Genomic DNA, 144179 nt, shown 5'->3' with positions numbered 1-144179 from the left:
GTTCTCTGAAGTTTACACATTGTGTTTTTTTTCTAAAATTAACACACTGTGTGTTCTCTGAAGTTTACACATTGTATTGTCTTCATCATTACAATCTATAAGATGTTTCTTATGCTTCCTACAGTATGTTCGATCTATAAGATGTTTCTTCCTGCAGTAAGTCCAATCTAAGTTGTTGTAAGTAGATTGGATAACTTTCTGTATATTTAATTAGATCTTCCAGGAGAATATATTGTAATTGACTATCCATATTTTCTATCGAAATACAATCATATTTTATTATAGTCTTAAGAAAATTCAAAGCGCTTTCTTTTTTAATTAATTTGAATTAAATTTATGTAAATTATTGGAGAATCTCTTAAACAAAAATATGTGTTTTATGTTTACTTGGATCTAAGGAGATATTTTTTCATACTTAAATAGAAGTTGTATATTTCATAAGCAAGTATTTGCTATTGTACAAAAGCTTACTGTATATACAATATGTGTACTTTACGGTGAGTTCAGCATTTAATAGAAATTTGCATAAAACCAAGAGTTATTTCTTCAATGAAGTATTTAGAAAGGTAGCCAAGTTGTTTGAGAATAGTCTGTCTGTTTATCTTCCTTTATATTTGAGTAACATGATGCCAATTGTTTATCTTTACCTGTCAAAATTGTTTCTTGTTATTGAAAAAAGGATTTCCTCTTATAAATATTATCCAATGACCATTTCCACAAAACTATTTAAATGATTGTTCAGCTATAAAAGTTTTTGTGGTTTCTATTAAATGCTGGTACTCATTATAATGTGATGAAAATTCTAGTCCATTATAATAGTTGTACTAAATCGCTACTGTTTTTTATTGTGAACGTGGGCCAGATACATTTCATTATTGACATACAAAAAAGTATTTTAATCATTTTGTTTTCATCATTAATTTTGTGATATTCTTGTATTAGATTCATTTTTTAAACAATTAGTTCACAAACAAGGAAACAAAACTTGCCAAATTCTTTTTTATAATTTTGTACATCATAATTTATTGAAGAAAATCAGTTGAGTTCATTATTGTACCACCGACTCATGCCATTACAGTCCATAGAATCAGTGGTCCATAGTTGTTGTAAGTCAATTACTGCTTACAGTTTCCCCGTCAACAAGACTACTTACAAAGTGGTTCTTTGAAATAGATCATATGATCATTGATGTACCAAGAACAAATTTTGGAAAAAATCAATTCCTAGATAAATTTTTAATTTAGTGAGGTTTAGAAAATAATTATGTCAAAAATTTCTTTCATGAATTGCAAAAAAAGAGTTAAAATTTAAAAGAGAATAGAATTATTTTATTGATAAAAACAATTTTTTTGTGAAACTGAAAAAGAATTCTTACTAGTATGCTTCCCCAACTCATGTCCTGAAATCTTAATATCTGAATTTGAGAAATGTATTTCTCTAATTATTGTTTTTATTTCCACCCTTAAAGAAAATGAGACTCAAAATTAAAAGAAGACAAAATATGTTATGTGGTTATGTTAAAGAATTAATTTTATTTATTTCTACATAAGTAAATGTTAGTTCAGTTGTAAGCTTTAATATCATTTTTGTTACATTTCATTTACTGGAATATAATGTTCTTCATCCATCATAAAATAGTACTTTAATAAAAGTCATAGTAATGTACTCTTTGTTATTCACTTGTATTAATAACTAGACTTCCTTGAATAAGTCAAAACCAGAAGAAACGGCTATCAACAAGAGACCAAATGACACAGAAATTAACAGCAACAGCCTTTAGCAATGAGCAAAACCCATACAGCATAGTCGGCTACAAAAGGTTCTGAAATAAAAATGTGAAACAAGAAATGTAACAGCCTAATTATGAAGTGAATGAAAAAACAATTATATAACACAGCAACAAACGACAACCACTGAATTACAGGCTCCTGACTTGGGACAGCAACATCCATACAGAATCTGACTGTTTCTAAAAAGTAATACTGTTTAATATGAAGGCAGATTTAAAGGTGCAAGTGCCCTAGTGTTTATTTAGCTTTGTCAACTGCTAGGTCATGTGAAGTGCTTGACCTCTGTTAATAGAAAGGATGAAATGAAATGCTATAGCCAGAAATTATAGCCAATAGAAGTTCAGTCTTGCTCTTATCAAACCCCTAATGATTGGTCATGTTTAGGGTCAAGGATCAAAGTCACATAGATTAAAGCATCTTATATCCTTCACTATTTAAATGCTGTCAAGTGTTGTGGGGAAATATGAAATATGAAGATGTGGTATGAGTGTTAATAAGACAACTCTCCATCTAAGTCACTATGTGTGAAAAGTCAACAATTTTAATTCAATAGTACGCCCTTCAAAATCAAAATGGTGCTTTGGCTCACACCCAACAGCCAGCCGTATTAGGGCCGCAGAATGACTAATGTGAAATAATACCAACAGGAAACATACATCTATATATATAAATGAGAACCGCATGAATTATATCAAACAGGAAAACCACTAACAACACACTCCTGACTAGGGACATGTGCATACAAATGATTTGTTTCTTAACGTTTGAACAGGCACCAACCTTCACCCAACCCCCTGACAGTTGTGTTAACATTAATGGCATACTATAAAATATCTATTGAAATGGCTTAACTCAAAGCTTGAATACTTTGATTTCACTAGAACACACCCGTGATATCACGGGTCCGTGACTGAATTAAAGTATACAACTATGCGCAAGCCTTATTTTAGTATTAGTATTGTCATCTGATAAAGTCATGTCGATTATAAGATACACAGTTTTTCTCTGCTTTCAAGTCTTTCTGTTTGAACCCGTTGAACTGGAACTTATCAGTTATTGGTAATATTAATTATTTTGAAAACAAAAGGTCCTGGAATGGAGTATTTTTTAATCAACAGCATTGTCCTATATAAGTTATAAATAAAGTTGAATTCTTTCCTTTGCTGTTTTATGTCATGCCCACTAACAAATTGAAAACTGTACCTATACGCCTTATTTTTAGTCCAGATTTTTAGTATTCGTATTGTTATCTTAGAAAGTCTTACTGATTAAAATACTACAATAGGTAACAATTTGACAATTTAGTATTGTCAACCCTGTGGTTATGACCCGTGTATATAGCATATTAGTCCTGAATACAATGTTTGGTGGTGCGCCTGTCAGATGCGGAACGTACAGATAAGGTAATAGGTAACAGGTGAATATACTATTGGTATCGGTAGCGGACTCGACCCGGAACTTCTTAATTATTGGCAATATTAACAAGTAATAGCTTTTCTAAAAAGCTTGCCGTATTTTAGCTGATTATATTGAGATCAGTGGTTTGTGAGTAGTTTATTTTTATTGGAATATTGCACTTCAAGAAATATGAAAACATGTGCTTTTTTCTACTAATTTGTCATTTTTGGTGTATTATTGGTCTACCCGTGTTATAATGGAAGGAGATTTTATAAAGTTGAGAATGGAAATGGGGAATGATATTATAATAAAATGTATTTTGTGTCTATAATCAACTTGATAAAAATAGCATATAACCTACAAGTACTTTTGAGGATTACTACTTGATAAAATGGACAACAACAGAAGGAAGTGGCGGATCCAGAGGGGGATGTATAAGGCGTACACCCCATTCCCCCCCCCCCCCTTTTGCTCATTTTTTTTTAAAATGATTAATCATACTAGACTATGTGAACTTTGCGATTTCCTGTGTACTCTATTTTTTTATATCTATGTGACAATTCTTTACTTATAAAGATATTTTTGGCTGGAATTTACTGATTGTCAAAGTAATGTGATTCGCTATGGTAGAGTTGACCAGTGCTTCGAAAAACGTCACTCAGTTGTTTTGAAATTCAAATTACAGTAACACATTGCTAAGTCTGAGGATGACAATCATGACACCTTCAAAGCGACATAGGATTGAGCAAGAACGTATTGACTTCTATTTAACTATGCCACCGAACAGGAAGTAATACTCTATAGACTATAACACTCTCATGAAAAAATTCTGAGGCAATATTATTTACCTACGAGAACATGTTTAACCCCAAATGCCATTGTCATGATTGATTGAATATATAAAAGTGCTGCTTTGCGTTGAAGACTAAACTCCAACCTTTAATAATTTACTTTTATAAATTGTGACTTGGATAGACAGTTGTCTTTGGTACTTACATACATGTATATTTGATCCAGTTATATCTATCTACAAGATTGAGCACACATTTTTTTTGTAATAAATTTAAAAGATAATTATTTCTAAATATCTGATAATATGTATCAGTTATTTGTGATTTTTCATTTGATGTGTACTCTCTGGTAATGTCAGTTTCAGCATGATCAGTTGATTGGTTGTGATAGAAAAAATGGGGCAGTTTGCAATTGTCATGTGCAGGTACACCACATGTGGATCTTCTTTCCCCTCTCATTTATAAAATTGTGCATGATATCTATCACAGAAACGCACCAGAATTTTGGTAAATGAAACACTTGTCATATTAAATTAAAGTCAGGGGTGGAATTAAGAGGGTTTTTCAGGGGGCCTGGGCCATCCCTTTTGTAGGAAAATTTTGTTTTTTTATAGGGAATCACTGAAGCATGACTGGAGTTGGCCCCTTCTTAGGCAGTCAGTGGGCTCGCTTATGAAAATTTCTGGATCCACCACTAAAAGTTTGAGTATAGTTAGATAAGAATTTATGACATATTATGTTGAAATTTGCACAGATAATGAATGGAAAATAGAGTAAATTAAAAAATAGGCACTATTATTAAAAGCTTTCCTTGCTTATTCACAAGGACATATAATATCCTCCATGCTATTCCGATCTTAGTTTCTATTCATACATACATGTAGTCTGGTGCTGTTCCAAGTAGTTTTCTTTTTTCTGTTTCTTGAGAAGTATTTCTTTTACCTGTTCAGTCACTGTAAAGTGTTACAATTCCTATTTAAACGCAACACATAAATAGTGACCAAAAAGGTACAGCTGTCACATGAGAGAAGCTAGAAAAAAGTAAAATGTATACATTTTAAACATTTTTGTAGGACCATGAAAATGGGGTATATAGATAGATATGCATAAAGAGACCATAGAACAAATAAGCAAACAAATTCAAAGGAGATGTACAAGTACATGTAACATGAATTATTATTATTAAAAAAAAGTCATGGCATGGCCAGAGACCCCAAACTTGACAGCATTTGGTGTTGAACAGGTAAAATGTTTGCATTGACGATAAATATAGCCTTTGTTTCACCCAGGTCGCCTTTCCCTAAATCAGCTATATTAAAGGTAACCACATATTTCTGGGCCGGGTTGAAAAATAAATGAAAATGACTTTGAAAAAAGCTTATAGAAAGACCTCAAATTTGGGAGACATCTATTAAAATGTTTGAAATAATAAGAAAGTTGACAAGAAATAAGCTTTTTCAGATAATATACAGACTATTGCAGTCAGCCTCCTGAAATGTTTGCTTATACACTTTGCTTTCCTATAATGATTTAAAATCAGTGTGATAGTTTTCATGAAGAACACTGAGCGTACAGGTATTATGACGAGATAAATGTTGTGTTACATGTACATTGTATCTACCCAAATAAGTTAAATATGAAAATTCTTGCCTCCAAAACCAGTGATTGATCTCCTGATTTATATCTCATCACTCTATGCAGATGCTGTGTGAAAAAAAAATTGACTAAACAGTATGCTTCTATCCATTGAGTTGATTTATTATTAATTATTTTGCTTTGAATACACCTTATTGCTACAATATGAATATGTCCACCATTACAAACTGTACATGTACATCACAAATATTCCATGTAAAATTTTGATGTTTTAATACAAAATATATGATGCCACAATGGAAAAGTAATTGTTGTACATGTATGACGTTAATGGTTTTAGAACGGACAGATTCTTAGGTCAGGTGGGACAATAAGGGGGAAGGGGGCGACTTCTCCAGTCATGCTTCAGTGATTCCCTAGATAATCAACCAAATAGTAATGTTTGTTACGAAAAAATATACTAAGTGTAAGACCTGATGATGTGAATAAATTGAAATCAGACATATCAAATAAAATTTTCAGTGCTTTTGATATATCAATGGGCAATCTGATGAGTTAAGACTTTTTTGACTGAGCCTACAACTCAGTGGTTGTTGTTTGTTTATGTGTTACATATTTGTTTTCGTTCATTTTTTTATATAAATAAGGCCGTTGGTTTTCTGGTTTGAATTGTTTTACATGTCATATCAGGGCCTTTATAGCTGACTATGTTGTATAGATTTTGATCATCATTGACCTATAGTTGTTCATGTCTGTCATTTTGGTCTCTTGTAGACAGTTGTCTCATGGGCAATCATACCACATCTTCTTTTTTTATAATGACTGCTGATCACCACTGTGTTCATACTGGGACTATTATGGTCCAACAACCAGTGGCGGATCCAGAAATTTTCATGAGTGCAGGCCCACCAAATTTCCCCAAAAAGGATTGCATGCCCCCTGGCCCCCTTCTAAATCAGTCTCCTGACAGCTACAAAGAATAAATTATCAGGTACGAGTACATCAAAGATCATTAAACTATCTACCCCACATGCAAACATCTATTTGGGAGTTCACTGTATTGCAAGTTTTTTTTGGGGGTTCGAAGGATCGTATAAATGATTGCATTGGGGGTCATTGTCAAAATATAGAGCTAAAGATAAATTATATAATTTGCAACAGCTGACACTATAGTATCATATAGTGCACTGAAACCCTTGCAAATAACAATTCAGTGGTGCTTGGTGTAGGCTTCTTTGAACATAAGAAACCATATTGCTCACCTTGTAATTTTTGTATTCTGCTAATAAGTATCGTCGGGTTTGTTTATTTACACCAGAAATCAATGAAGCGATGAATGCTGGAAACGAAATTACATCTTCGGTAAATTCCATGATTCTAATATTTTCTAATCAATATGTCCAAGCAATGAAAAATAAATCGTTATTATTTTTATACATAGAGCATACGTTTTATGTATTTACTATTTAAAATCTAAGCTTACGAAGAAATCTAACACAAAAGTATCTCAATGCTCGTCGATCTCAATCATTTAGGCAGCAACCATTTGAATTTCTGGGGGGGGCTATGGTTTTTTTTGGAAAAAAAAGTTTGTTTCCAGGTTTTGGTGAAAAAAATAATTTGTTTTGGACCCTGAGAAAAAAAAATTGTTTGTTTCACCCTCAGCTCCCACTATATGTAATGCTAAAATTGAAAGAAAAAAATTGTTTTCAATTTGTCGCTAAAAAAATAGATTGTTCTTCGCCGAAGGCGAAAAAAAAAGTTTGCACAGAAAAAAAAACCATAGCCCCCCCCCCCCCAGAAAATCAAATGGTTGCAGCCTTAACCGTTTTAATACGCAGTTTAAAGTGTAAATTATACGCATTACTGTTCTATTTTTAAAGAATAGCAATAATACATAAATGTACAGTTTCTTAACAAAATAGCAACATAATTACAAGATTAAATCACCACATTGTCACAAGATTATATAATCTGCACCAAATTGACAGTTTGTCGTGAGTTATCATCATAATTAATCCCTATAGCAAATGAACACTTTATCATAATATGTACATATAACCTAGTATCATGATTTCAATCCGACCCCACTTACGGACGCGTTGAACATATAATGCATGCCACTCATTAATAGCCAATCAGACGTTAAAAAGACCTTCATTTCCCAAAAAATCGTTCCGGAAACATCCGCGAAGCAGTATTTATAACCAATGAAATAACAGAAATATCGTTAACAGATTTACCCGAACCTGACGTTTAGCCTCTGACTAACAAGACCGTAATCCTGTGATTCGTCGTTTTTACGTGATGACGGCTGACAAATTGGACCTCGTAATTTTAGTATTATAGATTATAAATTGTTATGGTCAAAATATAAATTCCAGTGGGAAATATTAAAAGCACATCCGGACAAGGTTAACTTAGTACTTCACAAATACACAGATCTGTTTATCAATCTGCCTTATACAGGGTGCTTAGCAGAGAAGCAGAAAATTACAAATTTTAAGTCTGCTAGTCATAGTCCAGATTTAACATCTATGTTCATACACTGGGAACCATATAACAGTCTGCTACCAGTCTGTTCTTGTGCTGTGTATTAAAAAGCAAAGCATCAAATAACAATTATCAAGTCTCTGTTAGTCCTGGTCAGGAATGGAACCTAAAACATTCAGTGTAGGTTCATATGCTGCGCATGTTCACTTTTGTGCAAGCCAAATTAAAAGCATGTTTTAATGTTTGTATGCTTATGACTCTGACCTCAAAATCATATATCAATTAATAGTTTATAGGTATTGTTAAAAGATATATCACTTTAAGCTGACATCAGAAATTCAAATTCGATCATAATCGAACAAAAATACAGACATATAACCCTATTGTTGAGAAAGAAAGGGTGACAAAATCATTCCTTCATGCTATGACTTACTACAAAATCCGCCAGGAAAATCTACTTGGAAAAACCTTGTGAACACTTATTGGAAACAAAAACTAAAGCTGGAAGCAAAAACCAAGCCATCCTTAAAATTCATAGACATTGACCGTCTTTCAATTGGCAAAACACTTATGATCTGGAGTAGTGCTGGTTCTGAAACCTTTGCAATAACAAAAGCATCAGTAAAATGTAGAATGCTACTTGGAGTATACACATTACAAGCAAATAGACATCGTTTTAACCAATTCCAGGTAGACCCATCTTGTCCGCTGTGTAAACAAGGACATGAGGACAGAACTCACTTTCTTGTCCTATGTCAGCATCTTACTCCAGTCAGCTCAGAGAGCCAGACAACCATTTATGGATGCCCTGAACATCGATATGCGGGAAATGTTACCAGATCTCAGACTTGAGTGTTAAAGTCGAGGACTTTGTTATGCCCTACATCTAGCACGCAGTACAGCTCTAAAATATCATTACATGTAACCTGCTTAATAATGTGCTAGATTTCATTTCACATTTATCATACTATATCATGATTGAGTGATTGAAATATACTGTAGGGACCACCCCGCCCTTAGTGTGTACATAGACTTCACTTTAGTATTATCAAGGATTTGTATAGAAAGACCATACAAATCCTTGGTATTATAGTAAAAGTGCGACGTCCATATATATATTTTATGAAGTGCTGTGTAACCATACTCAACACTTTCCTGTACATAGATATCAGAAGATGTGGTATGCGTGCCAATGAGTCAACTTTCCATCCAAGTACTAGTAACATTTTACAAAAAAAAAAACAAGAAAACTATTGTTGAAGGCCGTACATTGACCTATAATGGTTTACTTTTATAAATTTTTATTTGGATAGAGTTGTCTCATTGGCACTCAAACCACATCTTCCTATATCTATATATTAAAGGTCAAAGTACGGTCTTTTACACGGAGCCTTATTCATGCCGATTTAACTTTCCTTTAAATGCTGGTTTTACTTGCTGTATGTACCGATTTTTACTTTCTGAGGGGGGGGGGGGGGGGGGCAGGGGGTCCCAATAACAGCGAAACAGCAAATTGATTTGGCTTATAACAGATAACAAGGAATTAAAATGGACAAAAACAGATAACAGTAAATGAAATATTTGAGTAAGTCGGGTCCTTGACAAATCTAGTATTTCTTATTACAGGTATAATCCTTTGTTATGAATTCCATTTTCTATGAAAATGGCTTTTTGAATTATGTATCTAGAATGTGTTTACTACTCATTATATATTTATATTTTTATACGCTCATTACAGGACGTATTATGGTATACTGTTGTTCGTCCGTCGTCAACATGTTGGACATTAAAATTTTACTCACACTCTTTAACCAATTTGCATAAAACTTTGGGAAATTGTTTATATCTAAAGATGTGAGCTCACTTTCGGGTTTTTTTTTTTATAAATTTTAGATTTTAAGTTTCTGAGTAATGGGGTTTTATTCAATAAAAATGGTGTTTTCCCAGTTTTCTGATAATATCTCAAAAACCCTTTCACAAGTTTGCAACAATTCTAAATTTGAATTATTTTTTATCAGGTTTTTGATTGTACCAAGTGTAGATCTACTAGTAAGTAGACTACATAGTTTAGTAGGGCAACAATGGCTTGAAGACAAAATAAATCTTTGTTTGTAATGAGCTATGTACAGCTTTGGAACCCAGTACATGATTGGAACTTTCATTGTACAATGTATTTGGTTCTGCTTTGAAAAGAATCACAGAGCCGAGTCTATGTACCATAGAATAGAATAGAATATTTTAATATTAAAGTGCAACCTGAATTATAACAAAAATTACATTCATATATACAAGTAATTTTCAGCCAGCCAAATAGGCTTATGATGCACTGTACATTGTGTATCATTATTGAAAATAAAATAAATAAATAAATATAGTTCAAATTTACACGCAAATTATAGCAAGGCACGTTAGCAGTTGATTCTAGATTGTCTGATGGTAAAACAGTTCAAAATAAAGTTAGAAACAAGCTTGCTGTAATTACAAAATAAATGTTTTAATTTGATGTTTGCTGGTAGCGTAGTTAAGTCTATGTTGTACTTATCTCGGATATCATTAAATAATGTTGTTCGTAATTGTTCATAGCGTTCACAAAACAGCAAGAGATGGGATTCGTCTTCTATTGATTGAGACTTGCACATTTTATAATATAAAAGGTTAACTGGTTGTAAGGACCTAGATCCTTGTCAGATATTCCTTGCAATATGTTTACCTTTTTGTCATATTAATAATTGTTCTAATTTAATATGTTCGTACGGGAAACAAGGACCATTATCCTCATACAAAAAAATAAGATAATTCTAAATACATGTTCCAAAAAAACGATATTTATTACAAAGGATAATTATAAAATATACTGGAATTGTCCTGGAACTCAGTTCCTTGATGGGTATATGTTAATGGAATCCATCTCCGAATACGGGACCAACATATAAGTAGTGGTAGACCCCAATGTCAAATGATCTTCAATTTCTACCGAATATTGGCTGTCAAAAAAATGCTAACATTCCAATTTTCAATAACAGTTAACAGCAAATACATTTTCAGAATAACAGATAACAAAGAATTAAAATGCCACATAACAGCATAACAGTTAAACCCCTTGCCCCCCTCCTTTCTGTATATGCCGGTTTTACTTTCTGTATGTGTCATTGCCGATTTGACTTTTCTGAAGGTGTCAATTTAACTTTTTGGATCCGATTTGACTTTTCTATATAGTGATAGATTACGAATAGTTAGCGAAAACGAATCATCTTTAATAAATCTATTTAAGGCCCCGTTTTTTAATATTAATGATACAGTTATGTTAAAATATATTACGCCCATGATAAATGAAAAAATAAATTTCCTCCATACAAGAAGGTCACGGGTATACAAATTGACTAGAATATTAACTTTTCAAAACAGTGTCACTATAAATTACATATATATCTAGACGTCACTTGAAGGAAATTTTCTTTTATTTCCAAACCTCGACGGTATATTAGCATTTTCAGACTCACAGGACATCAACCAAATAAACTGTTCGTGCTTGGAAATATAAGGGAAATGTTTACAATAAAAGTTTCACTGATACTAAAATTCCCAACCTTTTCATATGCATTTACATTCAATAAAACAAAAACTACTGCTTATTTATACATTGCCCATAACATACTTTTCTTGGTCGATTCTTATATATCGGCCTTTTCTCTAGTTAACTGATGAGCACGAAGTCAAAAAACTATTACTGACATTACTTAAGTTGACATGAAAATTATTTTCAAATATAAAATGGGTTCGCAATTGTCTTTTTCTAACATTTGCATTATCATCTATAATAGTACTTTTCCTATATCCAATTCAAATATTTGTAACCTTTTCAACTTAACAAAGGTCTTTCTTCTAAACCTTTAAATCATTGTAAAAATATATGTGCCGAATGTTACAATTTATTTTGCTTTGGGGCTTTGTCTTGATAATGGATTTCTGTATTAATTATACCCTGCCATCGTTTCTACATTATAATAATTCACAAATATTATAAAAAGCAGACATTTATGTTGACCTTCGTCCGGAAACTGTTACAATTGATAACTTTGTGTTTATGTGGTTATTATTACAAATCATAAAAAAAAATTAATTGAATATTAAGACAATATTTTGATTCATAATGTAATCATAATACAGTATTACAGGATATTTTCTAATCTGGTACATAAGTCCTTAGGGTGATTAAAAATTATTATCTTTTAACAACAGTTATATTCTGATTCAATAGCATGACCGGATAAGACATACAAGTATTTTAGCCTAAGCCATCATGCTTGTTTTTTTCCAATTTATTTTAAGCCATCAAATTAAAAAAAAATATATAAATATTTACAAGGCAGCGAAGACGAAGAAAAAACAAAGTAACTGAAACATGCCGGATCATCATGACGGTACAAGTACCCAGTCACGTCTACATGTTTTTGTATTTCTATTTGTATCAATCTGATGAGTTAAGCATTTTTGTTTCTGTGTTATATTTTTATTTTTTCGTTCATTTTTTTATACATTAATTAGGCTGTTAGTTTTCTCTATTGAGTTGCTAAATACATGTGTGAGTTCGGGGCCTTTTATAGCTGACTATGCGATATGGGTTTTGCTCATTGTTGAAGGCCGTACATTGACCTATATATATGTGTATGCAAGTGATGGCCTTAGCAATCGAGTACCTTTTTGATTGCCCTCTCCCTTCTCATACTAAATTTTTATCGCCGTCATAGTCTTCTCGGATGACTTATTAAATATGACCATCTTTATGGTTTTTGTAAAAAAAAAAATGAATGGATTGATAATTTGGTACAAACGTACGAACTATCTTATGTCAGTAACTGAGTACGTATCCTACAATTGGATTTTCTGTCTGGAAAATCCATAACTATTAACATGACATACAAAATGTAGTTCCGGTCTAGTAGTTTAACAGTAATGCGATTTATAGATCTTTACATTTATATTTTTTATTATTGTATTTAATAATTGAAACATGTTTATTCTTAATTTCTTTGATGTCTTTCATCCTTTTTTTAATGACATGAAGGTTAAGCACAATTTATTCGTGGTTTTGAAATTCATAAATAAAGGAGAGAATTGGTTTATTGAGATTGCATTTGCCACCTAATCGCAGGGGCGGATCCAACCATTTTAAAAGGTGGGGGTCCAACTATATGCTCCCATTCCAATGCATTGATCGTCCAATAAAAGGGGAACCCCCCTTTGGATCCGCCACTGAATCTCCAAATGTTTTGAGAGCATATATTGCCGAAAACTCTTATTTAATTTTATTAATAACAATATGCTCATAATATAGAAATATAGATTTCACAATTGCAACAGGTGTATTACGATATTTTTCCACTGGAGACAGTTAAATTTTAATTTTAAAGAGCGAGGCTTGCCGAACTCTTAAATAATTAAATTTAACTGTTGAGAGTGGAATATCCCGATATTCGAAAAAAAGAATTCCCGGATCCCCAATTCATAGACTGCGGTTTGACAAGAGATGTCCCAAAGTTTGTATACTGCGATTCTACAACATGTCTCATGATCCGATTCATAGACTGTCATTTGACCAGAAATCTTCTCGGTTCATAGACTGCCATTTGTCCAGAGATCTTCTAGGTTCATAGACTGCCATTTGACCAGAGATCTTCCAGGTACATAGACTGCCAATCTGATTAGAGATCTTCCCGATTCATTGACTACCATTTCCCAAGATGTCTACCGGTTTATAGACTGCCATTTTGACCAGAGATCTTCCAGGTTCATAGACTGCCATTCTGATTAGAGATCTTCCCGATTCATTGCCTATCATTTCATAAGATGGTTACGTGGTTTATAGACTACCATTCTGATCAGAGATCTAAATATACACTGGTACTGTTTATTGGTGAAAAAAAGGGAAATATAAGTCGAATGGGTACAATTATTTTCTGGGGAAAGAATATTGATATGTAGCACTGTCATGAAATTTAATAAGGTTGAGATATTTCCCCTAGTTTTATATAATTTTTTTTTAAAGTGACAAAAGACAACTCTTCACAAGAAACCAAATGACACAGAAACTAACTGTTAAGCATATATCGGGTATATTTGTGTAAATAATCATAAACCTATTTAATACACATGCATTTAATTTACTCTATTTTGACTATTGACAATCTAATTAACATGTAAATAAAAAATGTTCAATAATAAAAAGAAAACTTTTTCTATTTACCCTGTTGCTGGGAGAGAATACTAAGTATTCATTTTAAAAGACGAGCATTGTCAATGAAAGTTATTTACTTTTATCGCGATCCATTACTTTTTATTATTTTTATAGAATTGTTACGTTCAATGTAAATGGTTTAAGTGACACGATATATATGGAGCATACCGCCCCGTCATTATCCGGGTATTTTGACTTGAAATGTCATTCAGCTCTGATAAAAATTATGTTGGTAAAATTGCCTAATGGAGTTTTTTTCTTTCTACAATCGGATCGACTTTTAAAAAATTCAATTTGTATGATTATCAATGGAAGGAGGTGGTTTAAAAAAACAGCAAAATTATAAATAAGCAGACCAAACAATAAAAAACTAGGAAAAAGATGTAAAGGTCATCCGACGCGGATGAGTGCGCCCCTCCCCCTTTTTTGTAAAAAAATGGGCCTAAGAAATACGATAGCATGTGAGGAGCGCATTTCCAATTCTCTACACTCCATTTCACCTTTCAATCTACGTTGAGTGGGGTCTAGAAATAAGATCATCCCTGGGGATGTATATTTGGTGCGTGGATGTATAAATACGCTGTTCAACGTCCAATGAGAATTGGGACCTAACATCCATCATCTCTTGTAGTATAGCGAGAGTGTGATTCTTTCATTCAATCGTTGTAAAACTGATCTATAGGATTATTGTCAATAAGTTCTCGTCCTTTAGTCCTGAATCAAACCATTGGCACATGAGGTTACACTATAACGTCACGAAACGTTATCGTTTAATAAAAAAAAAATCAATGCAAATGTTAGTGCAAATAAACCAATAAGAAGATGTGGCATGATTGTCAATGAGACAATTCTCCACAAGAGATTAAATGAGACATAATTTTGCAACTATAGGTCATCGTGGGGCCTTCTACAATGAGCATATAATACATATTATGTCCGGGCAAAGTTTGAAATCTTTTGTATGGAAAAGTGTAAGATTTTAGGTGTAGATTTCTACATGATTTTGCTTTTTTATCATTAGACACACAACATTGTCATTTTTAAATATGATAAACCGTTTTTCAAGATTCTACTGTTTTTCATATGAGGTGTCAGGTTTTTTTTTGGTATATAGTTGAAATAAAATAGTTTGCAGTTGAAAAATAGATACGATTGTGGTTTCGTATGTTGGTTACCAAAGTAAACAAACTGAATTATCACATATTGTGTAAGAATAATTCCTGTTGTATACGTTTTTCTACTTATATCGTAATGTATTAAGGATGTTTTGTGATTTTTGTCAGATTATCGGATTCCTCCGGTTTTATCCATTTGGATATCTTAAAAAAAAATCCCATTGACCGCCATTTTTCTTTTTATAAATCTTTTACATGTATGATTCTAAGTCATCTATATAAAAGTCTTGTAAAATCTTTGTTAATACTTTTTGAGAACTTTAACCTGTCAATGATAAAGCTATGGAAAATCAAGAGAGAACATTTTCCGCCAAAATTTCATTGAGGGGGTCTTCATTGGCTAATATCTCGAAAACAAGCACATTGACCTATATATATCGTAATAAAAAAGTGATGCATTGAAACCGTTTTTTATCTTTTAATAAAAAAGTGATGCATTGAAACCGTTTTTTATCTTTTAATAAAAAAGTGATGCATTGAAACCGTTTTTTATCTTTTAATAATTTTCTTATATATATATATATATATATATATATATATCAGTCTAAAGATTTGCACAACGGTACTGATATAAGGTGTTATTAAACGAAAATGTTGTTATAAAATCGTGTTGACAAATATTTCGGCTCAACAAATGGCCTTCTTCTTGTGTCACAAGTTTTAACAATACTGATACATAATGTATAAGGTGTGAAAATAGATCAGGTGATAATACAGGTGAGTTTTGGTCGATTGATTTTAATCCTGAATATCATAATTTAAACAAAACACTATAAATCAATATAAGTGACTGTGTATATTAACAATAAAAATAAGTGAAAACAAAACTGTTAGTATTTCTTATTGATGCCGTTTGGGTGATGTACATTAAGTTCCTTTATCCAAAAGCTTTCCCGAACCTGTCGCTGTGCATCACTCCAGTGAATGTTCTGTTCAATCACTAGAATTTTCATGCGGTTAAAGTCATCAAGTTTGTGATCTGACTGTCTGAAGTGCTGAGAGACTGGAAGAAGTGGCTTCTTAGATATATCACTCCTATGGCCATTGAGGCGTTTGTGGAAAGGCTGCTTTGATTCACCAACATATTGGAGGCCACAAACCGAACATTCTAGTATGTAAATAACATTCATACTTTTGCAGGTAACATTGCAAAATATCTTATAGTTATTTTCGGTTGCCTTACTGTGAAATGTTGACGAATGCTGCATCTGTAAACAGCATTTGCAGCGTTTTTCTCCACACGAACGACATTCTCCAGAAGTACTTCTATTATCAGACACTTCAGCCCGCACTAGTAGGTTCCGTAGACTACTAGGTTGCCTAAAAGCTATCATTGGAGGCTCAGGGAAAATCTTGGACAGTTTGGAATTCTTTTCAACTGATTTCCAATGCTCACGAATGACACCAAAGCTGTTTTTGAGAGATGGGTGATAAGTTAGAACACATGGAGTCCTTTTGCTTTTCTTTTTAACTTTGTATTCCAATAGTTCACTCCTCGGAATTGACTCCGCTTTCTGAAAGCTTTTTTTGATATTTCTGTGTTTGTAGCCCCTTTTCTTCAAGCGAGTTTCAAGTTTACGCAGTTGTCTTTTAGTTGTTTCTGTGTTGGAGCATATTCGCTTGACTCTAAGTGCCTGACTGTATGGAATGCTCTTGGTAAGATGAGCAGGATGGCAACTTTTAGGGGACAAATATTGATGAGTGTCAGTAGGCTTAGAATATAAATCTGTAGATATGATGCCCTCTGTGAGCGAACTTGAAGTATCGAGGAAGGCGATTTTGGATTTAGACTTCTCATGAGTAAATTTGATACTTGGATGTATGTTGTTGGCATGAGTGATAAAAGTGTCTAAATCCTCGTCGCTTTTATTCCATTTCATATCCACATCATCTATAAATCTAAACCAGGAAAGCGGTTTTTCGATGGAAGTTTCAAGGAGTTGTTTCTCTAATTTGCCCATAAATATGTTGGCATATGACGGAGCCATTTTGGTGCCCATGGCAGTTCCATTTACTTGCAAATAATGATCTCCATCAAAAGTGAAGTTGTTTTTCTTAAGTACCAGCGTGAGCATTTTGACCAGGCATTCAGTAGGTGGATATTTCACTGGTCTGGAATTCCAAACTTCTTTGCATGCATCGATGCCATCTGCATGTGGAATATTAGTGTAGAGGGAGGTAACATCCATGGAAACAAGAGTCGTGTCGGAGGGGAGTGGGTTTAAGACCTGCATTTTTCTAAGATAATCGGTTGTATCTTTGATGTGAGATGGTAAGTCTTCAACATGTTGACGAAGATGGAAGTCAACAAATTCCGATATTTTTTCCGTCGGATGACCGTTCGCTGAAACTATAGGTCTTCCTGGGTTATTGGCCTTATGAATTTTAGGTAATAGATAAAATCTGCCCGGTTTTGGGTTTTCTGGTTTCAAATATTCAAGAGTTTTGTCATCGATGAAACCATCGGCATGCATTTCTACCAAACTATTAGTAATATCTCTGCTAAAAGATGTAGTAGGATCAGAGTCTAGTTTTTGGTAGAACCTTGCATCGCTAAGTTGTCGTTCAGCCTCTTGAATATAGGCAGTTTTATCCATGACAACCACTGCACTGCCCTTGTCTGCAGGTTTAATAACGATATTGTTGTTAGATCGTAAGTTTTTCAGTGCAGTCCGTTCTTCATTGGTAAGATTGTCAAAAGGTTTATTGTTATTTTTAGTGTTTTTAATAATGTCCGACTTAAAGTTATCAATAATGGAATCTTTTATTGATAACTTTAAGTCGGACATTATTAAAAACACTAAAAATAACAATAAACCTTTTGACAATCTTACCAATGAAGAACGGACTGCACTGAAAAACTTACGATCTAACAACAATATCGTTATTAAACCTGCAGACAAGGGCAGTGCAGTGGTTGTCATGGATAAAACTGCCTATATTCAAGAGGCTGAACGACAACTTAGCGATGCAAGGTTCTACCAAAAACTAGACTCTGATCCTACTACATCTTTTAGCAGAGATATTACTAATAGTTTGGTAGAAATGCATGCCGATGGTTTCATCGATGACAAAACTCTTGAATATTTGAAACCAGAAAACCCAAAACCGGGCAGATTTTATCTATTACCTAAAATTCATAAGGCCAATAACCCAGGAAGACCTATAGTTTCAGCGAACGGTCATCCGACGGAAAAAATATCGGAATTTGTTGACTTCCATCTTCGTCAACATGTTGAAGACTTACCATCTCACATCAAAGATACAACCGATTATCTTAGAAAAATGCAGGTCTTAAACCCACTCCCCTCCGACACGACTCTTGTTTCCATGGATGTTACCTCCCTCTACACTAATATTCCACATGCAGATGGCATCGATGCATGCAAAGAAGTTTGGAATTCCAGACCAGTGAAATATCCACCTACTGAATGCCTGGTCAAAATGCTCACGCTGGTACTTAAGAAAAACAACTTCACTTTTGATGGAGATCATTATTTGCAAGTAAATGGAACTGCCATGGGCACCAAAATGGCTCCGTCATATGCCAACATATTTATGGGCAAATTAGAGAAACAACTCCTTGAAACTTCCATCGAAAAACCGCTTTCCTGGTTTAGATTTATAGATGATGTGGATATGAAATGGAATAAAAGCGACGAGGATTTAGACACTTTTATCACTCATGCCAACAACATACATCCAAGTATCAAATTTACTCATGAGAAGTCTAAATCCAAAATCGCCTTCCTCGATACTTCAAGTTCGCTCACAGAGGGCATCATATCTACAGATTTATATTCTAAGCCTACTGACACTCATCAATATTTGTCCCCTAAAAGTTGCCATCCTGCTCATCTTACCAAGAGCATTCCATACAGTCAGGCACTTAGAGTCAAGCGAATATGCTCCAACACAGAAACAACTAAAAGACAACTGCGTAAACTTGAAACTCGCTTGAAGAAAAGGGGCTACAAACACAGAAATATCAAAAAAAGCTTTCAGAAAGCGGAGTCAATTCCGAGGAGTGAACTATTGGAATACAAAGTTAAAAAGAAAAGCAAAAGGACTCCATGTGTTCTAACTTATCACCCATCTCTCAAAAACAGCTTTGGTGTCATTCGTGAGCATTGGAAATCAGTTGAAAAGAATTCCAAACTGTCCAAGATTTTCCCTGAGCCTCCAATGATAGCTTTTAGGCAACCTAGTAGTCTACGGAACCTACTAGTGCGGGCTGAAGTGTCTGATAATAGAAGTACTTCTGGAGAATGTCGTTCGTGTGGAGAAAAACGCTGCAAATGCTGTTTACAGATGCAGCATTCGTCAACATTTCACAGTAAGGCAACCGAAAATAACTATAAGATATTTTGCAATGTTACCTGCAAAAGTATGAATGTTATTTACATACTAGAATGTTCGGTTTGTGGCCTCCAATATGTTGGTGAATCAAAGCAGCCTTTCCACAAACGCCTCAATGGCCATAGGAGTGATATATCTAAGAAGCCACTTCTTCCAGTCTCTCAGCACTTCAGACAGTCAGATCACAAACTTGATGACTTTAACCGCATGAAAATTCTAGTGATTGAACAGAACATTCACTGGAGTGATGCACAGCGACAGGTTCGGGAAAGCTTTTGGATAAAGGAACTTAATGTACATCACCCAAACGGCATCAATAAGAAATACTAACAGTTTTGTTTTCACTTATTTTTATTGTTAATATACACAGTCACTTATATTGATTTATAGTGTTTTGTTTAAATTATGATATTCAGGATTAAAATCAATCGACCAAAACTCACCTGTATTATCACCTGATCTATTTTCACACCTTATACATTATGTATCAGTATTGTTAAAACTTGTGACACAAGAAGAAGGCCATTTGTTGAGCCGAAATATTTGTCAACACGATTTTATAACAACATTTTCGTTTAATAACACCTTATATCAGTACCGTTGTGCAAATCTTTAGACTGATATAATTTTTTCCTTATCTGCATAGTATCGCCTATTCTAGACGATCCGGTACATAGTAAATTTGCTGGTTGGTCCTTTTTATAGACTTTTATATATATATATATATATATATATATATATATATATATATATATATATATATATATATATATATATATATATATATATATATATTGTTTGCTTCTTTGGTTCCCTTATTAACCCATATCAATATATAGTAGTGTTATGAAAAGCTTGTTAAAAAAAAAATGTTTTTCTGTTACAAATCATGATGTATTGTTCTATGTGTACATGTTATGCTGCCCATCAGGGCCCTTGATTGGAATAATAAAATATTCTTATTCTTAAAATATTCTTATTCTTATTCTGTTATTTTGAAACTGAGTAGCGAACTTCTTTAAATAGGATCTGCCAATGCAACGGTTTTATTTATGTTTCGGATTTTATCAGTCGTATCATAATTTCACGTAATTTCTCACATTCTGTTAGAAGAATTCAAGTTTTACGCGTGAAACAGGGCAGTCGTATAATTTTCCATTATATCTGAACTATTGTTATATTAGTCCCAGATTATATTGACAACAATCAAACAATTAAATTGTCAATACAGCGGTAATATTTCTTTTTCGGATAAATTAATTCTCATAACTTTACATAATTTTACGTAATTTCGCATATTATGTAAGGCTTTCGCTAATCTACCTTGAGGCCCTCACAAGAACAAACAGTTCAAATATTACAAAGCTTACAGTTTCTAACATATCATGTTCTAGTAACTATAAATTGTCTGTAGAACAAGAGAAAAATAAATTCATATATATATATATATATATATATACAACTCGTCTAAACATCAACCCAACAATGTTAGATCTGTAAATTTGCTTTCGCAAATTTTTGGTTCTTCCCTCGCCGGGATTCGAACCCATGCATAACATACAAATCATTAGAATATTTGAGTAAGTTGTTATAAATCATTTATAGTCAAGAAATCAACACATTTTTGTTTAAAAGTGTCCAGGTTTCCACAACATTTTATTTCATTTGGTAGTTTATTCCAAAGTATAGATGAGCTATATGCAAAAGATTTCTTCATTGAATTTGTGTTCAGACGTACAACAGCTAAATTATTGTTTGCAGATGACCTTAGATTTCTACTATGTAGGTTAACAATTGGACAACAGAGTTCCTTTAAGTAATCAGGTGCTTTATCGTTTAGAATTTTATGAACAAGAATAGGTTTATGATATGAAATTCTAGATTTGAAATTCATCCACTTTAGCTCTTTAAATAAATTTATACTAGGTGTAAGTATTGGTGCATCAAGTATAATCCTTGCAGCTCTTTTCTGCATTTTTAGATTTTTTTTATATCCATCCTCATAGCAATTTCCCCATATTGAGCAACAAAAATCAAATATGGGCAGAATATAAGCATTATAAAACAGCTTTCTACTACTTATATCCAAAAATTTCTTAATTCTAGATAGCAGTGCAATACGAGAACTTAAGGGTCTACATACATAGTCAATTTGAAATTTCCAGTCCAATTTTTTGTCAATATATACACCCAAAAGTTTCTGTATTTCAACGGGTGTGATTGGGCTATCTCGTATACATATATTCATATCATTTCCTAGCAAAGTCTGTTTCTTATTTGTTCCAATCAACATAGAAGTAGTTTAAAGGGATTTATAACCATCCTATTGTTCAGACACCAATTATTTATAGTGTTGGCGTCGTAATTTAGTTTCCTTTCTCTTCCTTATTTGTTGCATATGCATGAAGTGTTATATCATCAGCATACATATCAATGGCTGTATGAGTGGCTTCTTAAGTCATGTCATTTACGAATAAAACAAACAAAAGGGGACCTAAAATGTACCCTTGGGGAACCCCCATACTTGATACATTTAGATTCTGAGGCTGTATTACCAGAGCACACTTTTTGTTTTCTGTTAGACAGGTACGTCTCAAACCATTTTATTGAATGATTAGAGACTTTGTATAAATGTAATTTATGGCAGAGAAGGGTGTGATTAACGAGATCAAATGCCTTTTTTTAAATCTAGAAAGACTGTTCCTACAACATTGCCATTATCAATACATTTGAGCCAGGTGTCAATTAATTTGGTAAGGGCTGTCTGACATGAGTGGTTAGATCGGAATCCAGATTGTGCCTCATGTAAAACTTTATATTTTGACAGATATAGATAAAAATGTTTTGCAACATGTTTTCAAATACTTTTGATAATGTAGGAAGTATTGATATAGGTCTGTAGTTTTCTGGAATATGTTTATAATGAAGGAAGTATTGATATAGGTCTGTAGTTTTCTGGAATATGTTTATCACCATTTTTAAATATTGGATTTACTTTAGCTTATTTAAGATTTTCTGGGAAAACACCTTCTAGTTTACTTAAGTTTATAATAAATACGTTATACTTGGGGGTTAAAGCTTCCGATGAAAATTTAATGAAAAACGGACCAACTTCATCAAGTCCAGTTGCTTTTGCTGTTTCTAGTTTAAAAAATAATTTCTTAGTTTCGTCTAGTTTAATAAACGAAATCGTAAATCTATTGATTGATTGTTGGTTGCTTTACGCCGCATTAGCACAAAAAATCAATCGTAAATCCAACACCAGCGGGTATTCTATCTTGAACATAAACATTTAATTTATTTGCTTGATATTGCGTGTTATTTGTAACACATTTATCACCTATTGTTGTAAAGTGGGTGTCAGTGAAATGATTTCAACCCCCAAAAAATCCCGTTTTAGACGTTTTAAAACTATTGTCGATAGTTATTATAACTTAAGATGCCATGAATACAACGGATTTATTTAGGCATCGGATTAAATTCTTATTATACATAATTTAACGTAATTCCGCATATTTTGTCTCAAGTATTTTGTAAGCCTTGAAAAAAAAATCCCGTTTTAGAAGTTTTAACACTCAGTATCGTAATATATTATATAGATTCTATTAAAACAACGGTTTTATTTATGCATCGGATTAATTTAATTACTCTTATTATACACAATTTAACGTAAATAGACCAATTGTCAATGTGTCGCCTTTAATTGTTTATCAATTATGAATGTAACGAATCTGTGTAAATCGCCCTAAAATATTTTTGATAATTGGAAAATCCAAGCATGTTCTACCATGTTGGTTCTGTAAAAAGTAAAAGGTAGTGTTTAATCACGCAAAACGTACTCAATATATATATATGTCGGTTGTATGATGTAAGGAATGTTCTTTAAAAGGTTTGATGAATTAAGTCAACCGCTAATATATCTTCTTCGTAAACTTGATACGTCATCTTACATTACAAACAGTTAGACTATCATTTTCGTAAAATTTGACAGAGGAGAAGAGCAGAATTTTCGGTGTGGAAGATTATATAAGCTGTGAAGGAGCAGAACTATTTCGAATTCTATTGAAAATTCGAAAATTTGTGAAAATAGTTGCGAGAGATGACGACTAAAATGTGAACAAATTATTTATTCTTATTTACAGTTACTGGATACAATTAAAATGGCATCAACATACATGAAACTTCGCATTGCACTGTTTGTGTTTTCTGCAATTGGACTAATTCTATTTATTGCGGCGTTTGCTCTTCCAAAATGGTCTTCTCACAAAGATGGAAACGATGGACTGTGGCAAACGTGTTATTTAAATGGTGGCACTGCCACTTGTGCTGTGTGGCCGGACAATCTAAAATCTGGTGAGTGACTGGGAAAGATTCATGTTATTAATTGGGTTTCTTCTTGCGCACGGTTAAATCAACATAACTTTAAATTTTGAAAATTGTAAATTTTTGTATTCTTGTCTTTCATTTTTGCTAATTTCCTTTTTCTATATGCAATTGTGTGCCTTTTTGTTTGATTTTACAGGGATTAAGATTATAACACAATGTTGACGGCTCTACTCATATTTATGACATTTTTTATAGATAGATATAGGAAGATGTGGTGTGAGTGCCAATGAGACAACTCTCCATACAAATAACAATTTAAAAAGTAAACCATTATAGGTTAAAGTACGGCCTTCAACACGGAGCCTTAGCTCACACCGAACAACAAGCTATAAAGGGCCCCAAAATTACTAGTGTAAAACCATTCAAACGGGAAAACCAACGGTCTAATTTATGTCTGTTTGTTTTGTTCACACATCATTGTCAAATAATGTAATTTGATGCGACTGTCATACAAGTGACAGGTTTGGCTAGCTTTAAAACCAGGTTTTAATCCGACATTTTCTGCATAAGAAAGTGTCTGTACCAGAAATATGGCAGTTGTTATTCATTCTGTTTCTATTTTGCCATTTGAATAGGAACTTTCCGTTTTTCTATATTTTCCTCCGAGTTGAGTATTTTTGTGATTTTTACTTTTTAAATACTAAAAAAAAAATCCGTTTCGAATTCATGTCCCTAAAATCGTTGACTCTAGATAACCCAGAATGGTCTACATAATTATCAGTTCATTATTTAAGTTCCATGGTTTCACTTTCTGATTTTGATGCATGTCTAAAAGTTTATGAACCACCAGTACAATAACACTTATCATTAAATAATCTTTGGTGGGGAAGCTCACATAATCTTATCCTCCATACCATCTTAGAAACACACCCCTCCCACCCCCCACCCAATGATACATGAAATAAAATTTGTCTGATTATTGAAGTGGAAAACTTCTCTCAGTGAAGATAATGATCTAATAAAAAACGATGAAATTTATTCTGTTGACAAAAATTAAAATGGTATATAAGTACCCCAATTCAGTTTCGATCATATATTAGCCAACTAGTCATTAGTTTTGATGAGAAGAAATCTTTTTCAAAACTTGTAATGGATCTGGTAAAAAAATGATAGCGCTATTCCGGCGACAATAATTAATATGGATAGTTTTAGATTTTCTGATTATAAAAATTATTCAACGGTTTAATCAAATGAATTCTCTATTCAAATTTGAAGAAGACCTGTTGAAAATGATGATTCATAGATATTAGTCCAGATAATCATGTCGTCTGCTGTGGGTATTTTTCGATTTTGGTTTTTTTTTATCCCACAGGCGTCCCAGAAAATAAAAATAAAATAGCCTTGCCAGACGTCATAATTATTTGGACTACATAGATATAAGAAGATGTGGTATTAAGTGTCAATGAGACAACTCTCCATCCAACTCGCAATTTGTAAAAGTGAACCATTATAGCAGTCAGTATAGAATTTGTTTCGTACAATAGACAAGTGTGTACTTATAACTTGATTTTGTATTTTTAATATTTCAGCTGACCACAAAGTAACTCAGATTCTGTCATGTCTGGGACTGTCAATAGACAAGTGTGTACTTCTAACTTGATTTTGTATTTTTATATTTCAGCTGACCACAAAGTAACTCAGATTCTGTCATGTCTGGTACTGTCAATAGACAAGTGTGTACTTCTAACTTGATTTTGTATTTTTATATTTCAGCTGACCACAAAGTAACTCAGATTCTGTCATGTCTGGGACTGTCAATAGACAAGTGTGTACTTCTAACTTGATTTTGTATTTTTATATTTCAGCTGACCACAAAGTAACTCAGATTCTGTCATGTCTGGGACTGTCAATAGACAAGTGTGTACTTATAACTTGATTTTGTATTTTTATATTTCAGCTGACCACAAGGTCACACAGATTCTGTCATGTCTGGGACTGTCTTTCTTCATTTTGTTTGTGGTGATGGCTGCGTTGACCATATTCTGGACAAATCATTGGAAGAAGGCGAGAGCAATCAAATATACAACAGTCGTTCTGGCTGTTTTAACAGGTAAGGAGCAATCAAATATACAACAGTCGTTCTGGCTGTTTTAACAGGTAAGGAACAATCAAATATACAACAGTCGTTCTGGCTGTTTTAACAGGTAAGGAACAATAGAATATACAACAGTCGTTCTGGCTGTTTTAACAGGTAAGGAGCAATCAAATATACAACAGTCGTTCTGGCTGTTTTAACAGGTAAGGAGCAATCAAATATACAACAGTCGTTCTGGCTGTTTTAACAGGTAAGGAACAATCAAATATACAACAGTCGTTCTGGCTGTTTTAACAGGTAAGGAACAATCAAATATACAACAGTCGTTCTGGCTGTTTTAACAGGTAAGGAACAATAGAATATACAACAGTCGTTCTGGCTGTTTTAACAGGTAAGGAGCAATCAAATATACAACAGTCGTTTTGGCTGTTTTAACAGGTAAGGAACAATAGAATATACAACAGTCGTTCTGGCTGTTTTAACAGGTAAGGAGCAATCAAATATACAACAGTCGTTTTGGCTGTTTTAACAGGTAAGGAACAATAGAATATACAACAGTCGTTCTGGCTGTTTTAACAGGTAAGGAACAATAGAATATACAACAGTCGTTTTGGCTGTTTTAACAGGTAAGGAACAATAGAATATACAACAGTCGTTCTGGCTGTTTTAACAGGTAAGGAACAATAGAATATACAACAGTCGTTTTGGCTGTTTTAACAGGTAAGGAACAATAGAATATACAACAGTCGTTCTGGCTGTTTTAGCAGGTAAGGTAACAATAGAATATACAACAGTCGTTCTGGCTGTTTTAACAGGTAAGGAACAATAGAATATACAACAGTCGTTCTGGCTGTTTTAACAGGTAAGGAACAATAGAATATACAACAGTCGTTCTGGCTGTTTTAGCAGGTAAGGTAACAATAGAATATACAACAGTCGTTCTGGCTGTTTTAACAGGTAAGGAACAATAGAATATATAAAAGAGGGACAAAATATACCAGAGGGACAGTCAAACTCATAGATTGAAAATAAACTGACAACGCCATGGCTAAAAATGAAAAAGACAAACAGACAAATAACAGTACACAAGACACAACATAGAAAACTTAAGACTAAGCAACACGAACCCCACCAAAAACTAGGGGTGATATACAACAGTCGACTAGGCGGTGTTAGCAGGTAACGGGAACAAACTTGTAAACGATTTTTTGTGCCTGTCCCAAGTCAGGAACCTCTAGCAATGTGTTTTATTAATTTGTTACATTTGTATGTCTTCAGTGTTTAGTCTGGCGTACATTTCTCTGAACTAGTCGTTTTATGTTTGTGCCTGTCCCAAGTCAGGAACCTCTAGCAATGTGTTTTATTAATTTGTTACATTTGTATGTCTTCAGTGTTTAGTCTGGCGTACATTTCTCTGAACTAGTCGTTTTATGCCATAATATTGTTAAATGCTATAAAAAAAATGCCTGGAGCTATGATAATGCGAATTTAATAAAAGTTTGTCAAACTTTATCATGACCCTATAGTGTGAATTATATTCAGTGAGAATTGTCCCGTCCTCTTTTGAAATGCTAGATTTTGTTGGGGAAAGAATAATGATCTATAAAAACTCATCAAGTATAGAAGGATACAGGCATGCTTTTCGTCTACAAAATATTTGTCAGTTCCCTTTAAATAATCATTGGGAGGTAAATCAAATATAATATATAACATTTGCATTAAAATATAATTAGGTACATGTATGTCAAGAATATAGATCATGATGGGGGTAGAAATCTCGCTTAATTGCAAAAATAAAAGTGAAACTTATGCGAGAACACCATTAAATTGTCAATTCATTATTAAGTAATGAATTTTCTTTTTTATTTTCCAATACGTTTATTTGTATTTTCAACTATCCTATTGATAACAGTTTTCTCCACACAACTGTTTGAATACAATAGTTTAATTTGAACGAGGACAATACAACAATACATTTGAATAAATAATGACTTAAATTGTCAATATAAATTAACGATTTCCATAACAAAAACTAGTTCTCTTGTCGGTATTTAATGTCACTAATAAAGCAGTAGGTAATCAAAGTGAATTATTAATTCGGAGGCATAAACTATTAAAATAGCAATCATTTATAAAGGCCCGAGAACACAGTTATTTCGTAATGCATTTCTTTTAGACAATAAATAAAAAAATAAAAAAACATAGCACCCGCGCTTGTCAATGATATTTTTACAGTGGAGTGTACTACTTTTGGGACAAATTATATCAAAATTATAGAAACATTATCAGCAGTAACTCAGAATATGGACAAGTTCATGTTACGGGGTCTTCAAGTTGATATCTTTTGACAGCTTCAGACGTTCTGATGTTTTACCTTTTTCAGCTGGACCAAAATACAGTGTTATTTCATAACCGTACTTGTTATTTGAAGCATAACACATGACGAAATAAATTTTAAAATGGAATACTAGTAAACAAAATTGCAAATAATATACTGTCCACAGTAAGAACTATATTAAACATAGTTTTAACCTGAAGCAAAATCAAACAGAAACTTAAAAAAAAAAACCTAGGGTTGTCATGTTCACTACATGTGGTTTTATATTTTTTTTTGGGGGGTGCCAAATTATTACCATAAAACGTAATTTACTGTCCGAGTTATCGTTTTTTCCCCCCTCTAAAATTACGATTGATAACAATTGATTTTTTCTTTCTATTACAGTTATTTTTGCGTTTGCATGTCTGATGATTTATAAGAAGGACAAGGAGTCCGGGAACAGCACCATAGCTATTGGATGGTATCTAGCCTTGGTTGGTGCCGTCATCGCAGTAATAACTATTCCATTTTATTTCGTCGATGCCTGCAGAACGGTAGAACCGAAGAAACAAGATAAGGAAAAACTGTTTCAACATATTGGTGTTCCGCCGATGCCAGCTCCAACCAAATTTCCAATCAAAGGGGAAACAGATTCGGTTAATCCAATAAATAGTGCATTTGATCCTAAAAATAGTAGGAGACCACCTTTACTGAACCAACTGAGAAAACAACACACAACATTCATTCATCCGCCACCAAAACCACCGACTAAAAAATTAACAAATAAAGAAATAGAAACGTTCCCTCTACCGCCGTCTAATACAAAAATAAATTTGTTTGATAAAACTGAAATTGAGGATCATCCTTCTCCGGTTCCTCCTCAAGTGATTCAAAAAAGTTCCACACCGGAGGGTGCCAAAAAGGACTACGATACGGCCAGTACTAAAAGTACCTCTATAGGAACAATGTCGCCTGACCAAAGCGAGGCTGACAATACTCCAGCTAATCACAGTGTATTTAAATTCCACAAAACAAAGACAGTTCATAAAAACGGCAAAACAATGTTGAAAATTCAAAGTCAAAATGATACTGAACGACTCCCACCTGTCATGATGGTCATGCCTGGTGAAGATGGAAATGGCGATGATATCGACGAGGTTTCACTAGAGGGCGGAATAAGTGGCGGGAAAACACACAACTCTCAGTGGGACCAAGAACAAGCAAGAAGGAAATTTGGCGCGTATTTTGCCGATATGAATGCTGGTGAAAATACACTCGTAGATGGGAAAACTTCAAAACTCCTGGGCAAATTTAAGAAAAAGATAAATTCCTTATCTGAAAAACAAACAAAACCCATGAAAGGAAGAGTAAATGATGTTGCCGATATATATGCGGACGAACACAATAAAGAAGCTGCGAAAGAAAAACCCAAAACAAAGAAAAAATCTAAAAAGAAACAAAAGCTGAAGCGACCGATTTCATCATCCTCTTCTGCATCAGCTATAAATCCTGACATTGAAACGTGTGTTAATACCTACACTAGAGAAAGCAGTAATGTAACCCAGGACGGACTGACAATACATAACGAACTTGACGAAGAGGACGTATAAACTTTGGTGTAATTCGTGAAGGACTGGCACTGCAAACTGAACTAGATGGAGAGGAGTTAATTCTTAATGAGAAAACAAGTTTCTACTTAAAAACGTGATAAAAAAAAACAAATCTCGGGTTCGTAAGTTTTCAGGTGACTCGAGTCCTCATTATTGCAGAGACCTGATTCCTAAATGCTTGTGAAATTATATTTTAATAGTGCTCTTTGGTAAAATGTGGTATTAATACTAAGTAAAATACTGTTAATGTAAGAAACCGTCCACAAATTTACACTTATGCTATATTGTTATGTACGGTAGGGTTCTTTTGTTGATCAATAAAATATTGTTATTCGTTTTTGTCCCTTTGGGCATCCTTCGCCTTTCTTTTCCAAAAATGTTCATTGTTATTGCCTTATCAATAATGACTTATAAGACAGATTCTATATTTCTGTACATTCAAGCTAGTCCAACTCTGACCTCTGTGACTTATTTTCCTTTATTTTTTAGTCAAAGCCGACCGTGCGAGGGCTGTATAGCCAGTCAAGGTCGTTCATCACCATCATCAACCCTTTTTTTTTTGGATTTAAAAAAAAAGTCACTGAGGAAAGTCTAAACTTAAGTCGAGCATGCTGATTGCTAATCTAGAAGTGAATGACCTTTCTAGTTCCATACCTTATTATCACTGTGGACAAAAAGAGTAAAACGTCAACAAACTAATACACAAAAGTATCTCACAGAGTTCAATCATATCTCATCAAGGATTCAGTCAGCCTTGTCATCAAGGTTTTTTTTGTAAACAAGACTTAGTGTATTTTACGCATGGCCAGGAATTTACAAATAACATATCATAATTTCAAAACACCAGTCAACTTTAAAAATAAGATAATTTTTGTTTTTCAAGCAATAAGAGAGAATTAATTAGATGATTTATTCTAACTACTCATTCAAAACAACTGTATATGGATGAAATATTACAAATAAGGTAAAGCTATATTGTGGTTCCATGGTTCATTGACTATGGGAAGATCAATAGGGCTAATAGGATTGATTTAAGTACCATGTTACAAAGTCAATATGTTTTTTCTAAATTTCCATTTGCGTTGGTAGATTACAATGATGACAGTACAAAAATAAGGTACAATAGAAATAAATGATTTTATGATAAGGTTATGTGCTGTCATGTAAACAAAAATCCCATAACAACCCATAAAGGACCAACCTCACACATTTTTGTTTTTTAACATACCAGAAAGTTTGCTTTTATTACGAGTCGTTTATTTTTTACTCTGATTTAATCTAGGATTTACATCGTTTTAATAAAAACCTACATAGTCATTAACAAACCACAATGATATAGTCACAAACAAACCACAATGAAATAGTCACAAACAAACCACAATGAAATAGTCACAAACAAACCGCACTGACATAGTCACAAACAAACCACACTGAAATTAAAAGTCACAATTATACTACACTGAAATAAATATGCAGACAACACTGATACCATGCAAACAACAATGACTCAATTACAGATGAAACACTGAAATAATTACATCTGTCATTAGAACATACAAGACTGGAATAATTTCAAGGCAGACAAAAATAATATATTAAATACAGAAACAGAGTTCACTCAGAGGATATACACATAATCTTAAGTCTTTCCATTAGTGATTGCGATCACTTGGACTTTTCTGAGAATTTCGTGAGCTGAAAAGGGGGGGGGGGTTGATTTTAAAAAAGGAAAATAACAGCGGTAATTTTTAAATTTAGCCTGAAATATGAATGAAAATGATGACTTCTACATTTCAATCCTTGTGTTGTCTGGGTTTTTCTTCTTCTATGAATTGAGATTGCCTCTTGGTTTCTTCTCTGTTAAAAGTGTTTACACGCAAGCTAACAATTTTGGCCAAAATCTCGTATCCGAAGTTGTGATGGTTAACAGGAATTGTATAAAGATAACAAAATATTGAAAAATAAGATCAGAAAAATTCGGACTACATGTAGTTAGAAAAAAGACTAAGAAACAACTAACACCAACGGAAAAGAACAAAACTGTAACTAAATGAATCACATAATTAATGGATCATAAACCAGCTAGAAATATATACACTCCTCATTTATTATCATATACATGTAGTCAATGTCTAGTCTTGTTATATCTCAGTCTATGGAAGAAGCGAATCGATAAAAACTTTTCTTATATCACATAGCGATATTATACAAATATAGCCTAATATCAATTGTAAATATGCAGACATTCCATGCGGAAAATGTTGTTTTCGGCAACATAAATAAATATACAAATGCTATTAGTTCTAATATCAATGCGATACTTTTAAAATATCATAGCGGTGTTTTTGTTATATCAATAGTAGTACTTATTAGTATTAATATTTGACTGCTGTACCCATATTTTGACAATTTTACCTATAATGTCTGTTTTGTTCACGCATCGTTGTAAATATGACAGAATTTGATGAGACTGTCATACACGTGAGAGGTTTACCAACGGGAAAAGTCTTTAGTATCCAAAAAGAACTGTTTTACTTCTCAAAAATTGTTTTCAATGTTAATAAAAAATACATTTTCTGTTTGACAAGATTTTTGATTTTCGTTGTATCTGAAGTTGTTCAATTTATAGTCTGAGGCTTCTCAGTTGGTATCTTCAAAGTTCGGGACATCAGCATTTGTACATTTTAATTTGTTTGGAATATTTTTTTACCATTTCATATTGGTTGTAATTTGGAGCTGTATTGGATTGGATTGTTTGAATGAATGTTTTTTTTTCTTTTAAGTAATGATATTTTTTGTCTATTTCGATATTACCCATGTGGATATGCTATAGCAGTGTGACCTCAAGGGCGGATCCAGCCGTTTTCAAAGAAAGAGGGGTTCCAAACCCAGGATAATGGGGGGAGGGGTTCCAACCATATGTCCCCATTCAAATGAATTGATCGGCCAAAAAAACAATAGACTGAACAGGTTGTTAACACTTTCAACTATCAATAGGGTCAAGCAACATTTTCGAAATGATAAGTTCATGTAAGCGTTAATTTTGTTACAGATACGAAGTTTTAGTGATATTGATCCTCAATCATTAAGCCGGTCATGAACTAGAATGAAATTCAAAACAGTGTGGCTGTGGCCATTGATTGACACATTAAATTCATCCATTGGCTGGGACAATTTAGGTGAACGTTTGTATGTAACGACCACTGCTCACTATGTACTTTTTAAAGACACTTAAATTATGGGGTCACCAAAGGTTCTCAACACCTTAATAAAGTAATTCGAAACAATTAATCAGAAATAGCTCGATGTTTTGATTTATATCAATTATATAAATCAAAACATAAAGGTTATTCCTGATTATTTTTTCGAATTATTTTATAATTAAAGGCGTTAAGAAACCTTTGGTGGCCCCACATTTTAAATGTCTATCGTAGGTACGTCGTGAACAGTGGTCGTTACAGACAAACGTTCACGTAAATTGTCCCAGTCAATGGATGGATTTAATGTGTTAATCAATGGCCACAGCCACACTGTTTTGAATTTCATTCTAAGTGTGTGAATTATGTTTGCGGTTTTCTTGACATGCATAGTGACGTGTCATCGTTTTCATTTTATATTAGAAAACTATAGCAGTTATATTAGAAAAGTATCGCACTCATAAATTTTTGATATTAAAAACACATCGCTATGATATGACAAACATCGCATTGATATAATACAATATAGCACTTATCTTTGACTCATAGGTGATATTGGCTTAGCAAACAATTGAATTCATCTCAATTGCATTCCACTGAATTTGCTACATGATATTTATTGAATGTGTACATCTACAAATGATAAATCGTGCATTTATGTTTTATTTATTCAACAATTCAATTTTCTCGTTTAAATACACCTTGCTTGTTATTACATAAAATAATTTATGGAAATTATACAGCAGACGTATGTCGTGTTAAATGTCACCCTGTTTTAAGAAAAGAGACATTACTGTATACCGTGAAATCTGCCTTTTTTCGTACAAATGCTAACATTCGTCTGAAATTTCCCACAATGCAACTCGAGTCGTTGATATGAGACAATATCGTTAGTTGATATAAGAAAAGTTTATATCGATTCGCTTCTTCCATAGACTGTATCTAGGGTTGTTGTTAGCAATCTGCAATGCTTCAATGGCTGACTGACTTCCAATCGAAATGACACAGTTCAATGGAAATTATAATATAAATTGTATCACATTTCATTTTACTTTTTTTCAGATTAAACATGGGAATACCTGTTTATGTAATTGATGGGTGAAAGTTCGTTCGTATGCAAAAATCATCATTGATTGAATAGAATACATTGAATCTTATATCATAAAGTCAACAGTTTTTTCTATCTGTATACAAATGCATTTCTATGCATTTAAAATGCCAAATCATTTAAATGTTTTAATAATATTTTAATAAATGTTTTAATGTATAAAAAAGATTGAAGATATGCATATAAAATTAATTTAAACCACCCGGTAGATTATTTACGATAGGGATTGCGTACGCTATTAAGCACGGAAAAGTGTCATACTTCAGTGCAATTCTTGTGATAAAGATTTTGTTAGTAAATTTATTAAACGAGAGGCGAAAGATATGAAAGGGACATTCAAACTCATAATTCAAAAATAAATGAACAACGCCATATCTAAAACATGGAATTGTGTTGACCTTATGCTCAGATCGGAGCGAAGAGGATAAGACTAAGATATCTAAAACAGAAAAATACCAACAGACAAACAATAGTGCACAAAACACAACATAGAAAACTAAAGACTTCAAGTAACACGAACGCAACCAAATCCTGGGAATGATCTTATGTTCTACGAAATGATAAGCAGCTCCAGCTTCACTCGTGGCACTCATCGTGTTGCTCACTTTAGTACAAACCCGGTTATATAAGTCAAAGTCGGTAGGTCACATTCGGGAACGGGGGCAGGATTGTAGTTACAACATTAGGCACATATCCGCCATTCTATGTGAACGGAAACTCCATCAGGGTCACCCAACTCGTGATTGCATCGGTAAAATTAACGAAGGTAGGATAAAATCAAGAAAAGATTGCGAAGTCAAATCCAAATTTTTTCTTTGATAATATCTTCTCTGTTACTTTTTTCAATGCATCTTCTCTTCGTATACAAAAAAATGTTACCGTACTAATTTTCTCAAAATGTCACCAAAAAAGACTGAAAATTGTAGTTTAATATAATTATTGGTTTGTCGGAATTCCAACACCTTTCTTTTGAATGTAAACTATAATGAAATTAACGTAATTTCATTTGCAAGGTTTTATGGAATTGTAAAAAAACAAAGCTCTTTATATTTTGAGTTATGCCGCTTTGTTCAACGCCTATACACTAGACCTTTTCATAATATTTCACCCTTATCTTGTTTAAACGTATTTCACGTGTTCTCTTTAGGAATCTGTAACAATGGGTAACCATAACATGATAGCTGCACGTACACATGGCAGGCCATCTATACCGACAACTAGAACAACTATAAAAAAGCTAACTGGGAAAAAGCAAAACAGCAAATGTCAGAAGTCAGCAATTCTCTCCTCCCAGAAGATATTAAATCATCACCTGTGAGAGAGAATTATACAGTTTTTAAATATCTGTTTTTTAAATTATGGACTAATGAATCCCAAAGAAAACATTAAAGAAGTTAAATACTAGATGTGCCATTGATGTCAAATAAATTGAAATAAATAATGATCAGAAAAAACCCGACTGTATATACAAGCACTTAAAAAAAAAGCCAGCAAAGAAGTTGTAAATTTTTGACATTCAGAAAAACTCTTTGTAACTATCTTCATTCATCTTACCACGAATAGCCCGTTAGTTCCTGAAAAAAAACCAACATCGAAATCTTTTTGGAAATATATAAAATACCGATCACAATCCTCAAAGAAACAGCAAAGGCTATGTCACCAATACTATCCAAATATATTCCATCAGTTTTTAGATATTGGAGATATATCCAAAGATTTTGATATTACCATCGTTGTTCCAATTTTCAAGAAAAGCGACAGATCTAAGCATACAAACACCCAACCAGTATCTCTTACAGCAGTCCTATCTAATATACTAGAACACATTACAATCCCCTTCCCTTTCATGAATGTGACCTACCGAATTAGATTATTTACCGGATATGTAATCACATAAGCAACACGACGGGTGCCACATGTGGAGCAGGATCTGCTTACCCTTCCGGAACACCTGAGATCACCCCTAGTTTTTGGTGGGGTTCGTGTTGTTCATTCTTTAGTTTTCTATGTTGTGTCATGTGTACTATTGTTTTTCTGTTTGTCTTTTTCATTTTTAGCCATGGCGTTGTCAGTTTGTTTTAGATTTATGAGTTTGACTGTCCCTTTGGTATCTTTCGTCCCTCTTTTATATAGTATTCTAGGTATTAATGGACACCTAGATGGACAGACTATGCTATTGTACAAATGATAACTTAGTACATTTCAATCTTTGTGCTGTCTGTTTTGTTATGCTTTTAGATTGTCTCTTGGTTTCTCCTATGTTAAAAGTGTTTAGACACACGTTGACATTAAAATCACTTATTTGAAGTAGTGATGGTTATCTCAAAAGGTTTAATAAGAACTTGTATAAAGAAAACAAAATATTTAAAATAAGATCAGAAAAATTTAGGACTACGTATTTAAAAAAAAAATCGATGAGAAACAACCAGCACGAAAAAGCACAAAAATTACTAAAAACTGGATGTAACGCATAATTAAAAACTCATAAACCAACAATAAAAATATATAAAAATACCCTCCCCCATTTATTATCATATATGTCTAGTTCTTTATATCTAGGATTGTCGTACTCTATACTTTCCACCATTCTATTAAATAACATCTTATAAATCTTCTATGGCTGATTGACTTTAAATTTCATTGACACAGTTCAATGAAAATTATAATATAAATTGTATCACATTTTTTTTTTTTAACTTTTTATATTTTTTTAATTCGTCAAACATGGAAATACCTGTGTGTGTAATTGATCCTAACAAGGTAAATAAACTCATCATAGATACCAGAATTAAAATTTTATATTTACGCTAGACGCGCGTTTCGTCTATAAAAGACTCATCAGTGACGCTCGAATAAAAAATGTTTAATTAAAAGGCTAAATAGAGTACGAAGTTGAAGAGCATTGAGGACCAAAAATTCCTAAAAGTTTTGCCAAATACAGCTAAGGTAATCTATTTCTGAGGTAGAAAACCCTACAAGTTTGTATGCAAGCATCATGAAAGGATACATTGGATTTTGTATCACAAAGTAATGTGTATAAACAAGGATTTGTATAGTAAGAACGAATCCTTGGTATAAAACTGCATTTCAGTCATGCGTTTGTTTCTCGTTTGAATTGTTTAATATTTGTAATTTCGGGGCCTTTTAAAGATGACTATGCGGTATGGGCTTTGCTCATTGCTGAAGGCCGAACGGCGTTGTTAATTTCTGTTGCGTTTTGTCTCTAGTGGAGAGTTTTCTCATTGGCAATCATACCACATGTTCTCTTTTATAATCGAAATTGATATATCATTGTATAAATGTTTTTAAGTATAAAAAATATTTAAAGTACACAGCTAAATTTAATCAAATCCACCGGTAGAGAATTGACGATCGGGAATTACGTGCGCTGTCTGATTTAATACTAAGCACGAACAGGTGTCATAATTCAAGGCAAGTGTCATATAGATTTTGTTTGTAAAATTATTAAAAGAGAGGAGAAAGATATCAGTGGGAATTTCAAACTCATAAATCGAAAATAAACTGACAACAGCATGACATTCAAACTCATAAATCGAAAATAAACTGACAACAGCATGACATTCAAACTCATAAATCGAAAATAAACTGACAACAGCATGACATTCAAACTCATAAATCGAAAATAAACTGACAACAGCATGACATTCAAACTCATAAATCGAAAATAAACTGACAACAGCATGACATTCAAACTCATAAATCGAAAATAAACTGACAACAGCATGGCTCAAAAGGAAAAAGACAAACAGACAAACAATAGTACACAAAACACAATATGGAAAACTTAAGACTGAGCAACACCAAAACTTTGGGTGATATCATGTGTTCCAGAAGGGTGAGCAGATCCTTCTGCACTTATGTCACCCGAGTTCATGTTAGTACAAACCCGGTTATAAGTCAAATTTGTTAGGTCACATTCGCCTGGAAAGGGGGTGGGAATGTAGTAACGACATTAGGAACATATCCGCTATTATATGTGAACGAACATTTCATCACGGTCAGCCAATTCGTGATTGCGTCCATAAAGTTTACGAAGCATATCTTTTCTGTTACTCTTTTCAAAGCAGTTTCTTCTCTTCGTTCATAAAATGTTATCGCACTATTTTTCTTAAAATGTCACTAACAAAGACTGAAAATAGTAGTATAATAGAAATGATTGGATTGTCGGAATTTCAATACATTAATGATTTCTTATTTGAATTTAAATGAAAGTAAAAATTAATTTTACAGGGCCTTATGTAAAAACATTTTAGATTTTGAGTTATGCCGCTTTGTTCGACGTCTATATACTAGATCTTTTCATAACATACATCCCTAGTCAAAAGTATTTCACTCGCCTCCTAAAAGAATGAGTGACCAAGACATGTTAGTTTTACGGAATCATGTCAGGCCATGTAGGCCAATTAAGACCACAAGAACTATCTACAACCGCAGGAGAGCTAACTGGGAAAAAGCAGAAGAGCAATAGCTTAGAACAACATTTCTTTCCTGGCAGAAGATAGAAGACCATCATTTGAGGAACAGAATTTGACATTTTTTAAAACTATCAAGGTATGAATCTGAATGCATCATGGATGTACGACTGTACAAAATAAGCACTTAAGACAGGAAAACCTGGCAAAGAAGTTGTTATTTCAGAAATTCCGAAAGACTCTTTGTTACAAACTTTATACATCTTACCATAAGTACCTGAGTAGCCTGTTAGATCATAAAAAAGATACAACATCAAAAACCTTTTGGAAATACGGCAAATCCGGGAAACATATTACAATGAGCATTGAAACACTGAAAACGAAACAAGAGGCTCTCAAGAGCCTGAATCGCTCACCTGGTAAACAATGCCTTATAGAACATATTGAACCATGCCAGGCAAACATGTACAGCTAACAATTCTTCAATATTACAAATATATATGACTTACTGTTTATAAATAAAGAAAATGAGACCAAAACACAAACACTTAAAACTTAGCAATGGACTGTGAAAATGAGGTCAAGTTCAAATAAAACCTGCGTAACCCACATATAGATCATAAAATATTTTCATACACCAAATATAGTTGACCTAATGCATAAAGTATTAAAAAAATGGACCAAAACTAAAAAAGTTAACTTTGACCACTGAAAATGAGGTCAAGGTTAGATGACACCTGTCAGCTAGACATGTACACCTTACAATCATTCTTTACACCAATTTTAGTAGACCTATTGCATATAGTATAAGAAAAACAGACCAAAACACAAAAACTTAACACCCTGTGTTCTATTTTTAGCCATGACGGCCATGTTTTTAGACAAAATAGAAAATAAAACACAAACTTTATTTTATACACCCTACTGATCATTCAGTTGAAGTTTGGTTGAATTTGGTTGAGTAGTTTTAGAGGAGAAGATTTTTTAAAGTTAGCAAATATGATGAACAAATTGTGAAAAAATTGTCATTAAAGGACAATAACCCCTTAAGGGGTCAATTGACAATTTTGGTCATATTTAACTTATTTGTAGATCTTACTTTGCTGATCATTTTTGCTGTTTACAGTTTATCTTTATCTATAATGATATTCAAGATAATGACCAAAAACTGCAAAATTTCCTTAAAATTACCAATTAAGTGGCAGCAACCCAACAATGGTTTGTTTGATTCGTCTGAAAATTTCAGGGCTGATAGATCTTGACCTAATGAACATTTTTACCCCATGTCAGATTTGCTCTAAATGCTTTCGTTTTTGAGATATAAGCCAAAAACTGCATTTGACCCCTATGTTCTATTTAAAGTAAGGGCGGCCATGTTTTTTGACGGATCAAAAATCGAAGCACACACTTTGTGCAGGATAATCTAAGGAACTATCATGCTAAGTTTCATCCAAATCCATTCAGTAGTTTCAGAGGAGAAGATTTTTTAAAGTTAGCAAATATGATGAACAAATTGTGAAAAATTGTCATTAAAGGACATTTACCCCTTAAGGGGTCAATTGACAATTTTGGTCATATTAACCTATTTGTAGATCTTACTTTGCTGATCATTTTTGCTGTTTACAGTTTATCTTCATCTATAATAATATTCAAGATAATGACCAAAAACTGCAAAATTTCCTTAAAATTACCAATTAAGTGGCAGCAACCCAACAATGGTTTGTTTGATTCATCTGAAAATTTCTGGGCTGATAGATCTTGACCTAATGAACATTTTTACCCCATGTCAGATTTGCTCTAAATGCTTCCGTTTTTGAGAAATAAGCCAAAAACTGCATTTGACCCCTATGTTCTATTTTAAGTAACGGCGGCCATGCTTTTTGACGGATCAAAAATCGAAGCACACACTTTGTGCAGGATAATCTAAGGAACAATCATTTTAAGTTTCATTCAAATCCATTCAGTAGTTTCAGAGGAGAAGATGTTTGAAAAATTGTTAACGACGACGACGACGACGGACGCCAAGTGATGAGAAAAGCTCACATGGCCTTTTAGGCCAGGTGAGCTAAAAAGCCGAAACACCAAACAAGAAGGTAGATATCATAAAAAAACAATTTGTATCTGTGTTTACACACAAAATTAATAATCAAATTCCAGATAAGGGTCCATATTCTTACAAACCCATGAACAACATTCAAATTACAGACAAATGAGTGAAAAGTTCATAGGACGCCTAAACAAAAAGAAAGCCTGTGGTCTAGATACAATATGGTCACAATCCTCAAAGAAACAGTAAATGCAAAAACACCAATATACTATCCTAATATATTCCATCAGTTTTTAGATATTGGAGATGTACCCCAAGACGGGAAAATGCAAACATTGTTCCAATTTTCAAGAAAAGCGACAGATCTAAGCCTACAAACAACCAACCGGTATCTCTTACAGCAGTCATATCAAATATGCTAGAACACATTGTATAGTATTCTAGATAGTAATAGACACCTAGATGGACAGAATATTCTACTTGGCAAACAACATGGTTTCAGTGGAAAGAGATCCTATGAAAGACGGCTACTGGTAACAACAGACGACATAACAGGTCACCTAAAACAAAAACAAGTTGAAATGGTAATATTAGACTTCTCAAAAGCGTTTGACAGAGCTTTCAACGCCAGATTGTCAAAACAATCCATCATAACGGAATCCAGGTCAGCACACGAAGATGGATAGAAAGTTTCCTGAAAGACCACAACAGGTTTTAGTAGATAAAGCTGTATCATTTTCTGCACCAGTAGCATCATGTGTTCCACAGGGGACAGAGATAGGAACCACACTTTTATTGATATACACCAACTACCTCACTGATGGAAAAGTATATAAATAACACAAAGCTGAGAGGGTGGTATAGTGCATATTGTTACCCCGAGAAAACACTGTCAACCGAGGCGATACCAATCTGCTCTATCACCCTCTCAGCTGTGTGTTCTTCGATTTATAATACTGAATAACATTTCGTTATTGTCCTTTACAGTTGAAAAAGAAAAAGAGAGGCGAAATGTACCAAAGAAAAACTATTAAGGCGATAATTAGCCGACAACGGCATGGCTAAAAAAGTAAATGACAAACAAACAATAGTACAAAAAACACAACATAGAAAACTAGTGACGGAGCAACACAAACGCCACAAAAAAAACTGCGGTGGTCTCAGGTGTTCTGCAATGGTAAGCAGAAACTGCTCCACATGTGAGATCCGTCGTGATGCTTATGTTAGTACAAACCTGGGGATTAGTCTAATTTGGCAGGTGGCATTTAGGGAAAAGGGACGGGATTGGTGTTATGATTTTAGGAATATATCCGCTATCCTCTGTGAAACGGATACTCCGTAAAGGTCAATCAACTCGTGGTGGCGTCAGTAAAATTTACGAAAGGATAATTTCAACTTCATCATTTGGAAATTTTTGTTTTATATCTTCCTTGTGAGCAGCAAGGAAATCATGAAAGGAAATACAGGCAATGGGATATCGTATCATCTCGGAGATATATACTTTGTATGCAGGAGCGGCTGGAATGTTGCTTCATAGAAATGAAAAGTTCCCAATTGGGAAGCTGAAATAATCACTTTTGTCGTAAAATTTTGACTTTAACCACCCTCATTGTGAATTTCTAGATGCAAGTCAAGGTATGAGGCAGACTTATTTGTATCTGATGCATCCTCAAGTTCAATGTTCAAAATAGTCACCAAATTTTGAATTATATAGTGAGAGAACATCATCTTTATAGCAGAAAGTAAAGTTAAAGGATACTGTTCATGAATTGTTTGCATGACGTCAGCCTCACATGAATAAAAAACAAGTCGACAAGAAAGGGGGGGGGGGGGGGCGCATTTGGTTTTCATGGGGATGCCGGTTGTTTGTTAAAAAACACGTCCTACCAGCAAATATATCGTCAATCAAGAAATCAAGCATCTTCATAATGTCCGTTTCAGAGGATTTTTGGTTAGAATCAGAGTGACATTTTTTACCAAGTTGGATTTATCCCTCCTTAAGACAAGATAATTGCATCTACGTTGGCCATTCTTTACGATAAAACAAAGCACCTCTTTCAATTGGTCTTTTGGTTTGGAATGGGGATTGTTTTTTTTTTGTAATAACATGTATTTCATTGGTTGTTTTTTTACTCAACTTTTCAGCATTTTCCAGAAGACAATACATTACCGATCTATTATATATACTTTTGGTGGGTGTAACTGGATAAAGGGTGGGAAGTTATGACCTCCACTGGGAAAAAAAAGATTGGATAGGGGTTAAAATTTTGCCTTGCAATAGGCCACTTGGAAACCGCACATTGGATATAAAATCCCCATTCTGACATGAAGTGGCTGCGATCCTCCACAGTCATACCCGTACTCTAGCAAGAGTTGCACTGCCGGACGTTAGAAGTTTGCTACATCTAAATACCCCATTCAACCCTTAGTTTCTTACACATATTCATAACAAGACAAACTGACAATAACCCCAATAGATATAAGATCTAAAGAGTGGATGAATGATAATTAAGGGTGGAACATTTGGACTGTCACTGTCATTTGGGAAAACACAGTTGAAAACTAACAGAGCTTGTTTGTCGTGTGTTTGTTTCATTGCAATATGTAGATAGATCGTATTTTATACTGATATAATGAGAAATCAAGACAAGAAAGTCAGCTTAGATCAACGGGAAATAAGTCTTAGTCTCAAAATTTAATTTGGAAATCGTCCAAAATCATTTTGTTTTTTTACCAGTAAAGGAATGTTGAGAGTACTGTCATAAGTAAGTCCTTTTCAAACAAAAACAATTTGGTTCTATTAAACTGTTATAGGTTTTTTGAACAGAATGCCAATAGTGTCAAGCTACTTTAGTTATACACTTTGTTCTATTTTAATTGATTGATTGTTATCATATTGGAATTTTCAATGTTAAAAGCGTCGATTATGATGAACCAGGGTATTTCCCTTATCGGTTTAGTTAATTAGGTATTATTTATAAGTATGATCAAAGTTCAAACAAACTTAGTTAACCTTCCGGTGCCAAAACAAGGAAGCTGTATGTTATGTGTTATAGAAACGCAACACATACATGCATTTTCCATTTAATCAAATCAAACCGAGACATGTTAAGAAGTAGAATTTGAGAACTTTTTCAAATAGGCCCATCATTTCCAGCAATTTTCATAACTTTTCTGTTTTTCAGATTAAATTTTCTCAGCTTCCATAGTTTAATCTTAGAAAAAGATTTGAAAAAATAGATTACATAAATAAGGTCTTTTGCATTTGGTCCAGTAAGATAAAATTTGGATGTTCATTTGTGTAACTAGTCCTTTATGGTAACTATATCCACCATTGATGGTTGTGAAACCGTTATATCTACTACTAGTATCACGGATCGCTGTGGCAATGACTTATAAGGAGCATGTTTTGTATATCGCGTCATATGCTTTTTCATGTCAAATTCCGATGAATAAAGGAGTTTCTTAATTTGATACATACGCTGTTGTTCTAAAACGTATTTTGTTTAGTTGTTTTCCATATTCTTTTTGTTTTTGTTTTTTTACAAAGATCTTTTGCCAGATTATGGCGCTTTCTTGTTGATAAATATGTAAAGAGACATACAGAAATATGGTCGACTTATTTATCTATACCTATATATCTCTGTGGGAGACATTATTTTCTGCAGAATTCGTTTTCAATTATAAATTGACTAAACGTATAATATAAAGGACATGTGTTGAGAAAGTTTTTTGTATAAATATATATTTATTTTGTATTGTATTTTAAAGAATGAACAAATAACACATTATACTCATTAGACATGTTTATCATATACTGCATTTCACATTCATTTTACTTTATCATTGTAGACCTGAATTTCATCTGCAAACGTTTTTTTTGTGTAAATGAATGCCACCAATCAGTACAAAGTGATCGTCCTTTAGTGACGGTCTCCACATCACAATTTATGTCAGAAAAATCTTGTAAAATGATAGAAATTGCAATGTTCTAATCTAAAACTTATAAAAAGTCTTTCTTTCTCTAACATGTTTAAACTGAAGACCATACACCTAGGCGCATAAAAGAAAACTATATTGATTTGACTCCATGGTAAGTGGTATCATTCTTTACGGCATGGGGTAAATAAAGGCAAACGTAGTTTACCCCTGTTCAATAAAACTCCATGGTAAGTGTTATCATTCTTTACGGCATGGGGTAAATAAAGGCAAACGTAGTATACTCCTGTTCAATAAAACTCCATGGTAAGTGTCATCATTCTTTACGGCATGGGGTAAATAAAGGCAAACGTAGTATACCCCTGTTCAATAAAACTCCATGGTAAGTGTTATCATTCTTTACGGCATGGGGTAAATAAAGGCAAACGTAGTATACCCCTTTTCAATAAAACTCCATGGTAAGTGTTATCATTCTTTACGGCATGGGGTAAATAAAGGCAAACGTAGTATACCCCTGTTCAATAAAACTCCATGGTAAGTGTCATCATTCTTTACGGCATGGGGTAAATAAAGGCAAACGTAGTATACCCCTGTTCAATAAAACTCCATGGTAAGTGTTATCATTCTTTACGAAATGGGGTAAATAAAGGCAAACGTAGTATACCCCTGTTCAATTATAAAACTCCATGGTAAGTGTCATCATTCTTTACGAAATGGGGTAAATAAAGGCAAACGTAGTATACCCCTGTCCAATAAAACTCCATGGTAAGTGTTATCATTCTTTACGGCATGGGGTAAATAAAGGCAAACGTAGTATACCCATGTTCAATAAAACTCCATGGTAAGTGTTATCATTCTTTACGGCATGGGGGTAAATAAAAGCAAATGTAGTATACCCCTGTCAAATAAAACTCCATGGTAAGTGTTATCATTCTTTACGGCATGGGGTAAATAAAGGCAAACGTAGTATACCCCTGTTCAATAAAACTCCATGGTAAGTGTTATCATTCTTTACGGCATGGGGTAAATAAAGGCAAACGTAGTATATCGCTGTTCAATAAAAACAAAAACAGTGATCTTAAGTATTGCCACAATACATCGTGTAGTGTGATGAAGCCGACGAGGAAGGATATGGCATTGTCTCGACCAATGATGTATTTTATGAGGAACGGCACGACTCGACCAGGCTTTTCGAATTTCATTCTATAACCCAGGTCTCGTCTAGACTGACAAAAACCAGATTTCATGAAGTAAGCAAGAGTGGTCTTTGGCGCTGGACAGTCCAACACTGTGCAGGTTGGGCTGTCGTGATTTCTTTTTAATTTAGGTTCAAATCCCGTTATGGAAAGAACAAACATTTACCAAACCAAATTTTTAGATTTATCATTGTTGGGCTAAATCTCAGACAAAGTATATACGTATATATATCTATTTGTGAATGGAATTTCCAAAAGAGATTGAGGAAGTATCCATGCACAGGTTAAATATAGATTTCATCGAACAGATAGTTGTATTACAAATACATGTATGTATCCTCGCTGGTTAACTTTAAGTGCCGACCGTATAGCTGTATTACATATTGGTTTAAATATCTTTAAAAGATTTGTTATTTATGATATTTATTGCAGACACGAACTCAATCTAAACAATGTATAATAAGGTATGGCGTGTCAAATCTACTTTTATATGACGTATGAAAAGGTAATAAAATCTCACTTTTCTTTTTGAAAAAAATCTACTCAAAAAGTTCTAAAACGGGTTTGGAAACATTTTGTTTATTTCAAAAGAAAATTTTAATTGTGAAATAGTGAACATTGAACGTTAATAAAGTATGAAATTTAGTTTTGATTTTGATTTTGTTCTTGTTTTTGTATTTGTATTCCATATCACATGATTTGATTAGTTGGTATATACAGTTAAGGAAGCTTATCACTGGCGTCGGAGATGGGGGATACTATATCTTAACTTCATCCCCCTTTTTTAAGATAAAAAATATAAACGAAAGAGGACAATCACTAACTTATTGTACAGGCTATTAAACTAAAGTATTTGTTTTATATTGACACTTTCCGAAATTTCCCTTTCCCTTTCCGTCTACTCTGTGTGTATATCGTGTAAGATTGAGAATGGAAATTATCAAAATTTTAGATCAATGACCTGAAACTACAAGAAATTCTGATAAACAGATTTAAAAAAGCACAATGGGACGACACTCTTTTACAACAAGATCTGGTTAGCCTAGAAAAATGGTCAAAGACTGGGGTATGCGCTTCAACACAAAGCAATACTACATCCTGAGCATTAAGTACATAAGCCTGAAATTATATACCCTCGATTGAAACATAATCCAATAAGTCCAACACAGTCCATACCTGGGACTACAGATATCGGAAGATCTGAAATGGACCACCTTCATTTCAAATGTAACTAAGAAAGCAAATTCTACAATAGGCTCTCTAAGGCGCAACTTAAGATTCTGCCCAAAAGACTGTTAGAAAACAGTATACATTCATTGGTGAGATCTACGATGGAATATGGGCAAATTGTATGGGACTCTTATACACCAAACAACATCAACCAAGTAGAACGAATCCAAAGAAGAGCAGCACGATTCATCACAGGGGACTATAAATCAAGAGAAGAAGGATCGGTCAACAACATGCTAACAGTACTGGAACTTAAAAACCTACAGTCCAGAAGAACAAGCCAAAGACTGGTATTTCTGTACAAAGTTGTTGAGGGTTTGGTCCCGGCTGACGAATTTTGGTAGAAAGCACAACCAAAAGAATCATTAAGCCGACACGCTTTGTAGACTTTGAAAGCACTAATACAGTTAACAACTCAGTTAAGAACAACTCAAAGGCAATTGAAACAACAAACTGTTAAATTGAACAATTTCAAAACTCATTCTTCATCAAGACTGTGATTCATTGGAACCATTGGAAGACAAACATAGTTTGCGCTAAGTGAGTTGAGAGCTTAAAAACAACTCTCTATCGCCGTCAATAGCGCTCTCCCTTCAGTCGAGTTAAAGCCAGAATTGGTACCTTCGATGTTACAATACAGATACAAGACGATTCACCATCTAGAAACATATACGCTGAAGTGTGGTATGCGCTTAAATGGAAAACATTGTACGTATTCACTATAAACACCAGCATCCAACATCTACAAACTAAACAAGCATATACTCCGAACAGAAATTAAACATCAGTATATTATTATTGTGATTTTAGAAGATTTTCAAATGAGTATCAACATTAATAACAATTTAAAAACATCGAACTTTTTTTTGTTCACATTTCTGCTGCTGGTGGAGTTTTAATTCCCCGAGGTTCTCACCAGCCCAATAGTCAGCACTTCTGTACTGACATGAATTATCATTGATATGGTCATAATTGTATAGTAACTGTTTACAAAACTTTTGAATTTTTTGAAATACTAAGGCTTTTCTACCTCAGGAATAGATAACCTTAGCTGTATTTGGCAAACCTTTTAGGAATTTTGGTTCTCAATGCTCTTCAATTTCGTACTTTTTTTTTATTCGAGCGTGATTGATAAGTCTTTTGTAGACGAAACCCTCGTCTGGCGTAAATGCAAAATTTAATCCTGGTACTATCTACGGTGAGTTTATTCGACACTGTTCGACATCATTAATGAGAAGAAAGCATTGACTGGTTCATGGCATATTACTCTTCCTGTACACACCAGTGTGTGGTTTTAAACAAAATGATCATGGTGGTTTGTCCAGTATAAGTTTTTTTATATGTTTATTATCGATGTAAACAAGTAAATATAACAAGTCTCTCTTTTATCTTTTGAGAATATGTCTTTCATATATTGTTGTAATTTATAGGTTAAATCCGTTTCACATGCTAGACTGTGAAATATTATATTCTGTGAAGTAACAATGCTTTGATCTTCGAATAATCAAAATAAGAAAAATAACTAAGTTTTATATCTTTATTCAACATATAAATCATAGTATCACAGTTAATAACAATATCAAGTAAATGGAATATCACAGCTATCATGTAAAGTCATTTAAAGATATGTTAATAGCTTCTTGTAGAAAAGACATTAAATAAGTTATGTGTCCTTGTTCTGCTGAAAATTATCAGTACTAACATATTTAGGGTGTAGCTTTCCGATTTAACGGATACAACAACTGGGTTCCACATAAAATATTATAAAAAAAGGCTTACTTTTATGGATATATCTATTGCATATTTTGTTTATTGTAGACTGATTAGTAGAAATACCGTATATATTGGTTTGCAGAGATGTGATAAGATGCTTTCAAGTCAAGTTGAAGGTCGATGTGTATTTTCATATGATAGCTAACTGTCTTTGTACTTTTATTGCAAGACTTACAAAATGCACACAATAAAAGAAATTAGAGAATCAGTGTAATGTACATGTGTAAATATCAAATACTAAAGTAGTTAAAAAAAGAAATGTATAAATGGCAACTTTGTTTTATAACACATTTGTAAGTAATGCCACTGATGAGACTGACAAAAAGCACCGATTACAAAAAAAACTTTAAAAATATCATATCATGCTTCACATCTACTGGCCTCGAAATAAATATGCATAACTCCTACAATGTATTTTTCCTTTACAATTCATTTTGATTGCATCTTCATTCTTGTCTCAAGTATCGTGAAAATTGTCCTAGGACGCCGACACTGGCCATTCACTTTACATCAAATGATATACAGCTTGTTGGTAGTAACTATTATATAATAGTATACTATGTATCTGAATCTCCGTGTAATGGAGATTGATTCTGAGATGATATGGCCTCTTCTACTCCTTTCAATGCTAGAACAAGTGGATACACCCTTTCGTAACGGTCTTCTCGAATATACTTTCTGACCACAGTCTGAAAAACATATATAAAGCGACTATTACCATTTACATATATAAGATTGTTGTATCTTTAAGTGGCGACTAAAAAATGTATTCCATTAATATAACCAGAATGCAGAAGTCAGGTTAACTTTTCATGTCATTTTAAGACAGACATCTATTTATTTGTCTTTACCATTGGTATATGTTCTGAATAAGGTTACCGTAACTAAAGTATTACTATTCAGATACTGAATTAAATTCGTAATACTAGAAACACAAAAATGCTCATAGATCTCTGAAATGCAGTTTGGCGGACTTGAAAAGTAAAAATACCTTTATTTTGTCGTAATCTGTTGAATGTTTACGACACACTTTTATAATCTTTGTCACATGTTCACTTGCTCTGTTGCCACCCATTAATCGAACTATTTGTCTGCAAACGAAAAAAATATTCATACACTCGGAATACATAATTTTATATTGATTGGTTAAATCAGAGGTTTAGAAAAAGACAATTAAAAATTCAACGTTACCGTCATCAATGATTTCTTATATAAATGTAAAATCAGATTATCTTTTACTTACGCCTGATATTTATTTGACTGTTTCTGAAGGTAATCTTGTTGATTCTGTGTATTTGATACTTCCTTCATCGTAGCTCCCATTACAGACTCTAAAGTAATATATAAAAGTTAATTGTCAGTTCAAACCAAACAAGAGAAAGGTTTAGTTTGCTATAAAACCTGGTTTAATCCACCATTTTCTTCATAGTGGGAGGTCTGTGTCGAGTCGGGGATATGACGATTGTTGTCTATTTCTTTAGTGTGTTTGTGCTTTTGATTTTGCAATTTAATTAGGTACTTTCCGTTTTGAATTTTCCTATTGATTTGACTATCACATTTACGTCAAGATAATTTTAAATGGTACTTTAAAAAAAAAAATGCTTCCTTGAATAAAAAAGACAAGCGAACAGTTATAATACTAACCTGCTAATCCACCCTCTGAATGATGGTCACTAAACACACCACTCTCTCTTCCAGAATCTACAAGAAAATGTCTACTGTAAGTTATCATGCAAACTACCATTGAAATCTTGAGAAGTTTCATGCTTTCAATATTTCATTAAGATTTCGATTTTAGTTAGATTTTGAAAAATATTACTTTTAAACCCCCCAAAAAGGCTTATTTGAAAAGATTATAAACAAAAAATATTATTTTTTATCGTATATAAAAAAGCTTCTGTCAAAGAATTAATAAATGCGACTCGTTTGGAATATTTGCCACTAGATATTTCAAATTCTTTATGCAAGGGCTTCGTTTGAATACAATTTTCCCATCAATTGTTTAAAATTCCTTTTTTTTTATATATAAATAGGGATTTTCTAATATAAAAACTCAAGATTTCACCATCTACAATATAGATATACGATGTCTAATCATCATGCATTCTTAAAGTCGCAGTTGATCCATAATCTTACCGTTTGTTTTCGTCTCAGATGTCTTTCGTTCCTTTTTCCTTGGTGCCACTGAAAAATGTTCAGAAAAGTCAATTAGAACTAGAAAATGATAGATAGTTGTCTAATACCACATGTTAAGCACTTACTATAGTACCAAAAAATAATTTTCAATATCACTTGCCGTATTAAATGTTTGTAAGAAAATATTTTTTTTAAATTTCTGAAATAGGGAAATAATATTGTGATATAGAGTCCAAAAAGGGTGTAAATATATGTACCTTTTGCTACAGCTTTTGACAACTCAACTGCAGTATGAGTGCCAATATTTTTACATTTATGACTCGCTATCGCTTCTTGTACTTGTTTGGCCGTCGGTCTGTTGGCAGATTCTTTTTGTAACATCCACATAATAATAGACTTAATGTCGTCACAGTAATCCGCGTTCTCCATTGGTGGCAGCTGGAAACAAAATTAACTCAAAAATTAGGTCTGCAATATTTCTCGAGAAAGTATTATTGTCAGTGTATTTTTCACTTTAATCGTCAAAGAGTTTACCTTGAGTTTGTCTTGAACATGCTTGAAATATTTGCCACTGAACGTTAAGCAACAAACAATCAATAATAATCGTGAACATTTTATTTTGCACGTCTTTTTCCTATATATATTCCTTATTAAGATACTTTCATTTCATATTATAACCACAGAGCAAAGAGATTGCAAAAACATGTTTATAGTGCTTTTTCAAGATATTTTTATTTGTCATCATTGTAAATAAAGTACACTGAAAAACAGTTGACCTTTGTATTTGATTGTTTTGTATCATATTTTAAATGTCTTCTGCATAGATAAGTGAACTTGATGATTCCCAAGTAAATCTATATGCATATAAATTTAGATAAGACTTTATGTATTTAAGACTTTATGTATTTATGATACTATCAACCTTTTTAAAGTGGATATTATAATAATCAAACAATGAGTAAATTGTCTCATTCTTTTCTCACACGAAATTATATGTCAGGAAATATATTTATACCACTCTCTTATGGCTTTATGTTTCAATATAGTATTTTCAGTATGACATACACCTACTTGTTTCTTTTCAACGAGTTGTCTGATCTGTTGTATATTTTCTGCTTTAAATGCATAGTCACCGGTACCCATTTCAAAACACGTACACCCTAAACTCCAGATGTCAGTCTAAAACAATAAAGACAAGGATTAGATAAAAAGGCAACATACAAAAAAGAAAGAAAAAAAGTACCAGATGTATCTTTTATTTGCTTGCATCAAACAATAGATTTAAAAAAAAGCCTAAAAATAACTTATTAATTTGTTTTTAAACATAACTAAATTATTCAATTTCACGGTTTAAGCACACTATAAATAACCCATGGAACAATAATAACATATATATTGATTTATTCCAAGGCTTGGGCGTGAATATACAGGCAAAAACCCTTATAATGCCAATCTATATATTGATTTATTCCAAGGCTTGGGCGTGAATATACAGGCAAAAACCCTTATAATGCCAATCTATATATTGATTTATTCCAAGGCTTGGGCGTGAATATACAGGCAAAAACCCTAATAATGCCAATCTCTAAAATAAATAAAGTATGTTTATTGTTTACTATTTCCAGAGAATCTGTACCTTTTCATCATAAGGTTTCTTTGCCAACATCTCTGGGCTCATGTATTGTGGACTACCGATAAATACAGACATGTTACCAGGAGCCGCCACTGGAATCTCTCTGAAAATATAAACGGAATTAAGATGTCGTAACAGCAACGTTTTTTTTTAAAGCATCAATCCATAGGAAATCGACTTTCTCTACAAAATAAACTGTTAATTAAAGTACAATAATTTATTTCATATGTTTACACTGCATTATTAAAACTGAAAATATAAACTTAACACTTTTACATTGTCATATAATTGATTTTTGACAGGCTAGATGCAATTAATAACATTTCTTGTTTGCTTTTAAAATGAAAATGCAAACATCGAAAAATGAAAAACGTGTTCGTTTAATTCTCCTTGACTTTCTGATCAGCAGCACAAATGGTGTTATCTGACTTCGTATAATCACAGTTCATTGAAAAAAGGGAAAAGATAGAAAGGAGTAAAATGGTAACGAACAATTACTATATCATATCGATCAAGTGGGTGTCAATAAAAAATAAAACATAAAAAGTTAGGTCTACCTACCTTGCTACGCCGAAATCTGCAATTTTGACGTCGTTATGGGCAGTCAATAAAATGTTTTTACTTTTGACGTCTCTGTGTAGAACGTTTTTACTGTGAAGAAACTGAAATGTACAAGTTAATATGAAATAAAAGTAACTGATACTATGCACACTGTGACAGACACAACTTATGTTTTCAAAAGACTTTCTGATTTTGAATCATTACAGCTCTTTTGTTGTTTAAAACTAAAGATACTAGTATAATATCATACAAATACTCGACTACAGACAATATTCAGACGCAACCCAATGTCATAATACTACCGACTACAGACGATATTCAGACGCAACCCAATGTCATAATACTACCGACTACAGACGATATTCAGACGCAACCCAATGTCATAATACTACCGACTACAGACGATATTCAGACGCAACCCAATGTCATAATACTACCGACTACAGACGATATTCAGACGCAACCCAATGTCATAATACTACCGACTACAGACGATATTCAGACGCAACCCAATGTCATAATACTACCGACTACAGACGATATTCAGACGCAACCCAATGTCATAATACTACCGACTACAGACGATATTCAGACGCAACCCAATGTCATAATACTACCGACTACAGACGATATTCAGACGCAACCCAATGTCATAATACTACCGACTACAGACGATATTCAGACGCAACCCAATGTCATAATACTACCGACTACAGACGATATTCAGACGCAACCAAATGAATGCTTACAAAAGATATCAAATGGACTGTATTTAAATACTTGTATTTAAATCATCAAATGGTATGGTTCCTAACTATTTACAAGAAACTTTTCATTTTACTGAAAATCAAAATTATAACTTACGTTCAGCTGATGAAAACTATTAAATCTTTCAAAACCAAAAACAATTTTTTTTAAAGAAAACATTTACATATTCAGGTTCTCAAATATGGAACAGTTTACCAAATGAAATAAAAATGAGTAATACACTTGTATCTTTTATAACAAAATGTTACAAATTTTTCATCAATTGTGCAAATTAATATGCTTTTTCATTATTATTTAAAAACAGTTGTATATTGTGTATAATATAACTTTATAACACTGTATGTACTTATAAATATGTTATTATTATTTTGAGGACTCTCAGGAAGATTAGTTTCAACTAATGGGATCATCCTCATAAAATAAAGATTATTTATTTATTTATTTACTGCCAAACTAGCATGTCTAATAAATTAGTAATAGACAACACCATGAAAAATAAATAAAACGATGAAAAGACAAGCATCCTTTTTTTACAAAACATAACACAGAAAACCAAAGATTGCAAACACGAAACCATCATAATCCGGTGTTGACCTCCAGGAAGTGTCAATAGTTTCGGCTCATAATGTAATTTTCGGGACCACGGGCAAATCATTTGTCGTCATACGTCATGCAGTTGCTTTTATAGTAAAGAAATTGCTTCACCGGGTGCAGAATACTGGTATAACACAGACGAGACAAGATTGCATTTGAAAAGCACATATCAGACATTCCATCACTTAATGAAAAAAGTCCGATTTCACATAAAAGGTGCTGATAAAGCGACATTATCATTATGTAACTTAAAAAATAGTAAGGGTCATATGCAATTTTAGCTAGTTTTACAACAAACGCAAATAACAGATTTAAGCTTCTTAATCCACAATTCTTTGCACATTCAAATGCAGCGGTATATGATTTACTGACTACAAAAATGTTAGTTTGATCAAGACGGATTATGATGCATTCATCGTCACTAACAACATCAATATAGAAGTACGTATCATTAGATATGTCTGAATGATTAACAACACCAACCATATCATTTAAAAAAGATAAATTTATCTTTTTAAAATTTAAATGCAACTCGTCAATTGTAAGCTAATAATGTATACAAATAGTATATTGATTTTAAAGCTAGTAATTTAAAATGTAAGGTATATGATAATACTGGTGTCATATTCAGTTGTTCTCACTGGGACTATATGCTTTAAAAATAACTACTTCATACGGGCTTTGAAGACATCAATACAGAAATACATGTCACTGGATATGTCTGCATGACAAATCAATATCTATTATTTTCTTTTTTCATTTTAAATTCCATTCGTATACAAATAGTATATTGAACTAATAGTTCGTAATTTATTGATGTACATGGTAATACTGGTTGTTCTGACAGGGCGAAATACTTTGGCTCTGAATGTGGATTCTGTAATAAGACATATCTACTTAAAAATGTTTGAAACACAGGGTACGATCCGCGGAGGAATATCAGAGAAGAATGCATATGTCAAATAAACTCTTGAAAATTCCCATTAAACTTCTGTCAAAACAAAACTAAGATTTAATCGCAAATATTAAAGCTTTACAACTTATTTTTAAGGTACTTACTATAATTCATTTTAGTTGGAAAGTCATTGTATCTTGTTATTTTACTTATTAAAATATAAGTATATATAACTAAGAAATGTGTCGAAAACTTGTTGCATTGAGTATTAGAGAGTCATAATATAGATAATATTTTTAACATTGACACATTTATGATTTGTGGGCTTATGTGAAAAATTGAGCCCTCTGAAACGAACATATATCTTCTTTTTTATATATATGTGGGTAATTGGTCGTTCCATTAGGACTTTCACTTTAAAAACTGTTTTATGTTTTATTTTTGTTTTTTATCATTGGTCTTTTGTAGATTTTTTCACACTTTTCCTCAATCGGTTTGCTTTACAATTGATACATCTCATTGTTGAAGGTAGTAGTAACTCTCCATATCCTACTTCAAATCCTTGTCCTTCAAGTCTTCGGTTGATATTGTGGTCTCGTTGACAAACACACCAAGTCTTTACATTACCCTGATGATTATTTCTGTCAAGTCTTCGGTTGATGGTGGTCTCATTAACAAGCACACCAAGTCTTTACATTACCCTGATGGTTGATGATGGTTTCATTGACAAACACACCAAGTCTTTACATTACCCTGATGATTGTTTCAAAAAAAAAGCTCATCAAATCTCAGACTACTATGATCTACTATAATTATAGTAGTCTCAGATCAAATATATTAGACTTATAATCATGTTCGTGAAATGTGTTTCGTCTACAAAAGTGTCATCAGTGACACTCGAGTAAAAAAAGTTGAAAGACCTAATCAAGTACACAGTTAAAGATCATTGAGAACTCAAACAATAACGACAAGTTTTACCCAATACAGCTATAATGATCTATACCTTAAATAGAACATCCTTAGTAAAACTGTACAGTTTTTTTTTCAGTATGAAATAAAATAGCGTTTCTTACTTCTAATCCGGATGCCATCTGTCTGACGAATTCTACAAACATATATTCTGAGACGACCTTGTTTTGTCGGATGTACTCGTATAACGTACCACGCTCACAATACTCCATTATTATATAAGCACTATCTCCTTGGCGGAAGCACTCTACGTATTGAACTATATTCTGGTGTTTGAACCGTTTCAAGTCGGACAGTATTTGAGTTTCTCGGTCTAGAAGTTCTTTCTCTCGTCCATTCGCTCGGCTTAAATTGATAACTTTCATAGCATAGTTTGTAGGCTGAAAAAAAATGAGTAAACTTTCAAAATAACAAATACTCAAAGTCAAGATTTAATTGAAATGAAACGTGAGGCAGGGGCGGATCCAGTCATTTTCAAAAAGGGGGGGGGGTCCCAACTCGGAAAAAAGGAGAAGGGTTCTAACTATAAGGCCACATAGAAATGCGACCGAAAAGAGGTTCCAAACCCAGGAACCCCGCCCCATCGCCCCCACTCCAAACTGGATCGACACTGTGAGGGGAGAAAAAAATGGACTGTTTTGATAACGTTATAATTTCGTAGATGCGTTGCATATTGTTTTTATCTTTTTAAAAGTGTTAATCTTTGATGGAGATCAATTGAAACGGGTCAGACTATAAAATCAGTAACGCTTTATCAGATTTGAAGAAAGAAACTTATTCTATTTATTAATTTAAATTTCAAAACAACAAGGCTGTTATTGAGTGAAATATGCGTTGACAAAATTATTCAACTCTCTATGGGGTCTGAAAGATGAAACCGTAGCATATGTAATATGGCATGAGAGTAAATAAAAACAAAAAACGAAGAACGAAATAAAGTAGATAAGTGATAGTGCTGATATGATGACCACAATTTAATTAATTTTTTAAGTTTTCTGGTTTTTTTTGTGTTTTTTTTTTTGCAATTTGGAAACAGCTTGTATGACAGTATAAAAACAAATCAATATGTTAAAACAAAAATATTAAACAATATATGTTTAGGCCAAAATACAAACTAACCTGAAATGACCCTGTCCTTGAAGGGATCTGATCAGTTCTGGTAACTAAATAAACTTGTCCGAACGTTCCTTTCCCAATATGTTTCTCTACAGTAAATTCACCACAACTTTTACCAATTATATTAGGTGCAGCCATCTTGTACAATGCAGACGAACAAACTGATGTTCTCAAAGTAAATCACAAAGATGGAACATTTCCAAATATATTACTATAACTTCCTTTTTGGTAGATAAATATAGATGTTTATACCTGAACAGTTTATGACAATTATTAAAACGTCAATACCCCCGATTCTATATTTAAATTTAGATTGTTTGGAATTTAAATTGGGTTCTCGGAAAAACAAGATCAATTTTTACTACTGGTTATTTTCAATTTAAAATGCAATCCTCGGTTCGGTTGTGAAATAGTCGTAATAAGTATTTATTAGATGTACAAAATATGTTTTCTCTAGTTGGTCGTGACAAGCAAAAAATCCAACGATATTCGTAGATAATTTTTTTATTTTTTTTTTTGGGGGGGGGGGGGGGGGGGGGTCTCAACTACGAATATATTTATGCGCTCCATCATTTATGGGCTCCACCATTTATGCGCTCCATCATTTATGCGCGCCATCATTTATGCGCTCCATCGAAGAATGGTAAAATGGAACAACAAAAATTAATAATACTATCAAAACTTGTGAAACATTATACACATAAACAGATAATTTTATTTGAGTTGAATTGATTTCTAACTAGGGTTATGTAGAGACTATAAGAGAAGCTGAATTATAATTATATTGGAATTTTACTTGGCATAATAAAAAGACTTGTACGACATACAATTTGATTTTTGAGACTACAATGATTGAATGACATACTCATCGCACTACCAAGTACTTTGATCACAAATAACCCTTTGAACGAGACTTATGTGTTCCAACACGAGCAGCACGACGGTTGCCACATTTTGAGCAGGATCTGCTTACCCATCTGAAGCAACTAAGATCACCGCCGGTTTTGGTGTGGTACGTTTTGCTCGATCTGTTCACGTTTATCTCTGTTGTGTTTTATAGAATTTTGTTTGACCTTTCATCGTTATTCATTATTTGTCATGGCGTTGTCAGTTTCTCTTCGATATTTGTGTTTTAATATTCATATGGTATCTGTCGCCTCTCTTTAAACGCAACATAAGTGCCAATGAAAATATTTTTTTGGGAAATAAATTATCCGTCAACGAGTAATCCTTAAAATCAATGTTCATAAACATTATAGAAATAAGGATATGTGATATGATTGGCAACGAATGAGACAACTATCCAACAAAGACCAAATAAAGTGGATGCAAGCAATAATAGGCAACCATATATAATGAGTTTTCAAAGGTTTCGAGCTTAAACACCAGATTCTCATTCTTGTCCTAAAATATGCCGTATTCTTACTGAAAACATTTTGTAAGTGTAAAATATAGGACAATAAGTCAAGCTTACTTGTATTTTGTAAAATTTTATGGCGTTTTATTCTTTTGTTTTATGTTTCACATTTAATAATTACTTAAATGTCAAAGACAATTGAATCGAAAGTATTAACAATTATTGCATGGTATGTAATTCTATTTTAAACGGTGATATCAAGTTGTTATAAGTTTTACTTTAAACAGCTAATAGACACTGGACATTTTTATTTACCAACCAAATTACAAAATTAACCGTTTAAATTAGAATTGGACGCGTTTGAAATGAATGCTACAGCAAGGAACTACTACAAAGATTCACATGATCCACGAAAGAACTATCCGACTGCAGCTAAAGACGCACATCTTAGACTTTTGGCAGAGTTAAGCAATGTGATAGACCCGTCAGTTAATAAAGTGAGATATGATGCAATAATCCGTCGACTGGTTCCCTACATGGTATCTATGTTGTCTAAGAAAGCTCAAAACTTCATTGACATATTTGAGTCTTTAGAAAAGCTCCATTTTGTTGAGGTTGGAAAGTATGGCGCCTTGAAAAAGATTCTGAGGGAATTTGATCCGCAATATGTACAGATCATAGAAAATGCTGAGGAAGAAATCAAAATTATTATGAAATCACACAAGCAACCGAAGTCAGTTCAGAGTGAGTATACAATGAAATGGAATGGCAAAATTTTTAAAATGTTGACAGTTTTTAAAACCTACTTTTATTGATATCAATATACATAACAGACGGCATGGCGGTTTTACTTCAACGATGAGGTAACGAGACGGCAACCTAACAACATGTAGAGATTAATTTGAAATAATTCATGAAACAAAACCTAAGTCCTGACTTCTTCCACCAATAAAAACTGGCTCAAAAGCGGTGCTTAAAAAGGGAGAGATCCGTTTGCGCCAAAATGCGTCCTTTTGCGCCAAAACTTTTTTCTCCAATGCTTCGTTTGAACCACATGTTTTAAAATTACATGGTATCATTTGCGCCAAAAATAAAACATACGATTGCGCCAATTAGATAAAAACTGACTTCCTTACTCCTTTATTCGAACTTGGAACCGGCAGTTTACACAGCAAATGTTTAGTTTTCTGAAACATATCTCTTTCTTGCTGCTGCTGCATGGATACTTCCTATTTTAATGTATGTAGTAGCGTGTAACTTCACTTTATTGTCCAAAAACACAAACATTGAAGGATGAAATACATAAAATCGTTCATAATTCCTAATAATCATAAAGCCTTTACGCATGAGAGGAACAAAACACTGTGTCATCAACATATGTGGCTTAAACATAATCAGCGAAAGCTTCTATTTTCTTCTTTATTGGTATATCTTTATTAAATATTCGGTAAAGCAATAGGGTTTATTCTATCTCTGTAAAAGTGGCGATAAAAACAAAAAATCAAATCAAAACAAAACAGCCAAATAAAAAGCGGAACGCATTCCTAAAGGGTAGATGATTACGTTTTGCATAAGACATACATCTGGCTACAATAAATTAATGTTACATACATGTACTTATATTTTAACAAATTAAACCGAGGTACGTGTTAACTAAAATGTAACAAACACAATTTTGGTTAAATTTTATGTCAAAAATTACGGTGTGAATTGTCAAATCTTATGAATTCGATAGAGTGAAAACTTATTAATGGCCCTACAAATTGCCAAATGTTATTCATTTTCTTTAACCGTTTTTAATGTTTATATTACTCTAAATACGCCAATATAATTGTAGACAGCAAACAACACCATTCTGAAGATAGCTTTGTATCTGCACTATCGGAGGGAGAAAGTCATATGTGGGTTGGTAAAATTCCTCGTAAAATCGAAAATAAGATACTAACTGAAGAAGACCTGGAGAATTTCAGTGAGGCCATTATCCCTACAAAGTTAGAAGTTGTTAGAACTGCATTTTGGCTGAGCTCTTCAGACTTGGACCAGATGATCAACAAGTCACGTGGTAGTTTGACAATTGCTCGTTTTCTCATTCTGTTGAAATGGCAAGAGAAAAATGGAGGCACTGCTTATGTGAATGATATTATCAATAGATTCTCGGAATCACTGGAAATGGATGCTTACTCTATAAACATTGTCAAAGCTAGAGGCGCCCTCGAAAAGATGACACTTGAAATGAACAACAAAAAGTAGCACCACATTTCAAATGATAAACTCCCTCCACTCCCCAACCATATCAACCATAGAATCAATAAATAAACTCCATACATCTCCTGATTTTGCTAAAATAGCCTTTGTATAGCCTTACGGACAAAAACAACTGTTCAATAACGTACAGAAACTATTCATTTCAAATCAGTTTATTCATTATACTTATTTCTAATAGAGGCATTTCCCCACCACTTCTTTCTGAAACGGAAAAAACATGTTTTACAAGAAATTTACAGAATTAAACAATTAATTTAAAGCCTTTTTCCACAGAAAAATGTGAATTTTTGGTGCCTAAAGAGTGGCATCTGTTTCTATGCCAGGATGAATAAAGCCCAGGGCATTAATATTAAAGATCACTTGCAACCAGTCTTTAAAGGGGATCTGTAGGAATTTCTTTTGTCAATATTCCAACCTTTTTAATAACAGTGTACATGTTCTGCCTGTCATCCTGATTGACCCTCTTTGCAGTCTAACTTTTGTCCTTGTTCTGATTAAGCATGAAATATGTGTCACTGGATATCTTACTAACAACACTCAATCAAATTGTAAAATTCATATATCACTAACAGTTAGTGGCATGATATAATTATTTTATCATGTTATTTTAGCCTTGTCAAATAAATTACTTATCTAAACACAGCTTCAGAGGTATTTTCCATCTAGAATATACGTGCATAGTGCACCCATACAAAAACTCTCGAGTAAATGTTAAAAAAACATCATATACAAACTACTTGTAAAACATCAACTTGAGACTAATGTTATTACAATCTAAGACTCTTGCAATAGTATTAAATATTTGACTTTTCTACACTTTACACAAATATTCCCCATTCCTAACTCAAAGAAAAATTGGAGAGTTGGTATTGCTTTGTTTCATAAAAAAGAATGGCCAACGTAAATACAAGTATCTTGTCTTAGGGAGGGATAAATCCTACTGAAAAAATTCTCTGAAACTGACATTATCAAAATGCTTGATTTCTTGTTTGACAAATTTTGTGATGTTTGAAGGACGTGTTTTTCAACAAACTATCGGTATTCTCATGGGAACCTATTGTTTAACTTTACTTTCCCTATGTAGATGATGTTCTTTCACTAAATAATTAAATGTGGTGACTGTAGAACGTATCTATCCCATCGAACTAAAGATAAAGGATACAACAGGCACAATTAAGTCTGTCTCATATCTTGACTTACTTCTAGAAATTGACATTGATGGTCGGTTGAAAACAAAATTTTATGACAAAAGTAATAATTTCAGCTTTCCAATAGTGAACTTTCCATGTAGCAACATTCCAACAGTGCCTGTATACAGAGTATTATATTGCCCAATTGATAAGATATTCCCTTGATAGAGGGTTGTTGCTCACAAGGTAGCTATTAAACCAAGAGTTTCAAATGGTGAAGTTGAATTAATCACGAGTTTGTTGACTGTTATGGAATATCTGTTTCACATATTATATAGGATATGTTCCTAATGTCCTAACTACAATCCGTATCCCTTTTCACGAATGTGACCTATCAAATTATACTATTTACCTGGTTTGTAATAACATGAGCAACATGACAGGGGTCACATGTGGAGCTTACCCTTCTGAGATGACCCCCAGTTTTTTGTGGGGTTTGTGTTGCTTAGTGTTTAGTTTTCTATGTTGTGTCTTGTGTACTATTGTTTGGCTGTTGGTCTATTTATTTTTTAGCCATGGTGTTGTCAGTTTATTTTCGATCTATGAGTTTGAATAACCCTTTAGCCATGGTGTTGTCAGTTTATTTTCGATCTATGAGTTTGAATAACCCTCTGGTATCTTTGGCCCCTCTTTTTTTTGGCCTGAAAATTATCTGTATTTTTATATTCAAACACACTTATAAATTAATCTGCCATCATAGGCTTGCTTTATTGTATGGAATACTGTTGAAGTAATAATAATCAAAGTGCTTATAAGCACTGAATGGTAAAGATTGCTTCAATTTATCAGTGGGAAGTAAAATTAAATATTGCATTGGTTATAGTTGATTTAACAGCAATTCTAGACAAAGGAACTCCAATTTTTAAAGATAGCTTCAACAATGACATCATTTATATTTTAAGAACATATATTAGATTCCTGAACCTTGCAAAAGATATGTAATTTTGTAGCATCATTTTGTGTCTTGAATATCTAAGCATATATTACATGGATAAATTTCTGGAAAAGTTCATGGATAGGATGTATAGAATATTATGATAAATGCACTATATTTTGTGCATCAAAAAGGTAGTGATAAGCCTTGGAAGATTTAGATATCAAGTCAGGTCCATAAGGTTTTGATTGTACTTCATGCAATCTTTACCTAAAAACTGTTAATTTATCATCTGATCACATTCTATGACAACAAAACCACACTTCACAATCGTTCAATATTCTGTAGATCATTTGTTCTTGAAAATAGGTTTGACATAGCATTGCTTTGTCAACATTAAAATAGGGTAAGGACATTTTTGAGTTGATGAATTTTCAACAACAAAAAAAAGATATCAAGGGGTCATTAAGTCGAAAAACATAAAAACATCATGGCAAACAAGTTGTGCATGTAGAATTGAGCACAAAATATAATTTAAATAAAGAATTTATGGTTGTAATAAAAAATATTGCAGCTCAATCCATTTGGGTGTTCTTTTCATAGCCATGAGTTAAACCTGGTATACTGTAACTCTCCATGCAATACCTTATAATAGTAGTTGTTAATGTTCTCCAAATTAATGTTACTGGCTTGCAGTTTCAGAGAAGATATATCGACATTCTGAGAGTATTGTATTTGACGGAAAGACGGAGGAACAGATGGACAGAGACTAAAAAGTGTTATTCAAATGGAAAATCTAGTTCTTTACAACTGAGACAAATAGCCATCTATATGTCCAATGTTCTAAGATAGTATCATTTAGCAATATAGTAGAGTGAAATAAAATATATTCACAAAATTATCCTTAATATATTTTATTCATCAAGAAACATTATCTAGATAGTCTAAATTCAGCTGTTTGAATTGAACTTGCTGTTCATACCATTTAGCTATTGTTAACAGTTCTTTATCCTTAAAGTTTTGTCCTATAAATTGTAATCCTATTGGTAATCCATCAGTCGAAAGCTTGGAAGGCACTGATATAGCTGGCACACCTGAAAAATAGTCAGATTTATTACTGCATCAACGTTTCATACTATATAAAAGGTGGCTTGAAGAATGCAAACATTATAGATTTTATAAAGTTATGCATAATAATTATGGTAGTTTACAGCTACCCTATATAATAACACTGTTATATCTACATACAATGCATTTAAAACATTTAAAAGGGGACATAATATGGTTGGACCCTCCCCACCCACCCCCCCCCCTCACCCCTTTGAAAACGGGGCTGGATCTGCCCATGAAAGATATTACAGTTGCACTTTGTATATAAAGCTGTTTCTCAAACCATGCCTCTTTTGGGGAGATATATAATATTTATTGATATGTTAATTTGTTAACGTACTGGTTCGCAGATATGATCTCTGTGTTTTACCTCATAGAGACATCACTTGGGAATGTAATGAGTATAGAAAAACAAAGTAGAGCCTACATTTTAATTCTTAGGAAGTCCAAAAATGGAGCTAAGGGTAGTATAGAATTTTATTATAAGCTTAAACTCTAGAAGTTCAGGGCATACAAATGTATAAATGTTGAAAATATGCCACACAGCCCTATATTTTGACTTTTGAATAAAATTGTAGTGCATATAAACTTTCGTTCTAGGATATTATTTTTCACGAAACTTCATAGTAAAAATGTCACAGTTTTAGCTGCAAAGGGAATTCCTGTGGGAAATTGCATTGTCTATATTTACAGAATTGCAACCTAAAGGATGTACTTAGGTGAATCTACATTTTAAAATGGATTCTGTAAGTTCATTAGTTGAAGAACAAAATAAGATAAATATATTGATAGGTTATAGAGCTCCTTTTCGAGATATTTGATTTAAAAAAAATGGCAGGAAAATGCTGCATTGGTATTATTTGAATCTCAAATAGAAAGAAAGGAAATCTAGAATCTGCTTAAATGTTAGTAAATGACGTTTAATGAGGTATTGAAGTCTTTTATGAAAAGAAAAAATGGGTGTTATGGGGCAAAATATTTCACCCTGTATTGTAGGGAAAAAACAAGAAATCTGAACATTGGACAAACTCCTAAACTTGATCTTAGTACATCCTTAAAATGTGACAGTAAATTATGGAGTGCAATCAGTTTCTAAACAGATATCAAGGAGCTAAATTAGTCATTCAAAATAATGTATTATGTATAGCAAGGGTCAGTCCATTTCTTCATGTGGAATCTTTTTTCCCAACAATCGGTACATACCAGCCATATTTACAGGTTGTGTAAATATATCCTGTTCCTCTGAGGAAGTTCTGTTATCTCTCTCTGTAAACCATTTGTATGTTGGTGCTGTGGTCAAGGTCGTAGGGGTCAGTAATATGTCCACACCAGAGGCATAAACTTTCTTAAAGTCCTCAGATATCAATCTTCTTACTTGCATTGCTTTGGCAAAGTACTTTTCATAATTCCTAACAAATATATAGATATAATTGTACTTATATAGCCGACAATGGAATAAAAACAAAAATATTTTGGCAATATAATTTTTTGGCAATTTTTCAAGGTTATTTGAAAAACAAAATAAAGACTGAATTTATGTAGTAGTTTGTTCCATAAAGGATGTGGTATGATTAGAATATTAAGTCTTTTTGTGACATTTTCAAAGAAGTAAAATCTCTTTCAGATTAAATATAAAAATGTCTGATTAAAAAAAAAGTGCCTTCCAGAAACAGTGCTTTTGAAATTAGCACACTCTTGTTTAACATATGTGATAAGATGCCATACTTCCAAAAAGTATAAAATAGGCAGAAAAAGAAGTCTTTGTAAATCCGTAAGCCAATAATAATACTTTTAGGGGAACAAGTTTAAATCAATCATAGAATATAGGCTGATTAAGATCTGTCCAATTTTATAAAAAAAAATTGATACATCAATACCATCCTGTTGATTGACCTTTAACTGTACTTACTGTCTTAATAAAAAATAATTTCCTGCCAGTATTCTACCTCTAACAACATCATTAAATCCTTCGTGTCTGGTGGCAGCATATAACTCTTCTGTTGAATCTTCATTAGCTGCTCTGTGACCTTCAAATTAAAGTTAAGCTATTCACAGAACTAGGATCAAGCCCACTATAAGCTACAGGTAATTTTAAAACATTTCATTATAATTTAATTTTGGATGTAACGTTTCTTCTGATTGGCTGACGTTATTTTGTCATCAGCCCATAGACATAATTAAGTCATATGACTGTGATGTCATCAACTTTTTTAATGGTTTTCTACAGTTTAAAATGGAATTTAGAATTAAATTATAAGAAATGACTGTAACATTTTTTCTGTCTATTCGAAATAACATAAAAAATTTGGTGCACACTGGTGCTACGCGCGTTATTCAGTGTGCAGCAAATTTTTTATGTTATTTCTCCATAGACAGAAAAAATATTACAGTCATTCCTTAAAAAGAAAACAAGAAGTTGCAGGATGTTATGCAAAGTATACCTACTCATGAAAAGATATTCACCCAAGACATCCAGGTATAATAAATATTAAATATTAAATGTATTATCATACAAGAAAGTGACTGATGAGGAAATATAAAATAGCTTAAACACGACAAATCAATACCAAATATAGAATGGTGCCAAAATACAGAGGCTGAGTAATTTGTAATGAAAATTAATGATGGAGTGAATTGTGAATGGGACATAAACAGATGGACAGACAGATGAATGTAAAAAAAAATGAAATGAGAAAACTGGCTTTGTTAATTTTGATTGGTTAATATAAGTTGTTAACCTCAGAGTCATTTGTAAAGAGTAGAATGTAACCCTCTAACGGAATATGTTAGTTTTAATTGATTCGTATAACTTCTTAACCTCTGAGTCATTTGTAAAGAGTAGAATGTAACCCTCTCACTGAATATGTTAGTTCAAGGATTTGTATAGTAACTTACTATACAAATCCTTGGTTAGTTTTAATTGATTCCTATAACTTCTTAACCTCTGAGTCATTTGTTAAAGCAGAATATTACCAGTATCCTCTTATTTAACAATAAAGCACTGGCATTGTTAAAACACCTGATAGCATACAAAAGCTTACCAAACTCTATTCCATCATAGCGAGCCATATTAGAAGCTACTTCACAACAGTTCAGTACAATATAACATAGGATAGAATACTGTGTATGAGGTAACGAAACCTGTGTCACCTTTGCTCCTGCCTTTTCAAACATGTCTGCAGCTTCTTCCCAGGCATTATGAACATCTTTTGACAGCCCAGGGGCATGATATTCCTGTTAATCATAGGATTCAAAAGGTACATATACATAAACAAGAATCAATTAAAATAAAAAGAAACAAGATTGGCCCGTAGCACACGGATGCTCCACTTGACAGGCCCGAAGCACACGGATGCCCCACTTGACAGCCCTGCAGCATATTATAGGTTACAAAAGGTAAACATACATAAAGAAAAAACACTTTAAAATAAAAATAACCTTTTCATTTTAACATTTTTTTTTCTTCCTACAAATATAATACAATTCTTCACAACACTATTTCTTACCACACCTCCTGAATACAATATATGTCAGCTATTTGCAGTATGTCAATATAAAAAGACTCTGTTATGTCTGATCTGAATGTCTAATAACCTTTTCCTTAAATGAAACTCCCTACCGGTATTCCTTTAAACCTTATATCATGTAGGTATTGTGTGAAGGCAAACAAAATGAATGAAATTTGCAAAAAAGAAATGACAAACCAACAAAGCGGGACAACTCTTACCTACAAAATTAATAATTCAAATCTTAACTTTGTAACATGTAATTATGAAAAGTTGTAAAAGCAATAGAATTAATACAGCATCCTATTAAATATCATTGACTGATCATTAGTAATTCCCTTTCAATGTCCTTATCACAAAATTAAACAATTAGTGAAGTTGCAGAGGCCATGGACAATACTGGAAACAGCATACCTTTGTTTCAAACTCATTAGTGAATAGTTTGGTTATTATAAATACAGGATGACAATTCATAAGACACATTATACTAATATGGATGTCCAATCAAAATTCAGTTGATAACTTAACAGTGAGTGAAACATACTAAATGTTCTTAAAAACTATCCTACCTTAGGTATCCCTATATGAAGATCTTTTATATCTATATTATCAGGCAACGTAAAGTGATTCAATTCATCAGTTACAGTTGTGGAATCATGTACATCATGACCCGCCATTACATCTGAAATAAATTAAATAATGATTTCATCTTTTGAAAGTTGTTAGTTTTTCTAAGCTTGCAACAAAAATAGTTTAGAAGTGATTGAAATTTAATTTGTGTTGAAAAGAAATGTAAAGGGGAACTAACTCTGTAATTAAATGATTTAAATTGAGAATATTTTCAAGCCTGAGTCATATTTTTGTTGGGCATAAAGATGAAGTTTCATTTCCCAAACTTACTGAACAAAATACTTGCATCATCCACTGTTTTACTAAACAAAGCTGGAACATCCATAGAGTTGACAAGGGGAACTAACCCATGTCTGGATAACATGCCATAGGTTGGTTTAAATCCTACAACACCACAATAAGCTGCTGGGTTCCTTGTGGAGCCTCCAGTATCTGATCCCAGTGCCCTATAATGAATGATGAATTAATTTATGTCAATAGATATGTTCTTGGCCTGCTTTTATTTCATAAATTTGATCTTTTCATCTTGTTAACTTTTAATGTTAAGAAACCTGGTAAAGATTGACCATAGAAAGTAGTGTTTAAGAATAAAATAAAAATAATTCAGTTTTCTTTTAGTGATAAGTTTCATTCCAGCTATCAATATATAGACAGAGAGTTAAAAATATCTACAGAACAGTAACAATACTAGTGTTGCCAAATTACAGCATTGTTGCCAGATTTATGTTTTTGTCATCTTCCAATTCTTCTAATTCCCATTTCACAAATGTGATCTACCGAATTTGACTTTTTACCTTTATTTGTGACTTTTTTACCTATTGTGTCTGTTTGTTATGTTCAAGCATCATTATAAATATTATTAAATTTGATGCGACTGTCGTACAAGTGAGAGGTTTAGCGCTATAAAACGAGGTTCAATCCACCATCTTCTACATTTGAAAATGCCTGTACCAAGAGGAATATGACAGTTGTTGCCCATTCATTTTTTATGTGTTTTGCCATTTGATTTTGCCATGTGATTATGGACTCTCCGATTGAATTTACCTCAGAGTTCAGTATTTTTTTTATTTTACTTTTTTCAATAATCACATGCTAATAATTCAATGAAGTAAATTACCCAAAACAAACCCCTGCTGCCACTGCTGCTGCACTGCCACCTGAACTGCCACCAGCTATATGCCAATCATCTGTTGAGGTGTGGTAATTTCTCATACTGACTTGTTCAATGGGTTTGGTCTGTTGATTTTCTAGGTTAGAACTAGTAAATTTATACTTCCATGGATTTTTTACAGGACCATGAATACCATCAACACTCCCTGATCTGTAATAATACAAATGTTGTTTGTTCATTTTGTTTAAAAACATTTATCATGCATGTATGTATTTAATTACATTTTACGGTCAAAATAAAAAATGATCACCTCTATAATATTTAGTGACCTTTTTTGTCAGGTCACCTTGTCCTACTTACAGTAATAACTATACATTGTTTATGTATTTTGAACATAAATTCACAGGACATCTCTCTTATCACTGTTCCCAAGATGACCTTTATAAACAGGTTTGACTGTACTAGTATTTACAAAATCTTCATCTAAGAAATAAATGTCGGTTTGAAGTGGAGTATTTGCAACTTTCTATTCTCTGTTACTGTGGATTCATTTATTTTCTTGGGTACCAATTTTTGTGGATTTAGGAAAACTTACATGTCGGGGATGTTTATTTTCGTGGTTTTGCCGAGGTCTGCATAAAAGCCTATAGAAAATTTGTCATTCGTTGAACATTTAATTTCGTGGTTCATCTGTGCTCACGAAATCCATGAAAAATGGTATCCAACGAGTAATAATATACCCACAGTATAAAGGATTATATTTTCAATGTTATTTCACATTTTTGAAGCAATAAAAAATATATTAGTCATCTTTTCATTTAGTGAAAGGGATTATTCATTTTAATTTTAAGTGACTTAAGTCATATTTATAAGTCTTAAATGATACTTCCATCTTAAGATATAATAGTTCTGCCCTTCATTTAATTTAAACATGGCCAATACTTAAATATTTCTGCAAACATTGTGTATATTCATTCCTAGTGACGTCCTTTTCATCTTTTTTAACACCTTTAACAAATCTATAAACTGCTGTGACTAAAGGCTTCTTATCATACTGACACCTAGTGCAGAAATTGAGAATGAATAAATTGAAAGAATTTATAAACTTTTTATTCTGAAAGGCTTGGAAAACTATCAAATACATAGCTTTCATTTCCTGAAATTGTGCTCATATCAAAACATAGCTTTTTACCATACACAAATTACCCCATAGCAAATTCATCCATATTTGTTTTCCCAATGAGATAAGCCCCTTCATCTTGTAATCGTTTAACCACTGTGGCAGTGTAGGGAGGGATATAATTCTGTAACATGGTAGTGGCACATGATGTCCTAATACCAGTAGTGCAAAAATTGTCTTTGACAGCAATAGGAAGGCCTTCTAATTTTCTCCATCTCATTGGTTTACCTGTGATTAAGATATTTATAAAAAAAAAAATTTAAGAGATATGGAGTATATGTACATCAATGGAACAAAAACTCAGACACTACTGTACTTTTACTTTGGTTGACTTTTAGGTCCTTCGGTTTTGTCACAGTTGCTATTTATCAGAAGAGCTCAGCTATATACTAGTACAAAAATGTACTATAATATATGTGTTGTGTCCTATATTTACTATCATTTACACATTTATTCATATATCAATTCATTCATTCACTGAAGGACAGTTAGCAAAAAGACTTTAGTCTTTATTTTACACTGCACAAATTTATAATGCATGCACTTGGGATATATAACTTTTTCCCTATTTTCAGGTAAGCCAATTACTTTTGTAGGCCTAAGAATGCATGTACATCTATCAAATTCACAGTTCATATTAAAAGGAAACTTCAAGTTAACATTTGAAATAAATGTTTATAATAATTATGTATTTTGAGTATGAATAAATTGTTTGCTTCTTATTTTTGTCACTGTATATCAATGCCCTATCTTTTAGAAACCAAGTGGCCATTTACCTAGTGTTATTGTGTGGTTGATAGATTTACTGATTGATTGATCACTTATATTTTACCTCATACAAATATTTCAATTCTCTATTAACATCGTGTCTATATTAGAGGGTTGCTAACTTTTAGATAATCAAATGTAATTACTTTTGTGTCTTCTTTTATCAGTTTCAGCAGCAGAATCTCTACTACCGTCCACAGTCTCTGTGATAAAGGCATTTAACTGTTGGGTTTTGTTTAATCTTTCTATACATTTCTCACACAAGTCTTTAGCAGTGATGGAACCATCTCTTAATTTGTGAACAGCCTGAAAGAAAGAAACCAATATCATGTATGTTACTGGTGAAGGATAGCAAACAAAGGTTTGATAAGAGGGAGCAAGAACATGAGGGTAGTAGGTTTTAAAATACATTTGAATGATTGGATATAGATGGTTGGTAGTGGGAAGAAAAGGAAAAAGTAGGAAAGAGTGTGTATACATGTACCCCAACAGCTGATCACAATAAATTGAACATACAAATCGGCACTTAATGTCAGGCTACTTATGACAAATTCCATATTGTGATGTTTGTCCTATTCCCTTTGGTGAAATTTAATTTTGAATGAGTCTGAATTCCCATGGCTGAATGACGCATAGATACAAGAGATGTTTACATGGTCGATGCATCTTGTCTCATCACATCTGGAATTCATTAAATTCTTTCTGGAGTTTTCAATTATTTATGTTAGAATATTTTATGATTTTCAAAGCACTTGTGAGTTAGTGTTGGAAAACTGGAAAATCCCCCTTTTTTTAATGAATAAAACCCTACAATTCTGAAATGCAATTCGGAAAGTGAAAATCTTAAATTTATAAAAATTGAAATGGAGCTCACATCAAGAGACATTTTATTGTTTGTGTGAGCAAATGCAGTGTGTTGAAGGCAGTACCTTGACCTTTAATTGTTATCTCTTCATACATTGTGACTTGGACGGAGGGTTGACTTTTAGTGGTACGATTTCACATGGTACCAGTTTGCAATGGTGTGGGTTGACTTGCTGCCCACTGTATCTAAACTGTAACTAATTTAGTTTATTGATTTGTCTGCTTTGCACGTGCTTATAATCTAGTTTATTGCTTTACTTGCATGTGCTTGCCTTTATATATATGAAGTTTGCTTATGCAATATAGCTTTCTTTATATTGTCTATTGGGTGTGCTGCATATGTCCTATATGTCTTAATATTATATGTGTTGTTCTTCTTCTTCTCTTCTTTTGTTACAGAAAACCATCAACATACTGATGTTTACTTTCCAGCGCATGCCTGGTAAATGTTTCAAAATAAATTGTTATTGTTATTAAAGTCAGCAAAAAGCTCTACAGAGCTTAATATGTTTGTAGTACAGTGGAGTCCCTGGTGTCCGCGTGGCCCGTGATATTGCGCATTAGCTGATTTTGTCATATCAACACAGTTACATAAACAAAATCGTTCTTGTTATTGTTTTAGCCTTCCGAAGGGATAAAAAAGAATAAAATTGATCAGTTCAAGAGATAATTAATAACTGCAATCCCGTGATTTGCCATATTTGGCCAATTTCCATAAAAAAAAAATTCATTATGGGATAAAATTTTATTTCTTTAAGTCAAACTTATATAAGATTAAAATAATTTTTTGCTCTGCATCCTTGGTAGTGTATTTGGTTCAAACTTAGCTATATTTCGTAGTATAAAATCTTTCCTTTATTTAAAATAAGCTTTTTTTTAAGGCATGCACGCAATCACCAGACATTGGAGGAACTCTCTGAACAGGGGTTTCCCTTATTTTAGACACACATTACAAACCAGGTGCTCCGCAGGGCGCAGCTTTATACGACCGCAGAGGTCGAACCCTGAACAGTTGGGGCAAGTATGGACAAAACATTCTAGCGTGATACAGCTCTGAATTTGGATTGTGATCAAATTTTTGACATTACATGGATTTTTTTTACACAAAACAAATGTCAAGATTTTACAAATTTTACAATTAAAGATTTCTTCTTCAAACTTTTTAAATCTAAAATTAAATAGTTGACACAGAATGAATGTGGTCTAATGAACTTAAAAGTTTGTTTTTGCCTTTTAGCAATTCACTATGCTGTTGAATATTAATCCTCTCAAAAAAATGTTTGAAGAAATTTTCTTTTTATTTATGAAATCTGAAATGAGAAAAATTTACCCCCCCCCCCCCCTTTTTTCACATCCCCGTTTCCCTTTTTCCAAAACTGATATCCATTCAAATTTCTAATGGAGTTTGCAACAATAACTACTCTTTTAAATACATCATAAAATATTAAAATGTAAAATAAAGTGCTTGTTATCACTGAATGGTAAAGATTGGTTGGTAGTAAAAGTGAATATACATTGTTTATTGTATAAAACAATAAAAAAAACTTCATCAGCAACATTTTATATTGGCAAATTTCCAATGAAGTTATTTACATAAAGTTATTGGCAAATAAATATAGAAAATGACATCATAGTCATGTCTGGCAAATGTCCAACATACATTATCTAAAAACATTTTAGATAAGATAAGGAAATAAGATGTAAAAAAACTGCTTGTTATCACTGAATGGTAAAGATTATTTTAATTTATCAGTTGGTAGTAAAAAGTGAATATACATTGTATATTGTATATAACAAAGATTTAAGTTGATTCTGGACAAAGAAAGATAACTCTAATTAAAAAAAAATCTTGCTATTGCACAATATTTTGCAATTACATATTTCTTGCTTACTATTCTGGACAAAGAAAGATAACTCTAATTAAAAAAAAATTTGCTATTTCACAATATTGTGCAATTAGATATTTCTTGCCATTGCGCAATACTGTGCAATTGAAAAGACTTGCTATTGCACAATACTTAATATAATAATTTTAGATCCTGATTTGGACCAACTTGAAAACTGGGCCCATAATAAAAAATCTAAGTACATTTTTGGATTCAGCATATCAAAAAACCCCAAGATTTCAATTTTTGTTAAAATCAGACTAAGTTTAATTTTGGACCCTTTGGACTTTAGTGTAGACCAATTTGAAAACAGGACCAAAAATGAAGAATCTACATACACAGTTAGATTTGGTATATCAAAGAACCCCATTTATTCAATTTTTGATGAAATCAAACAAAGTTTAATTTTGGACCCCGATTTGGACCAACTTGAAAACTGGGCCAATAATCAAGAATCAAAGTACATTTTTAGATTCAGCATATCAAAGAACCTAACTGATTCATTTTTTGTCAAAATCAAACTAAGTTTAATTTTGGACCCTTTGGACCTTAATGTAGACCAATTTGAAAACGGGACCAAAAGTTAAGAATCTACATACACAGTCATGACAGTTAGATTCGGCATATCAAAGAACCCCAATTATTCAATTTTGATGAAATCAAACAAAGTTTAATTTTGGACCCTTTGGGCCCCTTATTCTGTTGGGACCAAAACTCCCAAAATCAATACCAACCTTCCTTTTATGGTCATAAACCTTGTGTTTAAATTTCATAGATTTCTATTTACTTATACTAATGTTATGGTGCGAAAACCAAGAAAAATGCTTATTTGGGTCCCTTTTTGGCCCCTAATTCCTAAACTGTTGGGACCTAAACTCCCAAAATCAATACCAACCTTCCTTTTGTAGTCATTAACATTGTGTTTAAATTTCATTGATTTCTATTTACTTAAACTAAAGTTATTGTGCGAAAACCAAGAATAATGCTTATTTGGGCCCTTTTTTGGCCCCTAATTCCTAATCTGTTGAAACCAAAACTCCCAAAATCAATCCCAACCGTTCTTTTGTGGTCATAAACCTTGTGTCAAAATTTCATAGATTTCTATTAACTTAAACTAAAGTTATAGTGCGAAAACCAAGAAAATGCTTATTTGGGCCCTTTTTGGCCCCTAATTCCTAAAATGTTGGGACCAAAACTCCCAAAATCAATACCAACCTTCCTTTTGTTGTCATAAACCTTGTGTTTAAATTTCATAGATTTCCATTCACTTTTACTAAAGTTAGAGTGCGAAAACTAAAAGTATTCGGACGACGACGACGACGCCAACGTGATAGCAATATACGACGAAAATTTTTTCAAATTTTGCGGTCGTATAAAAATCTAGAGGATGAAACCATTAAAACAGAAGATTTTATGAAATAAAAGTATGTTATTATATTGTTCACACAATATTATTCAATTATTGGTTTTATCAGTTGCATGAAAGTGAAGTCACAAGCACCGGATTGAACCGTACATGTATTTCATGTAACTGGACTTAAAATAAATGTTCTTATCTTATCTTTTCTTTGCAATTGCTTAACCTAGTGTCATATATTGATTAAGTTTATGTAAACAAATTATAGCTGAGATTTCACATATTTTACAGTATCTTTGATTTGTTTTGTTTTGTCTCAATATTTTTAGGTACATTGTAATTCTAGCAAGTGAGTGTGTTGAGTTGTTGAGTTGTTATGTTTTATTATATTTGAAATTTAATGTGGTCGATGACACAGCATTCTTAAACTCAAAATTAACCTCTTTTAAAGTCAATGACAGCATTTCGATTTACAAATGAAATTTATAGAGTTGTCTCCCATCTGGCTGGATGTGCCGAATGGGAGACAACTCTTTTTTCTCGTGAACCCAGAAGTAAAATTCAGTGACCCATAAAATCTGTATTAGAGTTTCGTTTGTTTAATTTTGACAGTAAATCTAACAATATCCAGAGGGCTGCAATTCAGATGTAGATGTTATAATTCTTAGTCATTGTAAACTAAAGTTATTAGAATGGCCGCAGCGGCAAGTCCGATAGAGTTTGAGCTGGAAAAGACTCTTGGAGAAGGGGCTTTTGGGAAAGTATTTTTATGTTGTGACAAAACAGATAAAACACGAAAGGTACATTATTTTACATATTTTTCTTGTATTCTAATTAGATAATTTGTTTAACAGGTTGTAGTTTCAGTAGTTATATTTCAAGTTGTCTACCTACTTTCTTTTTCACACACAAATGCTCTGGGAACAAAAGTGAAAGTAGACATACTGGACATTATGATGAAATGTCCAATGTTGGCTTACATGTTATTCTCTATATGGTATTCATCTACAAAAGAACAGGAGAAGGAATTTTACCATTGACCTGTAGTGAATTTGGAGAGTGGTGACAACTGATATGATGAGGGGGGATAGGACCTTTATCGGGACTCCAGGATCGGGTGTTTTTAAGCTCAGGATTACAGGATTGACCCTTTTCGGGATCCTGGAATTCTTTTTTTCGAATTTCGGGACCTCAGGATTATGTGTTTTTAAGCCCAGGATCTCGGGACTTTGTGTTTTTAAGCCCAGGATTTCGGGATCAGGACCCCTTCTACCCCCCCTAATATGATTGTGTCAGAATAAAGTCATGGTTTTTAGGTAGTGCAGCACTCTGTATCTGTATTTCCTACTTCTGTAATATGGATGGATACGTCACAGATTCCTTTTGGCTATTGTGTGACGGGTTGGTCTGTGTGTAAATTAGTCGCGCTTGCTGAGGAGTACTGATTTAAACTCCTGGCGAGTCCTCCAGATGGTTCCAATCTACTGCAGTGCGCTCAAATATGGAGTTTTTGAACCGGTTGGTTTTACTTTTAGGAACTATGACTGCACCTTTGTTGCTACGGAATTGTTGGTCTATAATGTTCTTAGTTACAAAATTGTTATATGTTGTCGCTCTTATTTGTCGTTTGGGTCTATGGAATATTATAAGATCGTCAGGTGGAAGCGCTGGTATCTTCCCCTCAACCACTTTAAAGAAGAATATCAGTCGTTTTTTTGTCATCTTGACTGTAGCGACAGAAGCTGAAGTTCTGATAGCATTTTTGTCATACATCCTTCATCCCTTGATTTGTAGTCTTTGGTGATAAATCTAGCCCCTCTTTTTTTATGGATTCTAATTTGTCGATGTCTTTCTAGTTATATTGGTCCCAAAAAGTTGATCTGTACTCCATAATGGATCTCACGAGTGCTATATATGCTGTTTTACAGCATTCCCTAGGGCAGTGTTGTAGGTTTCTCTTAAGGAAGCCTAGCATGGAAGTGGCTTTTTTACATGCGTTTGTTTATTGTTCCTTCCATTTTAGGGTGCCACATGTGGAGTAGGATCTGCTTACCTTTCTCCATTTTGTGGTTTATCCATGGCAGTCTGTTGTTTGACTTGACTTTTTTAGATGATATGTTTTTGTTAAGGCTGGCAAATAGGTGTTTCTTAAATGTCAACCAAGCTTCCTTGACATTTTGATTGTTTTGGATATCATTCCTTATTTGTGTTGTCAGTAAATTTATATCTTTATTCAGGTCATACCGGTCGGCTCTTGCCCGCCCAGGTGTAAACTTTTCGAGGGTTAGATTTTGAGTAGTACGGTTTGATGTATGATTGCACAACCTCATTTATGTGAAACCTCTACCCTTAGTATCAAGACCTCTGACAGAAAGAATGATGTTGTGGTTCCTACATACGTAATAAAACTTCTTTTTTTACATTTCAGTATGCTATGAAAGTAATTGATTTGAGTAAGTCCCCTCAAGAGGAGAGAGAAGCTGCTGAAAGAGAGGCTAGATTGTTGTCAGATTTTAAACATGATAATATCATAGCTTATATAGATTCATTCCAAGAAAAGGGTGCTTTGTGTATAGTTACTGAATTTTGTGACGGAGGAGATTTGTCAGAATACATTGAAAAACGAAGTGGAAGGCCATTTAATGAAGATCAAATTGTAAATTGGTTCAGACAGATATGTAGTGGCTTACAGGTAAGCATTGACTTCTTCAAGGAGAATGTGTTTGAAATTTTGGTTCAAATTTTCTAGTTGCAAAAAGAAACAGTGAATCATAATAAAATAAATATAAAAAATACAAGCAGATACTCATTCTTTTGTAACTGATGGCCAGTGATGGGTTGTTGTCTCATTGCCAATCATAACAAATCTCATTATTTTTATGCCCCACCTACGATAGTAGAGGGGCATTATGTTTTCTAGTCTATGCCTCTGTTCGTTCGTCCGTTCATTCGTCCAACTTCAGGTTAAAGTTTTTGGTCAAGGTAGTTTTTGATGAAGTTAAAGTCGCAACTACTTGAAACTTAGTACACATGTTCCCTATGATATGATCTTTCTAATTTTAATTCCAAATTAAAGTTTTGACCCCAATTTCACGATCCACTGAACATGGAAAATTATAGTGCGAGTGGGGCATCCGTGTACTATGGACAAATTATTTTTGTATATAATTGCCACATTGATTGATAGTTTTTACCATACATTAATGTATATTGTGGATTCATTTATTTTTGTCTGTATCAATTTTCAAAGCCTGTAAAAAATTTGTTTTTCTTGAACATTTGAATTGGTGGTTCACCTGTACCTATGAATCCCATGGGTGTCCAACAATTTATAATGAATCCACATTATCCTATGTACCTTTTTTGTTTATTTGTACAAACAGAGATAAACAGCACTTGATCCATGATAGCTGACTTGGTACACCCATGTCATATATGCTGGGATTAAACCAGTTTTTAATACCGTCTTACCTTCTCTTTGACAATCTAAAACATTTTTTGTAATGCTTTCACCAGAAAAAATGGTCAAAATGCACATATAATGTTCAACACAAGTTTATGACAAATTTGCAACAAATCACGAAATTTTGGTGTTGTTTGTATTTCAGTATCTACATGCTAGAAATTGTTTACATAGAGATATAAAGACACAGAATGTTTTCCTGACAGGGCCAAAGAAAACTGCAAAGTTAGGCGATTTAGGATTAGCAAAGTATGTTGTTTAATGTTATATACATATGACAAGTTTATATTTTAAAAAATATATTGTGCTGTGTAATGCAATGAAAATGAAATGATGATAGCTGCATGATAATGATACATCACGAATACTCTGGAAGGTAATTAAAAACAATAAAAAAGAAATGGCATTTTCAATTCCACATACCTCAATTATAAACAAATTTAAGAAAAAAAGTCAAACATAAACTTAGTTGAGTTTGATAGGGTCAAGCACATCTATATCATTATAAACAAGGTAACAACTTAAACCAAAGAGAAGACAACATTTGATGACTTCAATGCACTTTTTGGTAAGATGATTGGTTTATTGATTCTTGGTTGATAAATGTCCAGTTGCAAATATTTCATGCATGTTCAGGAAGATTTATTGATTGCAGCAGCAATATATAGTAGATAACAACAAATGGAAGTTTTTAACGACCTTGACTGGCTATACAGCCCTTGCACGGTCGGTATAGTAGATACGCCAATATCATCCATTTATATAGAAAGACCTAATGCTAAAACTGTTACATTTTGTGAAAATCTTTATTCTATCTAATTACATACTTTGTTTCTTCACAGAGTCTTAGAAAGACCTAATGCTAAAGCTGTTACATTTTGTGGAAGTCCTTACTATATGTCACCAGAAATATTTGCTTGTAAACCTTACGATTCAAAGGTAAGGTTTTGTGTTTTAGAATGACATTAAAATCTAGTTAACATGATGCCATATTTGTGAGAAAAAAAACATTCAAAACCAGCACATGAAAAATATTAAATCTTAAACAGTAGAATAATTTTCTTCTTCCTTTAAATAATCTTTATCAAAAGCATGGTTAGTGGAAGTATAAAGAAAAATAATCGTACACAAATTACGTAAATGTCTCTTATATCAGTAATGGATCAGAAACAGATAAATAAAGAAACAGCCAACAAGTACTGCTTTACCTTGTTTAAACCACTATAGCTACCATGTCTATTTGTTTTCCAGAGTGACATTTGGGCAATGGGTGTATATATATATGAAATGTCAACATGTATTGTTTAAACTGCTATAACTGCCTAGCCTATTTGTTTTCCATAGTGACATTTGGGCAATGGGTGTAGTTATATGGGCACAGGACGTTTGCGCTCTTTTACCTGTAAAACGATAGGACATTTGCGCTTCCAATACTATGGACATTTGTGCTTTTAATTTTGATTCACCTGTATTAATTTGACCGGACATATGCGCTTTTTACCTATAGTCATCTACCTGTAATTTTAATGAGAAGTAATCATCACGTTAATAAATTTAACTTATATTTGTTATTAGTACAACAAATGGTCCAGACACCTTCAATGTCCACTATATTGATCAGTTGTACTCTACTCATCCTGCTATATTTTTTTTTTATCTTTTTGACAATCAGTCGGTGAATCACATTAAGATTCGTTATATTGATGAACAACACCCCAGTAAAGAGTTGAGAAAGAGAAAATTGATTATTTATTTGAAATGAGGGCGAAATAACAGTCTGAACAGATAGAAATAGCTAAATTTGTTCACTCCTTAGGCTTCAGTTATCAAGCTAAACTGACATGGGATTACTTGACATGTTTTTATGTCTTTAGAATGTTTACTTTTAGCTTTATATAAACTTTAAAACATATATCAATGTGCTTTGAAATGTGCTATGAAACTACAATATGACTTTAACTCTTCAAGGTCAAACCTGCCAGTCCCAAGCCTGGATAAAAAGGAAAGGTAGTCAAAACAATCAAATATTGCAAAAGCGCAAATGTCCTATGTAAAAAGCAGAAATGTCCTTTTTTAAAAAGCGCAAATGTCCTATGATTTGAAGGGGCAAGTGTCCAAAATAAAAAGCGCAAATGTCCTATGAAAAAGCGCAAACGCCCTGTGCCGAGTTATATATGAAATGTCAACATTTTATTTCCAGAGTGACATTTGGGCAATGGGTGTAGTTATATATGAAATGGCAACATGTATTGTTTAAACTACTATAGCTGCCTAGCCTATTTATTTCCAGAGTGACATTTGGCCAATGGATGTAGTTATATATGAAATGTCAACATTTGTTTTCCAGAGTGACATTTGGGCAATGGCTATAGTTATATATGAAATGGCAACATGTATTGTTTAAACTACTATAGCTGCCTAGCCTATTTATTTCCAGAGTGACATTTGGGCAATGGGTGTAGTTATATATGAAATGTCAACATTTTATTTCCAGAGTGACATTTGGGCAATGGCTATAGTTATATATGAAATGGCAACATGTATTGTTTAAACTACTATAGCTGCCTAGCCTATTAATTTCCAGAGTGACATTTGGCCAATGGATGTAGTTATATATGAAATGTCAACATTTGTTTTCCAGAGTGACATTTTGGCAATGGATGTAGTTATATATGAAATGGCAACATGTTTTGTTTAAACTACTATAGCTGCCTAGCCTATCTATTTCCAGATTGACATTTAGGCAATGGGTGTAGTTATATATGAAATGTCAACATTAGTTTTCCAGAGTGACATTTGGGCAATGGGTGTAGTTATATATGAAATGTCAACATTTTATTTCCAGAGTGACATTTGGGCATTGGGTGTAATTATATATGAAATGTCAACATTAGAAAGACCATTTGATGCTATGTTGATGCAGCAGCTAGTATTTAAAATTGTACATGGAGAGGTAATTATATTATTAATAGGTCGTAAAATGCAAAGAATAAATAGAGATGTCATTGAAACAGAGACCCAACAATGAAATTATTAACAACCAAAAAAGATTTACAGAGGTAAATACACAGTCTGTAACTTTTTGATAATTTTTTTGTCGAGCCTGCAACTTTTGTTGCAGAAAGCTCGACATAGGGATAGTGATCCGGCGGCGGCTACGGCGGCGGCGGCGGTGTTAGCTAACTTCTTAAAAACTTTATATTTTAGAAGGTGGAAGTCCTAGATGCTTCATACTTTGTATATAGATGCGTCATGTTACGAAGTTTCTGTCAGTCACATGTCCAATGTCCTTGACCTCATTTTCATGGTTCAGTGACTACTTGAAAAAAAAGTTAAAATTTGTTGTAATGTTAAATTCTCTCTTATTATAAGTAATAGGATAACTATATTTGGTATGTGCGTACGTTGCAAGGTCCTCATGCCCATCAGACAGTTTTCACTTGACCTCAACCTCATTTCATGGATCAGTGAACAAGGTTAAGTTTTGGTGGTCAAGTCCATATCTCAGATACTATAAGATATAGGTCTTGTATATTCGGTGTATGGAAGGATTGTAAGGTGTACATGTCTAGCTGGCAGGTGTCATCTGACCTTGACCTCATTTTCATGGTTCAGTGGTTATTGTTAAGTTTTTGTGTTTTGGTCTGTTTTTCTTATACTATATGCAATAGGTCTTCTATATTTGGTGTATGGAAGGATTGTAAGGTGTACATGTCTAGCTGGCAGGTGTCATCTGACCTTGACCTCATTTTCCTGGTTCAGTGGTTATTGTTAAGTTTTTGAGTTTTGGTCTTTTTTCTAATACTATATGCAATATGTTAACTATATTTGGTGTATGGAAATATTTTATGATCTATATATTAGTTGTGCAGGTTTTATTTGACCTTGACCTCATTTTCACGGTTCATTGCTCAGTGTTAAGTTTTAATGTTTTGGTCTGTTTTTCTTAAACTATAAGCAGTAGGTCAACTATATTTGTTGTATGAAACAATTGTTAGCTGTACATGTCTTTCTGAAATGGTTCATCTGACCTTGACCTTAATTTCAAGGTTTATTGGTCAATGTTTGGCTTTCTTGGTTAATGTTAAGTTTATGTGACAGTTGTAATAAAGTTTTATATTTAGGACTATCAACATACTATCAGTGATTAGTAAAGAAGGCGAGACATTTCAGTGTCACTGTGCTTAAACGGCTGTGGGTAACTTAAGTTACCCACAGCCCAAGATGGAGCCGCCTTGCGTCTGTTAGATACTTTTTTTCTATAGAATAACAATACCACGAATGCATCAATTAAACAACTGAATTTAAAAGTTGTATTAATCGTTTAGGGAAACCCCTAAACTGGAAAGGTGATTAAATTCTATAAAATAAACGGTCACAGCACGATTTTAAAAAACACTTAGGCTGTCCGTAACGTCAAAACAACTTGTCCGTAACTTTTTTCATCATACCAATAGAGATGTCCGTAAGTTTCAAAGAATCGACATACGCGGATGTAATGTTTAAACTGATGATAGCTAGATTGCATCGAATACATATTCACAACACGAAGTAGATGTCTAGTATGATATAATTCAATGTATCGATGGAAGACAAAATTGGGGAAAATATGAAAAAAATCACTATAAATCCGCAAAACTCGGGTCTCATTTTGTATAACGTCGGGGTACCCGAATCGCCTAGTTCGGAGGGTTGTTTCCGATCATAGCAGATAAACTGTTGAAACATCATTGTTCGTTTTTATTTTTGAACAAGTAGACTACACAAGTATTTTTTACACATACATGTAGCATGTATACACTTACTGATTTTCTGCCAGCAACGACAAGGGTAGCGTGAATCCGGGATTTTGGAGGGGAACCCAAATTGCCCAGGCATGCAGTGGATAGACTATACGAGACTTGAGTGCACAAACTTTTCCCGTCTTTTTGAAAAAGCCAAAAACACTTTTCTCTCACCCCCACAAAAACAAATCCCATCAGCATTGACAGTAAAATAAAAGGGGTGTCAATCTGGACACACTGGGACATTGCGCACGGTGATATTGCGGCACCCTGGCCAAGATTTACAGTAAATGGGAAAACTTAAAAAAGAACATTTTGTATAAATGAATAAACCTAGTTTTACAGCTAGCTGCATATTTCATTTGTATGCAAGTTGCATTAAATCTCATTAAACTGAATAAAATTAAAAGACACAATAGGTAAAAGTCAGTGACAATAAAAAGAAAAGAGCAGTCAACATAGTGTAACAATTCGACATAGTATATAAAAATATAAATAACTACGTAGGACAACAGGGTAATTTAATAGTCTAACAACCCCTGATAACATACAAAGAGAGAAAAAAAAACATACTAGGAAACATATTCAAAAAATCTATAACTAATTGGTGGGATGTATAAATACCTAGCCGCGTCAAAGAGTATTCATCAAAATACACATAGAAAGAAACAGAGGTGAAGGTAAACGGCAAACATATAATTAAACTCAAAACATTAAAGAGTATGGAAAAGCCTTGGTCTGACAAGCGAAAAACGTCGATAAGACGCACATCAGTAAATGAAAGTTCAAACCATAACCAGGATGGAGTACCACAAACCCCACATAAAACGTCTGTGGTGTAAGTATGATGCGTTAATAAAATCACATTTGGTGGTGAATGAGTAGTATAAACGGCCGCGAAGGTTACAAATATGATGTTAATTGTCTTCTAATTGTTGAAATTATTATTCTTAAAATTTCAAATCAAAAGTTACCCACATCTAAAAATAAAGTTACAGACAGTCTGCTTAGTTTCGATCAAAAAGTTACGGACATCTTATGCATTTTTTAAAGTTGACCTTGAGCTTTAGTGAACTCTATATTAACAAATTTATGGTAATTGTTAGTCATTTCTTTATTCAATAATCCTATAAATATTTACATTCTGCATGAAAAACGTCGCAAAAGGTACATTTTGTATGAATTAAATATCAACGAGTTTAGAGTCCGCCATCTTGGGCTGTGGGTAATTTACCCACAGCCGTTTAAGCACAGTGAGTGTGTGCACTCAAATTTTAGTTACCCACAGCCGTTTAAGCACAGTGAGTGTGTGCACTCTTGTTTTTAATAAATTTGATACATTTATGTTCTCCAATTATCATGGGTCATGACTATGTCTTGAATCATTACAAATGCATTTGTTTCAATGTTATATTCATGATCTTGTACTTTATTTCGATCCTAAATGAGCAGTTCATTGATAACCTGTAGGTCACCAAGTTGTGCATTCATTGTTAAAGTATGAAGTTAAAAATACAGAAAAACAGTTCAGAATGACAAATACACGTCAAATAATTATTGGTAACAGTAATTCTTCATAATACATGTTTATAAACTTTAACTGTTCAATAATGTTCTTTACAGAAGGGAAGATTGTGACTTTTTGTTTAAAAGGGATGAAATAGCAAAAACATATGTTGATTTTCATATGAAAGAAGTAAACTGTTATACATTTAATTATGGTACAGAGGTTTATACATTTATGTATAAATATTATAATGGGTTATTTTAAGAAGACACATCTGTTGTCACCATATTGTACTTTTGAATTTCAGTTACCTCCAATGCCAAAAGATAAATACAGCGCCCAGTTTTGTAGTCTGTTAGAAAAAATGATGTGTAAAGATTCTAAAACCCGACCTTCAGCCGATGATATTTTATCTGATTCCCTGTTTACAACATTTAAAAAACCAAAGGTAAGATGAAGATACCAAAGACAAATAATGTCAGAAGTAGGTCAAATATGCAGTACCATGAATAGAGGTAGATATAGGTAAAATATGCACCTACCCAACAAAGTCACAATTACCATGAATTTAGGTAGATATAGGTAAAATATGCACCTACCCAACAAAGTCACAATTACCATGAATTTAGGTAGATATAGGTAAAATATGCACCTACCCAACAAAGTCACAATACCATGAATTTAGGTAGATGTGAGAATTATGAACTACCCAACAAAGTCGCAATACCATGAATAAAGGCAGATGTGGGAATTATGCACCAACCCAACAAAAAGCAAATGAACATATCTAGAGGGAAGCATAGTCTGTATAATTTACTGTTGCCATTTATGATAACTCATTTTCATATCACTATAACACATAATACTTTTATTACATGCCATTTCTCAATACCTGTACATTTAAGTTTGTTTAAAAATGATATGCCAGGCTTTGAACATTTCCATTTTAATGATATGAATTTATGATAAAGTTTTTAAATAATAGAGAAAATAATGTTTGCAGTCTTGAAAAAAATATATTAATAATAATAGTTAAGATACAGCATTTATTTAGTGTCTACTATGCTAAAGGGAACAAAATGTTGAATCAGAATTTTTGTTCACCTGATGATGTCAGATGGGTTTTTTTGTCTGGTTGTAGTTGCTTTTTTTTTCTTTATCAAAGACACATTAATGTTATTCTATGAAATTCAAAATTTTAAGATGTGCCCAAAATATCATTATTTCACACTATGATACACAATTCCAAAATTTAAAGTTTAATTTGTTAATCTTAAATGTATAGATTTTATTCTCTGTTTCACAGACCCCTCCCACAGTGCTCCCACAGAAAAGCCAGTTTGCCGCAACCATGTCCAAAGCAGGATTTCAGGACATCATTATGCAAGGAACAACAAAGAAAAAAGATGTTTATGATATGTCAGAGTTAGTCACAACATTGAACGAAAAACAGCAAAAATATGCCCGCAGTGTATGGGCAGCTTCTACTAAAGGGGTAGAGAATATCATGGCGTCAACACTTACTGAGACAAAAAAAGATTATGATAAAACATCTAAAGGTTTGAGTTTTATGAATAAAAAGAAACCAGCTGACACAGATGATATAGGTCTGGATATGGATGCCACGCTCACGGAAAAACAGCAAGAGGCGATGAAACCTATGGATCCAAGACACATGGTCAATTTAGTTGTACACACCTTGACACAGATATTTCCAAAGGTAAGTTAATCAAATTCTATCTTATTTTAATGTTCACTAGTTTTTGCCAGTTTGATTACTATTCAGTTCAATTTATATATGAAATTTTTTTCTTAAATGTTTGCTTGCCTTATGTAAGTGCACATTATTGTTCTTGCCATATTAACAAAAAAACTGTAGATTAAATAAATTAAATCTTTTTTGATCTTATTTTTTAATTGGAAATTGTTTAGATTTTAATGATACTTATCCTTCTGTCCTCCTTGTTAGAAGAACAACAATAGTTAAAGGGAAATTCCGCGTTTTTTTACTTATCATCTAATTATGTTCATCTTAACATAAAAAACACATTTGCAAAGTTTTAAATTTATATTCCTTCTAATAACGGAGAAAATCAAGTATTTGTAACTTTTTTGGTTGACCTTCTCGAGTGGGTTGTGACGTTTTAGCCACGATGTGTTGAATTCTGGGAAAAAATAAAATCTGTTTAACTCTTATAGCTTATCAACAATATACGTAATTAAAAGCGCACAGCTGACGAATGGTCGTAGTTATTAACCACAATATAAGAATGAACGAAAATGAATATGCGTATACCGTTTTGTTTTGATTGAATTAAACTCCTATAAAATTATCTCTAGTAAATATTTTCAAATAAATTTCATTAATTATTGTTGAGATTTTTTCATAAAATATCTATTGAACATTTTTACTGATATTGAACTAAAAATATTTCCGTTCTATTTACCGTTATTATTTTGATAATCATTTCAATGCAACTTATGTGTGAGCAGAGTGTGTATATTATTTTGTAAAGGTCACTGTATATTTCTCGGCTTGAGGTCAATTCGTTTACCTTGTAGCAATTTAGCCGCAGGTGTGAGATCATTCATACACAGGTATGAATTTAGCCGCAGGTGTGAGATCAAGCGTACATGTTATACTCTCGTACTAGTATTACAGTGTTCTTGTGTCGTTCACCTTAGACACACATCTTTTTAACGATGTTTAAAAAAAAAGACAGAACCAATTTAATGTCATATTTCCCTATTTTTTAATATAACTATAAGTCTTTTATCTGGCAAGAATACCCCTATTTAGCGGACAAGCAGTTTATTCTTTTTTCTGTTATTGAATGCCAAGAAAGAAAATAAATCCCAAAATTAATTTGAACTTTGATACTCAATAGTTTTCCAGCAAGATATTGTTATGATATTGTAATTATTATGTTTATTTATGTTGGCCTAATTTGTGTTGTATGGCCTGATAGTTGTTTACCAAATAATCTTATAACTGTGCAGTTTAGGAATCACTGGAACAATCACAGAATGATTGGAACTTTCTAGAATGATTCTTATAAAAGATGCGTAATTTAAACTTCTACGTTATTCCAGAAACTTCCGTTGTAACTTTCCAGGATTTTCCACAATGTTCCATTATAGAGTGTTCTAGAATTTTCCATGACAACACTATATATACAGACACTAAAGTTAAACTCTCATAATTAAACTTGGACTTAGACATTGATAGACATTAGTATTCACGGCATTTGGATTGACACTTTTATTCTACAAACAACATCATACTGGATTGTGACCTTAGTAGTGAACATAATATTCAGATTGGATTCCGAAAGATTTCCGGATACAGATAAAGATAAAAGAGTGGACTCATATTTTGACAGTTAAGTTATCAGTAATATTTGTAAAATACTTCTTGTAAACTTTTGTATAATAAATATTGTTAAATTTTAGTATTGATTTGTGTCTTTTGTTGGCTACAATTTAAAGACGATTTCTGGCCGTAACAGAAATTGGGGGCTCGTCCGGGATCTTAAAAATATTTTATTCAAAATTTGTTTAGTATTTGTATTATAACTAGCCAACAAAATTCTACAAAATGGCATTTGATGCTGGTAAATTTTTGAAAACGCCAGACCTGGAGAGTTTTGATAATTTAAAGAAAGAGGAAATAGTGTTGCTTGCTAAACAACTGAAATTAGTTTTTAAAGAATATATGAGAAAACAAATTATAAAAAATTTGGTTATAGACAAATTAGTTGACGCAGAAATTTTAGGTGAAGAGGCTCTTGAACTTAAGGTCGAAAATGTTGATGCCTTTAAATTAAAACAGCTTGAATTAGAACATGAATTTAAATTAAAACAAGCAGAACTGGAAATGAAGGAAAGGTTAGAAATGGAAAAGAAAGAAAAAGAAGATGAATTTAAATTAAAAGAATTGGAAATGAAGGAAAGGTTGGAGATGGAGAAAAAACAAGATGAACTTAAAATAAAACAAGATGAACTTAAATTAAAACAGGCAGAACTTGAAATGAGGGAAAGGCTAGAGATGGAAAAAATAAAAATTGAAATTGGCAAAGAAGAAAATAACACTAAAGTCCAGTCGAAATCAGACTATTTTGATGCAGCAAAAAATATACGTTTGGTTCCCAAATTTTGTGAAAAAACAGTCGATAAATATTTTCCACAGTTTGAGAAAATTGCTAATAATTTAAAATGGCCAATGCCGTATTGGACTACGATGCTACAAAGTGTTTTTGAGGGTAAGGCCGCCGAAATATACTCTGCACTTCCATCAGAAAAAAGTTCTGATTATGACACGGTAAAACAGGAAGTTTTGAAAGCTTATGAGCTAGTACCAGAAGCATATAGACAGAAATTTAGATCTTATAAAAAGTTTGATTCGCAAACCTATGTGGAATTCGCTCGGGAAAAAGAAGATCTATTTGATAAATGGCTTACTTCAAAGAAAACAGATAACAATTTTGATAACCTAAGACAATTGATGTTATTAGAAGAGTTCAAACAATGTGTTCATTTAGACTTAAAAACACATTTAGACGACAAAACTGTTGGGACTATACATGATGCAGCTGTAATTTCAGATAATTATACCCTTTCACATAAAAGAAGTTTCAAGGGTCAAAATGTTAATACTTCAAGTGGAAATTACAAAAATCAAAGCACTGAGCGTACTGATAGTAAGCCTGTTGCACAGAATAAGAGTCAGTCCAGTTATAATATGTTTAGTCCAAAATTTGATACTTTTGAGAAGAAGTCACTGATTTGTGCTTATTGTAAGAAGAATGGTCACCTGATGGCTGATTGTTTTAGACTCCAGAAGAAGAATGAACGAGATAATAAGCCGAAGTCCAGTGCGTGTACGACACCTTATATTACCAGTACATTGGAATGCCCTGCGCGTCAGGCTTTTAAGTCTAGTTTTTGTGATTACATGGAGGAATACAAACCCTTTATGTCTGATGGGTTTGTTTCTATTGTTGATGATACCACTCTTCAGCCTATTAAGATTTTACGGGACACTGGAGCTTCTCAGACTTTATTGTTAGAAGGTGTGTTGCCTTTGTCCGAGAATACTTCTGTTGGTGCCTCCGTTTTGTTACAAGGTGTAGAGTTAGGTTGTATAGATGTTCCTCTCCATCGTATTTATCTGAAGTCAGATTTGATAACTGGACCAGTTGTTGTAGGTGTTCGTCCTAATCTCCCTGTTGAGGGTGTTACCTTATTGCTAGGAAATGATCTAGCTAGGAACAAAGTGGTTGCTGAACCAATTGTTACCAGTGAACCGGTGGTGGATGTTAAATCACCTGAAGATGATGCTGAATTGTATCCAGCTTGTGTTGTTACTAGGGCGATAGCTAGAAAACAACAAAATGAGAATTTGCAAGAAGACAAGTTTGATTACATGGACCTTTCTGACACTTTTATAGCTGATATTGAAGATCCTGGTAACTCAGAAAAGGCTATTATAAAACCACCTAGTGTTAACAAAAATGTTATTATGCCATGGCCAGATGTAAACAGCCATTCATTAGACCGAAATAATTTACTCGAAGAACAACATAAAGACCCTGAGGTTCTTCAGCTCAGCCAGAGGGCTCAACCACAGGAGGAAGCAGACAAAGTGGCCGAATGCTATTACCATCAGGACAGTATTTTAATGAGGAAGTGGAGGCCTCCTGATGCTACCCCAGAGGAGGAATGGAGAGTGCTATACCAAGTGGTGGTGCCTAAAGTTTATAGACAAGAAATTATTGGTCTTGCCCATGACACCCCCTTGGCTGGACACTTAGGTATAAGGAAGACTTGCCTTAAGATCTTGCAGCATTTTTACTGGCCTAAACTTAGAAATGATGTTGCAGAATACTGCAAATCATGTCATATATGCCAGGTTGTTGGTAAACCTAACCAGAAAATACCACCAGCACTACTTCTGCCTATTCCAGCCTTTGACGAACCTTTCAGCAGAGTTCTAATTGACTGCGTTGGACCTTTACCAAAGACCAAAACTGGAAATGCGTATTTATTGACAATCATGTGTACATCCACACGCTTTCCTGAGGCTATTCCGCTAAGAAATATCAAGACACCTACTATTGTCAAAGCTCTTATCAAATTTTTCACGTTAGTAGGACTTCCTAAGTCTATACAATCCGACCAGGGATCAAATTTCATGTCAGGTCTATTTCAGAAAGTCGTGTACCAGTTAGGGATTGCTCAGTATAGATCAAGTGCGTACCATCCAGAATCTCAAGGTGCCTTAGAACGTTTTCATCAAACATTGAACATGATTAGAACTTTTTGTCTTCAATTTGACAGAGACTGGGATGATGGAGTTCACTTTCTACTTTTTGCAGTTCGAGAGGCTGTTCAAGAATCCCTTGGATTTAGTCCCTTTGAGTTGGTATTTGGCCATACTGTAAGGGGACCGTTAAAATTGATTAAGGAAAAGTGGCTAACTGAACATACTGACCTGAATCTCTTAGACTATGTATCTAGATTTAAAGAAAAATTGTATACTGCTTGTCAAATTGCTCAGAAAAACTTAAAAAATGTACAGAACAGGATGAAAATATGGTATGATAAAGATGCCAGGAACAGAGTTTTTGAGCCTGGTGATAGGGTACTTGTATTTTTGCCAGTTCCTGGACATCCTTTACAGGCTAAATATTGTGGTCCTTATACAATACAGAGTAAAATCAATGATTTGAATTATATTGTAAAAACTCCAGGTCGGCGTAAACAAAACAGAGTGTGTCATATTAATATGTTAAAACCATATTTTGAGCGTACTAATGAATGTGAGAGTAAACCAGTTGCCACTTTAGGCATGGTTAAATTTGAGAACAATCATGACAAACCAGATGTAATTGAACCACCTTTTAGTTCTAAAACTTTGGAAGAGACAGTTAGATTGAAAAATTCAGAAATTTTGTCAAATTTAGACTCAAAACTTGCACATCTATCTTTTGATCGTAGAGAAGAAATAAAAACTTTGGTATTTTCTTTTAAAAATCTTTTTCCAGATGTGCCAAACAAAACCACTGCTGTTTGTCATGATGTTGATGTAGGAGATGCTTCTCCAATTAAGCAACATCCTTATCGGCTTAATCCACTCAAACTTGAAGCTATGAGAAAAGAAATTAAATATATGCTTGACAATGATATTATTGAGCCGAGTAACAGTGAATGGAGCTCTCCTTGTCTCCTTGTACCAAAACCAGATAAAACCTTTCGTTTCGTGACTGATTTCAGAAAAGTAAATTCAGTCTCAAAATCTGATTCCTATCCGATTCCAAGGATAGATGATTGTATTGACAACATTGGTCAAGCAAAATTTGTGAGCAAATTTGATTTGTTGAAAGGTTATTGGCAAGTTCCATTGACACAGAGAGCTCGTGAAATATCAGCTTTTGTTACACCAGATGGCTTATTTCAATATACTGTAATGCCATTTGGCATGAAAAGTGCTCCAGCTACATTTCAAAGAATGATCAATAATGTTATAAAAGATTTAGACTGTTGTTATGCTTATATTGATGATCTTATTGTATGTAGTGATAGCTGGGAGCAGCATTTAACACATTTATGTGATACTTTTGATAGATTGTCAAAATCAAATTTGACTGTTAATCTTGGTAAAAGTGAATTTTGTCAGGCCACTGTTGATTATTTAGGGCATACAGTTGGCCAAGGTCAAGTAAAACCTATTATGGCTAAAGTGGAAGCTATTTCCAAATTCCCACCTCCTACAAATAGAAAACAACTTATGAGATATTTAGGCATGATTGGATTTTACAGAAAATTTTGTTCAAATTTTGCTACTGTTGTTCAACCATTGACTCATCTTTTACGAAAAGATTCTAAATTTATCTGGAGTGAAAATTGTCAAAAAGCTTTTGAAAATAGCAAATCACTTTTAATTAATAGTCCAGTTCTGATTACTCCAGACTTTGAAAAACAATTTAAACTTGCCGTTGATGCAAGCGATGTAGGAATAGGAGCTGTTTTATATCAAGAGACAGATGATAATGTTGAAAAACCTATATCATATTTTTCTAAGAAATTAGATAAACATCAGAAAAATTATTCAACTATTGAAAAAGAGTGTTTTGCAATGTCGTCAGCACTTCAACATTTTGATGTATATTTGAATCCCACTGTATATCCTATTCTTGTTTATACTGATCATAATCCTCTCACCTTCATGCATAAAATGAGAAACAAGAATCAGAGGTTGACTAAGTGGAGTTTATTGTTACAGGAATATGATGTAATTGTAAAACATATTAAGGGTAAAGATAATGTAATAGCTGATGCTTTATCTAGAGCTTATTAAATCACTTTGTATATATTATGTATTTTTGTTCATATTATTCATGATAAGTTTTTGTTACACTAAAACTTCTTTTAAGGGGGGAGGTGTTATGATATTGTAATTATTATGTTTATTTATGTTGGCCTAATTTGTGTTGTATGGCCTGATAGTTGTTTACCAAATAATCTTATAACTGTGCAGTTTAGGAATCACTTGAACAATCACAGAATGATTGGAACTTTCTAGAATGATTCTTATAAAAGATGCGTAATTTAAACTTCTACGTTATTCCAGAAACTTCCGTTGTAACTTTCCAGGATTTTCCACAATGTTCCATTATAGAGTGTTCTAGAATTTTCCATGACAACACTATATATACAGACACTAAAGTTAAACTCTCATAATTAAACTTGGACTTAGACATTGATAGACATTAGTATTCACGGCATTTGGATTGACACTTTTATTCTACAAACAACATCATACTGGATTGTGACCTTAGTAGTGAACATAATATTCAGATTGGATTCCGAAAGATTTCCGGATACAGATAAAGATAAAAGAGTGGACTCATATTTTGACAGTTAAGTTATCAGTAATATTTGTAAAATACTTCTTGTAAACTTTTGTATAATAAATATTGTTAAATTTTAGTATTGATTTGTGTCTTTTGTTGGCTACAATTTAAAGGCGATTTCTGGCCGTAACAATATTCACATCCCTTTGGGATAATTAGTGTTCGTCCAGTGGCATATATAACATGCATGTCGGAACAGGAAATTTGGCATAATTTCCTTTCAGAACCATGTTCACATTATTATACATTATACCCAACAATTGTGATGACAAAAAAAAAAAATTCCTTCCTTTGTTCGAGAACAATCTCATTGAAATAGAAATCTGTGATTTTACTATGTCCATAACTTCGATGAACCAAATTAAAGCAAGTTAAATATCGACCTGTATTTAATTCAAATTGATTCTCTTCTTCTTCGTCCATCGACATCCCATGATAACATACTGTTGTCATACGAGAACTAGTCTATTTACAAAACTTTTAACCCAAATTAAACAAAATGTATGTTTCTTTCTTATGTTCAATGTAAAAATGTATATAATTTTAAATTGCAACTATCTATAGTTCCGTAACTTTCTAACCAGAATGGTCGACAAGTGCGTATTTTTTTGTTAAATCAATATTTCTTGTATATGTTTCAAACTGTCCTTCACTTTTGACAACGGGTACTTACATTTCCCGAAATTTACCTTTGGAAAAAATGTGTAAACAGATTTTTATTCTATCAAATCTTTTTTTTGGAATTATTTAGATTTTTATAAATAATATTCTTTACACCAGAAATGTTTTTTATAAACAAGCGTATGAGTAGTAATGACTAGTATATCACTATCGGACATGCAAGACAGAGATGTATATTATACACCTGATAGTTCAAAATGGAAAGTTTCAAGTTATCGGTCGTGTACACTGATCAATACTCTCAGAAGTGAAACGGTGCATGAACTTGCAAGTCCGACAGGAAATCGCTTGAATACCTAAACGTGTCACCTCACAATACATTTGAGAGTAATACCTTTAGCCATGCTGGTGATCATACAAGGGAAGGTCCGAATTTATTTAAATAAGTTTATTACAAAAAAGAATTATGAACAAATTAGATTTTCGAAAACAATTTTCACGGAACACTTATGCTCATTAAATGACTTTGAACTATGACTTTTTCACCAATTCCAATATAAACAGTTAAAAACGACAGACCTTGCATCGATTGGTTACTTAAAAAAAAAAGCATTTTCCGTATCAAGTTAGTTAGTCTGATAAAACAACCATACGATTGACACGATATTGACACACGATTACGACTACATTAGGCTACTGTGGTTTTGGTCCTTTGTGGTTCATAGACATATCGTGGTTAAAAACGGAGAGGATGGTCAAAATGGCGACACACAGAGAATTGATACTCTAAATTTAAAACGATGGTGATCTCTTGCCTAGCAGAATAAAACTTTAATATCTATGAATTTGAGCATTTTTATACAGAATGGACATAATATCAATTTTTGATTTTTTTGCGGAGTTTCCCTTTAAGTATATATCATTTATTCTAACTAAGTTCAATCAGTACAATCAGTCCCTTATTATTTTTTTTAAATATTCTTCTCTCTCCTATTAACTGGACCTTGTCTTATCTGTCTTCTAGTCAAATTGTTCAATTTTAATGTACTAAGATCATTAAATTCACTAGAATTCATGATTTGGCTTAACCATGGATTGATACCAAATCGAAACAAAGTTATTCATAAGTGGATCTTTTAAATTTAAAATTAGTAATTTGAAAAAAATTACTTTACAACAGCTGAACTATTTTTAAACGCACTTTAATCATTGAATAATTGAGTATGATCCAAGAGGAAGATTTAAATGAGTTTATAAATTACTCAAGAAAAGAGAGGAAAGCAACATCAGATTAGTTTTTGATATCCAGAATTTTCCTCCATGTTCCCACATGATAAAATATTTTGCTAATTGGATCAAAAGCCCTGCTGCAACAGTCATTAATTGATTCTGATAGTGAGTTTTTTTATTCACTTATAAACTTCATGGAATATTCCATAATATTTATTGAAATATTACTTGTAAATATAGATAAGAAGATGTGGTATCAGTGCAAATGACACAACTCTCCATCCGAGTCACAATGAATAATAAGTTAACAATTATAGATCAAAGTACAGCCTTCAGTATGTAGCCTTTGCTCATATCGAATCGAAAGCTATATAGAGCCCCAAACTGACAAGTGTAAAATTATTTTAAAAAGAAAACAGACAGTCTAATCTATAAAAAAAAACAAGAAATGAAGATCACACCATCAAACAACAACCACTGACCAACAGGCTCCATTGTAAGACTGTTACAAAGATGTGATTTATTTTTGATAATTACTTATAAGATTGAGAAAATGGAAATTGGGGAAGTTACTTATTTTATGTTAAATGTTTCTTTTTTAGGGAGAAGATGGTGAAGTAGATCAAAATCCTATAGCTTTGAATGCAGCAGGTAAGTCCATTTGTTCAAATTAGGACTGGTTTGTTGTCTATACACCAACTAATATCACCGGAAATCCATAGTATATGCTGGTTATTTTTCTTATTTATCAAGAACACAACTTTCATTTTTAGCTCACCTGGCCTAAATGGCCAAGTGAGCTTTTCTCATCACTTGGCGTCCGGCGTCGTCTGTCGTCCGTCGTCGCCGTCATTAACTTTTACAAAAATCTTCTACTCTGAAACTACTGGGCCAAATTAAACCAAACTTGGCCACAATCATCATTGGGGTATCTAGTTTAAAAAAATGTGTCCGGTGACCCGGCCAACCATCCAAGATGGCCGCCATGGCTAAAAATAGAACATAGGGGTAAAATGTAGTTTTTGGCTTATAACTCAAAAACCAAAGCATTTAGAGCAAATCTGACATGGGGCAGAATTGTTAAACAGGTGAAGATCTATTTGCCCTGAAATTTTCAGATGAATCGAAAAACCCGTTGTTGGGATGCTGCCCCTGAATTAGAAATTTTAAGGAAATTTTGCTGTTTTTGGTTATTATCTTGAATATTATTATAGATAGAGATAAACAGTAAACAGCAATAATGTTCAGCAAAATAAGATTTACAAATAAGTCAACATTACTGAAATGGTCAGTTGACCCCTTTAGGAGTTATTGCCCTTTATAGTCAATTTTTAACCATTTTTCGTAAATCTTAGTAATATTTTACAAAAATCTTCTCCTCTGAAACTACTGGGCCAAATTAATCAAAACTTGGCCACAATCATCTTTTGGGTTAGTAGTTTGAAAAATGTGTTCGGTGACCCGGCCATCAAACCAAGATGGCCGCCATGGCTAAAAATAGAACATGGGGTTAAAATGCAGTTTTTGGCTTATAACTCAAAACCCAAAGCATTTAGAGCAAATCTGACATAGGGGTAAAATTGTTTACCATTTCAAGATCTATCTGCCCTGAAATTTTTAGATGAATCGGACAACCCGTTGTTGGGTTGCTGGCCCTGAATTAGTAATTTTAAGGAAATTTTGCTCTTTTTGGTTATTATCTTGAATACTATTATAGATAGAGATAAACTATAAACAGCAATAATGTTCACCAAAGTAAGATTTACAAATAAGTCAACATGACTGATATGGTCAGTTGACCCCTTTAGGAGTTATTGCCCTTTATAGTCAATTTTCAACCATTTTTCGTAAATCTTAGTAATCTTTTACAAAAATCTTCTCCTCTGAAACTACTGGGCCAAATTAATCCAAACTTGGCCACAATCATCTTTTGGGATAGTAGTTTGAAAAATGTGTCCGGTAACCCGGCCATCCAACCAAGATGGCCGCCATGGCTAAAAATAGAACATGGGGTAAAATGCAGTTTTTGGCTTATAACTCAAAACTCAAAGAATTTAGAGCAAATCTGACATGGAATAAAATTGTTTATCAGGTCAACATTTATCTGCTCTGAAATTTTTAGATGAATCGGACAACCCGTTGTTGGGTTGCTGACCCTGAATTGTTAGTTTTAAGGAAATTTTGCTGTTTTTGGTCATTATCTTGAATATTATTATTGATAGAGATAAACTGTAAACAACAATAATGTTCAGCAAAGTAAGATTTACAAATAAGTCAAAATGACCGAAATGGTCAATTGACCCCCTTAGGAGTTATTGTTCTTTATAGTCAATTTTTAACAATTTTCATAAAATTTGTAAATTTTTACTAACATTTTCCACTGAAACTAATGGGCCAAGTTCATTATAGATAGAGATAATTTTAAGCAGCAAGAATGTTCAGTAAAGTAAGATGTACAAACACATCACCATCACCAAAACACAATTTTGTCATGAATCCATCTGCTTCCTTTAATATTCACATAGACCAAGGTGAGCGACACAGGCTCTTTAGAGCCTCTAGTTAAATTGATAATTGATATTTAATTATAATTCTTATCATATATTTCTAAGATTATCTCCTTGAGAAGGAAAATTTATAGTCAGGATATAGGTAGTAATAGAAAACACGTTATGTTCTAGTTTGTCTATTATTTGTATGGAATGACAGCAGTTGATATTTGAAATTATTTAAGGCATTCTTTCATACTGTATTTTGGCGTTTAGACCTCAAATTTACTGATAATGCTACTACCAAAAAGTGATGTTCAAGTTATGCTGCCACCAGAAAGGAACAAAAAGTTACATCTTGATAATAATGCCACCAGAAATGAACATCATGATTATGAGGCCACCAGTACGGGGTAACTTGATAATGCTGTCACCGGAACAGGACATGCTGCTAATGCTGCCACAAGAAATAGACATTATAATGCTGTAGTCATACTGTAAAAATAGGAATACAAGATAGATTTTGGGTATACATCAATTATACAAGCCCATGATTCAAAACAACAGAGGGTATGCTGCCACAAGTAATAAACACTACAATGCTACAGTCATACTGTAAAATAGGAATAAAAAGAAGATTTTGGTATAGATCAATAAGACAACAAGCCCATGATGGAAAACAACAGAAGGTATTAACATAGAGTCCCCAATTAAGCATCTAAACAATAAATCAAACAAAAATCCTCATATGAATAAATCAAACAGAAACTGCCATTAAACACAAAATTAACAAAACAATGCATAAGACAATTACTAACAATAATAGCATATTTAGAATTAAATAGATAAGTCTATCAGTCCTTATTTTGTGTATGATTTTATTTTTTACAGACACCTCTAAAATGACCCCTGAAGAACTACTTTTACATCAGATAGCTATGCTTCAAGCGTAAGTTGTTTTATGAACTACTTTTAAATCAGATAGCACTAAGCGTAAGTTAGTTTATGAACTACTTTTACATCCGATAGCACCAAGCGTAAGTTAGTTTATGAACTACTTTTACATCAGATAGCACCAAGCGTAAGTTAGTTTATGAACTACTTTTACATCAGATAGCACCAAGCGTAGGTTAGTTTATGAACTACTTTTACATCAGATAGCACCAAGCGTAAGTTAGTTTATGAACTACTTTTACATCAGATAGCACCAAGCGTAAGTTAGTTTATGAACTACTTTTACATCAGATAGCACCAAGCGTAAGTTAATTTATGAACTACTTTTACATCAGATAGCACCAAGCGTAAGTTGTTTTATGAACTGCTTTTACATCAGATAGCACCAACCGTAAGTTGTTTTATGAACCACTTTTACATCAGATAGCACCAAGCTTAAGTTGTTTTATGAACTACTTTTACATTAGCTATGCTCCAAGCGTAAGTTTTTTTATGAACTACTTTTACATCAGATAGCTATGCTCCAAGCGTAAGTTGTTTTATGAACTACTTTTACATCAGATAGCTATGCTCCAAGCGTAAGTTGTTTTATAAACTACTTTTACATCAGATAGCTATGCTCCAAGCGTAAGTTGTTTTATGAACTACTTTTACATCAGATAGCACCAAGCGTAAGTTAGTTTATGAACTACTTTTACATCAGATAGCACCAAGCGTAAGTTAGTTTATGAACTACTTTTACATCAGATAGCACCAAGCGTAAGTTAGTTTATGAACTACTTTTACATCAGATAGCACCAAGCGTAAGTTAGTTTATGAACTACTTTTACATCAGATAGCACCAAGCGTAAGTTGTTTTATGAACTACTTTGACATCAGATAGCACCAAGCGTAAGTTGTTTTATGAACTACTTTTACATCAGATAGCACCAAGCTTAAGTTGTTTTATGAACTACTTTTACATTAGACAGCTATGCTCCAAGCGTAAGTTGTTTTATGAACTACTTTTACATCAGATAGCTATGCTCCAAGCGTAAGTTGTTTTATGAACTACTTTTACATCAGATATCTATGCTCCAAGCGTAAGTTGTTTTATGAACTACTTTTACATCAGATAGCTATGCACCAAACATAAGTTAGTTTATGAACTACTTTTACATTAGATAGCACCAAGCGTAAGTTAGTTTATGAACTACTTTTACATCAGATAGCACCAAACGTAAGTTAGTTTATGAACTACTTTTACATCAGATATCACCAAGCGTAAGTTAGTTTATGAACTACTTATACATCAGATAGCACCAAGCGTAAGTTAGTTTATGAACTACTTTTACATCAGATAGCACCAAGCGTAAGTTAGTTTATGAACTACTTTTACATCAGATAGCACCAAGCTTAAGTTGTTTTATGAACTACTTTTACATCAGATAGCACCAAGCGTAAGTTGTTTTATGCACTACTTTTACATCAGATAGCTATGCTCCAAGCGTAAGTTGTTTTATGAACTACTTTTACATCAGACAGCTATGCTCCAAGCGTAAGTTGTTTTATGAACTACTTTTACATCAGATAGCTATGCTCCAAGCGTAAGTTGTTTTATGAACTTCTTTTACATCAGATAGGACCAAGCGTAAGTTAGTTTATGAACTACTTTTACATTAGATAGCTATGCTCCAAGCGTAAGTTGTTTTATGAACTACTTTTACATCAGATAGCTATGCTCCAAGCGTAAGTTGTTTTATGAACTTCTTTTACATCAGATAGCTATGCTCCAAGCGTAAGTTGTTTTATGAACTACTTTTACATCAGATAGCTATGCTCCAAGCGTAAGTTGTTTTATGCACTACTTTTACATCAGATAGCTATGCTCCAAGCGCAAGTTAGTTTATGAACTACTTTTACATCAGATAGCACCAAGCATAAGTTAGTTTATGAACTACTTTTACATCAGATAGCACCAAGCGTAAGTTGTTTTATGAACTTCTTTTACATTAGATAGCTATGCACCAAGCGTAAGTTAGTTTATGAACTACTTTTACATCAGATAGCTATGCTCCAAGCGTAAGTTGTTTTATGAACTACTTTTACATCAGATAGCTATGCTCCAAGCGTAAGTTGTTTTATAAACTATTTTTACATCAGATAGCTACCGGTATGCTTCAAGCGTAAGTTAGTTTATGCACTACTTTTACATCAGATAGCTATGCTCCAAATGTAAGTTGTTTTATGCAGTGATTTCTTCTTTTTTAATCTGGCAACAGATCAACCACCAAAAAATCATTTTTGATAGCCAGATTTTTCTTTAGGTTTGAGATTTCTTGCCTTTGTAGGATTATTTGTACTGATAGATTTCAGTAGACAAGTTTATTTACATGAAAATTAAATTTCATAGAAATTTTTTGTCTTTAATTGGTAAGTCTTTGAAATAATTTTTATTTATTAAATAAGATATGTTTATTACAATCAAAAAAGTTAATTATGAAATAATATCATGCTAGAGAAAATTGATAGCTTTTAGATTTTTCCTAATTTCCTTACCAACTTTTTATAAAAGTATCGTTATTTTGAATTGACAGGCATTGTTGTAAAGTATTAGGATTTCAATTGTTCAGGAGAGCTTATGACATCTTGGATGCCACAGACGACAACATGGAATTAGAGGTAATGATGACATAGTAAAAGAAAGATTTGACGTATGATCAACTGAATAAACTCAAATATAATATTTTAACCTAAATTTGTATGTAATTACACCTGTTTTGACCAGTTTGATAACTTTGATAAACCATATGTTGATTAAATTTTTCTCCTGTTATTTCCTTGCACTTGGTATTTTCCATTAAATTATGAGATAAATAGATTTTAACATATTACCCTGTTGACTTCAATGGTTAAACACTTATGTATGTCGAGGAATTAATAATGCAACTTATATGGCAATTTGGATAAACAGATTCTATGTATTCTATTTTTATGTTGCACTGCGAGTATAAATCTAATAAAAATATATGATGTAAGTTTTAGTTGGTACATTGTACTTGCTAATGTGATGAAACAACCAGTGCAAAATTGTATAGTCATATGTGGTTTTACTTTTATTCATTTTTTGTAAATGAAAAAATAAATGGCCATTGTAAAACAATTTAAATCAAACCAGTAAAAACTATTGAAGTACTTCATCCAAAACTTTTGTAATTTCAGGAAAAGTTGATAAAACTTTTGACACCAGAGAAGTTTGCTATGACTGGAGTTCAGTTGTTTTATTGTAAGAACTTTGAATACAATTTGGAAAAACTAAAGAGTGGATCTGGACAGACTGATGCATGATGGTAAAACAACAAACTCTCAGGCTGTGAACTATGTGTCAAATGATAGTCATTTATGTAATATATGAAAGGAAACCTGCTGCATGGAAAAGCATAGGTGACTTTGGGATTGCGTAATGTTTATAATGTTTTTTTCTGAGATGCCATACATTGTGAATATAGCTTGTCCTTAGTATATATGTAGGATGGAGCTTCCCCCCTAATTCTACTGGAAATATTAGTTTACATTCTGAAATATTGATTGCACTTAATTCATCTTTTTTAAGTTGACATTAGTAGAACCACATTATATGTACTAGGAAAATGTCTTCCTCATAATAAAAGACTGAAATAATTCTTTGACAAAATTCAATAAATGTATTTTTAAAATAAAATTATTTCATCTTTCTTTTTTACTGCAACAAGCTGTACAATAGCCCTAAGATGTCCTAGTCAACACGCCTTTAAGTTTGAGAATTGAATACCTCTTTCCATATTTCTACTGATCAGTGGAATAAGCAATATATATATATGCTTGCAAAAAAAACCATAATTGCAGTTTATGATTAACCTTCCTGGTCAAGAAAAGCAATTGTTTGAAGATACATTAGATTGTAAGTTAGTAAGTAAATCATTGGTAAAGGATTTAACATAAAATATAAATCCTCAATCATATACAAATACAGGAGAAGATATACTGGATTTATTTCAAACTACATTTCACATTTAATGAGCTCATCTTATGCCAATCTTATTAATGAAAAAAAGCATTTTATACTAGATGTTGGAAAAATTAACATATGACTCTTTAACATTCAATAAGTCTATGTCATGTTGGTTTTGGCAGTACTTTTATAAGTTTACAATGTGTTCATCATAACCATGTAAAAGAATAATATTATGAAACGTAATCATAGAAAGAAAGAAGGAGATAGGTAGAGACAGTTATATTAGATTTAAAGTAAAAGTCAAAACCGTGCATCAAGAAAATTTTTTATTATTTTAGTTGTAGCTTTTTTTTAGATAGAATGAAAGAAAAAAGTATTCACATTTCTCTACTGTATTTAGTCAGATGGTATATTATGTATGATTGTATGATGCATAAGTTACTTAATGCTTGCACAGGAAAGAAATAAAAACGTATTATGTTAATATAAATAGAGAATTAGTCATGGTAACTGGATTTAGATCTGTGTGCTGCACATCATGCACTATGTAAGTATGATGTACTAATCTTATGACAGACTCCTGTTAAGTGTTAACAGAGAATATACACCTAATATTTATCTTCAATCTACTTTTTTAACATTGCATTTAAAGTGTGAACATACACCAAGATGCAGATTGTTGGAAAAAAAAACTACAAACAAACAGAATTTTTTTCTTGTTTTTTTTCTGTCTGTATGATTATGAAGTTTTTTTTTAAAAAGTACTTGCAAAAGTGTTATACATTATTTGATAGTTAATTGATTACTTAACTGAGAAAAAGTTTAAAGTATGATATTTTAATGAAAAAATTCAGTATCTGTAATGCTATAACAAGCACAAATCAAAGACTGCAATAAAGCTATGATTTTTTTTATAATTAGGTTTATGTATCACCAATTATATTTTTTCAATTGATTAAAAATAGCAGAAAAATTATGTTCAAAGGTATTTCAACATGAATTATTTTGTATATTGCTGTATAAATGCTTTAGGTGGTTGAGATATATGAAATCGGTGTTGCTCTAATGTCGATACCGAATTTTACCAAAGCAGCAAGCTTTGATATGAGCAGGCAGATAATTTATTTATTTGATAATCTCTTATAATTTCCCTATAGATTTTTTGGATAGAGAAAATATTATGATTTGTAAAAAAAAAAAAAAAGATTATAAAGGGAAGTAACTCCAAAGATTTATTATTATGACATATTTTACTCTATGTTACATGTTCTGTTATATTTAAAGAAAACAAATGCTTTGACCCATATTTATTTTGATTTCTTGAGATATTTTATGAAGCTACCTCTCCATATATTTCATTTCTAAATTCTATTTGGTTTATTCTTTCTCTCACTTAATTTCACCTATATAAACTAGAATATTGAGTGAAGTTAACACATAGTGCAGCTTAAATATGATTAAAACAATATTTAAATGAGGGAAATGATTCTATTTATTTTAAGTTAAATGCCCTTGACAATTCATGTATGTTATTGACAATGTAGGTGAAAAAAAAGAGCTGTGGATGTTCCCTTATCCTAATACCATTTTATTTATCTTTTTAGAGTGATCCTCATGCACACAATATGTAATGCAGTAAATTGTTGTACTTTATTAATGGCTGTAAGACTAGCTTTTAAGCTGCTTTTACCTTTTTTAATAGTAATAAAGATGAAGGTGACTGTTTTCTTTTAATACATTTAATTATTTAGACAGTTATAACCATTTTTTAACCATAAGTATTTACCAGTATTTAAATAAGGTCTTACTAATTTTACTTTAGTTAATGGTATGTTATTTGTTAGGTAATTTATACCTCGTAGTGTATTTTATACTAAGGAAATGCTAGTGTACATTTGATGTTATATCTGTGATAATTATAAAAATGGAGTTATTATATATAAAATGCTTATTGACTAATGAGGTTTCCTTATCGTATGTTAAGTATGATTGTGCATACTATATATTTACTTTGTTTTTAAATAAATAGGTTTTTCATATATTCCTGATATTGTTTGTTTAAAAACACAATAGAACCTGACTTCCTAAGACAGGAGACATTTGAATTGAGGCTCAACTGTTTATCATTTGAAACAATAAAGTTGGATATGATTGTCCAAAGGATAGAAATGACAGAGAAACCTAAATGTTTAGTAAATGTTTGAAATACAAACTCATTTATCTCTAAAAGAGTCTCAAGAAGGTATATTTTTATAACACATTTTAATTGCTTTGGTAAAAATTTATAGTATGCAAATTTTCATCAAAGATTCACCTTGGGATCAAAATGTATCCCATGTCCTTAACCAAGAATGGCAGAATTAATAGTATGGCCTAATTGACTATCACCGAAGTGGTGGTGTGGCCAAAACGTCTTACATTGTCACCATTTCTTGTAGTGTTGCAAATTTTGCTTGATGATGTAGAGAACCTTTGGCAAATCTTTGTGATATAGAGTTGAAAGATACCAAAGGGACATTCAAACTGATAAGTTAAAAAAGAAAAGTGACAACGGCAAAAATAAACAAAGAAAGAACATAAGATGAACACCAATGAGCAAAACCAAACATAAGAAAAAGGCCGTACGGTGACCTATAGTTGTTAATGTCTGTGTCATTTTGGTCTTTTGTGGATAGTTGTCTCATAGGAAATCATACCACATCTTCTTTTTTATGAGTAATGCAAACCCAACCACAAAATGATGGTGATATTTTCTTGTTCATTTCGTCACTACTAAATTGTGTATTTCACTTCTTAGTTGTTTCTTTATTGGCTCGTATACTAAATAAATGCAACAATAGTTTACCCCTGTTCGAAAGTCATAAATCGATTGAGAGAAAACAAATTCGGGTTACAAGCTAAAACAGAGGGAAACACATCAACTATAAGAGGAGAACAAAGAAACAACAGAAACTCTAAAGTGTAACAAACAAGAGTGCAAACGCTGAAATGTCTCACCTTCTTTACTAATCATTGATATCATGTTGATAGTCCTAAATATAAAGCTTTATTACAACTGTCACATAAACTCAACATTAACCAAGAAAAACTAAACATTGATCACTGAACCATGAAAATGAGCTCAAGGTCAGATGAACCATGCCAGGAAGACATGCATGTACAGCTAACAATTCTTCCATACAACAAATATAGTTGACCTATTGCTTATAAACTAAGAAAAACAGACAAAAACACAGATGCTTAACACTAAGCATGAACCACAGGCACTTGTTTCAGAAAAAAAATTTCCTATATACATTATTATAACACGTTATAATAAGGTATATAGGAAAAAATTTTCTGAGACAAGTGCCTGTGGCATGAACCGTGAAAATGAGGTGAAGGTCCGATGAACTATGTCAGGCAGACATGCATGTACAGCTAACAATTCTTTCTTACAACAAATATAGTTGACCTATTGCTTAAAAAAAACAGACCAAAACACAACATTTTATCATAACCTCTGAACCATGAAAATGAGGTCAAGGTCAGATGACACATGCCAGTTGGACATGTACACCTTACAGTCCTTCCATACACCTAATATACTAGACCTACTGCTTATAGTATCTGAGATATGGACTTGACCACCAGAACTTAACCTTGTTCACTGATCCATGAAATGAGGTCGAGGTCAAGTGAAAACTGTTTGACGGGCATGAGGACCTTGCAAGGTATGCACATACCAAACATAGTTATCCTATTACTCATAATAAGGGAGAATTTAACATTACAAAAAAAAGTTGCAGGCTCGACAAAAACCAAACGACAATGTAACAAACAGAGAAACGAACTATATGATAACAACTGCCATTTTCCTGACTTGGTACAGGACATTTTAAGAAAAAATAGTGTAATGAACCTGGTTTGTGACTAGCCAAACCTCGCGCTTTTATGGCAATGTTTATTATAACGCTAACATGACAACATTACATGCCAGGACTACAGTACAAATAAATGCAACAACATTCAGGACAGAGAATTAAACAAATATATTAAACAATGCAATAGTACATATTGACATACTAATAGTTATCAGAGGTACCAGACTTATAATCTAAAACGACAGTCACATGTTTCGTCTACACAAGACTCGTCAGTGAAGCTCATATAAAAAAGTAAGTAAGCCAAACAGGTACAAAGTTGAAGAGCATTGATGTAGTTGTGCCAAATACGACTTAGGTTAAATATGCCAGGGATAAGAAAACCCTTAGTATTTAGACTTATTCATAGTTTTGCAAACAGTAAATTGATGAATAAAAAAACGAACACGTAAAACAACACAGGACAGCACATACAAATAGCACAACAGAACCGCGCATTGTCACACGACTGGATCGACGCCACAAAAGTAACGTCACTGGTAAATTTCTTAAAATTGGATATATTTCAAGATCTGGTTTATTATTATGGTATTTGATGTGTTTTATAACAATGCAAGAATATTAATATTGAATGATGTTAGTAATTAGATAATTAATTGTATTATTTAGCTATGTCAGTATTTCTTCTAAATCAAACAGGAAAACGAATAAATCGTGTACTTTTAGTTGCTTTAAACTAAAATCTTTTAAGTAAATGAACTGGGTGATTAATTATCTTTACTTCTACATACAAATAGAAAATGGGAAAAAAATAGAATGATAAGACATTTAACAATATTCGATCAGAATACTAGCGTTATATTTACTGAATTTAAGTTTAGAGAGTTGAAAGAAGTAACGAGATTCAAGCAATATTTAAGTTTTGAGTATACATAGATAGAACATAGAAACGAATAAGATAATTGGCGGTAATGTTTTCAGTGAGTTCGTCAGGAAATTTTAAGATGAACAACGACATCGTAAAAAGTAAATTAAAAAAAATATCAAACTCCGAGGAGAAATCCAAAACGTAACGCACCTTAACAAATGGCAAATCAAAAGCTCAGACACACCAAACGAATGGTAGAAAAAAACCAGCCGTATTCCTGACTTGAACAGGTATTTCCTTATGTGAAAAATTGTAGATATTGACAACAATGTGTGAACAAAAAAACCCAGAAATAATAGGTAAAAATTTAAAAATTAAGGGTGCAGCAGTCCTCATGTGTGATAATATCTATGACACTAAACAAAATTATGACAACAAAGAAAATCAAAATGGCATATAGACAAACACACATTGTCAAGTAAAACTGACAAAACAAATACAAAAAGGACCATAGCACAATAACACAATTGCGAGATATATAAGTACTGAGCCACGTCAAAAGTACATTTCAAAAAAAGTACTAAAAAGAAAAGGTTAATAATTATAAAGACAAACTAAAAAACACTAAACACGTACTAGAGATGACAAACAACCCCAGTACCTAGAGTAGATCTAGAATTCAAGACTATCATGTATCATTTGTTGGTACTGAATATTTGTTAACAAAATCTTTGATTCTTCTGAAGAACTTTTATTTAGAAAAAGGACGAGACGTTCTTTGACATAACCCTGGTTCATCAACTTTCTGCTCCGACACTGGTGACGTTTTATTAAGTCTGAGTAGCAAATGCAGCCTTTTGAATACAGAATGAGTTGGGAAACCTATATACCGTAACAAGGGAAGATGGTATATTGCTACTATGGGGAAGCAAAAAGTTAAATTACAAAAAAAATCTCTGAGGAAAATTCAAAACGGAAAGTCACTAGATAAAGGCAACTGTAGTATACCGCTGTTCGGAAGTCCTAAATCGATTGAGAGAAAACAAACAAATGACAAAATCAAAAGCTCAAACACATTAAACGAATGCACAATAAATCTCTGTTAGAAAATGGTTTGATTCAACCTGGTTTTATAGCTAGCTAAACCTTTCACTTGTATAACAGGCGCATCAAATTTCATTATATTGAAATCGATGTGCGAACATAACAAATAGACATGTAGCCCGGCATTGATATGATTATATAGAATGTATTTAATAATCTCGATACAGACACGAAGCTCGGCATTGATATGTTTTATATATAGAAAGTATTTAATATTCACGATACTTAAGTTATTGGAATAATTCACCTAGTTTGTAGGATTGTATATATTTTATAATATAAAGTTTAAATTTACCAATTTAAAGAGATGTTGGCGTAGTCGAGTGGTTACTTCGTTTGTATAATGTAACTATGACATTTGTTAACTGGCGGGTTTGAACCCCGTAGAACCACTGACGCTTTCCAACATTGAATTTTTCAGAATAGGATATTAAAACAAACAAGACATCTATCCACCAGAGACCTTATGAAATAGATGTACAAATGTATATGTCACCATACGGCCTTCGAAAATAAACAAACCCATACTGACTAGCAAGCTATAAAATGCATGACAGAACGTTATACGATTAAAACAAAAAAGCATTATGCATAAAATAATAATATATAAATAGAATCACAAATATAATATACAGCACGCAAATGAACACGAATCTAAGACAAAATGTCTATCAGTATACATCCAATGGATTTATTCTCAAAACTTTTTATTAAACAGGTGTTTGATTTCAGGCATTGAGATAATCCTTTTTTAAAAGTTATATGGTCGTCATCACGAGCTGGGTGGCCGCTGATCAGAATAACCTGACAACTCTTGTTGATACAAGAAACTTATGTACACTCGATTATTTAAAAAAAAATGTGTATAGATAAAATGTACCTAAATAGGCATCCCACTATTTGTTAACAGTATTTACAAAACCTCAAATCAATAGTTAGGCCGAAGATTGTATGTTAATACACAAATCTTAAGTTATACGTATTGGCACTGAATATAAGATAATTTGGACATCAAATAAAAAACATTTCAAAATGAAAGAGCACATTTTGGAGGCATCTAAGAAAGTTTGATTTTGTTAGCGTATGGTTTTCCCCTTTTTGAATTTACCTTGAAGGTCGGTATTATTGTTTTCCTTTTTTAATGTATGCAGATATGATCCGGTATTTCAAATGTGATAAACAATGGTGGATTAAATATGCATTTCTTAAATACAGATTTTTATTTTTATTTTCGAATTTAGTAGCTCATTGTTTAAAAAGTTGAAAGAAAATATAAAAATATTCCTGGAATGTCTTCATACTCAATTAAAAAATGAAACTGAAATCTAGACAACAATTCACCGGCACTATTTACCAAAATAAGAATCATATCATTATGGTAAGTATAACAAACATATATATACATATTATTATTTTTTTCAAGCCAATATTAATATAGGATAACAATTACTTTAGGGACGACACCTAACATAAGTATGCTCTTTTAACTGCCGGAATCGTTCTCAACTGTACATGTAGACAGATGTTGAAAAGGTATTAAAGAAACAGAGACAAAAGAGGGACGAAAGATACCAAAGGGACAGTCAAACTCATAAATCTAAAACAAACTGACAACGCCATGGCTAAAAATGAAAAAGACAAACAGAAAAACAATAGTACACATGACCAGTGGCGGATCCAGAAATTTTCATAAGTGGGGGGCCACTGACTGACCTAAGAGGGGGCCCGCTCCAGTCACTCTTCAATGATTCCCTATATAAGCAACCAAATTTTTTCACAAAAAGGGGGGCCCCCTGGGCCCCCCTCTAAATCCGCCTCTGATGACACAACATAGAAAACTAAAGAATAAACAACACGAATATTCATATAAATAGTTGTGTACATACTAGATAATAATTAATCTTTTACACTAATCATGTCCTGATATATCATAACTACTGAAAAAGTCATTTTAACAATTGGGTATTGTTGTTTTGTAGATAGGTAAATATTAAAGAATTACCCGGCATGTCGTCACAGTATACAGGTAGATATATAATATATATATAGATCTATAATTATTGTGTTGGCTTAGTCGAGTGGTTACTTCGCTTTGAATTGGTATCAAACTTCAACTTTCACTTGAAACTTAACGGGTTCGAATCCCGTGGAAACCACTGACACAGTCCAGCATTTTTGTCGTTTTCCATTACTTTTTTTTTGGTTTGGTATGTATTTGTGACGATCATTGTCGCTTTATATTGATCTGTTATTATGTGGTTGTATTGTAAATAGTTTGTTATAGATGATATTTTTAAGAAATAATACTTATCTTTATAATGTGTAATGTTATTCTTTTATATATATATATATAAGCAACAGGAGTATATCGCTGAATAAATGTCTAACATCAATACAATATCTTTTGAGTGTCACTGATGAGTCTTATATGGACGAAACGCGAGTATGGCGTACTAAATTATAATCCTGGTACCTTTGATAACTATTTACAGCACTGGGTCGATGGCACTGCTGGTGGACTTTTCGTCCCCGAGGGTATCACAAGCCCAGTAGTCAGCATTTTGGTGTTGACATGAATATCAATGATGCGGTCATTTTTATAAATTTCCTGTTAACAAAACTTTTAATTTTTCGAAAAACTTAGGATTTTCTTATCCCAGGAATTGGATCCTCAATGCTCTTCAACTTTGTACTTGTTTGGCTTTTGTAACTATTTTGATATGTCATATAAATTATATCAAGAATACTCATGAATTGGAATTTTGCAATAAAAAGTACAAAGAAACAAAGAAAATGATACGGAAACTGAGACGAGATATCAAATAAATAAAAACAATAAACAATAAAAAAAAAAAAAAGCAAACAGAAGGACCCCGGTAACGTCCACTCGTACTGTTTTGTATATGTAAATTTTTTTATTTTTTTTGGTAATCTCTATTTATAAACAGCATATAAACTTGGTTTTCTTACGATACAGAACAACAGAAATACTTTATTCTCTAAAGTTAAATTAATAAGATGGCATGCAAAATATTGAAGCTTGTCCATATAATAGAGTTTGCTGGTGACTATGAAATGAATGTTATTTCACAGTAGAATACCTATGTTAAATCCATATCATGTGAATACAGCAAGCACAATATTTAGTCCAAATGTTGTAATTATTTCAAGTCATTACTAGTGAGATAATATGTACACATTCATATAATCTCATTCACATTCATCAATTAAAGAAAGATTTACTTCTTTCTGCATCTAGCTTTAACAATATAGATATCTTTAGTAAAAACCGTTTACTTCTTCTCTTAGACTCTTTCAGTACTATCACATTGACGAAGCAATACTAGGGACGTTCTTTCTGTAGAAACTGGGCTGTTTATATACACCACACACACGGATATCTTTAACACACAATACATAGGATTATTCAGAAATCTATAAATACAATTGCCCCCGACTAGCACATTCAATTCTATTTCAAAATTTACCTGTTTAAATACAATTTCACAGGCTTTAGTTTGTTTTTCTGTCCCATTTCATTTTCTTTTGCTTTGTATGATCTCTTAAAATTTTTACTATTGAAGAACTATTTTGATAAATTTCCTGTATTACGAAAATGTACATTAGAAATATCTTACTTCTCATTTTGCGTAGGCGCTATCTTCGCAACATATTCGACTTTCTTTTTATATCAGTTTTTTTACATTCTTTTTAAACTTTTAATTCCTTACAAAGAAATGCATATTTCGTTAGTTTATTCTTCAAGCAAGTGGTCTTAAGTCTGTCCATAGTTCACAAAGAAGGTTTGAAAAATGTTCATCAAATTATTTCCCATAAACTGTAATATCATCAATGTATAGCACTGAAATACGCCTCTGCAATCGTTTTACTACTGTTTAAATAATTCGCTCGAACATTGACTCCATATTACCAGGAACCTTCTATACTAGTTAGTATAGAAAGTGCCTGGTATTACTTTAAATAGTTCTAACGACATTTCTGTTCACTGACGCTGTCTACTGTTTTGGTTTGAAAACGCAGTCTTCTTCTTGTCACTTAGGTATCAATGGTCTTTGGTGATAATCCATATCCCAATGAGAAAGCATCCAAGCTATCTTCAATCCTCGGTATTTGATGCTCATTTTGTATGGTATTTTTATTTGATTTCCGATACACATAGCCGCTCTATTAGGAGTCTTGTTTTTTTATTATTAAGACAAAAGGAACAGATCATGAACTTCATTTTTTTTCTCTTTTTTCTCCATGATGCTTTCCTCTGTAAATGCTTTATTTTATTTTTTTAAAATGTCCACTACAACAATAGAAATCTCCTAGCGGTTCTATGATTGGTGTTATATAATGTATTTTTATAGAATGCATCACCAACAATTTCTTCATTTGAAAACTGATCGGCCTTTCTCATGTTTAAAACTTCTTTCAACAAAGAATTATCTTGTCCATCTATTGATGTAGCTGTGCATTACTTGTATTGTTTCTTTTCGCGCTAATATAAAAACGTCAACATTAATCAATTTCTTTATCAAAATTGTCACCAATATTCACAACTTGAACAAACAATGTCATATGTGACCCGCCATGACATTTGCAGGCTTATGGAGGTAAAACATCATTGTTAGAAAAATTATAAACATGATAAATATCGAGATTCAATGAAATACGTATTTGTGAAGAAGAGATAAACACTTTCGTTGGCTTCTTTTTTGCGGACGCCGAACTATAAATCATATATAAGTTTTGAAGAAGTTTTATTTTATCGTTTGAAGTGAAAAATATTTGAATCTACATTTTAAATTGATACAAAAAAAAATCAAATTTCTGCTTTATAGATTTCCTTTCATAAATGAAGTCTGAAATATATCCATAATAAAAAATCAAATGCATATAAGAGAACACCTACTTATAAACTGTTACGCGTCGCTTACTATGTATAGAGACATGCATAATAAATCTAAATTAGAAAAAGGAATTCTTAAAGCTTACTTTGATAAATTTTAAACTAACTTCATTTCAACAAGTTTAAATCAAATGTTCTAAAATAGAGCTACAAACAAACAAATAATGCTCTGCTCTAAAGTTTTTCTTTCATAATGAAGTCTGAAATATATCCATAATAAATGCACCGTATCAATTTAATATATGAGAACACTTACTTATAAACTGTTACGCGTCGCATACGATGTTTAGAGACATGCATAATAAATCTAAATTAAAAAAAAAAGGAATTCTTAAAGCTTACTTTGACAAATTTCAAACTAACTTCATTTCAACAAGTTTAAATTACATGTTCTAAAATAGAGGTAAGAATTGTTTGCATTGCAGTAAATTTAAGTCTTTGAAATTTTATTCAAATACGCTATTGAACATCACTAAAAGCCAATAAATACAATAATTTTGTGTTTTATAAATTAATGGCTTCAATAAATAAAAGTCGTCATAGAACAGTCTCATTTTCATACCGGTATTCGAAATGACTCTTTTTCATTGCTATTACAACAAATATGTCATAATAACATGACAGAGAGTTTTGTATCGGAATATTCTAGATAAATATACAAAAATCAAATTTTAGACAATGTACCCTCCTAAGCCTGGAAATGGCTAGTCACATATAGTTAACGGCGATATTCTCACAATGACGTTCTACCTCCATAAGCCTGGATATGTCGTGGTTGGTCATATATGTGTTCCCTTGTACAGTTCAAATAGCCTAGAAGACCAAAAATCCCAAAAGGTTTTGCCAAATAACAGCATATGGTATCTATACCTGTGGTATTTTTTTTTTACTGTATTGAAAAATTTCTAACTTGTTTAAGTAGTTAATCTACAAGCATGAACATATCAATAACAGTTCATTGCTTTCATTCTCATAATAGATCATATTGGTTTTGCTCAAATTATTGCAAATATTTCACAGATGCTTAAAATATATGTATGAATCAGATAAATATAAAACACAACATACCAAAAACTCAGAAATTGTAGAAGTGTCAGAATAAAATAAAACGGGCATGTTGTGTCATGTGTACTATTGGTTGTCCTTTTCATTTTAAGCCATGGCGTTGTCAGTTTATTTTTCAATTTTTCAAATCTGGTATCTTTCGTCCCTCTTTTCTATTGAAACAAAAATCGGAAAAAAGACAACTGAAATGTTGTTCTGAAGTACAGATACTAGTAATCGATTATCGTTCGCATTATTTGAAATAATTACAGGATAAACCATCGATCCTTTACCTTAAGTGTCTCAATGATCGATCGTTACCTAATTGTATCAATCATCGATCGTTACCTAATTGTCTCAATGATCGATCGTTTACCTAGGTGAAATGAAAATCATTGATTCTTTACAGGTGATGTCAAGTGTTCCCGTGGTTACATTCAATAAAAATGGCGCCTCATACTAGTTGGAATTTTATGATATTTTGCTTTGTGTTTAAAGGTAAACTACGAATGTACATACGTTGACTTTCTTTGTTTTCACACATTTGTTAATTAACAATATCTTTCATTATTGACTGTTCAACATTTATTAACTATATCAGAAAATTGATTTTACCATTATTTATTTTTATACATTTGAGGGTAGGTATAAGGATAAAAAATATATATGTTATACTGAAATACCCAATATGTTTATTTATTTATTTTATAACACCGGCGCCCCGAAAAAAGTCATTCCGGACAAAATGTGATACTTCACTATGATAACAATTAATTGTTCCATTCAATAAACGGTTCGAACAAAGTGTACCCATGGTTTTAGCTCAAAGGCCGCAAGCTAACATCTGTTTGATCTAGCCGATGAAAGAGGATACAATAAACTTATGTTAAAACAATATCATCTACACCATTATTGATTTGTTGACGGAATTTCTGTTTCACGAATGACAACGGATATTTCCATGTGTACCTTCTTTTCTGCTATTACCCCGAAACTTGGGCAACACAACAGGTGTCACATATATTGATAAATACTTATGTTTTTTTTTGGTAATTTATGTTGGTTTGTTGTCGAATTGATGTTTCACGCTTTTGAAATTTGGGTCATCAATGCTCTTCAACTTTGTACTTGTTTGGCTTTCTAACTATTTTGATCTGAGCGTCACCGATGATTCTTATGTAGACGAAACGTGCGTCTAACGTGTTGAATTATAAGCCTTGTACATTTGATAACTAATAAGAAGAAAACTTTGAATTATAATGGTTTACTTTGATGGACAGTTGTTTGATTTGCACTCATACCACATCTTCTGATATCTAGATATGACTAATTGTTTTGATTAATGTAGATAAATAAAGGCAACAGTTGTATACCGATGGATAATCACTACATATCTATTAGATATTTTGAAAATGCAACACATTTCTTTTTACAGTAAGTTCAGCATTTATTTTAGAACCTTTTGATTTTTTTGTATATTAAGTATTTGCTAAGAATGGTTTGTTTTTATAGTCTGTGAAGCATTTGTTAAGAACGGTTTTGTTTTATAGTCTGTGAAGCATTTGTGAAGAACAGATTTGTTTTTGAAGTAAGTGAAACATTTTTTAGAACGCTTTTTTTGTGACTGAACCATTTGTTAAGAACTTTTTTTTTGTAATATGTGAAGCATTTGTTAAGAACGGTTGTTTTTTGTTGTATGTGAAGCATTTGTTAAGAACGGTTGTTTTTTTGTAGTATGTGAAGCATTAGTTAAGAACGGTTGTTTTTTGTAGTATTTGAAGCATTGGTAAAGAACGGTGTTTTTTTGTAATATGTGAAGCATTTGTTAAGGACGGTTTTTTTTGTTTGTAGTATGTGAAGTATTTGTTAAGAACGTTATTTTATGTAGTATGTGAAGCATTCGTCAAGAACGTTTTTTTTTAAGTATGTGAAGCATTTGTTAAGAACGGTTATTTTTTTAAGAATGGGAAGCATTTGTTAAGAACGGTTGTTTTTGTAGTATGTGAAGCATTTGTTAAGAACGGTTGTTCTTTGAAGTATGTGAAGCATTTGTTAAGAACCGTTGTTTTTTGTTGTATGTGAAGCATTTGTTAAGAACGGTTGTTTTTTTGTAGTATGTGAAGCATTAGTTAAGAACGGTTGTTTTTTGTAGTATTTGAAGCATTGGTAAAGAACGGTGTTTTTTTGTAATATGTGAAGCATTTGTTAAGGACGGTTTTTTTTGTTTGTAGTATGTGAAGTATTTGTTAAGAACGTTATTTTATGTAGTATGTGAAGCATTCGTCAAGAACGTTTTTTTTTAAGTATGTGAAGCATTTGTTAAGAACGGTTATTTTTTTAAGAATGGGAAGCATTTGTTAAGAACGGTTGTTTTTGTAGTATGTGAAGCATTTGTTAAGAACGGTTGTTCTTTGAAGTATGTGAAGCATTTGTTAAGAACCGTTGTTTTTTGTAGTATGTGAAGCATTTGTTTGTATGTGAAGCTTTTGATAAGAACTGTTTTGTTTTTTGTAGTATGTGAATCATTTGTTAAGAACGGTTGTTTTTTTGTAGTATGTGAAGCATTAGTTAAGAACGGTTATTTTTTTGTAGTATGTGAAGCATTTGAGTTCTGTACCGAGCATTCTTCTCTCTCAAATACAGTTGACTACATGTACTGTGAATATAGTTGTTGTGGATACATATATAATAGATATTGTTGCGAAAATTTGTAAGTACCCTACTTTAAATAGTTACTATGAGCATTATTATATTCATTATGTAGAAGTTGAATATGGTTTCTTTTGTTTAATTTTTTCACATATATTTTTTTTAATCACTAATGAATCTTCATTTGATTGTTCTGATGGGAATTAAAATTTATACACACATTAAAATATTATTGTTTTTTACCTTGGATAATTATTATAATTCAAGTTTACGTAACCAGGGTTGTTTTGATTCCTACTATTTACTACTCTAATTTATATAAGAGTCAACGGTAATACAAGATATAAAGGTGTTTTTTTTAAATATTATCTCCCTCATGAAAGCTCTGATTCCTTGACCAGCGTTCGTTTTACTTTTTTGTCACTTTTTGATTCTGAAAATTATTGCAAAAGATGTTTCCGAAGCAACGAGGGTGCATTTCTGGTATGAATTTGAAAACCAAAAATTAGAAAAAAATCAACAACAGTTGATGAGTTGAAGATCGAGTTTCTTACAATTTCAAGTTTTTTGAATATTTTAAGATTTCAATAGACACTATAACATTTATTTTCAGTTCTGGTGTTATAGCTGGAGCGGTTATAGGATCTATAGTTTTTCTTGGAGTAATTATTGGTGTTATTTTGTGTGTTGTAAAGAAGAAAGGACACCGTGGAACAGTGATAGCACCTGCTGCTGGTGGTACACATATTACACAACATTCAGTCTCATTCGGTATGTCATCTTTTCCCCCCATCACACACATACACATCTACAGCTTAAATGCTAACATAACACACATTCAGTCTTATTAGGTATGCCTTTATTTATCATATTTCCGCAGGCGCAAACACACACTTATACAGACCTGCTGGTGGGGGTACATACATCGAACAACATTCTGTGATAATGTTATCATTGTGAATATTTATTCCCACCACATTATGTATGTATGTGCCTGTCCCAAGTGAGGAGCCTGTAATTTAGAGGTTGTCGTTTGTTTATGTGTTACATATTTGTTTTTCGTTCATTTTTTTTACGTAAATAAGGCCGTTAGTTTTCTCGTTTGGATTGTTTTACATTGTCATTTCGGGGCCTTTTATAGCTGACTATTTCTGTGTCAGTTTGGTCTCTTGTGGACAGTTGTCTCATTGGCAATCATACAACATTATTATTATATTGATGTTTTCGGAGGCGACTTTCCTGATATGGAACTTGCGCCTAATCCTACAACATCTTCTTTTTTTTGTATATTTATACACATATGCTGCTGGTGGTACACACATTGCGCAACATCCTGTTGCATTTGTAATGTTATCATTTCCCCAGTCGCAAACATACATTTGCATTTGTTATGTTATCATTTCCCCAGTTCCAAACACATATGTACACACATGCTGCTGGTGGTTAACACATTACACAACATCCAGTCGCATTTGTTATGTTATCATTTCCCCAGTTCCAAACACATATGTACACACATGCTGCTGGTGGTTAACACATCACACAACATCCAGTCGCATTTGTTATGTTATCATTTCCCCAGTTCCAAACACATATGTACACACATGCTGCTGGTGGTTAACACATTACACAACATCCAGTCGCATTTGTTATGTTATCATTTTCCCAGTTCCATATCACACACATTCATCTTATGAGTTTGAATGTCACTATCTTTTGTCTCTCTTTTACACTCATTCAGTGGCATTAATGGTATGTTAACAAACATATACACACCTACTGCTGGTGGTACAAACATTACACAACATCCAGTCTCATTTGTAATGTTATTATTTCCCCAGTCGAAAACATACATACATACACACACATGTTGCTGGTGGTACACGCGTTACAAAAAAATTCATTCGCATTTGATATGTTACCATTTCACAAATCGCAAACACACACATTCACCTGTTTTGGTAAACGCATTACACAGTATTCAGTGGCATATGGTATGTTATCATTTCTCCTACTCTAAATGCACTAAATGAACATTGAGAACCAATAATTCCGACGGTTATGACAAATATAGCTAAAATAATCTAGGATTCGAGCGTAGAAAATCTAAAGCATGTTATCTATGATGGGTAAAGGAGTAGGGGCATTAAGGCCTAGTTTTGGCCCAAGAAAATAAAATGTTTGATAACCATTTCAAATTGGCACATAATGTTTAGAAATGCATCGGGTCAAGAAATATAAATGAAAAACATAAAGATTTTTATCTGATGACGTCACAATTACGTCATAATATGTACTGTTTTCACAAGAACGATGAAAAAATACAGAATTTATGCAGTTTTCTATCTTTATTTCCGTTGAGTCCATGCAAATAATGGTGGAGGTTTCCTTGCAAGGGTTATCACGAGTCGTTTAGTCACTACTTCTGTATTAACATGAGTTATCATTGATTTTGGTCATAATTACATATTTACTGTTTAAAAAACATTGAATTTTTCGAAAAAGCTAAGGATTTTATACCCCAGAAATAGATAAGGTAAGCAATACTTGACAAACCTTTCGGAATTTAGAATCCTCAATGCTCCTCATCTTGGTAATGAATTCAGCCTTTTCATTTTCTTCGATTAGAGCGTCACTAGTATTATGTAGACGAATCGCGAATTTGGTTTTCAGCTTGGTAAATAAATGAGTTAAACTTTATAAACACCCCTGCTGGTGATGGTCTACACCATATTCTGTGGGATTTGAAATGTTTTGATCAAAAATAATATGGTCTTATAGGGTAATCTCAGTTGTCGCATAAATAATTAAAGGAAAAATGATATTGGTAACAATGGTCAAAAAGTAAGGATAGACAAAATAAACCCGTCGTTAACAGGGTGACCGCATTGAAAACATATTCAAATTATGTAGTTTTAAATCAATATTGTAAACGCTGACATAAGTAACGATCGGACATTGTCCTCTTCAACAGATTATATCTTCCACCTATTTTTTTTTTTTTTTTTAAAGTAGACTAAATTCAATGCATTAGTGAATAACCTAGTACATAGCGTGAGCTGCTCCCTGACAACGTTATCCATTCAAATATTGTATTTCGGTGTAAACCTGGGGCATCAACCCAAGATTGTAAAAATTGGTTGCAAGAAAATATAAGATCGGAAATAGACACCTATGGTGACATTCATTTATATGTTTGGGCAGCCACCTGTAATCTCACCACAAAAAATAAAGACAGATCTATCTCGCTAACAACAGAGAACACCGATACGGTTGAATTTATTATCCATCAATACAGACAAATTGTCAACCTCATCAATAAATATCCTCCTTGCAGAGTTACTTTTTTAAATATACCGGTGTACTCCATATCAAAATACAACGATTATATCAAAGTACAAAATCCAATAAACATTATACAACAAGACAACAATCTACTACAGCAAATCAAAATCCTGAATGAGAAAATCCATGATCTAAATCTTTCACTGCGAGTCACATCTCCAGACTTCAACATAAATCTTTGTACCAACCCAAAACACACCACGTGTAGAGGCCAACATTCCACTACCAAGCTGTTCTACAATTTTGAACTTTATCAAGACGGGATTCATCCCAGATACCTACTTAACACCGTCTGGCTTCACAAAATCTCATTACAAATACGTTACGATTGCTGGTTCAAGTAGATGGTAAGTGTGGATGTCTCCACCCTATACCAATGTTGAGAATATAATGCAAATGTTAACGTTATGTTTCCCGTATTTACGTCTTATGTTTATGACGTTACTTTGTACCTTTGTATGGGCGCCTTCGATATAGATTTTGAGCATAAAAGTAACACAACGCAAAGTATCGAGTTTTAGTCGTTTATTACAATACAACCAACAATACAACAAATCTTCACAAGATCCTGCTTCATTGAATCATCTAATTTGCTGAACACTAATTGAAAATATGTAATATGAACCCCATTTGGTACAGTACCCATCAGTGAATTATTCTCCTAGGTAAGTGTTGATGTCACCACGCTAAACCATAATCTGGCTTAAATCTTTCATAAGGACAAGGATACGCTAACTAATTTATATTTAGGCAGTATAATACTTCTGCAAAATTGTATAGATAGTAGCTTTATAAAAAGCTGAAACAGGATTAATCTCAAAAGCATCTCGTACCGGTCTTGACAATCACCCTCCTAGGTAAGTGTGGATGTCTCCACGCTATACCTATTTTTACGAAAAGATTGAATACTTCTGTGGCTCTATGTTTGGTTCAACTATTATATTTTAATAGGAAATTCTACATAGAAACTCTGGTATAACGACATAATCTATACTACTAGGTAAGTGTGGATGTTCCCACGCTATACTAACTTTAGCTTTAATCCACTATAAGGAAAAGGATAATCTAACTAATATATAATTAGGCAATATACTACTTCTGCCATTTCATATATAAAGCAGCTTCTAACAAAGCTGGAACAGAATACAAATTAACAATCGCATCAAGATCTATCTCAAAAGCATCTGTACCGGTCTTCACAATCACCCTCCTAGGTAAGTGTGGATGTCACCACGCTATACCAATTTTTTAGTTGGAAATTCTTCATATCAACTTCATCATAACTACATCATCTCTATACTCCATAAAAATCACGCTTCCATCACACAGGAAAGTAATAGCTTTTATAAAAAGCTGGAAATAGGAAACTAATCAATACATAAGATATAAAATATAACCATTAGACAGTATAACGCTTATATTAATAGGTAAGTGTGGATGTTCCCACGCTACACCAATCTTGGCTTTAATCAAAGAAATTACTAATCATAACCAGTCAATATTTATATAAAGAATAATCTATACCATCTAGTACGCTAATTGGCATAATTCCAGGAAGGAAATTACTACCTCTCCTTATATACAAAAGACCTAGTTTTCTCAATCCAGATTCTTTAATCTTACCAAGTATTCTGCTCAACTATATTACATAATCTTGCGTGGTAAGTGTGGATGTTCCCACGCTAAACCAATACAATCAACATACTCACCTCTCTGCTTGTGGTCAGTGTGGATGTTCCCACGCTATACCAATTCTAACCTAATTTCACATAAAGACTACAACACTTCTGTAATGGCAACCTTAAGGTCAACAAGAGACAGGATACCAACACAAGTATTTACACCATCAGAAGTCAATGTGTCAGTCAAAAACTACTTACTAAATGGACAAAAAGCTGTTGAAAAAATATCAGATGCATCCAGCCGATCTTCTGATGTAAATTTACAATACAAACATGGCAATATAATTTTGGAATTTAGTGCTGCATTTTATCTTCACTTCAGAAATATCTTAGTCCAGCATTTTAACAAAAACACCAAGGTTACATTTAACATTCATGAAAAACAAGACCAGTCGGGAAAGGTGGTAGAACAATCTATATCAGTCAAATGTTGTCTAAACCAACGTCAACAATATAGAATAAACTTGTACAACATAACGTGTAGAGCAGAAGTCAATGGTCGTAATCATAGAGCATTCTTTGACGAACTTCAAGATATATGCAAACAAATGGACAATAACAAAGACTATTCTTCTATCAACCAACAAATTAGAGAAGAATGTGCCAAGCATCAGAGAACATTCTCAAAGGAGATAATCAAACCCTCCATTGCTGGAAGCCAAAGCGATAACCAATCAACTGAAAGAGGGACGAAAGATACCAAAGGGACAGTCAAACTCATCAATCTAAAACAAACTGACAACGCCATGTCTAAAAATGAAAAAGACAAACAGAAAAACAATAGTACACACGACACAACATAGAAAACTAAGGAATAAACAATACGAACCCCACCAAAAACTAGGGGTGATCTCAGGTGCTCCGGAAGGGTAAGCAGATCCTGCTCCACATGTGGCACCCGTCGTGTTGCTTATGTGATTACAAATCCGGTAAATAGTCTAATTCGGTAGGTCATATTCATGAAAGGGAAGGGGATTGTAGTTACGACGTAAGGAACATATCCGATATCATTTGTGAAACGGTTATTCCATAACGGTCAACCAACTCGTGATGGCGTCCGTAAAATTTACGAAGGGATGATTTCAACTTTACCATTTGGAACTCTTGGTTTAATAGCTTCCTTGTGAGCTGCAAACCTCTATCAAGAAAATCATGATAGGAAATGCAAGCACGGGAATATCGTATCAATTGGGAGATATATACCCCGTATGCAGGTGCTGCTGGAATGTTGCTACTTAGAAATGGAAAGTTCACAATTGGAAAGCTGAAATCATCTCTTTTGTCGTAAAAGTTTTGTTTTCAACCGACCCTCATTGTCAATTTCTAGATGTAAGTCAAGATATGAAGCCGACTTAACTGTATCTGTAGTATCCTTTATCTCTAGTTCGATTGGATAGATGCGTTCCATATAGTCACCAAATTTTGAATTGACTTATCCTTGGCAAAAAAATCAAACCAGAATACAGTCGACACAAACAAACAATCGACTGATGATAACTGTCCAAAATGCAATAGAAAACTCTTATCTAGGGTAGTATTTTGTATCAAAGGAAACCACTGGATCCACTATGCTTGCGAGAAGCTAAAAAAAAGAAGAAATAGAAAAACTCGAATGTGACAAAAATAACATCCAGTACATCTGTACTATATGTAGTAAAGCTGACTCTATCTCATCAGAGATTACGGACATGCAACAACATCTCCCAAGGAATAGAAAAAATGGAAACAACCAAAGCACTGATCAAATCCAACAAAAAAAGAGATGCATGCCAGTTGTTGTCCCGGAGATATATTCAACTGATGCTTGTGGAGTAACTGGGGAAATGGCAATTCTTAATGAAGAGTCAACTATCAGAAATCAACTAGATGATAAAGCTCCTCCAATCGAACAACACTCTCCAATAGCAGCAAAAACAACTCTAGCAGCTCCGATCTCTAATATCAGAAATAAAACAGATATATCAAGCTCTCAATCAGATAAAGAATTACGACAAAAAGAAAATAAGCTTCGTAAAATGGAAGAAGAGCTGAAAAAGGAGAAGGTCATAATTAATGATGCTATAAAAGATCAATCGCATCTCAAATCTTATTCCCTGAATCTAGAGGCAAAAGTTAAAGAACTTGAAAATTCCAATCGTATTTTACGAATGAAGATTGTAGGAACACAACCACTAGATTTAAGCAGTTCAACAACCGGACAAAAACCATCAAATACACAAGACAATGGTCCATCATCATGTGCTAATGGACATACATCCAATTTTGCTAATGGACATACATCCAATTTTGCTAATGGACATGCATCCAACTTTAATACACATATCTCAACTTTAGAGAACAATATTATTAACGATCGTATAACTCACATAGAGAATACCCGTCAATTATACAGACAGATGCATGACATGGAACTTCAATCAATTCAGCAAAGACTCAAAAACTTAAAAGCATCTCTACAGCAACAATCCTTTAGACCAGAATATCAACCATGTCACTTCAATCCATTCTCAATGCAGCATCCTACATCTCTTGGTTCTACATACATGACAAGAATGCCAAGTCATCTTCCTCATCATAGACCTATGCATCCATATTGGCCAGGTTCACCACAATTGGTGCCAACTCATCAACCTTACCTATACAGGCCATTCCAATCACAAATACCACCACATGTATGGAATATACCACCTCCAAATTATCAGTACAGACAACAAACAACTGATACTTCAAACAAACAGCACTCAACGCATCAAAACTTGCAAGGTGCAAATTTACAATATGGACAAGAGAGTGTCAAAAACATCGACAGCAGTACTCAACCCAAATTAGATCATTCTACACAATCCAGTCATATCATGAATCAAGAAATTTCTATCCAAACTAAACCCTATACAGAGAAAACATCATCAAACCTAGATAAGGAAGTCATCATAACTTTAAATAAGATAGAATAGGAAAAGACTCTGTCAGAAGCTCAGTTACCGCAAATTCTCCAAACAGAATCTAAAAAAGAGTCTTATATCTTGGTCCCTGACCTTCCTAAACCTATCTGCATTATTGATGACTCGGATATGGAAGAGGTACAACCTCAAGGAGAAGCTACTAGGTCCGATACCCATTTACTGGATAATGTTACCGATACTAAGTCGAACTGTTTTTTAGAACTTTGCAGAAATCTCCGATGATCCCATAGCACATGAACATTCTGCACTTCTAAGAATAGCTACGTTCAACTGTAAAAATGTATATAACTCTCAAGCGTGTATAAAGAATATTTTAGATTTTAGTGATTTTATATGTATCCAAGAACATTGGCTGTTTAAGTTTGAACAAGAAAATATTGGTGACCTGTTTAGCAAAACTTCATGGACATGCAAATCTGTTGTTGAAAACAATCCAATACTACCAACACAAAGACCAAGAGGATATGGCGGAGTAGCTATTCTTTGGAAGCAAAGCATGGATCATCTCGTAGAAAAAATTGAGGATGGATCAGAAAGAATCATATGTATTAAACTGAAAGTTAAACCAAAACCAATTTTACTGATATGTGCTTATATGCCCTGTAATGGATCAAAACAAGCAAACACCCATTTCAAAGAATGTTTAGATCAACTTCATGAGATAATTACCAAATACTCAGATACATGTACCCCAGTTTTATGTGGCGACTGGAACTGTGATTTGATGAAATCCTCAAAGAAACCGGCAAGATCAATCTGGATGGAAGAATTTATCAACTCTAAAAAACTTGCATTTAAACCTACTCCTCTAACATTCATCCATCCGAATGGCAATGAGTCATCTACAATTGATTATATCTTTGTGCATAGCAACTTGGCCGACAAAGTCAACAACACCATTAGACTAGACATGTTACCAAACAATACCTCCGACCATTATCCTTTATTAACAGAAATTGAAATAGAAATGGATTCTGGGAAAGAAAAAGATAAAAATTTTACTTCAAACAAAATTAAATGGAATAAAATTGATTTACTTCAATATCAAGAATGTTTAACCAAAAGCCTCCAAGAGAATATAATTGATTTCGAAAATGATCCAACTGCAATAACTAAACTAATGGATACCATCATAGCTACTCAAGAAAGTATTGTACCAACATCAAAAAAGTCATCACAACGTAGCAAACATATATGGAATAAGAGATTGAAAATTCCGTAAAAGCGAACAAAAAAGCACTCTATGAATAGAAAATGGAGGGGAAACCACAGATTGGTGAAACATTGCAAGTCAGAAAAAGAACCAAGAAACAACTGCGAAAAGCCAGAAGACAAGAAATTGCACGACAAAGGGATGAATCATTACAGACAATTATGAATGCAAAACAAAGAGACAGTAAAATCTTCCACAAACTAGTTAATGCACAGAGGAAGTCGAAAACAAATGGCATATCAGATCTATGCGTAGAAGATAAAACGTATTCTACAAGAGAAGAGATACTCCAAGGCTGGAATGAGCATTTTAGCAAGCTTGCAACACCGGAAACTACTGATCTCAAATCCGATACCAACAAGAAATTTGATATTGATATCATTGAAGAAATTTGCAAAGAAAATGCGGAATCTCTAGTCTTTACATCAGAAGAAGTTGACAAAGCTATAAACCAGCTTAACACCAACAAAGCGCCAGATATATATGGCATAACAGCAGAACACATCAGATATGGTGGTGATGCTTTACTACAAGGAGTTACAGCAATTATTAACAACATATGCAAGGAAGCCTCAGTTCCAGATTGCCTCAAACATGGAATACTAACCCCAATCTTCAAAAATAAAGGGTTACTAACAGATGCAAAAAATTACCGAGGTATCACTGTACTTCCAATTATCGGGAAAATACTAGAAATACTCCTCAGACAGCTGATCAGAGACATTATTGATATTCTTCAAAATCGTCTACAAAGAGGCTTTACTCCCTGAGTTTCTCCACTATACAGTGCTCTCATACTATTAGAATCAATTGCAGAATCCATGGACCAAAAACTACCTATTTTTGTTGCTCTACTGGATGCTAAGGCTGCTTTCGATGTCGTAAACCATGATAGCTTGCATCGTAAACTCTTCTTATCAGGAGTAGGTGGAACACTCTGGCTCTTAATACGCCAACTTAGTACTTATGCCATAACCTCCATCAAATGGAATGGTTTAATATCAAATCCATTCCCTGTTCACCAAGGAGTACGACAAGGTGGAATTCTCAGTACCGAACTCTACAAAGTATATATAAACGACATTCTAGACCAACTGGAAAATAGCGGTCTGGGTTCCTACATTGGGAATATATATTGTGGTTCGCCGACCTGCGCTGATGATGTCGCCCTGGTTGCAAATTCACCTTCAGATATCGAGTCAATGATAAGTACAGTTGAAAACTACAGTATTCAGGAAAAATATAAACTCCAACCCACCAAGAGCCTTGTACTGAAAAATGTGCCCTCCACAAGAAATACAGAGTTTGAATTTGAGATCAATAATACAGCTATGCTTCAGCCAAGCTCGGCTCCTCATATAGGAATTAAACACAGCTCTGACTTAAAGAAAACAATCAACATTCATATTGAAGGAAATATTTCTAAAGCCAGACGGACTATGTATAGCCTAATGGGTGCTGGTCTTCACGGAAAAAATGGGCTCAACCCAATTTCTTGTCTACATATCTTTCAAATATATATCCTACCTGTCCTTATTTATGGACTAGATATATTACTTCCAAACAAAAAACACATAGAGCCATTAGAAGTATTCTATAGGAAAGCAATGAAACAAATCCTATCACTGCCAAATAATACTGCAGATGCAGCTGTCTATACTATGACAGCAGTAATTCCAATACAAGGAACAATACATAAAGCTGTCATAAATATCTATAACAAAATATGTGGAATGGAATCCTCAATAGAAAAGGATCTAGCTGAACGACAACTACTTATGTCTGGTTTCAACTCTCAAAGCTGGTTCTCAAAAGCAAGATGCATTCTAGCCCAATATAATCTACCTTCAGCTCATGATCTGATGCTCAATCCGATCAACACAAATCGATGGAAAACACAAGTAAAAAAAGCAGTTGACAGTGTCTGGCATGATCAATTGAGAACAAAAGTATCCCTATATAGTTCTCTCAATTATCTATCCACTAACAATATACTCTGGCGAAACACTCATCCTTGTCTTGCAAATGTAGGCACATCATCTCAGGATATAAGTCGTCTTCAAACAAAACTAAAGCTTCTTACAGGCACCTACTATCTTCAAAGCAACAAAGCTTCATTTAATCAAAATAGTGTAGATCCCACCTGCTTACTATGCAAAGAATCCGCAGAAACGGTAGATCACTTCCTTCTTGAATGTAAGACTTTGCATGATATCCGCATACCATACCTGCATGAACTTGAAAGCTTTCTTTCTAGCTTTAGAAACTGTACCAAATGCTTTAATCTTACCAACGTTGTAATAGACGCACAGCTCATTTTAGATCCGAGTAACTTATTATGTGCTTGTGGTTGCAGATGCAAATGCACCGACAATTGTTTTATGGTAGAATACATATCCAGAAAATTATGCTATGCTTTACATGCCAAGAGAAGCGAACTCTTAAAGACCTTACCGTCTAGCAAGAGCAAGAGTCAAAGACTGTAGCCAACGTACACTCCACGGGGCGTACATTTATATTTTTTATTTTTTATATTTTCAAACTAAGTGTGTATAGACATATATATTCTTTATGAAGTGCTCCTTTGAAGGAGGGATTAATTAGAAATGATTTCTAAATACAGATACAGATACAGATACTACCGAGATATTTACGTTCCATAGTATCAATAGTGCAAGTAACCAGTAACTATTCTACATACTTCCGGATGCATACTTTCTTTAGAAATCATGGGAAGAGATACCAGTGAAAAGAGGGACGAAAGATACCAAAGGGACAGTCAAACACATACATCTAAAACAAACTGACAACGCCAGTAAAAGAGAAGCTAAAGAATTTAGAGGAATAATCAAACATGTAGAAAACAAACTAACAACGCCATGGCAAATAAAAGACCAAAAGAACAACAGTAAAAAATACACAAAAAAATAAATAAAGGCTTTATTAATGATACACATAGAAACTCCAATTATCGATACAAATTCAATTGATGACTCAGGACTTACGGTACATCAAATAAGCAAGCTTTGGTTCGTTTATTTTTAAACAATTATCTGATCTTCTCTAAAGGGAAAGCATTATTGATTTTATATAAATATCAAATTAATTGACAGAATAGATATACTAGTTATTCGAAATGATTGACAAATAATTAATTATTGTATTTTGTACAGCAGTAAATTAATGTGTTATAACAATTTTTCATTAATATTACAGTAACAGCTACACAGATCCAGCCACCAACCTACTCACAGCTTCCACCTGCGTATGGAGTTGCTCCTGGGTACCAGGCTACATATTCGTACCCACCAACACCAATGTTTGCGCCTTTAGGAACATATCCACCGCCTCCAGCTTATCCACAGGATGTTGCCTATCCACCGACAGCTCCGCCTTGTGCACCTCAGCCATCATCAAAAACTTAGCGATTTGTTCATAGAATTAGTTAAAGTACCCTTCTGAATACTCATTACACATAAATGCATAATTGTTTTAAACAAATTACCATTTTAAAAAATCCGACAGAACGTACTTATGTTATATTCATCTTCTATTATTGAATGGTTTGCCGTTTGGATAATCTAGATTTTAAACATTGAGTTTTATAGATGTGGGATTTTGAATCAAAAACTTTGTGATATATTTTAATTGTTAAAATTGTTTTATCTTAATAAAGCCAAAACCTATTTTTATGATTGTCTAAATGATATCTGAGAACATTAACTTTAATGAAAGATTTATTTAAGCCTAAATAAAGGCAACAGTAGTATACCTCTGTTCAAATGTCATAAATCGATTAAGAGAAAACAAATCCGGGTAACAAACTAAAACCGAGGGAACACATCAACTATAAGAGGAAACAACGAAACTATAGAACACTGAAGTGCAACAAAAAACAAGTAAAATTAAAAAAAAAAAAAAAAACAGAACTCCGAGGAAAATTTAAAACGGAACGTCCCTAATCAAAGTGCAAAATCAAAAGCTTAAACACATCAAACGAATGGATAACAACTGTCAGATTCCTGACATGTCGATATTATACTAGAACAAAACATCGAACAACAACATGCATTTATTGTGTAGTTAGATAAGTAATTTAGCAGGTACTATGTTGGTCTTTATTTTTGTTTTTCTTTAAAACTGATTGCTCATGTAAGGAGAATAGCCAAAATGAAATTACCTCTAAGTTTTCCCGAGAATATTCACTTGATATTGGTCTATGCAATGGTATGTATAATATTTTCAAATATTATGATTAAAAGAATATAAATGAGACCTATTTTACTACATTCAATATGCTCGAGGACAAAAGCTTTGCACATTCAAAACCTAATGCATCGTTAAAAATATGAAAACTTCTAAAATCCTTCATCCGTTTACTTTTTACGTTATAGTACGTGGTTTTTTTTAAAGTGTGCACCACATTTTTATGTTTTTCGAATAGATAGAAAAAATATTACAGTCATTTCTTGTCAGTCAATACGTTGATTACTTCCCGATCACATGACAAAGTTATGTATATGAGCTGATAAACAAAACAACGTCAGCCAATCAGACGACGCGTTACATTAAAAATCAAATTATTTACAAATAAACAAGGTATTTATATAAATGATCTCTAAATAAGGTGGCAATTTCTAATTAATAAAACATATCATATATGTACTGTTATAACTACACTGATTAATCATCGCTCCTCTTCTTCAGTATCTAAATCATTGATTTATTATATATAGTGTCAGGTGTTCATTGTCGTGGTTTCATTTAACTAAAATGATGCTGAATCAAAGAACTATTTCGGCAATTGTAATATTTTCTCTTATTCTAAAAGGTACAGTACTAATGTTTTTCTACGTTATAATCAACGCTTGCTGTATGAAATTATCTTGTATCGTTTTTTTTGACTCGTCTTTAAATTTAATCGAATGTTTAATTTCACGGAGTTAAGCTTAAAAAATGTAAAACGTATTGAACAGTATGTAACTAGCAAAATAATTTACATCTAAATGGTATATGAAATATGTCAAGGAAATTAAAAGTATAAAATGAACACATTTTATAGATTTCAACATGTCACTTTCCATATTGGCCCTGTATCATCTCGAAACTCCAATATTAGCACAAGACGCCAATCGAGGGCTCATATGGGTCACGGAAAGCTACCAGGGCTATATGAGAAAGGACGTGCCATAAGAGTCAACGGTGTAAATAAACTCATCATAGATACCAGGATTAAATTTTGTATTTATGTCAGATGCGCGTTTCGTCTACAAAAAACTCATCAGTATCGCTCGAATTCAAAAAAGTTAAAAAGGCCAAAGTACGAAGTTGAAGAGCATTGAGGACCAAAATTCCTAAACGTTTTGGCAAATACAGCTAAGTTAATCTATTCCTGAGGTAGTATTTCAAAAATTAAAAAGTTTTGTAAACAGTTAATTTATCAATATGACCATATCAATAAAAATTCATGTCAGCACAGAAGTGCTGACTACTGAGCTGGTGATACCCTCGGGGAATTAAAATGCCACCAGCAGTGCGACCCAGTGGTTGTATATAAACTCATCATAGATACCAGGTAAGCGTCTTCTGTTTTTGTATTGCTGTGAGTTACAATTTATGACAAAAATCAGCAAAGACCCATCGAAACAACATCTGATACACAAATTTAATAATGCTTTTAGATATTTGGATGATATTTTGGCTCTCAATAATGACGACTTCAGTATGTATACTAAAGAAATTTATCCTGTTGAACTTGCTTTAAATAAAGCTTCTACTAACAATGACCACTGCCCTTTCCTCGATCTTGATATATATATATATATATCATTAACGGAAAGCTTAATACTAAAATCTATGATAAAAGAGATGATTTCTCATTTCCTATCGTTAATTATCCATTTTTAGATGGTGACGTTCCCTTGTCACCATCTTACGGTGTTTATATATCTCAACTTGTACGATTCGCTCGTGTATGTAACATTTTTTTAGATTTTAACGAGAGAAATTTATGTATTACTGAAAAATTATTACACCAGGGTTTTCGATATCACAAACTAGTCAAAACATTTACTAAATTTTATCATCGGTATAAGGACATCATTCGTAAATATAGCTCAACATGCAGACTTCTTATACGTTCAGGTATTTCACATCCAATATTTTATGGAAATATTCTTTATAAAGCACAAAAATGTCAGTATTCACCTCAGAAGCTAACAAAACCTTTAAATAGACTTATTAAGAAGGGATATAGTTACGATACTGTTGTCAGGTCATTAAAGATTGCATATTTTGGCGTTAATATTGATTCACTTATAGGGTCTTTGCATCGGAACTAAACACATTTATTATTAATAAACCAGTTGTTGGCATGACACGGGTTATGTTCTTCTCATATATGTTATGATGGTATGATACTAAACCCCTCATGGGGAGGATTGTGCCTGATATTCATATGATGACGACATAATTTTTCAATCAGTTTAATTGAAGTCTGGAGCGGGCATGTCAGTTAACTGCTAGTAGTCTGATGTTATTTATGTATTATTGTCATTTTGTTTATTTTCTTTGGTTACATCTTCTGACATCAGATTCGGACTTCTCTTGAAATGAATTTTAATGTGCGTATTGTTATGCGTTTTTCTGCATCGGCTAGAGGTATAGGGGGAGAGTTGAGATCTCACAAACATGTTTAACCCCGCCGCATTTTTGCGCCTGTCCCAAGTCAGGAGCCTCTGGCCTTTGTTAGTCTTGTATTATTTTAACTTTTAGTTTCTTGTGTACAATTTGGAGTTTAGTATGGTGTTCATTATCACTAAACTAGTATATATTTGTTTAGGGGCCAGCTGAAGGACGCCTCCGGTAGCGAGAATTTCTCATTGCATTGAAGACCTGTTGGTGACCTTCTGCTGTTGTCTGCTCTATGGTCGGGTTGTTGTCTCTTTGGCACATTCCCCATTTCCATTCTCAATTTTATTCTGCGTAGACATGAAATATTTTGGTTTTTGCTTTACAGTTATAAACACGTATTGTCATGTTATACTTATATTTTGTATTTGCACACGATTGTGCTTGCCGCAGTCTCTACACCTAATCTGTTGGGTGTAAAAGAGGGACGAAACATACCAGAGGGACAGTCAAACTCATAAATCGAAAACAAACTGACAACACCATGGTTAAAAGGAAAGAGACAAACAGACATACAATAGTACACACAACACAACATATACAACTAAAGAATAAGCAACAAGAACCCCCCAAAAACTGGAGGTGATCTCAGGTGCTCCGGAAGGGGAAGCAGATCCTGCTCCACATGTGGCACTCGTCGTGTTGCTCATGTTAAAACAAATCCAGTAAATAGTCTTACCCGGTAGGTCACATTCATGAAAGGGAATGGGATTGTAGTTACGACGTAAGGAACATATCCAATATCATCTGTGAAACGGTTATTCCATAACGGTCAACCAACTCGTGATGGCGTCCGTAAAATTTACAATGGGATGATTTCAACTTCACCGCTTGGTTTAATTGCTTCCTTGTGAGCAGCAACCCTCTATCAAGAAAATCAAGATAGGAAAAACAAGCACGGGAATATCGTATCAATTGGGAGATATATACCCAGTATGCAGGTGCTGCTGGAATCTTGCTACTTAGAAATGGAAAGTTCACAATTGGAAACTGATAGATATTGTAGTCTTGACAAATGGTATTATTTTTTTCCTAAAAATTGGGTTTGAAAAAGCTTTTAAAGACTGCGAGTACTCTTAGGTCAGTACTTTGTGTCTTTTGTCTTTTTTATTGGTTCACATTTTTGAGATCGTGGCATATTGATGACCTGAGTCCTTTTCAAACAACTTATCCTTATACAATATTATTATATAGTGCAAGTAGACCACTGTTCCACTGTTGCAGGTTTTTGGAATTTGGAAGGGAATAGTTGAGCGCTAAAAACATGTGTACCTCTTCATATGCTGTATTTACTTGGTTGTCGTTGGTTGATGTTTGTCGTCTTTGTTTTCTTTTCCTTGTTTACTCCTAAATCAGGCCTAGCTTCAGTGTTTTGTTTGTTATGCTTTCAATTTTGTCATGTCTGGAATTGGTATTGCTAACTAAACCTTTACGGGTGTTTCTCATTTGGAAGGTGACTTACAGGTAAAATTCGGAAAGGAAATGGGAAATGTTTCAAAGCGACAAAAACCCGACCATAGAGCAGACAACAGCCGAAGGCCACCAATGGGTCTTCACTGTAGCGAGAAACTCCCACACCCGGAGGCGTCCTTCCACTGACTCGTTCAGTGATAATGAACGTCATACTAAACTCCGAATTATACACAAGAAACTAAAACTAAAAATCATACAAGACTAACAAAGGCCAGAAGCTCCTGGCTTGGGATAGGCGCAAAATTGCGGCGGGGTTAAACATGTTTATGAGATCTCAACCCTCCCCCTATACCTCTAGCCAATGTAGAAAAGTAAAGGCATAACAATACGCACATTAAAATTCAGTTCAAGAGAAGTCCGAGTCTGATGTCAGAAGATGTAACAAAAGGTGCTTACATCCATTTGGTATCTGGTGGTCAGTTGTCTTATTGGCAATCTCATTACATCCATTCATTGTGAACTCTCTCCTCGAAATGCGAAAAAGGATGTAAACTATAATTATTTATAAGTTTATCAGTGTTCAAAATGTGAACTTCTCCCTTTTATTACCTGACTGTACTGATATTTCTAATCGGAAACAAATAAAATATTTTAAAAAGATGAATTAAATGCGGAAAGGAATAGGTGTGTAAAACAGAATGATTATGAAACTTAATGTTACTGTTAACTTCGATCAACACTTATGAGGCTACTATAATATCTAATCTGAAATCTCTATTTGATTAACGAAAGTTCTGAAACCGATCAATATCATTCTTTTCAGAGATGAACGTGAATTTGTTCTTATTTTATTCTCTCCGATTATTTCTTTATTGCACTTTTCCTTCCTGTAAGGACAATATACTCGACCGACAACAGTTGACAGAGTATCCCTGTGAATAAGTCACAGAACAACCAGGGATATTATTTAGTGAGTTCATATATTTAAGTAGTTAGGTTTACAACTCAAAGTTTATACAAACACTAATTACCTTGAATTTGTTCTAAGTAAAGTATTGTTACGTCAATTTAGTCTTCTTTGTCTCGATTGATTGTTACTGAATGTTTCTTATCACCATATGTTTAGATTTGTTCTAAGTAAAGTATTGTTACGTCAATTTAGTCTTCTTTTTCTCGATTGATTGTTACAGAATGATTCTTATCACCATATTTTGTAATGATCATATGCAACACGATGGGTACGACAAGTGGGATAATATTTATCCATCCTTCTGAAGCGCCTAAGATAAACATATGTTTTTGTTTGGAACCGTGTTGTCTTTCGTTTTGTATTTAGTGTTTAGTGAACTTGCCATGATGTTTTCTGCTACAATATATGTCCAATTTGGTTATAAGTATGCTCTTCACGTGTTTAAGTTGAATACATCCTTGGCTTTCATTATAATTGGTTCGAGCGTTCCTGATAAATCCATAAAAACGCGTCGAAATTGATATTTTCGGTTACTAGCACTGGTACGATTCCGCTATTGGTGGACTGTTAGTCTAACCCTTCGAGGTTATAATGACATGATTTTTAGCACACTTTTCTTAAATTTAAATGACAAAAATCCCTCAGGCAAATTTGACCTATGGCCCAAGAGGACCAAGTTTGGTGTTTCAGCAATTTGAATTAAAAGTAGTAAAAAAATCAGAGACGCATATCGTAACCACAAACATAAACATCATGCATAATAAGTACTTAAAGGTCGATGAAGCTTGTCCAATGGAGGAACTTCCCGCCTATAATAGTCGATGCTTTGATACTGAAAAGGATTTACAGTGACATAATGTTTGTAAATTTTCAGTTTTTGAATTTTGCAATAGTACTAGAGGTAATGTTGATTTTTCCCTCTATAAACTAGATAATAGAAACTAGAAAATTTGGATTGGTCTATAAGTATCACTTTAATATCAATTGTCTTAAAATGTTTTATGTATTTAGATTATCACATTTGTTTGTAAAACGTTTTTCATCGGGATTATAAATCAGAATTACCTGTTGTAACTGTGCGCCTCTCCTTGTCAACCTCCTCTTAATTTTCATAAGTCGGAATTCCTTCAGACACTTGTCAAAAACAAGATCAAGGAAGCCAGATCATTTGAATTCCCATATATATTGATGATGTTCTTTCATGAACAAATCATACTTTTCTGAGTGACTTCATTTATATGTCCGTCAGAACTTGAAAATAAAGAAACAACATACACGGCTTCCTCCGTCTCATTTGAGACTTGGGGTTCGTGTTGCTTATTCTTTAGTTTTCTATGTTGTGTCATGTGTACTGTTGTTTGTCTGTTTGTCTTTTTCGTTTTTAGCCATAGCGTGGAAGTTTATTTTCGATTAATGAGTTTGACTGTCCCTCTGGTATCTTTCGTCCCTCTTTTATACCTCGAATTTGACACAAGCGGTCATCTCAGTACCAGAATATATGACAAACGAGGGTAGTGCAAATTGATAATTTTAATTTTGAAGTTATCAATTTCCACTACCCTTGTAGCAATATACCAACTTTGTCATTTCGGGGCCTTTTATAGCTGACTATGTGGTATGGGTTTTTCTGGGTGTTGAAGGCCGTACGGTGACCTATAGCTGTTTTAAATGTCTGTGTCATTTTGGTCTGTTGTGGAGAGTTTTCAGGTTGTCATTTTATGTTATGTTAACAATATATGAATCCTTTGATTTTTTCAACTGAGCATTTCAATCTACCATGTTCTACATAAAATAATGTCTGTACCAAGTCAAAATATGACAGTTGTTATCCATACGTTTCGTTGTTGATCTTATTTTGCGACTTGCTTACGGACTTTCCGTTTAGAATTTTCCTCGGATTCGATACTTTTGTTATTTTTTTCTTCAATACAGCGATGATAGTTTTATCAGCCCGTTGACAGTTTAATCTATATTTACAGTACATGAACCATTTGGAACGTGTACAACACATCCCACTACAACGATGATAACATATGTTATGTTTACATGTTGTAGTATTCATTACATTATTTATATTTATGAATTTCTCGGTGCTGAGTGTTCTTGTGTTTGATTGTACTGTATTCATCTCAAGTAGTAATGTGATTTAAGCGCGTTGTTTTAGTATTGACATATAAGCGGGAGGTTTGGTTTGCCAGAAAACCAGTTTCAACTCTCTATTGTTTCTTGAAATGACCTCGAACAAGTCAGTTATATTCAAGTTGTTATCTACAGTACGTTTTTATGTATGTTGGAGTTTTGTTTGTAGCCCGGCTTAATTGAATTATGTTTATTGAACAGCGTTTAACAACGTTCGTGAAACATATGTACAGACGATTCAATATGATCGTTGACATTTCATTTAATGTATCAGTACCTGACGTAGTAGAGTTGTGTACAGAACATCCCATTTTATCGATGAGGATCTAGTTTATGGTTACAGTATATGAAGCATTTGAAATGTGTACAAAATATCCCACTACATCAATAACAACTTATTTTATGTTTACAGTATGTGAAACATTTGAATACTGTACAGATCACTCTACATCTTCGCTGAAAGTTTACTATTTATACTGTGAATACAGATGCTGTGGGTATATCTACAATATATATTGTTGCGAAAATTTGTAAGTGCCATAAAAGCTTAAAAAGTAAAATCACAAAAATACTGAACTCCGAGGAAAATTCAATAGGAAAGTCCCTAATCAAATGGCAAAATCAAATACAAAACACATCAAACGAATGGACAACAACAGTTACTGTCATATTCCTGACTTGGTATAGACATTTTCAAATGTAGAAACCTGGTTTTATAGCGCTAACCCTTTCATTTGCACGTCAGTCACATCAAATTTAATAATATTGATAATGATGCGTGAACAAAACAAACAATAGGTAGGTCACATTCGTGAAAAGGGGACGGGGACATAAGGATCATATCCGATATCATCTATATAACAGATATGCCATAACAGTGAACCAACTCGTGATGGCGTCCGTAAAATTTACGAAGTGATGATTTCAGCTTCCCAATGCTTCACTATTGGCAAGCCGAAATCATCTCTTTTGTCGTAAAGTTTTGTTTTCAACCGACCCTCATAGTCAATTTATATATATAAATCCTAATTAAGTGGCAAAATCAAGAGCTCAAACACATCAAACGGAGTGATAACAACTGTAAAATTCCTGACTTGGTACATGCATTTCTTGTGTAGAAAATGGTGTATTGAACCTGGTTTTATAGCGCTAAACCTCTCACTTGTATGACAGTCGCATCAAATTCCTTTTTATTTACAACGATGCGTGAACAAAACAGACATAATAAATAAAATAGTCAAAATATGGGTACAGTAGTCATCACTGTGTTATTATCTCAAAACAATCATTTACACAAATAAAAACACACAAAAGCATCTATCAAATTCAAAAACACATTCACTTAAAGCAAACATTTATCGAAATTACTTGAATGATTCGAAACATGAAGCTTGTTTTTTACACCCAGAATCACATCACATAACCAGTATCGGACACATTTTTATTTCTCTCGGAACTTTTATCTTGTTTAGGATTTGGCCGAGTTTCACTGATGAAATGACCGTTTGACGTACTTGGAATTATAAGTCTGGTATCTTTGGCGAATTTTTACTCTTGAAAAGATTTTGAAAGGATGTTTATAATAACACGCCAAATTCACTTGTTTCGTATTTATAAATGTGTCGTTCTGTAAATCGTTAGATGTTATTCCTGGTCCATTTCATCATTTCTTTTGTTATTGTATAAATTCATCAAAGCAGTACGTGTAAATTTTGCTAATGCATTGTATTCAAAGGCTTAGTTCATGTTGAAAACGATTCAGTTTTTATTAAATGCAACTTTTGAACCATTATCAAACAAAATCTCATAACTAATTATAGCCTGGTATCTTTGATATGATCTTTACAACTATATGATTTCACTAGTGGTGGACATTTCGTCCGCGCGGTTATCACATCCAAGGTAATCGGCCAGGATCTTAATCAGTGATTTAAGAAAGGTGCAATATCCAGCTGAATAATTCAGAAGCCCAAAGTTATTCGAAAATTCAAGTAAGCTTCACGTGTGAAGTTGAATAATTGCAATATTCAAAACTTATAGTAGTATATCAATATGATTTTGACGCTGCTAGTCGATAATAAACGTGTGACTTGAAACAAACGCTTTATCAATCAAAGGAAAAGGCATCAGTATGATGCTATGAAGCCAAATTGGCATACTTAAGGTTGATTGAATATAATTTTTTTCACAATATTTCAGTTCTGGTGCTATAGCAGGAGCAGTTGTAGGATTCATATTCTTTCTTGGAATGATCATCGGTATAATTTTGTGCCTCGTGAAGAAGAAGGGCCACCATCGTGCCGTTACATCTCCAGCTGGTGGCGGTCCACACACTATACATCATTCAGTGGCATTCGGTAAGTTTAAGTATCCTTCTATAAACAGACAACAAAACAACAAACACAAATATATCAACAGAGAACATATAAAATATGGGCTGAATAAATAAATCAATAACAATAAGGCATAGAATACACCTCCCCTGTCATTCGAGAAAGTTATTTGAGCTAGAAGGTAAAAGAAAACGTAAGATATTCATATCAAAACAGTTCATCAGAATGATTTTAAAACATCTTATTTAACAGAGTTCTATTGAGTAAAATTATTGAATATTAAAGTAACCAGAAACTTACCAGTTTTGTTGTACAAATAAAAACCCGAAAAGGACATTGGTTAAATCCTATTTCTAAGTTCTATCTATGAATTGATAAATTATTTCTCTTGGACAGACAAATATTGTATGATTGGCGAAAAATCGCTGTCAGGTTTTTAAAACAAATATTTTATTCTTGAAATATATCTTCTATAATGTCACAACATTATCAACGATAGAAATTCCGAATGTAATGCATATAGGGTAAAAACTTTTGTCATTAACTGAATAAAGTCACATACCTTTAAAAAAAATCGTCTTTTCTTAAACTGTCCTATACCAAGTCAGAAAATGGTCATTTTTATATTATAGTTTGTTTCTGTGTGTGTTAGATTTAAGTGTTGTGTTTCTGTCGTAGTTCTTTTCTTTTATTTGATGTGTTTCCCTCAGTTTTAGTTTGTTACCCTGAATTTTTTGTTCTCAATCGATTTATGAAATTCGAACAGCGGTATACTACTGCCGCCTTTATTCAGGATATCACATCATGTATAGCAGGATCTGCTTACCCTTCCGGAGTACCTGAGATCACTCTTAGTTTTTGGTTGGGTTCGTGTTGTTTATTCTTTAGTTTTCTATGTTGGGGTCATGTGTACTATTGTTTGTCTGTTTGTCTTTTTCATATTTAGCCATGGCGTTGTCAGTTTATTTTCGATTTATGAGTTTGATCGTCCCTCTTCTATGAACATCCTTTTGTATTTGTTTTCTAAATTCAGTATCAAAACAGGCTTCTTTGATATCATTGTAAATCAAGAAAAGCGCTTCGGACGTATTATCTTTTTAAGTGTTGATTTTTTTTTCAGACCATGTGTGTGTACAATGATCCAGAAATAGAATTAGAAAACAGAACGGATATAAAATTGAGAAAGGAAATGGTGAATATGTCAAAGCGACAACCACCCGACCATAGAGCAAACAACAGCCGAAGGCAACCAATGGGTCTTCAATGTAGCGAGAATTCCCGCACCCGTAGGTGTCCTTCAGCTGGCCCCTAAAATATGCATAATAGTACAGTGATAATGGACGTCATACTAAACTCCGAATTAAACACAAGAAACTAAAATTTTAAATCATACAAGACTAACAAAGGCCAGAGGCTCCTGACTTGGGACAGGCGCAAAATTGCGGCGGGGTTAAACATGTTTATGAGATCTCAACCCTCCCCCTATACCTCTAGCCAATGTAGAAAAGTAAAAGAATAACAATACGCACATTAAAATTCAGTTCAAGAGAAGTCCGAGTCTGATGTCAAAAGATGTAACAAAAGAAAATAAATAAAATGACAATAATACATAAATAACAACAGACTACTAGCAGTTAACTGACATGCCAGCTCCAGACCTCAATTAAACTGATTGAAAGATTATGTCTTCATCATATGAATATCAGGTACAATCCCTCCCGTTAGGGGTTTAGTATCATACTATCATAAAATATATGAGAAGAACATAACCCGTGTCATGCCAACAACTGGTTTTTTTTTTTTTTTTTTTTTTTTTTAGAAATAAATGTGTTTAGTTCCGATGCAAAGACCCTATCAGTGAATCAATGTTAAAGCCAAAATATGCAATCTTTAATGACCTGACAACAGTATCGTAACTATATCCCCTTTTAATAAGTCTATTTAAAGGTTTTGTTAGTTTCTGAGGAGAATACTGACATTTTTGTGCTTTATAAAGAATATTTCCATAAAATTTTGGATGTGAAATATAGTACGTTTAGTCTTCACTAATATTCTGAACAACATCACTCATTTAAAGTATTTTCTCTATCGAATATACTTTAAGTACAAACAAAATAATATTTCTAATGGATAGTTAAAATGTGTTCATACAAAATAGCAATGTTATTACATTTAATGTTTGTTACATACGACGAGCCTTTCAACATACAATTCATTCTCGGTATACGGTTAAACCAAGTTTTCCATATTCAAGATAATTTGTAGTGTTTTATTTATCGATTTTATGTTATATAAAACGAGTGGTCAAAAATGTATCATTTGTTTTGTTACAATACAATAAACGCTATTCAACTACCAAACATACTAATTTGTATAATCAACATAAAAAAACCTTTACAAGATAAAGGGAAATTCAGAAAACTATTTCAAAAGCACCAAATTACTGATGTTTAATTTTCATTTTCAGTTCAGAGAATATTTTTTATATAATTGTCTGATTCAATCCAAGTGCTTCGGTGGTTTTCCTGGACATCAAGCAACATATTTGTACACACCAACATTTCCAAATGTTCCATCCGAGGCATATCAAACGTCACAGACTATATCTACAGGATAGTGGTGGTCCATAAACAACTCATCAGACGTGTCCAGACCCACTATTATTAAATAAAAGCAATAGTAGTATCCCGCCATTCAAAGGCCATACATCAATTTATTTTAAACAAATCTGGGTCACAAATCAACTATAAGAGGACAACAGCGGAACAACAGACACACAAAACTGCTGCAAAAACACACGCCAACATACATAAAAACGGACTATTTGATAACAACTGCCATATTCCTGACTTCGTACAGGACATGTTAAGAACAAACGGTGGTTTAAACCTGGTTTTTCAAAATTTAGCTAGTGCATAGTGTCAAGAAACTTACCCACGTTTTCAGTTGGAATATCAAAGAAACCATGGAATCAACGTTGTAAATACTCATGACATTACACATACATGTATACTTGTTGTACATATAAACTAGATTTTGGTTTATAGAATATGCTATTTGTCCATGCTCTTTAACTTCATACTTTATTTGGCCTTTTTAACATTTTTTGATTCTAGCGTCAGTGCTGAATCTTTTGTAGACGAAACGCGCGTCTGGTGTAAATATATAAGTTAT

The 144179-nt window shown here is 33.0% G+C and overlaps 9 protein-coding genes across 38 annotated transcripts in view; 6 read left to right on the top strand and 3 right to left on the bottom strand.

The window, feature by feature from the left end:
- The window catches only part of LOC139521208 (receptor-type tyrosine-protein phosphatase S-like), a 151906-nt gene extending 150241 nt beyond the window's left edge, over positions 1–1665 (top strand). For all 28 annotated transcript variants that reach the window (XM_071314585.1, XM_071314596.1, XM_071314732.1 and 25 more), the window contains one exon: positions 1–1665. This exon is cut by the window's left edge and continues 1701 nt beyond it. The gene's annotated coding sequence lies outside the window, so the exon portion shown is untranslated.
- Positions 1666–8090: 6425 nt separating this feature from the next.
- On the bottom strand, positions 8091–18267 carry LOC139520799 (uncharacterized). Its single transcript, XM_071313753.1, has 2 exons — positions 16662–18267; positions 8091–8164 (listed from the first exon to the last, which is right to left on the bottom strand). The coding sequence occupies exons 1-2, from the start codon at positions 18265–18267 to the stop codon at positions 8091–8093; spliced, it is 1680 nt and encodes a 559-aa protein (XP_071169854.1).
- Positions 18268–18400: 133 nt separating this feature from the next.
- Positions 18401–21984, top strand: LOC139520789 (uncharacterized). Its single transcript, XM_071313741.1, has 3 exons — positions 18401–19814; positions 21443–21619; positions 21944–21984. The coding sequence occupies exons 1-3, from the start codon at positions 18401–18403 to the stop codon at positions 21982–21984; spliced, it is 1632 nt and encodes a 543-aa protein (XP_071169842.1).
- Positions 21985–23695: 1711 nt separating this feature from the next.
- Positions 23696–30521, top strand: LOC139520923 (uncharacterized). Of its 3 annotated transcripts, none has more exons than XM_071314028.1 (4): positions 23696–24190; positions 25937–25947; positions 26132–26273; positions 28981–30521. In XM_071314028.1, exons 1-4 carry the CDS (start codon positions 23998–24000, stop codon positions 30183–30185), a joined length of 1551 nt encoding a protein of 516 aa, XP_071170129.1. In that variant the 5' UTR covers positions 23696–23997; the 3' UTR covers positions 30186–30521. The 3 variants fall into 3 exon arrangements, with proteins under 3 accessions (XP_071170129.1, XP_071170111.1, XP_071170118.1); XM_071314010.1 differs by lacking the exon at positions 25937–25947 and adding an exon at positions 26029–26039 and having other exon boundaries at positions 23697–24190; XM_071314017.1 differs by lacking the exon at positions 25937–25947 and having other exon boundaries at positions 23697–24190; positions 26121–26273.
- An 18337-nt stretch (positions 30522–48858) lies between these two features.
- On the bottom strand, positions 48859–58042 carry LOC139520913 (serine/threonine-protein kinase Nek4-like). Its single transcript, XM_071313998.1, has 11 exons — positions 57784–58042; positions 56769–57044; positions 53439–53539; positions 52881–52980; positions 52316–52423; positions 51502–51682; positions 51245–51292; positions 50753–50809; positions 50352–50439; positions 50100–50199; positions 48859–49797 (listed from the first exon to the last, which is right to left on the bottom strand). Exons 1-11 carry the CDS (start codon positions 57916–57918, stop codon positions 49666–49668), a joined length of 1326 nt encoding a protein of 441 aa, XP_071170099.1. The 5' UTR covers positions 57919–58042; the 3' UTR covers positions 48859–49665.
- A 1327-nt stretch (positions 58043–59369) lies between these two features.
- On the top strand, positions 59370–62044 carry LOC139520912 (uncharacterized). Its single transcript, XM_071313984.1, has 2 exons — positions 59370–59881; positions 60975–62044. The coding sequence occupies exons 1-2, from the start codon at positions 59503–59505 to the stop codon at positions 61385–61387; spliced, it is 792 nt and encodes a 263-aa protein (XP_071170085.1). The 5' UTR covers positions 59370–59502; the 3' UTR covers positions 61388–62044.
- Positions 62045–64364: 2320 nt separating this feature from the next.
- LOC139520910 (glutamyl-tRNA(Gln) amidotransferase subunit A, mitochondrial-like) lies at positions 64365–76420 on the bottom strand. Its single transcript, XM_071313952.1, has 10 exons — positions 76319–76420; positions 71918–72077; positions 71030–71231; positions 69830–70033; positions 68983–69158; positions 68652–68764; positions 67618–67810; positions 66486–66603; positions 65780–65985; positions 64365–64560 (listed from the first exon to the last, which is right to left on the bottom strand). Exons 1-10 carry the CDS (start codon positions 76340–76342, stop codon positions 64388–64390), a joined length of 1569 nt encoding a protein of 522 aa, XP_071170053.1. The 5' UTR covers positions 76343–76420; the 3' UTR covers positions 64365–64387.
- LOC139520911 (serine/threonine-protein kinase Nek5-like) lies at positions 76404–105855 on the top strand. The gene is made up of 11 exons (XM_071313968.1): positions 76404–76678; positions 78307–78570; positions 79487–79590; positions 80184–80280; positions 82187–82294; positions 85940–86080; positions 86939–87352; positions 97001–97049; positions 99779–99836; positions 102418–102502; positions 103043–105855. The coding sequence occupies exons 1-11, from the start codon at positions 76571–76573 to the stop codon at positions 103166–103168; spliced, it is 1554 nt and encodes a 517-aa protein (XP_071170069.1). The 5' UTR covers positions 76404–76570; the 3' UTR covers positions 103169–105855.
- Positions 105856–114903: 9048 nt separating this feature from the next.
- LOC139520902 (protein shisa-4-like) lies at positions 114904–131146 on the top strand. The gene is made up of 5 exons (XM_071313938.1): positions 114904–114967; positions 116018–116106; positions 118201–118318; positions 118871–119028; positions 130677–131146. The coding sequence occupies exons 2-5, from the start codon at positions 116055–116057 to the stop codon at positions 130883–130885; spliced, it is 537 nt and encodes a 178-aa protein (XP_071170039.1). The 5' UTR covers positions 114904–114967; positions 116018–116054; the 3' UTR covers positions 130886–131146.
- Positions 131147–144179: the final 13033 nt, after the last annotated feature.

Source organism: Mytilus edulis, chromosome 1, assembly GCF_963676685.1.
Source record: "Mytilus edulis chromosome 1, xbMytEdul2.2, whole genome shotgun sequence".
In the NCBI taxonomy this organism is placed as follows: Eukaryota; Metazoa; Mollusca; class Bivalvia; order Mytilida; family Mytilidae; genus Mytilus; species Mytilus edulis.
The sequence above is the reverse complement of the archived record's forward strand: the minus strand, read 5'-3'. Positions and strand labels throughout refer to the sequence as shown.

What these genes read in the sequence shown, in the direction of transcription:
- LOC139520902 (XM_071313938.1), top strand. Translation starts at nt 116,055, where the DNA reads ATGGCGCCTCATACTAGTTGGAATTTTATGATATTTTGCTTTGTGTTT. An exon ending in AGATATTGTTGCGAAAATTT is followed by an intron (nt 118,319 to 118,870) that starts GTAAGTACCCTA and finishes ATTTATTTTCAG; the next exon opens with TTCTGGTGTTATAGCTGGAG. An exon ending in ACAACATTCAGTCTCATTCG is followed by an intron (nt 119,029 to 130,676) that starts GTATGTCATCTT and finishes TTAATATTACAG; the next exon opens with TAACAGCTACACAGATCCAG.
- LOC139520799 (XM_071313753.1), bottom strand. Translation starts at nt 18,267, where the DNA reads ATGTCCGACTTAAAGTTATCAATAAAAGATTCCATTATTGATAACTTT. An exon ending in GCATTCGTCAACATTTCACA is followed by an intron (nt 8,165 to 16,661) that starts GTAAGGCAACCG and finishes TTTAATACACAG; the next exon opens with CACAAGAACAGACTGGTAGC.
- LOC139520911 (XM_071313968.1), top strand. Translation starts at nt 76,571, where the DNA reads ATGGCCGCAGCGGCAAGTCCGATAGAGTTTGAGCTGGAAAAGACTCTT. An exon ending in TTAAAATTGTACATGGAGAG is followed by an intron (nt 82,295 to 85,939) that starts GTAATTATATTA and finishes TTTGAATTTCAG; the next exon opens with TTACCTCCAATGCCAAAAGA. An exon ending in TATAGCTTTGAATGCAGCAG is followed by an intron (nt 97,050 to 99,778) that starts GTAAGTCCATTT and finishes TATTTTTTACAG; the next exon opens with ACACCTCTAAAATGACCCCT.
- LOC139520789 (XM_071313741.1), top strand. Translation starts at nt 18,401, where the DNA reads ATGGATAAAACTGCCTATATTCAAGAGGCTGAACGACAACTTAGCGAT. An exon ending in GCATTCGTCAACATTTCACA is followed by an intron (nt 19,815 to 21,442) that starts GTAAGGCAACCG and finishes AATCATTTATAG; the next exon opens with TCAAGAAATCAACACATTTT. An exon ending in TGACCTTAGATTTCTACTAT is followed by an intron (nt 21,620 to 21,943) that starts GTAGGTTAACAA and finishes TCTTAATTCTAG; the next exon opens with ATAGCAGTGCAATACGAGAA.
- LOC139520913 (XM_071313998.1), bottom strand. Translation starts at nt 57,918, where the DNA reads ATGGCTGCACCTAATATAATTGGTAAAAGTTGTGGTGAATTTACTGTA. An exon ending in CAAGGACAGGGTCATTTCAG is followed by an intron (nt 57,045 to 57,783) that starts GTTAGTTTGTAT and finishes ATTTTTTTTCAG; the next exon opens with CCTACAAACTATGCTATGAA. An exon ending in AGAAACCTTATGATGAAAAG is followed by an intron (nt 52,424 to 52,880) that starts GTACAGATTCTC and finishes TTATTGTTTTAG; the next exon opens with ACTGACATCTGGAGTTTAGG.
- LOC139520912 (XM_071313984.1), top strand. Translation starts at nt 59,503, where the DNA reads ATGAATGCTACAGCAAGGAACTACTACAAAGATTCACATGATCCACGA. An exon ending in GCAACCGAAGTCAGTTCAGA is followed by an intron (nt 59,882 to 60,974) that starts GTGAGTATACAA and finishes ATATAATTGTAG; the next exon opens with ACAGCAAACAACACCATTCT.
- LOC139520923 (XM_071314028.1), top strand. Translation starts at nt 23,998, where the DNA reads ATGGCATCAACATACATGAAACTTCGCATTGCACTGTTTGTGTTTTCT. An exon ending in CGTTCTGGCTGTTTTAACAG is followed by an intron (nt 26,274 to 28,980) that starts GTAAGGAGCAAT and finishes TTTCTATTACAG; the next exon opens with TTATTTTTGCGTTTGCATGT.
- LOC139520910 (XM_071313952.1), bottom strand. Translation starts at nt 76,342, where the DNA reads ATGCTGTCATTGACTTTAAAAGAG. An exon ending in TGTCATTGACTTTAAAAGAG is followed by an intron (nt 72,078 to 76,318) that starts GTTAATTTTGAG and finishes TCTTTCTTTCAG; the next exon opens with GCTGTTCACAAATTAAGAGA. An exon ending in ATGGATGAATTTGCTATGGG is followed by an intron (nt 70,034 to 71,029) that starts GTAATTTGTGTA and finishes GTATTATTACAG; the next exon opens with ATCAGGGAGTGTTGATGGTA.